Raw genomic sequence first — 144,179 nt, 5'->3', positions numbered from 1 at the left:
CAGAAATGATCATATTGCATTATGATAGCCATTCTTCATTATGATAAAAATAATTTATCCACCAAAAAGTTATCTGAATTCTAAATCTGAATGAACCCAACAAAACATAGATTTGGGCTTGTTGTCCCAGTTTAATAAAAGATATACTAATCCAACAAATTTAATTAAATACAAAAACTTTAGAATAAGTATAACAATCATAAAGACTCATTTCAATAAAAGCTGGCATACAAAGTTATCAGACGTATGACAATAATAGAAAATGTTGACACTGCTTAGGGTAAAGTGAATATGATTGATATTCAAATGAACAAAGAAAATAGTAAACTCAATAGCAAAATGGGCCAAAGAATCCGATACACTATTAACAATCTGACAAATGCAATGTGTACAAATAAAATGTGATCTGTATTTTCACCACTTGTTTAGAAAATTTAAGAATCCTAGATAACATTGAGTGATGAGGATATGAGGAAAACAGCCTTTATGGGCAATGGATGGGAAATTAAATGGTTTTAAACATTTCAGAAAATAATATGACAGGACCCGTTTGAAAGTGTGCGTACTCTACAGCCTGTCTCAATAATGGGCACATACCCCTGATAGAGATTGGATGTGTGTTCCCTCCAAATCTCATGCTGAAATGTGATCCCCAGTGTTGGAGGTGGGACCCAGTGAGAGGTATTGGATCATGGGGTGGATCCCTTATGAATAGTTTAGCACAGGAATGTCCAACCTTTTGGCTTCCCTGGGCCACATTGGAAGAAGAATTTTCTTGGGCCACACATAAATTACACCGAAAATAACTGATGAGTTAAGAAAAAAAAGAAAAAAGAAAAGAAAAAAGGAAAAGACACACATACACAGACATGCACACAAAATCGCTTATGTTTTAAGAAAGTTGACAATTCTGTTTTGGTCCACATTCAAAGCTGTTCTGACCTGCATTCAGCCCACAAGCTGCGGGTTGGACAAGCTTAGTTTATCACAATCCACTTGAGTGAGTTCTTCACAGTGAGTTCATGAGAGATCTGATTGTTAAAAACAGCATGGGACTGCCCCCTTCTCTCTCTTACTCCCTCTCTGACCATGTGACACACTGGCTCCCCTTCACCATCTGCCAGGACTGTAAGCTTCTTGATAGACCAGTATACCTGGTCAGGCCCTAAGGGGAGAAGGAGGGCTAAGGCTCCTTAAAACCTACTGAGGAGCTGGGCGTGGTGTCTCATGCCTGTTACCCCAACACTTTGGGAGGACGAGGCGGGGGGATCACATGAGGGCAAGAGTTCCAGATCAACCTGGCAAACATGGTGAAATCCTGTCTCTAATAAAAATACAAAACATTAGCCAGGCGTGGTGGCACACGCCTGTAGTCCCAGCTACTCTGGAGGCTGAGGCAGGAGAATCGCTTGAGCGTGGGAGGCTGGTGCAGTGAGGCGAGATCACTCCACTGTGTTTCAGCCTGGGCGACAGAGTGAGACTCCATCTCAAAAAAACACAAACAAACAAACAAAAATCCTAGTGAGGGCCACGGGGGTGGGGGAGCTAGGATGGAGAGGGGTCAGGCTTAACCTTGGCAACTCAGAATTCCACTACCCTGTACGGGCCTCAGTTTTCTCACCGGGCCCCAATGTAGGTCTGACGGTCCTAGGGAAATCCAGCCACTCAGGAGCCTGAGATATTTTAGCATCGTGTCTGGGCCCCCTCTCCCAGGGCACTTATTTCCCAGCACCCTCTCCACTGTCTCCGTGCCGTTCCTCAGGAAAAAAAAGTTTTCTTTAGTTAATACCTCCTGAAGATTTTGTGGGCACAGAAACCACAAACTGGCTGACAAAAAGGGGAAGAAGAGAGGCCACTGGAAATCTTCTGGGTCCGGTTTCCTCCACGCCCAGGTTTCTTCTCCCCAGCACAGCTCGGTGCACAGCCTGGACATGCCAGTGGGGACCCTTATCCTACACGCATCAGGAAAAGGCCTTGATCCCTTTCCCCAGAGCCCGGTGGCTCAGTCCTGCGAAGGAACCAAAGCAATGGGGAGGGGTGTGGGGAAAAAAACCCTGCTGCCTGATCCCACGCCGCCACTCACAGACCCTCAGTTGACTGGTAGCACTGAACAGGTTGGAAAAAAAAAGACGGAAACACAGAAAAACCCAAACACCCAGACGGGGAGACCGTCTGGGGAGAGAGTGTGCTGGGAGCCTCAGTAGCCGGTCTCCTCCTGGTTGTAAGGGAGATATTCAGGGGCCTCCCCTGGCCCCGGGCAGTCGCCGGCACCCGAGGGAGCCCCATGGGCCACTGGGCTTCCGGGTAGTACTTGGGGCCGTGTATTTGAAGATCTGGCCAAAGACCTGGCCGCTCTGGTTGGCGCCTTGCCTGTAGCCCATCTTCAGGGACATGGAGGAGTTGTCACAGTTGTTGATTCCCAGCTTGGCATGGTGGATGTGCCACCGGGTCCCAGGAGTCAAAAAGCCCACCTGGCTGGCACATTTGTTTGTGCCCATCTGGAGTTGTCCATGGCGGGGGCAGGATGTGGTTCTTGGGTCGTAGAGATGCCTCCCCGTGCCCTGCCGTACATGGTCATGCCTGACTGGCTGGCACATTTGTTGGTAATGGGCAGCCTGATGAGGCACTGGCCGGCTTTCATGGTGGCGTCGTGGAAGTTCCGCTCCTGCTTCTCTTAGTACTTGTCACCGATGTCCATCCTGGTCTGCAGCCCCTTAGTCTTGGCCTTCCCTGCCAGGGCAAGAAGAGACACCTGCACCTGGGTCACGTTCCCACTCTCAAACAGGTGGTTGGCCTCAAATAAGTCCAGGGGGTTCATGCTGTAGCTGACCATGGCCTTGAGGAAGTTGGAGAGGTTTTCCAGCTGGTGCCAGTTCTACATGGAAGCGGTTGATCTTAGAGACTGAGGCCGGCTGCAGTTTGTTCATGAATGTGCATAAGATAATCCCATCCTTCAGGCCCTTCTGAAAATCGGGGCGATGGAGAGGCCGGTGAGTCCCGTGATCCAGCTGCGGAGCTCTGCCTCCTTCTGGGGTCATATTTGGAGAGGAGTCTGTTCTTGACCTCCCGCAAGAACCTGTAGGAGCGGCCCTTGTTGAACTGCCTGGAGCTTAACGCTGGCGGGCGCCGCCTCCGGACTGGATGGGACGGGACCTGGAGCTAAGTCTTTTATCTAGTTTGCAACATTTTGTTTTCACCACACCATTGTTTTTACCACATATCTTTGGTGTATTTAAAAAATGTGTGAAAAATGTTAGACCATCTCCCTTTTTCCCACCTTCCCTTTTACCCTTTACTGCAATTTATACACACACATCCACGCACACACACATGCACACACACATACAGACCAAAATTAATTTAGATGTACGAATGGGTTATTTGAAGCAAAAAGTCAATCTATATTAGTAAAAGTGTCATGCCTCTGTGAATTATATTTATGATCCTTTTAAGAAGAAAGAACTTCCAGCCGGGCGCGGTGGCTCACGCCTATAATCCCAGCACTTTGGAAGGCCGAGGCGGGCTGATCACGAGGTCAGGAGTTTAAGACCAGCCTGGCCAAGATGGTGAAACTTCGTCTCTATTAAAAACACAAAAAAAGTTTAGCTGGGCGTGGTGGCACGCGCCTGTAATCCCAGCTACTCAGGAGGCTGAGGCAGGATAATGGCTTGAACCCTGGACGTGGAGGTTGCAGTGAGCCGAGATCATGCCACTGCACTCCAGCCTGGACAACAGAGTGAGACTCCATCTCAAAAATAAAATGAATTTTTACAAGTCATTGTTCCTATTCTAATTTTTGAATGAAACTACAGCCTCTAATAAAACAGCCTCATTAAACTAATTCGCTAATGAATTCTTAAGTAAAAGGGGAATTCCACAGAAATATATATGGCTCTTTTTATGTTTATTAAAAGTAAGAGCCTGGAAAACAGATGTGTTCTGTAAAATTGAATTACTTTCTATCCAGTTCCACTGGTTCGCACTGTTTTATCTTTATATTAAAATATATATAAATGATTGATTGATGATTTTTTTTCTTTTAGACACTGCTGTTGAATCCATGGAGAGTAAAAACGGTAAATTTCCAGAACTAGGCTCCCTCTGCTCCAGTTCCCCAGGTAGGCGTGGCAGAGACAGAGACCAAGGAAGGTGGCTGGGGCCATGCAGCGCTACTTGTGCCTGGTGGCGCTCTGTCTGGCCTGCGGCTTCTGCTTGCTCCTTTACGCCTTCAGCCAGCTGCCACATCCCTGGAGGAAGGAAAAGGTGGCAGTGACTGGAAGACGCAGGCACGCAGTGGCTTCTTGACTGGCTGGAGGCAGATGTGGTGCAGTGAGAGGAGCGGGCAAGGCTGGTCCCGCTGCGCATCCAGGCGGGTGGGACAGGTGTAGTCTGAAAATACAGCCTGTTGAGAAAATGCATCTAGCTATAGTTGCCTGTGGTGAAAGACTGGAAGAAACTATGGCCATGTTGAAGTCAGCTATCATTTTCAGGATCAAAGCTTTTCAATTCCAGGTTTTTGCTGAAGATCAGCTACATCACAGCTTTAAAGGAAGATTTGACAGGGGTCATTTCTCCAAATATTTAATTATACAATATACCCCATAACCTTTCCAAGTGAGAATGCAGCAGAGTGGAAAACCTTTTTAAACCATGTGGTTTGCAGAGATTGTCCTTGCCGTTATTCCTGAAATAAGTTGACTCCCACACTGATAGCCCTTTTTTTATGACCAGTTGATACTATTTGGTCTTTACTAAAGAAATTTCATTCCACACAAATTGCTGCAATGGCACCAGAACCCAAGGAACCTCGAATAGGATGGTATAGTCGCTTTGCTAGGCATCCATACCGTGGAAAAGCTGGAGGAAACTCTGGAGTAATGTTGACAAACATGACTGGAATGAGAAGGAAGTATTTCAAGAATGATGTGACAACTGTGCGACTACAATGAGGAGACATACTTATGACATGGCTTAAAATATACAAGCTAAACATGACATGGGTGATCAAGATTTGTTGGATATCATGTTTTTCACAATCCAGAAAGCCCTTTTGTCTCTCCGTGTCAATGGAATTATCATCCAGATCATTGTCTATATGGAAGCAGTTGCCAAGAAGCAGAAGAAGGAATCTTTATTCTTCACGGGAACAGAGGTGTTTACCATGATGATAAGCAACCAGCTTTTAGAGCTGTTTATGAAGCGCTGAGAAATTGTTCTTTCAAGATGACAACGTTCATTCCTTAATAAAACCTTTAGAATTGGAACTACAAAAAACAGTGCATACATACCATGGAAAAATTTACAAAATATTTATCAAACAACTAGCAAAAAGCATAAGAGATCGTTATGCCAGATCACCAAAGGAAAGATGATTCTTGGTGCCTGCTACATCAAATGGATGAAAACAACAAAGCATCAGAGGATAAGTGTGAAGCAATCGTCTTGGGTGAAGCATTAAGGAAGGAATTATTCATCTCCAAAATATTTTTTTTTCCTAAAGAGGTTAAATGAGCAGTATTTTCAGGCAACGAAGAATAAGTTAAAATCTTGGGCTCCAACAAAGAAACATTTTTGGCCTCTGATATTTTGTAATGTTACTTACTATCATTCCAGCATTGATGAAAATATTATTGAATGGTTTTAGCCTGCAAACTTCCGTTGACCCATAGTCTCAAGTAAGAGTGATGGGGCTGTGAAGATGAAGAAAATGTACCTCAAACCCAGTGCAAACACTCAGACTGTGCGTAGAGTGATAATTTTATGTCAGCACTAATCTCACTTTAAATGTGTGAGAAAAAAGTTTGTTTACAGTAGCAGAAACAGTTCTATTTCTAAAGAAATGTGATGTGCCCAATGTAACCATTGACGATCTATATCTGCCTTTATATATTTCATCTCTGTTTTAAAATATTTTTATGACAATCATGTTTAAAATTGCTTTTAAATTATAAGCTGCATAAAAATTGAGCTGTATAAGAAAGAGGAAATACACTGAAAATTTTGAGGTTTTAATCTGTGAGTGTGTGAGAGAGAGTGAGAAATGTAGTGTTTTCATTTCGTATGCATTAAATTGTCTTGCCAAAACTCAGATTTAAGATTGCTAAGTAGATATTTGGGAAATTTTTTATATCACTTTAAATGAAAAATTTCAGCTTTACTGGGCATTCTGGAAGCAAAATATATTATGCCGACGATAAAGTGAGAACCTTAAGAGTACACTCATATGACAGTGGAAAATGTGATGGACCCAAATGCAGAAGCTCTACACGTCCTGTGAGTAGTGATTTTAGTTACAATGGAGTAGAAAAATGTAGTGCATTTAAACTTTTCTTCTACCTCATAACGGCTTTGCAAGATACTTTTTAAAAAGCAAATGTCTAGAGCCTTCCTTTAAGAAAGTTAAACAACTTTGGTGAATGATTTGGATTAAGATTGTTACATTCAGCTATAGAAAATGTGCTTTTAATTGGGTTGATGTGAGTACCTTCCTTTTTTGAATATCACTTAAAACAATTAATTTTGTAAGCCTTGAAGATGAGAAAAAGATTACTTATCTAATATAACTCTGTTAATAGTTTTCCAATTTATAGTTATCTAATATAACTATAAATTCTGAATACTTAGCATATACTGTGCTGGGGCACATATCTTATTGTACCAACTGCTATATGGTTATCTTCCTCTTCTCCCTGATATTTTAATGCTCAAGTAGAAAATGGAAAATCATGAAGAAAAAAATATCAGTGGTGAAAATCGTGGCAGTTAGCTTTATGAAGACACAGTGGCCTCTGTGGAGACATGGGATACGCAGAAAGAGATGGTTAGTGCAGTTGTTCTGTCTTCTGCAGTTCCGTCAGGGACACAGTGAGAGAGGAAAGTTTAAGCAAGGTACATTAGAAGTTGATAACCAGTCCAGCATTCTTAGAACAGATGGGTTTAGAGAACACGAGTTGTAGTTCCTCGGCAGAATGCCATGGTGGATATGAAAAACTGTGAACTATGTTGAAATTCAGCTTATTGAGCAGAAAATGAGAATACTACAAATTTGAAGTTCAGAAGGTATGCATTAGATAATTTCTAATGGTCCCCAGATATGATCATTGCCTGCCTGACTATATGAGGAGCTTGAGAATAGATTCCTGAGCTTAGCCCTTTGGAGACTCTGGTATACTCTGGTATGCTGTGTCTAGGATGGAGTCTGCCAAAAAAATAATTTAAAGAAGAGACTTAAAAATTTGAAAAAACTAGAATAGTGCCTTGCTACTATCAGATCACTTTGGAGGTCATTCCCACTTAGATTCTTGTATAGATGTGGATACAGAAACATGCAGATAGTCAATGCCAACTGTTGGGGGAAATGTCCATAGTCTGCAGGTTCCCACAGAGAGGATAGCACTTCCACTCCTCTCCCATGAGGGAAAAATAAAGGAGAAAAGCTTTCAGCCTCTCACCATAAGCTCATTCAGTCCTCCCCTTGGGAAGAGAAATGACTTACCCGAGGAATGTGCTTGGAAGTAGTTGTGCTGGTGAAACTCAGCCTCTGTGGGTTTCTCTGTCTTTCAGAGTCAGCTCTCTTCAGGATGCATATTTATTTCTCCCTTTGGAGGAGGTCTCAGTCCAGCTCAGCCAAGGACTGAAGGGCACATCTGGCTAATTCAGGACTGGGATATTGGGAAGTCCACTTGGACCCCAGATCTATGACATGACATGCTCTTGAGTCCTGGGAGCTGCTGACTCTGGTGTCTCATTTCTTAGTTGGGTCATATCTTGGGGTTATTTGTGTTCCTCAGCTCTAACAGGAGGGTTCCCAAGCACTCATTTCTTCTTAACCAATTTCTGAAGGTAAAATGTTGGTGAAGAGCACTCTTTCCTTCCTGCTACCATTAATTGGTGTTTATTTTGTGTTGATTTTGTGTCAGGCACTGTTCAGTAGTTTATATTTCTTAGCTGGTTTGATCTTTACAGCAACTTTATATGACTGACATTGTTCCCTCGTTTTTCAGGCTAGAAATCTGAGTCCCAGTGTCCCACAATGGCTGTGTGGTAAGCCTATGTTACTAACCATTATGCCACTCTGTGTTGTGACAGCGCCAAACATACTTTCATTCATATATATATATATATAAACTGACCATGTTCTTCTGTGATTTCTTTCAGAGAGCCTTTTACATCAAATATTGATGATGATAATAATAATGAACACACATTGAGCATCTTAATTTCTGTTCCTATTGACTGCTTTGTCTTTTGATTATGGGTTATAATTTTCAGCTTTTTTTGCATATGTAGTTTTTCAAATTATTTTTGTTGTATATTGGTTATTGTGAAAGATATGTTTATCTAGCCATCAGTTTACTGGATGAAAACCTTGAACTTCTGGAGGCTTGGTATTATATTTTGCTATGGTGCTTCTCTTTGGAATTTTTTCTCAGTTATAGAAAGAATCTTTAGTCCTGATAAACCTGATAAATAGCATTTACCCTTTCTTTCTTTCTTTCTTTCTTTCTTTCTTTCTTTCTTTCTTTCATTTATTTATTTATTTATTTATTTATTTATTTATTTATTTATATATTTTTGATGTACTCTTGCTCTGTAGCCCAGGCTGGAATGCAATGGTATGATCTCAGCTCACTGTAACTTCTGCCTCCAGGGTTCAAGCAATTCTCTTGCCTGAGTCTCCTAAGTAGCTAGGATTACAAGCGTTTGCCACCATGCTCAGCTAATTTTTAGATTTTTAGTACAGACAAGATTTTACCATGACAGCCAGACTGGTCTTGAACTCCTGACCTCAAGTAATCCACCTGCCTTGGCCTCTCAAAGTGCGGGAATTACAGGCATAAGCCACTGCACCTGGTCGGCATTCACAATTTTTGTTTGCTTGTTTTGAGATGGACTTTCCCTCTGTCACCCAGGCTGGAGTGCAGTGGCACAATCTCAGCTCACTGTAGCCTCTGCCTCCTGGGTTCAAGCGATTCTCCTGTCTCAACCACCTGAGTAGCTAGGATTACAGGCATAGACCACAAAGCCTAGCTAATTTTCATATTTTTAGTAAAGATGGGATTTCACCACATTGGCCAGGCTGGTCTCTGACCTCAAGTGATCCACCCGTCTCAGACTCCCAAAGCGCTGGGATTATAGGCGTGAGTCACTACGCCTGGCCAGCATTCACTCTTAAGGCATTCCCTTCTGACGTTTCAATGGAAAGCCTAAGGTGTTTACCAAGCCTCTATACTTCAATAGATTCAAACTTCAAACTGTTTCCCCTGTAATGAGTTGCAGTGTTCTGCTTTTTCGCACTTCTAGCTTTTGCTTTGTTTTCTGCTATTTGAAGCCTCTCCCATACATGTATAGTCACAGATTTGAAGGAAGCTCATATACATATTTAAAGACTGTCTCATCCATAGGTTTTCCTTTTCAGGACTTTTTCCTCTTCATTTATAGCTGTTCTGGCATCCCTAAATTCTATTCTCTGAAACAGTAAGCCAATAATACCGCCACTTTCTTCTTGAATTCTCTCGGTCCCATGCCATGGGGACTGGTGAATACCTTTACGAACAAAGCTGCATCAATGAAGACTTCATCTAGTTTTGTTCCCTTTTCCAAGCATCTAATCAAGCTCATGCCTCTTTTTGGATACTCTACAGTACCTTCAAATAGTTGGGACTTTTTCTTTTATATTTTATCCAGAGTTTATCATAGATATTTAGGAAAGGGAATTTTCCTAGACAGGCTACACTGCCATTGCTGAAACTGAAATTCTTCCAATATACTTTTAATAAGATATTTTCTACTTAAATCATCTGGGGTTGGTTTAGTTAGAAATTTTGCAACTAAAATCTGTGGCCAGATCTAGTACTGATGCAGGACTGATGTTTAAGGTTGATGTAAAAGTTATATATTTATAAACAAGTGTTTATTTCTTTAAAATGTAATTCCAATAAGTATTATCTTATGGAATCACTGTTTAGCTGTAGCTTTTAAATGCCTCTTTTTTTTTTTTTTTTTTTGAGATGGAGTCTCTCTCTGTTGCCAGGCTGGAGTGTAGAGGTGTGATCTCGACGCACTGCAACCTCTGCTTCCCAGGTTCAAGCGATTCTCCTGCCTCAGTGTCCTGAATAGCTGGGATTACAGGCTTGCACCACCATGCCTGGTTAATTTTTGTATTTTTAGTAGAGACAGGGTTTCACCATGTTGGCCAGGCTGGTCTTGAACTCCCAACATCAGGTGATCCGCTCACCTCAGCGTCCCAAAGTGCTGGGATTACAGGCATGAGTCACCGTACCCTGCCACTTACTTTAAATAGTCATAAAAATGCATGAGTAAATGTACTTTCATGGCAGCTTATCCTTTTTTTGTGCTAGAATTGTCAAACAGAGTTTTAAATAAGGACAGAAACACTACTTTTCTGATGAGGTTTACATCAGTTAGGACTCTTGGTGACAAATTATAGAAAAATCAGCTTAGACTCACACTGACCAAAAAAAAAAAAAAAAAAAAAAAAAATCTCTTGTCTCTCGGGATTCATGGTATAATTAAGAATTAAACTGTCATCAGCAGAGATGAATTTGAGCCTCAAAACAATTGAAGCCAGGTCAGTCAAGAGTCCAAGGACTCTGCCACGTTGGTCCACCTACTTCTTTCCAGCCATTGCCATTATTCACTCACCACCTGAGGAAACTTGGCTACCAGTAGCTGCTGATTGAGGAGAGACAGATTCTCTTCTTTGACACAATACAAAAATTCTGTAGATAGATTCTGATTACTTCATTTGGGTTATCCCTGCATCAGTCACTACAGCACAAAAAGAACAAGGTTGAGAAAAAATATCTCAAATAGATGAAAAAAGGAGATCGGGGGCCTTCCCAAGAGAGGGAGAAGGCAGGATAAATCCCTTAAATTTCCCCTTCAGGACTCATTTCTAAAGGTTTACTAAATGCAGGAAGAAATAATTTGAGGTTTAGAAAATACACTTTGAAAAGTAGATAAGTTTTCTATCAAAATAATACACAGTACTTTTTGAGTGCTTAATATGTGCCCACACTGTATCATCTATGCCTAAATATTTATTTGTTATGTGAAACCTGCCTGGGGAAATCTGAAGTAGCTTAAGGAGCACAGGTTATGGCTATAACTGACCCAGGTTCCAGTCAGCTGAGCGGGATAGGCACAATTGTTAACGACTTGACTTTGAGCAAGCTAGATAATCTCTATCCTTACAAGCTTTTTACTTCTGTGGACCAAAAGTGACTTTGTAGGGTTTCTGTGGAGACTGAAGAAAATGAGATAAATAAAACAGTAGAGGTACATAATAATGTTAGCTATTTTAAGTCATTGAGAGTCAGAGCCTGTTTACTTATACAATATAAACAAATTTACTTTCTGAACTTTAGAAAATAAAATCCATTATTTGACTTATTTGTACTCTGGAGGAAATAACATAGAATGAGAACAAAACAAAATGTCAATCTTCTTCTGGCTTTTTTTGCAATTACAAAACCAGGACAAATGCAAATTCCAATAAATACTCATGGAAAGTCTTTGATAGCAATTTAATCACATTATTTATTAAGCATTTAATAGTGGGGCTTCACATAGTTCTCATTCTGCTCCCCTTTCCTCCTCTTCTTCTTTTCCTCCTACTACTTCTTCTCCTTCCTCTGCTACTCATCCCAACTAAAAGTCATCTGAAGGCAAATTAGACTTAGGATATTCACCAGAATGACTTGGGAAGTTTGCCATAGATATCTCTTCCCCAGACCTTTAAACAAGTTGATTACATTACATTACATCATTTACCCCAAGTTTAAGAGAAAACCTTAATTTATCTTGCTAGGTAGAAAATGTGTTTTTACTATATTCAAAGAAAGTAAGTTGAAAAAAAAAAGAGATAATATAAAAGCACAGAGACAAATTGTTTGTCCTGCCTGGAATGAACACTCAAGCTGTATTAAAAATGGAACCAGCATTTTTATATTGGGACATATTATTTTTCTAGGACATACAGTGTGAACAGTAGAGTGGAGGGCCAATGAATGAGGCTGTTCATCCGATCAAGGTCCATTGATCTTTAAATGATGAGATTTGGGAATCATAAATCTCACCAGGAAAATCAGGCCACCTCCCAAAATTGTGATTAGTATTATTAATGTATTCTTTCTCTTACACATCTCCTTGTCTACGTCTTTCTAATGTGGCACCCTTCACCAGCTGGTTTCTAACTGCATCTCCAGGTTTGCCTTAAACTGTGTCATTTAGACTCCCTACACTTCATCAAACATCCTCTCCAGGGCCTTCCCTAATTCCTCCAAGTATTCCTGAATTGGCTAGGTTCTGCATCTTGCCAAAGCCCTTCATAACTGCACTGAACATGTGCATTATAATGATATGTTTATCTGCCTATCTACTGCTAGGCAAGGAGAAACTTGAGAGCAAAGCCTTCATGTAACTGTTTTCTAAAGACAGTTGTATCATGATATAATTAACACATAAAAATCTGCACATATTTCAAGTTCACAATCTGGTAAATTTTGATTCACACACACACACAGACATGCACACATACACAAAACTATCACTAAAGTTAATATAATAAACAAATCCAGTACCCACAAAAGTTTCTTCATGCCTCTTTGTCATTCCTCCCCCAGCCCCACCTATTCCTACAATCCCCAATCCCTAAACAATCACCAATCTGCTATCACTATGTTGCATTATGTAGAATCTTATATGAATGGAATCATACAATATGTATGCTTTTTTTTTTGTCTGCCACTTTTACTCACTCAGCAGAATAATTTTGGAATTCATCCATGTTGTTGTACGTGTCAGTGGTGTATTCCCTTTGTAATGCTGAACAGTGTTCCACTGTAACGATACACCACAGTTTGCTTGTCTGTTCACTGTTGATGCCACTGGGGTTGTTTCCAGTTTGTGGCTTTTAAAAAATAAGCTGCTATGAACATTTCTGTACAAGCATTTGTATGGACATATGCTTTGATTTCTCTTGGGTAAATACCTATTCATGGGTCATATAGTAGCTACGTGTTTAACTTTTAAAAAAAACTTTAAAACTGTTTTCGACACTGTATATTTCCACCAAGAGTATATGAGAGTTCCAGTTGCTCCTCATCCTCATTAACACTTGATAGAGTCCATTCTTTCAGATACCTAATAGACATCCTGATTGGTATGCAGTGCTATCTTACTATTGTTTTAATTAACATTTCTGTAATAACTAAGGATGTTAAGCATTCTTGCGCATGTCTTTTGATGAGCATGTGTAAGCCTTTCTGTTGGAATTGCTTGGCCAGGAAGGATGTACTAGGTCAGCCTTAGAAGATATTATCAAACAGTTTTTAATTTTTATTTATTTATTTATTTATTGAGATGGAGTCTTGCTCTTTCACCCAGGCTGGAGTGCAGTGGCACGATCTTGGCTCACTGCAACGCATTCTTCTGCCTCAGCCTCCTGAGTAGCTGGGACTACAGGTGCCCTACACCACGCCCGGCTAATTTTTTTTTTTTTTTTTTTTTTGTATTTTTAGTGGAGACGGGGTTTCCCCATGTTAGCCAGGCTGGTCTTGATCTCCTGACCTTGTGATCCACCTGCCTCATCCTGCTCGTACCATATTAAACCCCCACTAGCAGTGTATGACAGTCCACGTTGTTCTTCATCAACACTCGGAATTATATGCTTTTCTTATTTAGCCATTCTGGTACATATTGTATGATTCCATTCATATAAAATTCTAGAAAATGCAAGCTACAGGAGTATCACACTGAGGTTTTAATTTGCATTTTCTTGATAATTAATGAAAATAAACTATTTTTCAAATGCTTATTTGTCACTTAGCTATACATGATTGAACTGCCTGTTCAAGTCTATTGCTTATGTTTTTATTAGGTTGTCTGTCTTCTTATTTTTATTTGCAGGAGCTCTTAATATGTGAGATTTAATTCTTATGTCAGATATTTGAATTGCAAATATTTTCCCCATTCTGAATGGCTTCTTCATCTTCCTAACAGTGCCTTTTGATGAACAGAAATATCTAATCATGTTACAGTTAAGTCTCTCAAGTGTTTTTTTTTTTTTTTTTTTTTTTTTTTTTTTTTTTTTTTTTTTTTTTTTGTGGTTAGTGCTTTTTGAGTTCTGTTCAAAAAACTTACTCCCAGTTTATTAGGATTTTTTTTTCCTTCCAGAATATTTATTATCATTCACATTCAGATCTGCAACTCATCTGGAGCTTATTTGTGGCACTTTTTTATTATTTGTCATTTGCCATATTTCATCTTATTAAAAAACAGTATTTCTGATTGTTCCTTTTGTGTTAAGCCCTCATATGGCTCAATATGGTGACTACTGATCCTGTCTTTATTCAAAATTTTGCTATTTTGTCCAGAGTACATTTTTGCATTATTTTTTATTTTTAACACATTGTATCAAAATTATTTATCTTGATTGGTACGTTTATGGAGCCAGAAATACTTGGTACCCAAGGCAAGTCCCTCACTCACTTCACTCTAGTCCCTGCTGTGCCTTAATACCTGAACTGAAGCACCTGGATCTTCCTACAATCAGGCCACTATCCACTTGCTTCAGAATAACTATATGGATTACTTCTAGAAGCCTCAGACTCTCATAAGACTAGAGATCTTATTCTCTTCCTAAGTCAATAGAAATACTCTGGTAGCCCGAACTTGTTCACCATAATAATAATGAACTGCCTTGCAAAGATTCTGTATGCTCCCCACCCACCTTCTGCAGGGAAGAAACTGGCATCCCAAAGTGACTCACCCTTTGAAGGCCCATCCAGAGGATTTTCTAGTCCCTTTCTCTGAAAAGCAGAAAAGAAAAATAAAAAAATATATTAACTCTTCAGTGAGTCATCCTACAATGAACAGCATTGGATTGGACTAAATACCTCTGAGTGAGGCCACGTGCAGTTGCTCATGCGTGTAATCCCAGAACTTTGGGAGGCCGAGGTGGGTGGATTACCTGAGGTCAAGAGTTCAAGACCAGCCTGGCCAATATGGTGAAACTGCGTATCTACTAAAAATACAAAAATTAGCCGGGTGTGGTGGCAGGTGTCTGCAATCCCAGCTACTCAGGAGGCTGATGCAGGAGAATCACTTGAACCCGGGAGGTGGAGATTGCAGTGAGCCAAGATTGCGCCACTGCACTCCAGCCTGGGTGACACAGTGAGACTCCATCTCAAAAAACAAACAAACAAAAAATACCTCTGAGTGTCCAGGTCTCATCTGTGTAGTGGCAGCATCAAGGAGTGCTCACAACTAAGGCAGTGACAAAAATGAAGATTGGAGCAGCCACTTTCAGAGAAGGGTCTTCACTGCTCAAGTCTACTGACAGTTCACACTACAATCAGTACCACTTATCTAAAAGAAGAAATTCAGAAGGCAAAGCAAGCCTAACATGCGTCACCCTCGGAACATACTTGTGCCTGGAGCTAAGGCGCTGAAAGACGAATAAATATTTAAGTTGAGAGGGACCTGCCTTCCTAACACAAAATCATACATTCAGAAAAAGAGGAGGATATAATACACATTTAATTTCTTATCTACCCTCTAGCATTTGGTTTCTTTAGCTCTCCACCTCAACTTCACAATCAGCTTAGTACATACCTACTCATCGATTTGAATGGTGACCCGGGGCTATGGGATTTGCAGATAGCAAGACAGTGTTTTGGTCACTCTAATGCTAAGGATTGTTTTTGCTGTGGCTTTTTCTTGCAGCAATTTCACTTCATTTCTGTCAGTACACCCTGATTAAACACAAACTCTCCCATGGCATGCCAGGTAATGGCCAGTACACAAAAGTAGCCAATAGCTACAGGTCAGTCCTTGCTTTCACTGGACCAGTTGCCCTTCCTCTCAAATCACCAATTCCAATCCTCTGATTCTGATGCTTGTACACACAGTTTCAAAGACCACACTTTCTTTTGCTTTTCAACAAAGACTGAATTTTCATTCCAGCCCTACCACTATTCGATTGAGTGTCCTTAGGAAAATCACTTTACTACCATCTATGCCAGCAGTTCTCAACACAGGCTGCTCATTAACATACTATTGCCTGAGCCTCAGCCCCAGCCTCAGAAGTTCCAGTTCAATTGGCCCATGGTTAGGATATCATACCTAGGTGATTATAATGGGCAGTCAGAGTTAAGGACCACAAAACCTGTAGTTCCTAATCACCTCAGAGGTGGTTAAAAATGCACATTTCTAGCTTACCCTCCTTCCCCACTCCCTGAGTCTGATTTAGGATACTCAATTAGAGACCAAGCATTTTCCATTTTAAGGAAGCTGAAACTGGTGGTCCAGGTAACAGTTTTTGAGTAATACTGATTTTATAAAAGAGGTGGCTGTATGATATGATCTTTCGGGTCCATCTCAGGGCTAATGTTTGATCATTTGGAGTTGCTGCCCTTCAAAAGGAGTGGATAATCCCCATGCTTTGTACCTGTTTAGTCTTAAGAAAGATAGGTTTTCTTTATCTTAAGATAAAGGACATGTCTGTTTCTTTGGTTTTGTTTGTTTGTTTTGTTTTGTTTTGTTTTTTTCTGTCTACCTTCTGTAAAGTTCCTTATATTGGTTTGAAACTCGAGAGTGTGCCAACAGACAACACAAGGTGGTGTGGAGCAACACGGTGTTTTAATGAGAGCCTGGGTGCAGGCAGGATGAGGCCTAAAATGGCATCAGTCCCAAGTGAGGAGGGGCAAAGGTTTTATAGTCTCGTGTAAACAGGAAGTATCCTAGTCTGATGTAAACAGGAAGTGTCCTAGTCTGATGTAGTTGTACCCGGATGGCCTCTTTCTAAATCTTCAGGGTTACGTGTCTTCCGGCCAGACTAGGTGTCTTCTGGCCGGCTCTCTTCCTGCTTCTGCTATCTTGCTGTCAGCATGCTGCTGGTGCAAGTAGCCTTGTGGGACTGGGCCTGAGAATGGAGAAGTTACTCATCTCCTTAAGCTTTCAGGCCCCAGGGAGAATCTTACACCTTCCTCTCCCCAAAACTGGAAGAACTTGATGTCCGTGGATGAGCTCAACCTATTCTCCTGGTCCCACACCCTCTTCCACTCTAGAGGTTTTGGAACCAGTACTATAGGCGATAGGATTTAAGAAGCACTGAACACCATGGGACTTAGCACCAAGCTGCTTCCTTTGTTTACCCCCATCCTGGACTAACATTGCTGCCCCAGTTACTACACTTTCATCCTGACCACTCAAGATCAAGTCCTCCCACTTTGGACCTTAATTATGTCATTGGACCCTGACATTGCTGCCTATGCCTGATTTATGTGAATCATTGTCTTCCAAACAGCTGAGATCCAGGCCATCTTGCCACCTTCCACAGTAGTGTGTCATGCCATCTAGAGACTTCTTCTCTCAGAGTTGACCCAGTGCTTCATCTCCCTGATTTCCACCACATGCTTGTTTCCCTTGCTAGGGCTTCTCTGATACTAAATGGGGGCCTAGATTACCTCCTATTATGGTCATCCTTGTTGGCTCCTGGGTCCACATATTGCCCGGTAAATCTGACTTCTTTCTGCTACCCACTCACTGCTGGTGTTAGTTCCAGGTCCCTGTGGTCCCCAGTTCACCATATTGCTGGACTTCGATGAACATTTGCTACTTACCTAGCACTGTGCTCACAAAATTGCATTCACTATCTCATTTATCCTCATAAAACCCAAATGAGCTACATATTAATTTAATCCTTATTTTACAAATGAGGAAACTGGGGTGCTTCAAGTTGTTAAGATTACTCAGATTGAAAACTAAACTCTCAGTACACTGCAAACATAATGAGACAAAAATAAGCACACTGACACCTTCCAGCTGCTGAAACCAAGTCTGGCTTTGTGATATCGTGAGATTAGGAGTTCGCTTTCAGAATCCTGGCTTTTTAGAATCTTTCTCCCCACCACATAGATAGCTGAAAGCATGTGCCTTCAAGATCTGGCTTCATCACAACCCACCTCACCAATACCTGCTTGGAGAAAGGACTCATTTAATAATTTTCAATATATTGAAGTCAATATGTTTGTTTTTCCACAAAGAATATTCACTCCAAGCCTAAAATCATAATGCAAAAAATATATATTTCTTATTTAAAGAATTTTAGCAAATAGATATCCTGCAAGACCGCAGGAAACCTTCAGATTTTATTATATAGGTGGCCAGCCCAATCTGTGTGGTGAGATCTTGGCAAAGCCCAGGCAGGATAGAGATTAGACCAAAACAGTTCGGGGGGGTTGGTTTGATACTCAACAATTTTAATGATTGTATATAGCTACCTATTGCTACCAAAACAAATTACCACAAACACTAAAGTCAAGATCTCAGCAGGGCTGATTCCTCTAGGCTCTGGGAAAGAACCATCCCTTTGCATTTCCCAGATTCTAGATGCTGCCCACATTCCTTCACTCATGGCTGCATCACTCCAACCTCTGCTTCTATCCTCACATCTCCCGTAACTCTCCTGCCTCCCTGTTCCCCTATAAGGACACTGTGATTACAGTGGGTCCACCCAGATTATCCAGGATAATCTCTCCATCTCAGGATCTTTAATTTAGCCACATCTGCAAAGTCATTTTTGCCATTTAAAGTTGCATATTCACAAAGAATGTGAACATCTTGGTGGTGGGGGGACATTATGTTGCCTCCAACAGACTTAATGACTCAAATATAGGAGACAATCAAGGACAGAGGGGAAGAATGGAAAGTATTAGGACACTTTTGTTAATTCATATGACAATGACCAAAAGTCAACTGAAATTGGCTTACTTAGGCCAGAGAGGAGAATTTGGGGTCACCCATAGGCAAGCCTACAAAAGGGAAGGGTGGGAACACAGCCTCCAGGATAACTGGATGTGGGCCTCCAATACTAACAACTCCCTGTTTCTTTTGTTTGGTCTGTCTTTACTGCATCTTATTGCCAGCTGCTCCTCAATGCTGAACCATTAACGAAAGTAAATCTAAGTGTGCACCCTTCAGCTTCATGACCAGGGAAACATAGTGTCATTCCTCTAGCTCCAGCGAGAAAAAATTTCAGCAAGTTCCATGATTGGCCAGAATTGTATCCTATACCCATCACTGGTCACTGAGCCAACCAACAAAGTTGATTGAACATTGGGATTGATCTACGCAGGTCATTTGATGCCCCACAAGCACTGTGATTTACAGCCCTCACCAGAACCACCATGTTAGACATAAGAAACAGTTCCTCAAGTGAAAAAAGGACTTGGAAAATGATAAATGCCCACTAAGAGGATGGCAGGTGTTATCCAAACTTTTGCAGCGTTAATTCCTCTCAAACTGAGAACTGAATAAAAACTAGCATGAAAAATGAATTATTAGTCTGGAAAATATTGTGAGACTCTGTCTTTACAAAAAATATTAAAAATTACCCAGCACAGTGATGTACGCTTGTGTAGTCCCAGCTACTGAGGAGGCTAAGGCGGGAGGATCACTTTACCCAGGAGTTTGATGCTCTATCAAGCTATGATTGTGGCACTGCACTCTAGCCTGGGTGACAGTAAGATTCTGTCTCTAAAAAAAAAGAAAAGAAAAATGAGTGAGCTGAAACTTCTGAGAATTTTTGCCACTGATAAAAGTTAAGCATGGCGCTACTGTCTTAGTTAAATCATTTGTATCCTGAGGAAACCAAAAAAATTACTGCACAATCTTTCCCACCAGGCTGTAACCTTCATCCAAAGACTGTTTTCCTGATAGTTACTCTACTCAGACTGAGAGGTAGCAAACAACCTAGTGAATTATTTAAATCAAAACTCCATCCCTTCTCTGGATCTACCACTTATAAAATGAGGGTACTGGATTGAATGAACTTGGCAGCTCCTCTCTGCTCATAAAGAACATGATGCTGTGATTTCCTAACTATCCAGATAGGCTCTGTGTTTTAGGTGCACGTTTTTAGGTCTTTCTGAGGGTGATGGCAGTGGTGGTGGTGGTGGTTTGGTTTTTTAAAATCAATCCTCGTTGAATGGCCTTTTTCTTTCTTTCTTTCTTTCTTTTTTTTTTTTGACACTCAGTCTTGCTCTGTCGCCCAGGCTAGAGTGCAGTGGCATGACATGATCTGAGCTCACTGCAACCTCTGTCTCCCAGGTTCAAGCAATTCTCTGCCTCAGCCTCCTGAGTAACTAGGATTATAGGTGCCTGCCATCACGCCCAGCTATTTTTTTTTTTTTTTTTTTTGTATTTTTAGTAGAGATGGGGTTTCACCATCTTGGTCAGGCTGGTCTTGAACTCCTGACCTCGTGATACACCCGCCTCGGTCTCCCAAAGTGCTGGGATTACAGGCGTGAGCCACCACACCCAGCTCTGGTTTTTATTTTTTTGTGTCAGATGCCAGGAATTGCTGGTAGACTCTTTTCAACATCTAGTTGAGCAGGAAATGCTGTGGCCAGAGTGATTAATCCAAAGAGAATCTTGAAGGTGAATTCCCACTTTTTCCTTTCCAGTTAAGCAACTGAGGCCAATGTCATTGTTTTTTCAATATTAGGCACACAACTCCCAATTAGACCTCTGAAGACATTCTCTCAAGTCAACAGTGTAAGCAGTCCTCACTGCTTCTGTTTTGCACTGGGTCTGTTTGGGCTGCCATGTGACCCACACCTTTATTATTTCCCATTCACATGAACTTTTCAAGTGAAAGAAAACTAAATTACCTCAATTTTTAACCCAACTTTGCAAATTAGCCACTTGTCAGATGCCAACAATGGCATATGCCAATGCAAAGTTAAGCCTTGTGAAAAGGAATTATTTTTTCCCATCTTTAGCTTTCCCTTGAGACAAAATAGTAGCTCAAACCTTTGGCACTATTAAATCCTAAAAGTCATCTGCCAGGAGGTTTGAGCTAGAAAGGAGAAGACACCTTTCTCCTAAACTCCTAAGGTAGTTCTGTATGGTTACCTTTTTACCTGTTCATGTCCCAGTCCAACAATTGGCAAGGACCACATCATGTCTAGCTTTGTGTTATTTTGTTTTCCAAGCCCACACCAAAGGGACGGGAAGGATAAGTAAAAAGTAGCATAGGAGGCACTTAAAAAAAATAGTATTTTTTTTTGCTTCTGCTTTTCTCCCATTTTGAAGAAACAAAACCTTCTCCCAAATAATTCAGATCCTGAAGGACATTTTTCATGGCTCAGTCTCCACATACCCACCACGTTTCTCAAATCCTTATCTGCCTATTTGGCCCTGCAGATGAGCTTTCATCTCCTGTATCTCTCTCTCTCTCTCTTTCATGTTTCTCTTTCTCTCCCTCTTCCTCTCTCTCTTTAGTGTCTCTCTTTAGTGTCTCTCTCTCTCTCTCCTCTCTCTCTCCAGCTTTAGGCTTGCCTGGCTTCCTGATTAAGCCAATATGTCTCCCCTACATGTGTTTCAACAGTGTTATCCCAAGTAAGTACAACAATGATTTTTCCACCCCTACGAAGGCTGTTCTTTGCTAAAAAATGCCTCTGAAACTCTTACATAAATTCCAGTAAGCTCTGTTATTATTTACTTCATAGAATAGGAGGCACTGCATTGTACTCAAAATCACTCTTCCTCTCTGATTTTCCCAGTTTTCCTAAGAATAAATTTGTAATTCTTCCTTTGATGCAATTTGTTTTCTAAAAATACCTAGTGTTCTACTTATCTGATCTTTAAGACATGCCCATGTTGGTCTCAATCTCAGGGTGAACACAGCAAACATAGGCTGAGAAGTCAATATTCCCAGTACATGATTAGTTCTCAAAGTTCTGAGAATTTGCTGTCTCATAAAGAAAAAAAAAAAAATCTCCATATTGGCCTATAGTTGACATATATACATCACCATTATATAAAGAGTGCCTTTTATGGTTCACACACATACTGAGCAAGAAATGGAGATATAGTGTTGAAAAAGACAATAAACCATGCCTTCACTCAACAAGCTATAGTTCATTAGAAAGACAAAACAGACCTAGAAACCATTAGGTACAAGAGTGTAACAAGTGCTATATAAATTTATATTCTAGACATAGTGGTAGCCGCAAGTCTGCAGATCAACTCTGCTTGTGAGTGGAGAATTGGGGGAAAATGTGAAGTTTCAACTATAGTGTGAAGGACCATGGCTGGTCAGGAGGTGTGGGTGGGTAAGTGGTACAGGCAAAAGCAAGAAGGCAAAGCTCAACAAAGCTTGCTCAGGGACAGGTAAATAGGTGTAGCTCAAGTACAGGGCACAAAAATTGTGGGGTTGCAGAAGATCAAGCTACAGGGGTAGACAGAAAGCATATTGTGGGTAGTCTTTTGTGCCATACTAAGGAGCTGAACTTCATCCTTTCTACAATGGAGAGCCACTGAAGGATTTTAAGAAGAGAGGAGTGGGTGTGGCAGGAGTAATCAATATTATTATTATTGATAATAACTTTGAATGTAAATGGACTAAACTTTCATTCTACTGGAACTTGAGAGGAGAAAAGGAAAAACAAATGAACTAAGCTCTTTAATCAAAAGACAGAGTGGCTGAATGGATTTAAAAAAACAAACAAAAAAAGCAAACAAACAAACAAAAAAAAAAAAAAAAAGAAAAACAAGACCCAGCAGTCAAGGAAACACATAGCCTGAAAATAGAGGATAGAAAAAGACATCCCATGCAAATGGAAACCAAAAAGAAGCACGAGCATCTATACTTACATTAGACAAAATAGATTTCAAGACAAAAACTGTAAGAAGAGACAAAGAAGGTCATTATATAATAACGTGGTCAATTCAGCAAGAGGATATAATTGTAAATGTATATGCACCCAACACTGGAGCACCCAGATATATAAAGCAAATATTACTAGAGCTAAAGAAAGATATATACCCCAATACAATAACAGGAGACTTCAACAACTCATTTTCAGCACTGGTTAGATCATCCAGACAGAAAATGAACCAAAAAAACATCAAACTTAATCTACACTATAGATCAAATGGACCTAATAGATATTTAGTGAACATTTTATCCAATGGCTACAGAATATAAATTCTTCTTCTCAGCACATAGATTATTCTCACGGATAGAAGATATGTTAGGCCAGAAAATACGTTTTTTAAAAATAAAAAAATGAAATGATATCAAGTGTCTTCTCTAACCACAGTGGAATAAAACTAGAAATCAATAACAACAGGAATTTTGGAAACTATACAAACACATAGAAATTCATATGCTCCTGAATGGACACTGAGAACATGGAAATTAAGAAGGACATTTTAAAATTTTCTTGAAACAAACCATAAAGGAAACAAAACATACCAAAGTCTACGGGGTACAGCACAAGCTGTATACTTTACTAAGGGGAAAGTTTATAGCTATAAGCACCTACATCAAAAAATTTGAAAATTTTCAAATATAAAACCTAACTATACATCTTAAAGAACTAGAAAAGCAAGAGCAAATCAAGCCCAAAATTAGTACAAGAAGAGAGATTATAAATACAAAGCAGAAATAAATGAAATTGAAATGAAGAAAACAATACAAAAGATTAATGAAACAGAAAGTTGATTTTTTTGAAAAGAGAAACAAATCTGACAAACCTTTAACCATACTAAGAAAATAGAAGACCCAAATAAATAAAATGAGAGATGAAAAAGGAGACATTACAATCAATATGACAAAAATTCAAAGGATTTTTAGAGGCCTGTATGAGCAATTACATGCCAGTAAATTGGAGAACCTAGAAGAAATGAATAAATTCCTGGACACATATAACCTACCAAGATTGAACCATGAAGAAATCCAAAACCTGAACAGACCAATAACAAGTGATGAAATCAAAGCCATAATAAAAATTATCTCAGCAAAGAAAAGCCCAGGACCTGAAGGCTTCATTGCTGAATTTTACCAAACATTTAAAAAAGAACTAATACCACTCCTACTCATACTATTCTGAAAAATAGAGGAGGACAGAATACTTCTAAATTCATTCTATGAGGCCAGTATGACCCTGATACCAAAAACAAAGACACATCAAAAAAAGAAAACAACAGGTCAATATCCCAGTGAACACTGATGCAAAAGTCCTGAATGAAATACTAGCGAATCAAATTCAAAAACACATTAGAAAGACCATTCATCATGACCAAGTAGGATTTATCCCCGGGATGCAAGAATATTTCAACATATGCAAATCAATCAATGTGATATAGCATATCAATAGAATGAAGGATAAAAAACTTATGATCATTTCAATTGATGCTGAAAAAGCATTTGATAAAATTCAACATCACTTCATGATAAAAACTCACAAAAACTGCATACAGAAGGAACATACCTCAACAGAATAAAAGTCAACATGACAAACCCACAGCCAGTATCATACTGAATGGGGGAAAAACTGAATGCCTTTTCTCTAAGATTTGGAACAAGACAAGGATGCTCACTGTCACTGTTGTTATTCAACATAGTACTGGAAGCCCTGGATAGAGTAATTACACAAGAAAAAGAAATAAAAGGCATCCAAATCGGAAAGGAAGAAGTCAAATTATCCTTGTTTGCAGAAGATACAATCTTATATTTGGGAAAACCTAAAGACTCTATCAAATAACTGTTAGAACTGACAAATTCAGTAAAGTTGTAGGACACAAAATTAACATACTAAAAAATGAATACCATTTTTATATGCCAGCAGTAAATAATCTGAAAAAGAAATCAAGAAAGTAATCTCAAGTAGCTATGAATAAAATTAAATAAAGCGAAAGATCTCTACCAGGAAAATTGTAAAATATTTATGAAGGAAATTGAAAAGAACACAAAAAATGGAAAAAAAATTTATATTCATGGATTAGAAGAATCAATATTGTTAAAATGTCTATACTGCCCAAAGCAATCTACAGATTCAATGCAGTCCCTTTCAAAATACATTCTTGACATAAATAGAAAAAAAAATCTTAACATTTATATGGAACCACAAAAGACCCAGAATAACCAAAGCTATCCTGAGCAAAAAGAATAAAACGAGGAGGCTGGGGGTGGTGGCTCATGCCTATAATCCCAGCACTTTGGGAGGTAGAGGTGGGAGGATCACTTGAGGTCAGGAGTTTAAGACCAGCCTGGACAACATGGTGAAACCCTGTCCCTACTAAAAATACAAAAACAATTAGCCGGGCATGGTGGCAGGTGCCTGTAATCCCACCTACTCAGGAGGCTGAGGCATGAGAATCACTTGAACCGGGAAGGTAGAGGTTGCAGTGAGCCGAGATTGTGCCACTGTACTCTAGTCTGGGCAATAGAGCAAGACTCCATTAAAAAAATAATAATAAAAATAAAAGAAAAGAAAGAAAGAAAAGAAAAAGAATACAATGAAGAATCACATTACCTGACTTCATATTATACTACAGAGCTGTAGAAACCAAAATAGCATGGTACTGGCGTAAAAACAGACACATAGACCAATGGAATAGAATAGAGAACCCAGAAAAATACACATACATTTACGGTGAACTCATTTTTGACAAAGGTACCAAGAACACATATTGGGAAAAGACAGTCTCTTCAATAAATGATGCTGGAGAAACTGGATCTCCATATGCAGAAGAATGAAGCTAGATCCCTATCTCTTGCCACATACAAAAATCAAATCACAATGGATTAAAGACTTAAAACTAAGACCTTAATCTATGAGTCTACTACAAGAAAACATTGGGAAAACTCTCTAGGACATTGAACTAGGCAAAGATTTCTTGAGTAATACCTCACAAGCACAGGTAACCAAAGCAGAAACGAACAAATGGGATCATATCAAATTTAAAAAGCTTGGCACAGCAAAGGATACAGTCGACAAAGTGAAGAGACAACTCACAGATGGGAGAAAATACTTACAAACTCTCCATCTGAAAAAGAATTAATAACCAGTATATATAAGGAGCTCAAACAATTCAATAGGAAAAAATTCTAATAATCCAATTTTAAAATGGACAAAAAATCCGAATAGCCATATCTCAAGAAAAGACATACAAGTGGCAAGCAGTCATATCAAACGGTTCTCAACATCACTGACTATCATAGAAATGCAAATCAAAACTACAATGAGATATCATCTCACCCCAGTTAAAATGACTTTTATCCAAAAGACAAGCAGTAAATGCTGGTGAGGATGGGGAGAAAAGGGAACCGGCATACACTGTCGGTGGGAATGTAAACTAGTACAACCACTATAGAGAAGAGTTTGGGAGCTCCTCAAAAAACTAAAAATAGATCTACCATATGATCCAGCGATCCACTACTAGGTATATACCCAAAAGAAAGGAAATCAGTATATTGAAGATATATCTGCACTCCCGCGTTTATTGCAGCAGATATTAGCAATAAGAAAGATTTGGAAGTAACTTAAGTGTCCATCAACAGGTGAATGAATAAAGAAAGTGTGGTACATACACAAAACGGAGTAGTATTCAGCCATAAAAAAAATGTGAGCCTGTCATTTACAATAACATAGATGGAACTGGAGGGGAGGTCACTGTGTTAAGTGAAATAAGCCAGGGACAGACATACTTTGCCTTTTCTAAATTATTTGTGGAAGCTAGAAATTAAAACAATTGAACTCATGGAGATAGAGAGTAGAATGATGGTAACTAGAGGCTAGAAATGGTTGTAGGGTTGGGGGAAGTGGAGATATTTATTGTGCACACAAATATAATTAGCTATAATGAAGAAGATACAGTATTTTGTAACACAACTGATGACTACAGTCAGCAATAATTTATTGTATATTTTGAAATAACTAAAATTGTATAATTGGATTGTTTGTAACACAAAGAAAAGATAAATGCTTGAGGTGATGAATACTCCATTTACCCTTATGTGATTATTACACATTGTATGCCTATATCAAAATATCTCATGTACCCCTGAAATATATACACTTACTATGTACCCACAAAAATTAAAAGTAAAAATTTTAAAATAATAAATAAATAGCATTAGGCTTCATGTTTAAAATCCATATGCTTTTGAGACTTTTTCAATTACACCAAGAGCTTCTTGAGATCAGGAATGATCTCTTTTTCATGATAGTTTGACCTGGGACCTAGAGAGCTCAGCACACCTGAGGTGTTCAGGGGGTAATTACTGGAATGGAATGAATGAAAGTAAGCATGAATAGATGGATAGACAGATGCCATGAGCCTAATGGTGCCCTGCAGTGCAAGTACACACTAAGCATATTCTGCAGGTTTGAAAATGTGATTGCCCAGCTAAGATTAAAGATGAAGAGAGAGCCCTGGTCTTAACTTAGGAGATGTGATTGCCTTGTTCTATTGGTTTTAGCTATTGCCCAAACCAAGCAAAAGCAGGTCCTACCCATAAACATAATTATGCCAGATGAGAAACTGATTAAACAGGCCATCTGACAGTATCTATTCATCTTAATTAGGGCATAGCTTAAAGATGACTGTTTGAAATTCAATCTGATCACAACCAGAAGCAATGGAAACTGCCAAATACACTGTTTCATAACTAAGAACTGAGTCTGAGATGACTGTAATGTCTTTTAAAAACGTATTTCAGAAGAAAATAGATCTCATTTATTAGGGTATCATTTGAGGAAGTTCCAAATTACAGGAGATAAATATGGAAAATGAAAAAATTAATCAGAAGTTGATGATATAGAAAGAAACTAGGGTCCACCCTGTATCTCTTAAGGCTTAGAATTTTTTAAAGAGAAATGAGAGTCTGCATAACTATTAGGTTTTATTTTTTTTTCCCCTAGAGTACCAAAATCCATGATTTTCTAAAATAAACAGTGTATTTACTTTTTGGTCCTGTTCAAGCTCAGCCACTTACTAACCCCATATGACCTAGGGCAAAGTAATTAATCATTTTGAAATTCAACTTTGCAGTTCATTAAAAAAGTAAGAAAAATGCACAACCTAGTGAATGAGAAGACGAAAGTTGTGTGTTAAAGAAATATGTAAATCATCAGTGCCAGGCACTCTTCTAAGCTATCTACATACAGCAACTTCTTTAACCTGGTTGAGACGAGTGCTATTACACAAGAGGATTCTGCAATATTAAGACGTTAAATAATTTCCCTGAGGTCACGTGGCTAGCAAACAGATCATTTGTCATTTGAAAAATAGGTAGTCTTTCCCAGATCTCTGCTATACTGACTCATCGAGCTGGTTTTCCAGAAGTATTTGTTGGATGGATAGATGAGGAAAAGAGAAGAAAGGAAGGATGGAGGGCTTAGATGAGGCACATCTCTTAAGATCAATTAAGTAATTTCCTACTTCTCCTAATTCAGACTTATCAAAAAGTCTTCTAATTATAACTTGACTTTTCTGTGCATCAGCCCATCGTGGAGATGGGTGGAGAAATTATGTAATCAGGCCAGTTCATCTGTGTATTCTACTGGAAATAAGAGTGTTCATGGCAAATTAACAAATTCACATTGATGTTTATTTATCAGTCTCTAAGCTTGGTTAATGTGAGTCAGTCCACGAGAGGAACCCATATTAGGAAATTGAAACTCAATTTCCCATTCCCCAGATTAATGATGAGACTTCCCTAGAACCTGGTACAGTTCCTTGTATGAAGTATATGCTCAATTAATTTTTATTTGCATATTGAATTGAATTGAATTTCTATTTCCTAATGCACACAAAAAAGTAAAGAAAATGCACGATCTAGTGATAACGAGAACAAAATGTGCACGTTAAAAGGGTATGTAAATCTTCAGTGCCAGGCACTCTTCTAAGCCATCTATGTACAGTAACTTCTTTAACATGATTGGGATGAATGCTATTATACAAGAGCACTCTGTGGGCTTCCAATCCACATTTGGAAGACAAGTCAACTTTAAGAGCCTATAAGATTAGACTGTGGGCCTTGGTGAATCTACCTTGGTAATACCAAGCTTTGGAGTCTGTACAGCCTGCCAGCCTAGACACAAGCTATCCTTCCACGTCCTTTAGGGCCAGTACGTTGTTTGTGTTTTACCCAACCTCTGTTGCAAAGAGCACTTGCCCTGTGAGATTCTCTGTGAGGAAAGAGTCAAATAATTCACTTTAAAACACTAAACAAATGTTTAATTCCTTTTAAAAAATTATTCAAATAAAATTCAGCACTTCCCAAACTTCTTATCAACAGAACCATTTTTTTCTACATAACTTTCTTTACTATATACTAGAATAGTAATTTCTCTGGCCTAAATCCATTCAACATGCAAATAAACATTAATTAGCATACACTTCATACAAGAGACGATACTAGTTTCCAGGAAAGTCTCAAAATTAATCTGGGAGATGGAATTTATATTTTGAATGCTCAAGGTTTGTAAGATACTTTAATCTTGTTGAATTTAATCTTCACCAAAAAAAATCTCTGAAGGAGACATTGTTAACCTCATTTCACAGTGAGAAGACTGAGATTCAAAGAGAGGCCAAGTCTTTTGCTCAGTGTTACCCAGATTTGAAGCCTGGGTTTGAAGCCATGTTTGATTTCACTGTAGATTAGATACTCTTATAGTTCTTTAACATAGACCTTTTCTTAAGTAACTTGCAATATTGGGTGGAATATAAGACATGTATATGGCTGTATAACAGAAGCTAGAAAATGCAGAGAGGGATAGAAAGTGTGTTTTAGAGCATTCAGTGGAAGTTGACATTACTTTCATCTGGGAAGATTCAAGAAATATTTTATTTGTGGTGTAGCATTTGAGTGGAGCCTCAAGGGAAAATAAAAATAACACCATGTGGTAGAAATATGGAAATAAATTTGGAAAATCTTCACCTGTATCCAGAGAGAACCACCAAAAACCTATATCAGGGTAAATGTTGTTCTCTTTGAAAAAGTAGTAAAATCATTGTGTACCTAATAGTCCAAAACATGATGGTACAGAGATAGCCAGGAAGTCCCTGACTTCAAGATGGTTCACAATACAGTACAACAACCTTCCCTGAATACTACCACTGGAAACACAGAGGAGGTCTAGCTTGGCTTCAAGTGGAGTAAATTATGAAGAGCTTCCTGGAAGACAAAGAATTTAGATTGGAGATGGATTTGCACACAAGATGCTAGAGAAGATCATTCCAAGCAAAAACAACAACAAAAATCCATAGACAAAGTCAAAGAAATAGACAAAAATGAAACACTGAGACTAGTCAGAACAGTCTGGAATTTGGAATAAGTGCCTGTGTGGCCAAAGCACAAAGAAGACAAGGCATTCGAATTCTGAATCCTCCACCATTCTTAACTGGACCAATTTTGCATTTTTCTGTTATATTTTGAAGCTCTGTATAAGGTTTTGTTTTTATTAAAAAGATTGTTTTGCTTAACAAACAGCTGGAAGCTGGAACTTGGTCATAGGAATCAGTTGTTAAAGGTAGACAAGATTGGAGGAAGAACGTGACTTGCTAGGGAACTAATAGAAACGATATCAGCTTGGGTAAAATATTAGGGTATGAGCTTCCCATTAACAGGAATTTTGTTTAATGGCCTTAAATGTCATGCCATGGATTCTTGATTGATTTCGTAGGTAATGAGTAGCATTATTTTTTAAATAAAGGTGTAAAATAGAGAAAAGTGCCTCGCAGTTGGTCATGTCCAATACTTTCTTGCTGGAGAATATTCTACGATCTGGAGCTATGGAATCACTCTCCCTTATAATTTGCTGCTTCTCACACCCATAATCTTTGTGTGCCAGCAAAAACAAAATGAGGCCAGGTCACAGTATTCCTGTATGTCCTTCTTCATTAGACAACAGTTACTTCTCAACCATTATTACTCCAGCAAGAAATAGAGGACCAATGTTATAAAACAGGACTATCCAGCTAAACTAGTGAGCATTGCAGGAATATAGTAGGATACAAAATTTACCCTCTTTAATGTCCCTCCTCTGTATTGAATTCCTTAGATTAAAATGGAGAATAGGTATCTTTTAAAAGAAAAGAAACTGTGCAACCTAAGTTTACATTTTTCTCTATGAAAAAAAGTGCTTGCTAAGGAACTAATAGAAACTATCTCAGCTTGGGTAAAGTATTATGGTATGAGCATCCCATTAACAGGAATTTTATCTTATCTAATCTAGCATCCCCACTACCTAATTCAGTGGTGTTCCATAAATTATCATGATTAAAAGGGTATCAGTAATGGAAAAATTCAATGCCATTTGGTTGTAGACACACTTTAAGAATTGCTACCAAATAACTTGGATATTGTAAGTAGGAATATAAATTTCTATTTCAGTTTCAAACCTGCTATCTCTGGGGGATGAGAAAATGTCATAACGAGTAGAAGCAGAACGTCCCAGCAGGATTCCAAAATGCTGAGATTTCAACCCACGGGCACCAATGCCAATATTAATAAAGTCACCAATATGAGAAAATTTCTTCTCTGTTTTGAAAGATCATATTCAAAGCTGAATAAAAAGCCAAAACCAGAGGACAAATGACTAGTTTTCAATCCTAAGAAACATGAAATTTCAAGTAAAGTAAGTTAAATTAACTCAAACATGAATTTTCAAGTGAAGTGCGTAGATTAGCTCACTAGTACAGCTTTGTTGTAAAATATATGCATTCTACAGAGAAATAGCCTGGCCATACCACATTGCAGCTGTATAGGTCTCCTGGTTATTTGCATGTCATCTCTCTAACCCATACCCAACTTCTCTATTCTCCTCTACTAGGCTAGGTATGTGCAAACTCCATTTCTGAGACTCCCTCGCCTGTTTACTTCCTGGTCGATTCTACCAACAGGAGGCACTGGCAAGAGATAAGAAGACTGGAAAAAGAGATTTCTGCTTCTGACTCTGACAGAATGGCAGTTGCTGGAGATTGCTAAAGCGGTTTCATCTGGGTCATTCTGGAATCTGCCTGCCTGAGCCAATTCCAGACATAGTTGCAGCGGTACCTCATTGGTGGATTCAGGACTGACTTCTCTAGTGTCCTTCTCCTCTGAGTATCCCCTTCTCCTGCTTTTACCCTCCAGCCCTCCAATTTCTTTGTTACCAGCTTCCTGACTCTTGATGGAGCCAGTGGCTATCTAACCTTTCTGAGTTGCAGGTTCCTCAGTTCTGAAAATGGGTTAATTAATACATAGGGGTAAAAGGGTATGAAATTAAAACTTATAGAAATCATCTGCACTAGAAAGGTGGTAGTAATCCCTTATGTAATTCAAATTTTAAAAACTAATAAATGTAAAAAATCCATAAAATTCTGATTTTTAACAGAATGACTATTTTAATGCTATTTTTAAAACATCAAAAAATATATACATATTGGTGCCTTGTTTTGCTAATATCCTAATTTGTCTACCTATTGTGTACCAACCTATTATAGCACCCACCTTATAGGGTTGTTTGAGGGACTGATAATAAAGTACATAAAGCTCCTAGGACAGTGCCTGTCCTATAATTAGGCACTGAATATCTGGCAGCAATCATTACTTTTTTTTTTGTAGATGATTTTAACAGCTAACCATATTTTTCTCTGATACTTCCTTCACTCTCTAATATACTGTTAATACAACATCTCAGATTATATCATCATTATACCTCTTCACAGCTGAGGTAGACCTCAAGTAGAGGTCTCTACCTCAAGTAGAGATTACACAGATAATAAGAGCAGAAATCTCTCTTGATTCATTAAAATTTGTTATAAGCCATAAACAGGAAACACTCTCCCTAATAAAACATATTTAGCCTATTTAATCTCAAGAGGAAATTAACATTTATTGTTGCCTATTATATGTCAGGCAGTTTGCTAGGTACCTTCATCTGGATGATCTCATTTAGTCTTGTTTAACTAGTCAGAAGAATATTTGCTTTATTAATTGCATGAACATAAACAAAGACAATGAGTACTGTCTATTTTAACTGACAAGTGAGTAAGTATTATATTAGGAAGAGACTCACCCATGTAGCAAAGATTTATTGTATGCTCACTGAGTGCCAGAAACTGTACTAGAAACCAAGGATACAGAGATTAAAATAAAAAGCCACAAGGGAACTCACTCTCCCCCACCCCAGCTGGTTGAATAGAGGCTGCCAAAGGTGCACAGGTGGGTTCAGCCAAGGGAAGCAGCCTCATCCAGAAAAGCCTGTGAGGTCATGCCTTCCTCCATGGCCAGCCCAGGACAATGACGTGGTACAAAAAGCTTAGCCCCTTGCCTCAAGGTGGGGTAAGTCTACAGTGTTATTTACATTTCAGAGTACCCCCCAAAAATCACAGTGAAGTTAGACTCCAGTGCAGCCACAACATCTTTGCTTAGCTTCTTACTCTAGCCTGTCCTGCTTTCCTCCTTTCCTTCCAGGTTCTCCCTGAGAGCACTCCTTCAATGACTCACTCAACAACAATCCCCATTCCAGGCTCTGCTTCTAGGGAGCCTGGCCTCATCTGTCTTCAAGGAGCTTTCTGCCTAGTAGAGAGCCATACCTGTAAACATACAAACAAAATGTAAATCATAATGTGAAGTCATGAATATGAATGTACAAAACACCAGAAGTACACAGAAGAAGCGTGGCAGAATCAGCACTCAACTCCATGCCCATGGTACATGGGGAAAAGCAAGATTAAATATCCACCCCACATTCAAGTACAGTAACGCATAGATTCTACAGCAGAGGTCAGCAGAGTTGTTCTTAATGAACATATAGTAAGTTTCCTAGGTTTTTCAGGAGCATAGGATAAATTATGTATATTGTATAGGTACTCATAAAACTATTTCAAATGTGACCACAGGCAGCTGACTACACTTGACCTGTGGGCACATCTAGAACAGTGTTTTTCAAACATTAATATGCATAGTAACCACCAGATGATGTTGTGAAAATAGATTCTGGTCTGGTAGGTCTAGGGTGGGGCCTGAGAATCTGTATTTCTAATAAGCTCCTAGGTGATGTTGATGCTGTTGGTCCACGGTCCACACATCAAGAAACAAGTCTCTAGAGAGATAAGTATGGTAAAAGGATAAATCCTAAAAGAAAAGCAATTGAGCAAAGCTGCAGGAGTGTTAGGAGCAGAGGAAGCAATAGCAAGGGCTCTAGGCTGAGGTCAGGGGGAGTGCCAAGTAATTTAATTAATGGACATTTACTGACAATCAACTCACTTCAAATCATTGCTCTAAGTGCCACAAGGAAAGAGACCAAGCTTTCACAACCTTGAGCATAAGAAAATGTGGCACATATACATCATGGAATACTATACAGCCATAAAAAAGGATGAGTTTGTGTCCTTTGTAGGGACATAGATGCAGCTGGAAACCATCATTCTCAGCAAACTATCGCAAGAACAGAAAACCAAACACCGCATGTTCTCACTCATAGGTGGGAACTGAACAATGAGATCACTTGGACTCAGGAAGGGGAACATCATACACCAGGGCCTATCATGGGGAGGGGGAGGGGGGACGGATTGCATTGGGGGTATACCTGATGTAAATGACGAGTTGATGGGTGCTGACGAGTTGATGGGTGCAGCACGCCAACATGGCACAAGTATACATATGTAACAAACCTGCATGTTATGCACATGTACCCTAGAACTTAAAGTATAGCAATAAAAAAAAAAAAAAAAAAAAAGAATCAGCTAGAAGACAGAGCAGCAGAGGAGGAAGACCTGGGTAGTAGTCCACTGTGGCAGAAAGAGCCAATCATCCAGCAGAAACCTGCTGCATCAAGGGCTCAGATACACATGAATAGAACTATAGAACTCAACAAATAGATGCTTTATCTGCCCAGCAACCGCCTGTCCAACTTCAGATTGCCATAACCCTTGCTACTCATCTCTGTAGCCAAGGCTATTTCTTTTAAAAACAACTATGTAATCTTTCTTTTTTTCCTTTAAAAAACATGTGTCTCCTTGTAATCCTAGCACTTTGGGAGGCCAAGGTGGGTGGATAACGAGGTCAGGAGTTCGAGACTAGCCTGGCCAACATAGTGAAACCCCATCTCTACTAAAAATACACACACACACACACACACACACAAAATTAGCCAGGCATGGTGGTGGGTGCCTGTAATCCTAGCTACTCGGGAGGCTGAGGCAGGAGAACTGCTTGAACCTGGGGGGCGGAGGTAGCAGTGAGCTGAGATTGCACCACTGCACACCAGCCCAGGCAACAGTGTGAAACAGACTCTGTCTCAAAAAACTAACAAACAAACAAAAACACCTGTGTCTTCTTTTACCTCCCCGAATACACACATAGTTTATGATGGCATGTGTATTCCCATTGCAATGCTCTATTTCCAAATAAACATCATTTTCTTTAAAAAAAAAAAAAATAGATGTTTCAAAGGCAGGCAAACCAAAGCACATAGATTTAAATTCCACTTTCAAACCTTGATTAGCTCTTTGGCCTAATATGTGTCATCTAACTACCCTGCTATGGTTTGAATGTTTGTGTCCCTCCAAAACTCATGGTAGAACTTAAACCTCAAGATGGTGGTATTAAGATATGGGACCTTTGGGAAGTGATTGGTCTGTAAGGGTTCCACCCTCATAGATAGGATTAGTGCCATTATAAAAGGGCTTGAGGGAGTGTGTTTGCTCTTTCCATCCTTTCACCTTGTGAGAACACAGCAAGAGGTACAATCTGTGAAGCAGAGAGCCAGCCTTCACCAGACACCAAATCTGCTAGTCCCTTGATCTTGGACTTCCTAGCCTCCGGAGCTGTGAAAAATAGGCCTCTACTCTTCATAAGTTACTTGATCTAAGACTTTTTTTACAGCAATGTGAATGGACTGAGACATATTCTGACCCTCAGATTCCCATGTTGAACATGCAGGTATCAACTTCAGCGAGGCATTATGAAGATTAAATGAGATAGGATGTATTGAGGCAGCTGGCACATAATAGTTGAATGAAGATTGGTTTCCCCCTTTTTCTTCCCTTGGTGAAGACATTGGCATAGTCACTTGCTTGTGAAGTGTGCAAAGATGGAACCAGTGGTTTTAAGAGAGGATTGTGCAATTCATATGAATATATAAGCTCTCTCTGGAAGAATACCCAGTAAGTTGAAAACACTGATGGCATTGAGACAGGTTAATGAATGAGTAAGGAACAAGGATAAGAGAAAAACTTTTGTATATCTGGATTCTTTTTGATGTACATATTTTGCTCATTAAAAACATGGAATTACAGGGCCAGGCCACAGTGGCTCATGCCTGTAGTCCCAGCACTTTGGGAGGCCACAGCAGGCAGATCACCTGAGGGCAGTTGTTTGAGACCAGCCTGGCCAACATGGGGAAACCCCATCTCTAATAAAAATAGAAAAATTAGCAGGGCTTGTCGGTACACACCTGTAGTGCCAGCTACTCAGGAGGTTGAGGTGGGAGAATCGCTTGAACCCAGGAGGCAGAGGTTGCAGTGAGCTGAGATCGCATCACTGCACTCCAGCCTAGGCGACAGAGTGAGACTCTGTCTCAATTTAAAAAATAAAAATGAAAGATGGAATACACACAGAGGCACATGCACACACATGCTGAGTGGATAAGTGATGCAGATTTAGGAACTAAGTCTATTAGCAACAGGTATGAGTGAACGTAGACTTCAGCATAAAGTTGTACTTCTGTCCAGGAAACCAGCAAACTGTACTAAGGAGCTTTCTTTAACTTCTATTTCTAAATATCATCATACCTAAGAAAATTCATTAAGATTGATTATTCTAGAAGCTATGGAAGATACTGTTAGTTGATTCACTCAGCACCTATGTCAACCCTATTGCTTCTTGTTTTTTCTACTTCACAAAAAATTGATTTTCCAGCCTTCCTTATAGCCAGAGGTGACCATACAACAGTTATAGTCATTGTGAAATCCACAGAAAGCTGTTGGTGCCACCCCTTCTGTTTTATTCTTCTGTCTGTCATCCTGGCTTGATGCCTAGAATTCCAACAACCATTTTACAATCAGGAGAAAGAAGCCCACATGCTTGGGACACTGAAGAAGAAAGAAAGAAAATGCTTGGGTTTCAATGATATCAGTGAGCTGTCTCCCGAGAGCTACCTCTGTATCTCTTGTCCCATTAAAAAAAAAATGAATTCCCTATTGTGTAGCACTTTCTATTATATTTTTCTTTTAGTTATAGCCAAAATCAATATTTAATTATATAAAGAAGAATCAAGTTAAATAACTGGTGTTTCAGAGAAGGAAGTTCATGAGTGATGTGGAAGATAAAGAAAGAATCAATTTCAGAAGGCTGATATCAGATTAGTTGCATCTGAAATATAACCATAGTATATCTCCGTCTTATTTCTGTGATATATGAGCACAGCCCCTAAACAAATATATGCATTTTCATTAGCCACCTCTGTTCTACTTAATTTTAAAATTAGATTATATGCCTTAGTTTTTCCCATTCTTATAAACATGAAGCAAAGCATGTATTACAAAGAAGATTTTGGAGAATAGCATGTAATAAAGGAATAAAGGAAGGGCTGAACAATTAAGCTGTGGGAAGAACTGAAACACAGAAGTTCCAAGACCTCCAGAAGCTGGGGAATGGAAACATGCTTTCTATAGCACTGCCTAGCTTCATGCAACTCTAACACTCTCTGTTTCTATGTATCTCAATTCAGGTTTTCTAATTATTAGAAGAGTTAATCTAACTGAAACAACTTGGGTCAGATATCTCTATTTTGAGAACATATAGCTATGTCCAGGGGACAGAGTAGAACATGTAGGCTTATCCTTGGGGAAACTACATGGAGCTGAGCAACTGTCGCAATTTGTGTCTCCTACATTCCATCTGTTGGCTGCCGTGGTTGTGTACACACACACAAACATACACACAGACACACACACACTCTCTCTTTCTCTCTCTTCTCTCTCTTTCACCTCTCTATACCCAAAACATATATATTTTTCTCCATATATCCATAAATGCCTCAATTCAACTAAAAGTAATTAATCCATATATAATAACTAACACTCTCATCTTCTTCTAAAATAGGAAATGACCTAAATTCATGCCCAGCTATTAAACAAGGTACGATGTCATGATACCACATTTTTTTGAAATCAGACTCCCTGGATGATATCCATTTGTATTATAGATTTGTAATAATTTCATTTGGGCATTCTGTAACTACACAGCCTATGAAGGGGAAAAAAGTTAGGGAATCAATACTAACATAACTATAGACCTAGTATAGGTTTAGTATGCAAAGAAATACAAGTGTATATTTTTGTATTTGCTGCTGAAACTGGTCATGAGGTTTATTGTAGTCCATTTAGGTTGCTACAAGAAAACGCCATAAACTCAATAGCTTATAAACAATAGAAATTTATTTCTCATGGTTCTGGAGACTGGGAAGTACAAGCTCATGGTGACAGCAGATTCAGTGCCTGGAGAGGATCTGCTTTCTGGTTCATAGATTGTACCTTCTCACTGTCCTCATGTGGTGGAAGGAAAGAGTTAACTATCTGGGGTCTTTTTTATAAGAGCATTAATCCCACTTTTGAGGGCCCTGACTGCATGACCTAAGCACTCCCCAAAGGCCCCACCTCCTAAAACCATGATATTGGTGATTCGGTTTCAGCATATGAATTTGGGGGCACACAAACATTCGGACTATAGAAAGGTTATAACTAGTATTTATGACTTCCACGTTATTCTTACCATTAGCCAGCTACTCAGAATTATTTGCCCAGTGAAGTTACCCAATAATGCATTCCTAACTGGTCTAGGCCCTTAGTGTTTCAACTTATATAATGTTGCTGTTAATCTTTGCCTTTGAGCATGGTAGTATAAGGTGGTTTTTTCTCCCCAAAGAATTGCTGTTAATATAACTCAACTCTACTACACTGTGACCTCTGTATATTCCCTTGCAAGTTGTAATTGCCTATAAAAGAGAATATTTTAAAGTCAGGTATCTACCCCTTGGATAAATTGGCCAGAGGCCTAAGATGAAAGGGACATTTCACCCCAGGAATGGTTATATACTGGTTGACCACTCCAGATTTTTCTAGGTAAATATCCTTTCTTTAACAGTAGCTATTTACAAGACTTGTGTATGAAGAATGTGAATTTTTTAATGTAATAAAATTTTGTCAGCATACAATTTATTCTTACATAAATTTCTAGAATACTGACAGAATATTCTGACCATTGGTATGTACCAACTATTTTCATTTAATCTTTTCTTCTCAAATTTTATCTTAACCATATATTCTACCCAGTTTATTAGATTGCCCCATGGTTAAATTTAGTAGGTAGTAAATCATCCTAAGCACACAGTGTGGTTCTTTTTGTGATCAATTCTGAAACATAATTGAAAGAGCAAGGGTATGGGAATTAGATTAATCTGGATTTTATTTCTAGTACTTACTTGCTATCTGAGTTTGGGCAACTTATTAATTGCTCTGAGTCTCATTTTCTTCATCTATAAAATGATTATAATAATAACTAATTCATTTGCAGTTTGGAAATGTGTAATTAAATGAGGAACTTATATAAAGTTCCTGAAACAGTTTCTGAAAAATAATAGACACCCAGCAAGTGATAACCATAATAATCAGAGTTTATTCTTCATATTAACTGGGATAAAATTTATCGGGAAATACAACATGGCAAAGCACCCAGAAATTCACAAGCATGTATTTCACTTGCCTTTTTATACAGAGCTGAAAATTTTCTCATCATTATCTCCTCCATTGCCTGCAGCACCATCCTCCCCAAACTCCTCCTGAGACTTTCTACTAAGGTGGAACCCATTGAACCATATTTGACTCTGCCTTTTCTGACTGTTTTTGCAAGATTTTTCTCATTAGAGTATTATTAACAGAAAGTGGGGCTGTTATCAAGGTAACTAGGAATGGCGCATTCTCAGTTCAGGCTCCAGCGGAACTTCTGCTTGATCTGGTGCAACTCCAACTGTGCTCTTGGCTTTCCTCACTCTTGTTGTTTCAAGAATGTAAATATTCTTCCATGTCTTTCTTCTTATTTTGTTTTTCTCCACAAGGTCTCATTGGACTATACATTTTCCCTTAAATTTTCTCAACTCATTTTTTTTTTTTTTTTTTTTTTTTGAGACGGAGTCTCGCTCTGCCGCCCAGGCTGGAGTGCAGTGGCCGGATCTCAGCTTACTGCAAGCTCCGCCTCCCGGGTTCCCGCCATTCTCCTGCCTCAGCCTCCCCAGTAGCTGGGACTACAGGCGCCCGCCACCTCGCCCGGCTAGTTTTTTGTATTTTTTAGTAGAGACGGGGTTTCACCATGTTAGCCAGGATGGTCTCGATCTCCCGACCTCGTGATCCGCCCGTCTCGGCCTCCCAAAGTGCTGGGATTACAGGCTTGAGCCACCGCGCCCGGCCTCAACTCATTTTATTTCTCCTAAATAAACTTGATACTTCTCCCTTTTCTAATGCAATAGATCTTCTTACCAATATTGCCCCCTAAACATTTGTGTTTAATTTGTCCTTAATTCTACACACAAAATATTATCTCTACAAACATTTTACAACTATAGTGTATCTACAGAGAACGTAAGAGGAACTTGCTCTAAAGGAGGAACTTCAACAACCAAGCCAAGAGTCTGCTAATTTTCAACAATGTGTTATTCAAGAAGTGCAGCAAAAAATATTTTTAAGTTAACAGAGGAGAATGACATGAGCAAAATGGCAACATAGAAGTTTTCAGTATTTATCCCTTCACAGAAACATCAATTTGAACAACCATCTGTGAATGAAAATATCTTCATAAGAGACAAGGAATCCAGATGAGAGGTTACAGCACCTTTGTGGAGCAGAGAAATAAGAAAAAGTGCATTAAAGAGAATAGAAAAGAAAGTTTCATATTATCTGCATTACCCTGCCCCCAAACCTGGGCAGTGCAACATGGAAACAGATACTATATATGTGGGGGAAGGACAGTAAAGTTAACACCTGACTTCATGGACTCCAATGCCAGGCACAATTCAGTGAACTCAGCACCCAGGCAGGTTCCTATAGCCATAGGCTACAGGACAGTCCCCGTAAACCCAAGCTCCACTATGTCTCTAAGACCCAACGGCTCCAATCTCCATGGCTCCTATGAACATAGGCTCCAGGCCTTCCCCAGAACCAGGCCATTTATGGCTGTCCCAGGCTCCACAGTGGTCACTATAGACTCAGGCTCTGGACCTGTCTTCACGGACTCAGCACCAAGCCCACCACAGTGAACCCTAGCATGAAGTCAATATCCATGGCTCCAGTCTCCAGGCCCAACTCAGTACTGCGCCACCCCCTGCAGCCCAGGATCCAAACTCACTTCAGCACCTGGCTGGTCCCTGCAGCCCCAGCCAGGCCCCAGGCAAACCCCAATGCCAGGCTGGCCCTCATGGTCCCAGCTCCCAGAGCCATCCACACAGACTTAGGTTCCAGGCCTGTTCCCATGGACTCAGTCATCAGGTCTACCTCAAGAGTTCCCAGTGCCATACCAGACTTCATGGATCCAGAACCCAGGCCTATACCCATGGACCCAAGCTCTATAGGCACAACCCCACAGACTCAGTTAACAGGTCAGACCCCGTGGACCTAAGTACCAGACCAACATGCACAAGGACTTCAGCAGCAAGCTCACACATGAACCCTGAATCTCTGGAAGTGCTGACTGGTGAAGGGTTTTCCCTGCCAAAATCAGTCTGTCAAGAATGAAAAAGGTGACTACTTCTTCAAATGTACAGGCACCAGTACGAGGCTATAAGCACCACAAATAATCAGAGAAACATGACCCTATCAAAGGAAAAAAAGTAAGCACCAGTAATCAACCCTTAAAAAATAGAGATGTATGAAATGCCTAACAAATAATTCAAAATAATCATCTCAAAAAATTTCAGGGAGCTATAAGAGAATACAGGTAGACAACTACATGAAGCCAGAAAAGTAATACATAAACAAACTTTAAAATTCAACAAAAATATAGGAACCATTGAAAAGAATAGAAATTCTGGAGCTGAAGAACACAACGAATGAACTTAAAAATTTCACGTAGAGCTTCAACTTCAGACTCGACCAATCAAAAGGTAGAATCAATGAACTCAATGATAAGTCACTCAAAAGTACTCAGAGAAATAATAAGGAAAAAACTTAAAAATTGAAGAAATAATATGGAAATTATGGTAATATACTCATTATAGAAGTTCCAGAAGGAGCAGAGAAAGGAACTTCTATAATGAGTATAAAATTTTTCAAATCTAAAGAGGGAAAGAAACATACAGATCCATGAAGCTCAAAGAACCTTAAATAAAATAAACATAAAATAATTTTTGCCAAGACATATTATATAATCAAATTCTCAAAACCCAAAGACAAAGAATTTTGAAAGCACTAAGAGAAAAGTTACTCATCACATGAAAGGAAAGCCGTCATAAGATTATCAGTGGATTTTGCAGCTGAAACCTTGCATCCAGGAGAAATTGGAATAATATATATTAAAATAGTGAAAGAAAAAAAATGAATACCCAGCAAAGCTGTCCTTCAGAAATGAAGGAGAGATAAGGACTTTCTCAGACAAACAAAAGTTGATGTGGTTTGTTAACACTAGACCTGCTTTATGAGAAATGTTAAAGAGAGTTCTTAAAGTTGAAACAAAAGGATTCTAACAAACAACATGAAAGCATATAAAAGTATAATACTCACTGTAAAGATAAGAATATACTCAAATTCATAACACTCTGATATGGTAATGGTAGTATATAAATCCCTTCTAAGTCTAGTATAAAAACTAAAAGACAAAGTCACAAAAAAACTATAGCTACAATAGTTTGTTAATGAATACACTATATAAAAAGATGTAAATTGTGACCTCAATAACATAAAATGTGGAAGGAGGAAAAGTTAACATGTAGATTTTTTATATGTAGTTGAAGTTAAGTTGTTATGAGTTTAAAACAGATTGTTATAACTATAAGATGTTTTATGTAACCTTTATGGTAAGCACAAAGGAAAAAGCCTGTAGTAGAAACACAAAAGATAAAGAGAAATAACTCAATGTGTACCATTACAAAAAATTTATCAAATCAGAAAGGAAGACCAGAAAGAGAGGAATAACAGGACAAAGAAACTACAAAATAGTAAGAAAACAATTAACAAAATGGAAACAGTATACTTTGAGCATAAATGTGTTACATTATCCAATCAAAAGACATAGAATGGCTCAATGAATTTAAAAACAATAAGATCCAACTATACGCTACCTATAAGAGATTCACTGTAGCTCTAAGGACATCAAAGGCTGAAAGTAAAGGGCTGAGAAAAGATTCTATGCAAATGGTAATGAAAAGAGAACAAGAGCAGTTATGTTATACAGATAGACTTTAAATCAAAAATTGTCACAAGAGACACAGAAGTGATTATAAAGGGGTCAATTCATCAGGAGAAATTAACAATTGTAAATATATACATACCCAACACTGAAGCACCTAAACATACAAAGCAAATATTAGCAGAACTGAAAGGAGAAATAGTAAGATAATAGTAGGGGACTTCAACACCCACTTTTAACGACAGATAGATGATACAGATAGAAAATCAATGAGGAAACAGCTGACCTGAATGACACTATATATCAAGTGAACCTAATAGACATATGTATCCTGCAAATTTACTAAATTTGTTTATTAGTTCTAAAAGTTTTTCGGTGGAGTCTTTACAATTTTTTATGTATAAGATCATGTTATATGCAAATAAAGATAATTTTAATTTTTTTATGTGGATTCCTTTATTTCTTTTTCTCTACTAGTTGCTTGGACTATGACTTTTAGTACTATGTTGAATAGAAGTGACACAATTGGCATCCTTGTCTTACTCTTGACTTTAGAGGAAAGCTTTGAACTTTTCACCCTTGAGGATGACATTCCACCCAAAAGCAACAGAATATGCATTTTTTTTCAAGTTCACATTAAATATTCTTCAGGATAAATCAAGTGAAGCCACAAAACAAGTCTCAGAGAATGTAAGAAGATTAAAATCATGTCAAGTGCCTTTTCTGATGAAAATAGAAATCAGTAACAGGGAACAATTGGATAATTTGCAAATATGTGAAAAATTAAACACAAACTCCTGAACCAATGGGTCAAAGAAGAAATCAAAAAGAATCAGAAAAAAAATCTTAAGACAAATGAAAACGGAAACAACATACCAAAATTTATGGGACACAGCAAAAGCAATTCTAAGAAGAAACATTATAGCAATAAACACCTACATTAAGAAAAAAATAATCTCAAATAAACAACCTAACTTTATACATCAGGAACTAAAAACAGATGAATAAACTAAGCCCAAAGTCAGCAGAAGGAAGGAAATAATAAAGATCAGAGCAAAAATAAAGCAGAGATTTTTAAAAAACAACAGAAAATAGCAACAAAACTTAAGAGCTGGTTTCTTGAAAAGATAAGCAAAACTGACACATCTTTAGCTAGACTAAAAAACAAACAAACAAACAAACAAAAAAAAACAGAAAGAAGACTCAACTAGGTAACAGAAATGAAAAAGGAGACATTCCAATTGATACTACAAAAATACATAAGATTATAAGGGACTACTGTGAACAATTATATACCAATAAATTGGATGACTTAGAGGAAATGAATAAATTCCTAGAAGCATACAACCTACAAAGACTCAACAAAGAAGAAATAGAGACTGGGCACGGTGGCTCATGTCTGTAATCCCAGCACTTTGGGGGGCCGAGGTGGGTGGAGAGCTTGAGTTCAGGAGTTTGAGACCAATCTGGGCAGCATGGAGAAATCCTGTCTCTATTAAAAATTTTTTTTAAAAAAATGCTGGATGTAGTGGTGCACACCTGTAGTCCCAGCTACTCAGGAGGCTGAGGTGGGAGAATCACCTGAGCCCTGGACATCAAGGCTTCAGTGAGCCACAACTGCACTGCTACACTCCCGCCTGAGCAATAATCCTGAGACCCAGGCTAAATAAATAAAAAAAAAACCTGAATAGACCTATCATGAGTAAGGAGACTGAATTAATAATTCAAAACCTCTCAACAAAGAAAAGTCCAGGACCTGATGGCTTCACTGGTGGATTCTACCAAAAATGTAAAGAACTAACAGCAATTCTTCTCAAATTCTTCCACAAAACTGAAGAGGAGAGAATATTTCCAAACTCATTTTACAAGACCAACATTATACTGATACCAAAGCCAGATAAGGACACTATAAGCAAAGAAAGTTATAGACCAATTCCTCTGATGAATGTAGATGCAAAAAATCTTGAACAAAATACTCAAAAATTGAATTCAATAACACATTAAAAGAATCATTCACCACGATCAAGTTGATCAAGTGGGATTTATTCCTGGGATGCAAGGATGTTTCAACATATATAAATCAATCAATATGACATAACGCATGAACTGAATGAAGGATAAAAGTCTTATGATCATCTTATATCACATTAACAGAATGAAAGATAAAAATCATATGATCATCTCAAGAGATGCAGAAAAAGCATTTGAAAAACTTCAACATCCTTTTGTGTTAAAAATTCTCAACAAATTAGGTATGGAAGAAATATACCTCAACATAAAAAAGGGCATATATGACAAATCCAGAGCTTATATCCTATTCAATGGTAAAAAGTTGAAAGCTTTTTCTCTAAGATCAGGACTAAGACAAAGATACCCATTCTCATCACTTACATTTGATATAGTACTAGAAGTCCTAGACAGAGCAATTAGTCAATAAAAAGAAATAAAAGGCATCCAAATAAGAAGGAAATAATTAAAATTATCTTTGTTTGCTTATGAAATAATCTTATATATAGGAAATCCTAAGGACTGCCAAAAAAAATCTGTTAGAACTAACAAATTCAGTTTGGCAATATACAAAATTAACATAAAAAATCGGTTGCATTTTTAAACACTAACAACTAGCTAAACAAAAAGGAAATCAAGGAAACAATTTCATTTAGAATAACATCAAAAAATACTTATGATTAAACCTAACCAAAGAGGGAAAGATCTGTACATTGAAAACTATAGGACATTGATAAAAGAGGTTGAAAAAGACAAAAATAAATGAAAAGATATTCTGTGTATATGGATGGGAAGAATTAATATTGTTAAAATCTCCATACTACTCAAACTGATCTACAAATTCAATCAAAATTCCAATAACATTTTTCACAGAAATAGAAAAAAACTATCCTAAAATTCTTATGGACCCACAAAAGATTCAAATAGCCAAAGCAATCTTGAGCAAAAAGAACAAAGCTGGAGGCCTAACACTACCTCATTTCAAAATATACTACCAAGTTATGGTAAACAGAATGGTATGGTACTGGCACAAAAACAAATACATAGACCAATGGAACATAATAGAGAACCCAGAAATAAACTTACAATTAATTCGTTTTCAACAATGTTGCCAATAATACACAATGAGGAAAGGATGGTCTGATTAACAATTGGTGTTAAGAAATGTGTATATCCACATGCAGAAGAATAACACTGCATCCTTATCTCACACCATATACACACAAATCAACTCAAAATTAATTAAATGCTTAAATGTAAGAACTGAAATTGTAAAACTAGTAGAAGAAAACAGGGAAAAACCTTCTTGATATTAATCTTGCCAATGATTTTTTATATGACCCCAAAGCACAGACAACAAAAACAAAAATAGATAAATGGGATTGCAGCAAAGTAAAAACCCACAAAGGAAATACTCAACAGTCTTCACTACAGAATGGGAGAAAATATCTGCAAACCATACATCTGATAAGGGGTTAATATCCAAAATATATAAGGAATTCAAACAACTCAATGGCAAGAAAAAAATTACCTAATTTAAAAATGGGCAAAAAAATAAAAAAATAAAACTTTAAGTAGCCTTTTCTCAAAAGGAGATGTAAAAATGTCTAACAGGCATATGGAAAAAATTCTCAACATTATGAATCATCATGGAAATGTAACCAAAACTACAGTGAAAGTATCATCACACCTGTTAGAATGTTTATTATCAAAAGAAAAAAGATAACAAATGTTAGCAAGCGTGTGGCAAAAGGGAACACTTGTACACTGTTGGTGATATGTAAATTGGTACAGCAATTATGGAAAAGAGTACAGAGATTCCTTAAAAAGTTAAAAATAAAACTAACATATGATCCAGCAATCCACTTCTGGGAATATATACAAAGAAATGAAATCAGTATCTCCAAGAGCTATCTGCACTCTCTTGTTCATTGCAGCATTATTCACAATAGCCAAGATATGGAAACAATCTAAGTGTCCATCAACAGACGAATGGATGAGGAAATGTAGTATATATCCACAATAGAATAGTATTCAGCCTTATAAAAAAAAGATGGAAATCCTGTCATTTGCAACAAGATGGATGAAGTTAGAGGACATTATGCTAAGTGAAATCAGCCAGACATAGACAAATACTGCATGGTCTCATTTATATGTGGAATCTAAATCAAACTCACCATCTTTCCAAAGAGAGAAGCCACAAAGCTCCATCTCTGAGCAATGTTACTTCCTCTTTTACTTCAGTCATCTGACATTCTGTAACCTAGAAAATAAATCATAAAGTGAAGTGATACCACCTTTTTGTATAAAAAATAGTACAAGCAGAAACACAGAGAAAGAAATAATTGGTATACATGCATATATGTATGTGTTTATGTGTACATATGGCATATACAGAATATGGTTAAAGTTCTTTTTCTGGTGGAGTAACCCAAAGATTCATTTCTATTAGACCTGAGTTCTTAGTGGTCTTCCCTTTATAAGGTTGCTCTAGACTTCTATTAATTTTAAAGCTGAATATGGTAGTATTAAGAAACACCTCCATGAATTTCCTGGGTCCCAAACATAGTCCTCCTTGCCAACATCACATAGCAGCAATCCAGGATTTCCTGGGTAAGTTCTGGAATCTCTTCTCTGCTTAGTGTAGAGCACAAGGAACTCAAAAATATCCAGGTGACATTCTCAGCTTCCAGTCTGATAGAACACCATTGTTATGTGCCCCTGGTAGAAGCATTCTTCTTTGGGGAATGAAGACCTCTAAACAGCAGTCGCTCATACAGGATGAAAAAAACAATTGGAAGTGGGTTGTTAAACTTAATAGTGATAATAACTTCCACTTCCACCCTGTATTCCCAGACCCATCATTTCTGACTAAAAAGAAAAAAGAATAACTTACCTCTATTGATTTTCAAAGCATGTACTTTATTCCATAGGACAGCAGTGTCATGTAGCAAGACACTGAAATTTATGCTGAGTCTCATGTCAACTGATCCCACTATAAAATGAATTCTGCAACCAGTAGCAAGATTAAATGGGATACCATGATGGTGAATATGGCATTTGACAGAAACTCTGGGAGCAGGGAAGACAAATTAATTTTCAGAATAAGAGCTTATTTCAGGAAGGATACATCTCTGCCCCTTTGTATGGAAAGAGTTCAGTGTAATCAACCTGCTATTATATTGCACAGCACAAATCCTATGGCTGGCAGCTTAGACACACAGCAGGGCCAGGAGCCAGATCAGCCTTAGTGAGGGGAAGTCCACTTAGTTGAGGTTATAGATGACCTTTATCACTACTGGTATGGTCCCTTTGTACATGAGACCATTATGCAGGCTTTGAGGTCATTTGGGAAGAAGCTGGCTGCTGTCTACAGAACAGGCCATCTTGTTCTCCTGATTATTGAAGGTCTCCACTTCAGTGGGTGCCCTATGGTTCCCATATTCGTGAGGAAATGCTATTCACATTTGTCTTCTCCATGAAGTCCATTCACATTTGTCTTCTCCAGGCTTTCTTGTCAACAATATTTCAGTATGATTCATTCACAGACCCTGACTAACCAACCAAATATTAAGCCACTACCATGAATCAGTGTAGATACATACTTATGGTTATATCTCCTTTCTTATGAAGGAGGTAGCCAGATATATTGCCAGAAGTTCTACCTAGTTGCAGAAGTCCCCTTATCACCCCTGAATGGAACTGTAAGACACAAGCAATCCACTTCCTGCTATTGCCAGCCTGTCACACACACAAATTGATTCCTTGGATCCAAGTTCATTCTTCCTCCATCAGCTAGCCATAGGAAACTCTCCATTAGGCATAGGAGTGGCTTGAAGGACAGATGACAAAGCTACAAAAGTAGAAGCCCTGGAGATCTGAGTCACTCATACACCTCACTTGTATCTTTTGAAACTTTTAGAACCTAATCTCACATTTACCATTTCCATTTAATGATACAGCATTGTTACATATAGGCAAACCCATAGCTTTGTAGACTAGATAATATCCAGTTTGCAACTGACAGGTCAAGTCTTATACTCATTTCAGTCATTTCATTTTAAAGGGGCAAACATCTTGTCTCTGCCTGGGATTGTATCCCTGAATAAGAATAGTTATCAACAGAGGATAGGTGTAAACCCCTAAGAATCTGCATGGGATTCTCCTATTAAAGCTTGCCAGAGGTCCATGCAACATTTAATAATGGGAACTAATATAAAGGTGTTAAATGGTAACAATGAAAAAGCAAAAAACAGATGATGAGCCAGAAACTCCTATCCCTAGGTCTGGAGAGTGGTATTACCAGGGACATGAAGCTGGGGTCACCTGGAAGTAAGTGAAACCATGGTGAGGCTGCCTGAGGCCTTGGAGTGATAGCTTCCAGAAGATCTGAAACCACTAAGGAAACACAGTCCCTGATGGAGATACCACCTAAGGCCCAGGGGCAGAGTTGGAAGGGATGAATGAGAAATACTCAGACTTCTCCACTCCATCCACCATTGATTTCCTCCCATTGGCTGAACATAACCAGGAGCCAGTTGGCAAGGAAGCCTGAGAAATGTAGTTTCTCATCAGAGATTGGGTCAGTATCAAAATGTCAAATGACTGGTAAATTTCTTCACTGTTGTTTTTGAAATTTCAGGACAGTGTCTGTCACATGATGAGCCCTCAATAAAATTTTATCAAGTAAAGAAAATTCCACTTATTCTGATCTGGCTCTACAATAGACCCAAATGGCAGCAGCAGATAAATAGTGGAGTTTTTGCCTCCAGCAAACTTTTTCCTACTATTAGCATCTTAGAAGCAATAAAGGAGCTTGGGGGTGAATCCTGCTCTATGATTTTGATTTTGATCTTTGTCCACTGAGTGAGACACTGGGGTTCCTATTTGTCCACTTGGGTTCCTATTTGTGAGAGAGCATCATAGCAGAGCTGTGGAGTGAGAGCAGCAAGAGTCACCAACCCAAACACCTGTCCTGAATTCCCCCAGGTCTATTTGCTTCCTGCGGCCTCTAGCATAGTCCAAGAGCATTACTTCAGACCTAAATATTTCAGTTCACTTTCCAATGGAGAGTGGTTACTGTTATTCTGTGAAAGGCTTCCAAGATTGGTGTTAGAATATTTCTTACACAGAATAATGTCATTTGTCAAATGGTAAAATAGACAGCTTAGAAGAGAACATAACAAAATTGATACAACTTTCTAAATGCTAATATAGCTTTCAAGAACAAAGAAACAAAAAAACCTCATACCCAAGAAAATAATTACTTTTCAAGTCAGGCCAGAAACCTGCTTAGGGATGCTGTCTTTATAAAAAATGGTTTTAAAACAAATATTGAAAACACAACATAGTAAAACCTATGGGGTACAAATAAAGCAACACTATGAGGAAAATTTACAGCCATACGTGCCTACATCAAAAAAGAAAAAAAAATTTCAAACAAATAACCTAACAATAATCTTAAGGAACTAGAAAGGAAAGAGCAAACCAAACCCAAAATCAGTAGAACAAGAGAAATAAAGATCAGAGCAGAAATAAATGAATTTGAAATAAAGAAAACAATATAAAAGATCAAAGAAACAAAAAATTGGTTTTTGAGAAGATAAACAAAATTGACAAATTTTTAGCCAGTCTAAGAAAAAAGGAGAGAAGACCCAAATAAACAAAATTAAAGGTGAAAAAGGAGACATTACAGCTGATATGAAAAAAATTCAAAGGAACATCAGTGGCTACTATAAGCAACTACATGCCAATAAATTGGAAAATCTAGAGGCAATAGACAAATTCCTAGACACATACAACCTACCAAAATTGAACCATGAGGAAATCCAAAACCTAAATAAACCAGTAACATGTAAGAAGATTGAAGCCGTAATGAAAATCTCCCAGTAACGAAAAGCTCAGGATCTAATAGCTTCATTGCTGAATTCTACCAAACATTTAAAGAACTAATACCAATCCTACTCAAACTATTCCAAAAAATAGAAAGAGAAAGAATACTTCCAAACTTATTCTGTGAGGCCAGTATTACCCTGATACCAAAACCAGACAAAGACACATCAGAAAAAAATAAAAATAAAAATAAATAAATAAAAACTACAGGCCAATATTCATGATACATGTTGATGTAAAAATAGTGAACAAAATACTAGCAAATCAAATTTAACAACACATTAGAAAGACCGTTCATCATGACCAAATGGAATTTATCCCAGGGATGCAAGAGTGGTTCAGGATACACAAATCAATCAATGTGATAGCTTATAAATCAGCAAAATAAAGGCTAACAACCACATGATCATTTCAATGGATGCTGAAAAGCATTTGATAAAATTTAACATCGCTTCATGATAAAAACCCTCAAAAAACTGGATATTGATGGAACATACCTCAACACAATAAAAGCCATATGTGGCAGACCCACAGTCAGTATCACACTGAATAAGAAAAAAACTGCTGAATGCCTTTCTTCTAAGATCTGGAAGAAGACAGGAAAGACCATTTTCACCACCGCTATTCAACATGGTATTGAAAGTCCTAGCTTGAACGATTAAACAAGAGAAAGAAAAGGCATCCAAATTGGAAAGGAAGAAGTGAAATCCTAGTTTGCAGGAGATATAATCTCATATTTGGGATAACCTAAAAATTCCAGAAAAAAAAAAAAAACTATTAGAACTGATAAATACTCTGGCATGGTAGCTCACACCTGTAATCCCAGCACTTTGGGAGGTCAAGGCAGGTAGATTGCATGAGGCCAGGAGATTGAGAACAGCCTGACCAACATGGCAAACCCTGTCTCTACTAAAAATACAAAGATTAGTTGGGTGTGATGGCCCATGCCTGTAGTCCCAGCTACCTGGGAGGCTGAGGTAAGAATCACTTGAGCCTGGGAGGTGGAAGTTGCAATGAGCTGAGATTGCACCACTGCACCCCAGCCTGAGTGACGGAGCAAGACTCCATTTCAAAAAAAGAAAAAAAGAGCTGATAAACAAATTCAGTAAAGTTGCAGGATACAAAATCAACACACAAAAATCAGTAGCATTTCTATATGCCAACAGCAAACAAACTGAAAAGGAAATAAAAAAGTAATCCAATTTATAGTAGCCACAAATAAAATTAAATATCTGGAAAATAACCAAAAAAGTGAAAGATCTCTACAATGCAAACAGTAAAACACTGATGAAAAAAATTGGAGAGGACAGACACACACACACAAATGGAAAGATATTCCATGTTCATTGACTGGAAGAATCAATATTATTAAAATGTCCATGCAACCCAAAGCAATCTACAGATCCATTGCAATCCCTATCAAAATACCGATGACATTCTTAATAGAAATTTAAAAAAACAACCCCAGAATTTATATGGAACTGCAAAAGACACAGAATAGCCAAGTTATCCTAAGCAAAAAGGACAAAACTGGAGGAATCACATTACTTAACTTCAAATTATCTTACAGAACTAAAGTAAACAAAACAGTGTAGTGCTGGCATAAAAACAGAGAGACCAATGGAACAGCATAGAGAACCCAGAAAGAAATCCACACACCTACAGTGAACTCTTTCAACAAAGGTGCCAAGAACATGCAAAAAAGACAGTGTCTTCAATAAATGGTGCTGGAGAAACTGAATATCAATAAGCAAAAGAATGAAACTAGCCCCCTATCTCTCATCATATACTAAAATCAAATCAAATGGATTGAAGACTTAACTCTAAGACTTCAAATCATGAAACTACTACAAGGAAACATTGAGGAAACTCTCCAGGACATTGGACTGGACAGAGATTTCCTGAGTAATACCCCACAAGTACAGGCAACTAAAGCAAAACTGAACAAATGGGATGACCTCAAATTAAAATGCTTTTGCACAGCAAAGGAAACAATCAACAAAGTGAAGAGACAACCCACAGAATGGGAGAAAATATTTGCAACTATCCATCTGACAACGAATTAATAGCCAGAATATGTAAGCTCAAACAACTTCATAGGAAAATATCTAATAATGCAATTTTAAAATGGGCAAAAGATCTGAATAGACATTTCTCAAAAGAAGACATACAAATGGCAAGCAGTAATATCAAAAGGTACTCAACATCACTGATTATCATAGAAATGCAAATCAAAACCACAATGAGATATCATCTCGCCCCAGTTTAAATTACTTTTATCAAAAAGACAGGCAATAACAAATGCTAGCAAGGATGTGAAGAAAAGGGAATCTTCATACACTATTGGTGGGGATGTAAATTAGTACAATCCCTATGGAGAACAGTTTGGAAGTTTCTCCAAAACTAAAAATAGAACTGCCATGTGATCCAGCAATCCCACTGCTGGGTAAATACACAAAGAGAGGAAATAAGTATATTGAAGAGATATCTGCAGTCCCACGTTTGTTGCAGAACTGTTCACAATGACCAAGATTTGGAAACAACGTAAGTGTCCATCAACAGATAAATAAAGAAAAGATGATACTTAGGCATAATGGAGTATTATTCAGCCATAAAAATGAAGGAGATCCTGTCATTTACAACAGCAGGGGTGAAACTGGAGATCATTATGTTGTGAATCAAGTCAGGTACAGAAAGACAAACATTGCATGTTCTCAGTTATTTGTGAGATCTAAAAACCAAAACAATTGAACTCATGGAGGTAGAGAGTAGAAGAAAGGTTATCAGAGTTTGGGAAGGGTAGGTAGTACGAGGGATTCAGGAGAGGTGGGGATTATTAATGGGTGCAAAAAAACAGTTAGAAAGAATGAATAATACCTGGTGTTCGACAGTACAACAGAGTGACTATTGTCAATAACAATTTAATTGTACATTTTAAAATAACTAAAATAGTATAATTGAATTGTAACATAAAGGATAAATATTTGAGGGAATGATTACCCTATTTTTCATGATGTGATTATTACCCACTGACTGCCTGTATCAAAATATCTCATGTACCCCATAAATTTATACACCTACCATGTACCACAAAAATTAAAAATAAACTGTTTTAGATCTAGTTTTAAGGTAGATTGTAAGTCACACAGGAAAGCTAATTTCTTGGCTGCAGCAGGGGCTGCTGGATTCCCCCCAAAATCATTTCTTCCCTCTTCCATAAAAAGAGAATTTTTACTTGGGCACATGACTTCCTCATAGCTTAGGGACCGTGTGACTAATTTCTGGCCAATGGGATTTTGGGGAAGCCATGTGACAGCATCCTGGATCCTTCTTTGAGAGTACCACTGCAATGTGGGCTGGACCCCATCTTCTTATTTTCCTTTCCTTCCTACTGCAGCCTGAAATGAAGAAACTGCTGAAGACCAAAAAATGCAAGTTATATCTAGGGAGGGTAGAGTGGTGAGCTAGCAGTCTGAATCTCTTGAAGACTTGGGGGCAAAGCTGCCATATGGGTGGACCATTTAATGCCAAACTTAGTTTATACCTGAAAAAAAATACATTTTTATGTAGTGTCAATGAACTGTCGTGTCATATTTTTATGTTACTTTCAGCCAAATCAATCATTCCACAGAGCTCCAGGAGCAAGAATAGTATTCTGGAATTGGGAGGCCCTCTTTGAGGCTCTGAAGCAAGCTAAGAGAATAGATTTTGAAGACTTGTCAGAAACAGGATTTAAGGTGAGTTCACGTGCTATCAACCCAATTGTCCATATCAAGAAGATGATGAAACCATCACTAGGAGATGCCGGGCAGCTACAGATAGGAGAGAGGCTGGGAGGTAGACAGGAACGTATCTTACTATTAAGAAACAAACACTTATTAGAGAAGGTACAATAAATGTGGTGCCTGAATTAAATCAACACCATGGCTCTTTCAGACAAATTGCATGTTATATCCTAACCAGCTGAGTAATAACAAAATAGCTGGTAATAACAAAAGAGCTGATAAACAAATTCAGTAAAGTTGCAGGATACAAAATCAACATACAAAAATCAGTAGCATTTCTATATGCCAACAGCAAACAATCTGAAAAGGAAATAAAAAAGTAATCCAATTTATAGTAGCCACAAATAAAATTAAATATCTGGAAAATAACCAAAAAAGTGAAAGATCTCTACAACGAAAACAATAAAACACTGATGAAAAAAATTGAAGAGGACAGACACACACACACAAATGGAAAGATATTCCATGTTCTTTTTACTATTACCAGCCTAATCACTGAGATAAAATAACTGAGCTGTAAAAATAATTACTCATTTTATGATTGTTAAGTCTGAGAAATCAAGCCAAAGTCTGGCTGATAAACTGTCTCCGAGGAAGTCAGGAAGTTAGCGGAGTGTGTTCCTCCCATCTTTCAGCTCCTTTTGTGTTCTAGCTACATGCTCCTGAGATAGTTGAGTCACTGGGGTGATAAGTGCTGTGTGAATACATTGAGGAAAAGAAAAGAACTTGTAAGTGATCTTATTAAAGCACTTGAATAGACTTTTAACTTTACAATGTACGAGTCACACCAACCCCAGGGATCCTGCCAGTCTCCCCTCTGAGCCATCATACCTTATCCACTGGTTTCACAACCAACACTTTCAACCTTTTTAAAAAATCAATTCCAAACTGCTTTCAACAGAATATTGGCATCCCCGAGGATGGATGTCCAGTGACCAGATATATTTGGGAATGGACCATATAAAGAAAATGCTTTATAAATATTTTCAGGTGTGTTTTTAAATGGCATAAATCTGGTTACCATGTTGCTTCTCACCTATAGCATTCATTCTCTTGGGATTAGTGTAACCAGAAATTATTTAGAACAAACTGGACTTTTATTGAAAAGATGAAAGGAATTTTGAAATTTAAAAATTAAAAAACAAAACAGAAATGCTTTTTGCTAATCAATTTAAATGCAAAGTACGGATGAAATCTGCACTCATTAAAGTCTTGAGCTCAAGCTCATAGAGTTTACTGAAAGAGGAAACTAGGGAACTCAACACATAATAAAGAGAAATTCAAGTTGCCTAGAGAGGAAGTGAAGAAGGTCTAGGACAGAAAGATGGAGCATTTGAGGAGAGAAGAAACAGGGTAAGCACACTAGCAGATAGTTTGATCTCATTCCCTGGCTAGGACAAAATCCCAGAGGAGGCTGTGATGGTAACAACTAAATAAACTGGGGGAGTCCAGAATTGTGGGACTTTTTTTCCTCACTTTCTCAGTCACAGACTGGAAGATTCTAAGTCTTCATTTGAGACTCACATTCAGTTAGTCATCAGAGCAACATGTCACTAAAAAACAGATTAGACCTATTGAGAGGGATGAGACCAAGGTCATGTTCCTCAAAAGTAGTGCAGGGGACACAGAAGCCCTCATGTGACCTAGGGAGCAAAAAAAGAAGTGCCAACAAGGCTAATGAATAAGCAGAGCTTTCGGTCAGCACAAAGAGGGCACTGTGTATAGCGACATCAAAACCAAAGAGAAGTGAACAGAACTTCAGTCATGGACAGCAGAGCGCCACCCCTGAAAGGGTCAATCAAGGCCTGTGATTCCCCAGTGGACACCAATCCAGGTTGAACCAGACTGGACCCACCCACCACTCTACAGCAAAGACCATTGCAGATCCAGAGTGCACAAATAGATACACGGTTTCCTGCCCCTCAAAGTCTCAAAGATACACATGTAGGGCAGGAGGAGAATATAAAGGACTGAGCATTTCCCCCAAAGAGAGCAAGTCATCCACACTGGAAGAAATGGAGATGCTGTTTATTAGAAAGATCTGTTTGCTATACCCCCTTCAACCCATGAGGTGGTGTTCCATGACAAAGGTTAGATCTGCTGTGAAAAATAAATAGGCAACATTTTTTCATGCTGAGCAGTACTTGAATTTAATTTTCAATTCCACTATACTAGGAATTCTAGTACGTCACTGAGGAGGGAAAAAAACTAGCAAAGACACTTTAGAAATGAGTATGTTGCAAGAGGAGAATCTTCATGAAACAGTAACAGAAAGTCTAAGAAGACCAAAGGAGTGGGTAAAAATGCAAATAGATAATACTGCAAGACAAAACATTGCAATAGTATTATGTTCATAGCATAATAACAGTATAAGAGAGAATGACTACATGTTATGCAAAATTGAATCTGTGTTTAGAGGACAAACTTGAGAAACTCCTAAAATGTAGAGGAAACTAATGTTGAAAATGGTTAATTAATTGCAGTGAAAGGGTCAAAGAACAAATTTGCAACCTAACAATTAGGAACAACCTCAAGTATTAATCAGAACAACTGAAACAGAGACAAAAATTCAGTTGAAGGAATTGAAGAAAAATTTCCTAATTTGTTAAGTATGTATATGAAGAGAGTTATTTGTCTTTCAAGCAAAAGTAGTATAAAAAGAATCACACCTACACCATCTTTTGTTTTTTCATTTTTTAGAAATAGGAAGAAAGAAAAAAAATCTGAAGGTAGTATATGGGATAACTCTGAACCTTTCTCTCAATTTTACTTTTAACCTAAAACTGCTCTTTCAAAAGTGTATTTTTAAAAACAAACTAATAAAGAATGCATGGTTGTCTTCTTTTAAGCATGTCTGCCAAAAATAGAAGAACCATTCATGAGGTTGGGAAATTGTGCTGAAAGCATTACTGTTCCAAACATCTTGGTGAATTCCACAAATATATAAGGAAGAAATTACACCAAGTCTCTACAATCTCTCCCAGAAGTTAGAAGCAGAGAGAATATTTCCTAACTTATTCTAATCAGCCAGCATTATCCTAATATGAATACCAGACAAAGACATTACACAAAAAGAAAACTAAAGAGCAGTATCTCTCATGAAATAGATGCAAAATTTTTCAACAAAATATTATTGAATCAAATACAATACATAAAATGAGTTTGACACCACAACCAAACAAGATTTACCCCAGGTATGCAACGGGTAAATCCTACTTGGGTTTTTTATTTCTCCCTTTCTCTCTTTGCTTCTTTTTTCATTTTTTTATTTTTTTACTTTGAGTTCCAGGATACATGTGCAGAATGTGCAGGTTTGTTACTTAGGTATACATGTGCCATGGTGGTTTGCTGCACCTATCAACCTACCATCTAAGTTCTAAGCCCCACATTTATTAGGTATTTGTCCTGATGGCTCTCCCTCCCTTTGCCCTCCCAACCCCTGACAGGCCATGGTGTATATGTTCCTTTCCCTGTGTCATGTGTTCTCATTGTTCAACTCCCACTTATTATTGAGAATATGCAGTGTTTGGTTTTCTGTTCCTGTGTTAGTTTGCTGATAATGACGGCTTCCAGCTTCATCCATGTCCCTGCAAAGGACAAAATCTCATTCTTTTTTGTGGCTGCATAGTAGTCTATGGTGTATATGTGCCACATTTTCTTTATCCAGTCTATCATTGATGGGCATGTGGGTTGGTTCCAAGCCTTTGCTATTGTGGATAGTGCTGCAATAAACATATGTGTACATGTGTTTCTATAGAATGATTTCTAATCCTTTGGGCATATACCAAGTAATGGGATTGCTGGGTCAAATGGTATTTCTGGTTCTAGATCCTTGAGGAATCACCACACTGTCTTCCACAATGGTTGAACTAATTTACACTCCCACGAACAACGTAAAAGCATTCCTATTTTGAACAGAAAACCAAATACCACATGTTCTCACTCATAAGTGGGAGTTGAACAATGAGAATACATGGACACAGGGAGGGGAACATCACACACTGGGGCCTGTCTAGGGGTGCTGGGCAGACTACAGGAGGGATAGAATTAGGAGAAATACCTAATGTAGATGACAGGTTGATGGGTGCATCAAACCACCATGTCACGTGTATACCTATATAACGAACCTGCACATTCTGCATATGTATCCTAGAACTTAAAAAAAAAAAAAAAAAGCATTTCTATTTCTCCACAGCCTCGTCAACATCTATTGTTTTCCGACTTTTTAATAATCACCATTCTGACTGGCGTGAGATGGTATCTCATTGTAGTTTTGAGGTGCATTTCTCTAATGACCAGTGATGATTGGCTTTTTTTCATGTTTCTTGGCCACATAAATGTCTTTTCTTTTCTTTTGTTTTTTTTAGAGATGGAGTCTTGCTCTTGTGCAGGCTGGAGTGCAATGGGGTGATCTCAGCTCACTGCAACCTCTCCGTTTCACAGGTTCAAGCTATTCTCCTGCCTCAGCCTCTTGAGTAGCTGGGATCACAGGCACTCACCACTACACCCAACTAATTTTTGAATTTTTAGTAGAGATGGGGCTTCACCATAAATGTCTTCTTTCGACTGTCTGTTCATATCCTTCACCCACTTTTTGATGGGGTTGTTTGTTTTTTTCTTGTAAGTTTGTTTAAGTTCCTTGTAGATTCTGGATACTAGACCTTTATCAGATGGGTAGATTGCAAAAAATGAAAAACTTAGGTATAAATCCTTTTAAAATGCACAAGCTCTACATGAATAAAACTACAAAACTCTAATGAAAGAAATACAAGAACTAAATAAATGGAGAGATGTTCCATGTTCATGAACAGGAAGAGTCAATATTGTCAAGATGTCAGTTCTTCCCAACTTGATCTGTAAATTGAATACAACTTCAGCAAGTTGTTCTGTGGGTACTGACAAACTGATTCTAAAGTTTATGTGCAGAGGCAAAAGATCCATAATAATCAATACAATAATGAAAGAGAAGAAGAAAGTCAGAGGACTGACACTACCTGACTTCAATACTTTCTATAAAGTAACAATAAACAGGATAGCATGGTATTGGTAAAAGAATAAACAAATAGATCAATGTAACAGAATAGAAAGCCCAGTAGTATGCCCCACACAGATACATTCAATGAACTTTAACAAAGGAGCAATGGAAATACAATAGAGAAAAGATAGTCTTTTCAGCAAATGGTACTAGAGCAATGGGGCATCCACATGCAAAAAAAAAAAAAAAAAAAAAAAGTGAATCTAGATACAAAACTTATGCCCTTTATAAAAATTAACTCAAATTGGATCATAGATCCAAACAGAAAATACATAGAATTCCTTAAAGATACAGTAGAGCAAAATCTATATGACCATGAGTGTGGCATGACTTTTTAAATACAACATCAAAGGCACAATCCATGAAAGATGTGATTTGATAAGCTGGACTTCATTAAAATTAAAAACTTCTACTCTATGAAAGACACTGCCAAGAGAATCAGAAGACAAGCAACAGACTGGGAAAAATAATTGCAAAAGATAATATTTTTCTATTTGATATTAGATTAAAATCTTTATCAATATTTTTCTATTTGATAAAGAACTATTATCAAAAACATACCAGGAACTCAACAATAAGAAAATGAACAACATGATTAAAAAATGGGCAAAAGACCTGAACAAACACTTCACCAAAGAAGAGACAAAGACGGTAAATAAACATATGAAACGATGCTCCACATCATATATAATTAAGGAAATGCAAATTAAAATGAATGCCAATACATACATATTAGAGTAGCCAAAATCCTTCACACTGACAATGCCAACTGCTGGCAAGGATGTGGAGCAACAGGAACTCTCATTCATTGCTATTAGGAATGCAAAATGACACAGCCACTTTGGACGATAGTTTGGCAATTCCCTGCAAAGCCAAACGTGCTCTTACCATATGATGTAGCAGTCACAGTTGCTAGTACTTGCCCAAATGAATTGAAAACTTGTGTCCACACGGAAACCTGCACATACATGTTTATAACAGCTTTATTCATAATTGCCAAAACTTGAAAGCAACCAAGATGTCCTTCAGTAAGTGCATGGATAAATAAACTGGTACATCTATACAATGGACTATTATTCAGTAATAAAAACAAATAAGCTTTGACTATGGCTTTTGTTGCAGAAAAAAAGAAAAAAACAAATGAGCTATGAAACCACTAAAAGACATACACGAAACTGAAATACCTATTACTAAGTTAAAGAAACCAATCTGAAAAGACCACTTACTATATGACTCCAACTATATGACATTCTGGAAAAGGCAAAACTATAGAGACAGTAAAATGTTCAGTGATTCCTGGGGTTGGGAAGTAGGGACGGGGATGAGAAGGCAGAGCATAGAGGATGTTTAGGGCAATGAAACTACTCTGTGTGTTACTATAATTGTAGACACATGCCATTACACACTTGTCAAAACCCATTGAATGTACAACAGCAAGAATGGACCCTAATGGAAATTATAGACTTTGGGTGACAGTAACACGTCAATGTTGGTTTATTCATTGTAACAAACGTACCTCTCTAGTGAACAATGCTGATAGTGGGGAAGGGTGTGCAATTGGGGAGGTGGGGCATGTAGGAACTCTCTGTACTTTCCACTATACTTTGCTATTAACTTAAAACTGCTTTAAAACTAAAGTTTATTTTTTTAAAAAAGATTGAGCTGTTGATATAAAACCAATGTCTACTTTCATGTCCAGGAATTTATCTCTTAAAACCCATATTGAATAACCTGGGTCATCAGTGGTGATCTTTTTCACTGGAAAAGGCTAATATACCACTTTCTGGCAGAAAATATTTGTTACCAAATTCTTTTCCAGAACAATTATCCTGTAACAACTATACATAAAAATAATAATAATATGCAGCAATATCGAGACACTAAAAATACAATAGAAAAAAATGTTAAGAAAATTATTTCTAAATTTGATCTAAGCCAAAATGTGGAGAAGCAATGGGGAAAAAAGTTATTTCTATATAATGAGATTAGAGGTAGTTTCTCATAACTTCTATACAGTTTTCAGTAGTTTTCAACTTCTATCATGGAGATATATATATATACACACACACACATCATCAGATATATACATCATGTTTATATATATATAAAACAATAAACAGATACCATTTTAAAAAGACACATATATTTCATATATTTATGTAATATATACACATTCATATATAGATCATGTTACCACCATTATAGATACAAGGAAGGATAGTAAATATAGTAAAAAGATTAAAATAAAATATACCAAAATGGAAACAGTAATTTAACTGTGGCTAGCTTTGTGTGATTAGAGTAAGATATTTTTTAGATATACTTTTCTTTGTTTTCTAGATGTTTTACAATGAATCTGTATTTTTATATGGAAAAAATAAACCTGATTTTTATTAAACAAATACAAATTCAGTAACACTATCTTTAGATTTTTTAAATAAACTTGAGCATGAAGAAATCGTTATGACTATTGTGGTGAGCATTCTGAAAGATGAGCAGAAGCAGGGATAATGTGACGTTTAGCTGATCTTTCAAGGGAAGCCAGACAAATGACACTTTTTAAAAAAGAAAATAGTAACTAACGTCGAAACATGGTATTTCTAGTATGATTCAGAAGTGAAGTGTCAACTTCTTCTGTGGAAAACTGCAACATTACCAAACTTAAGAAGGCACATACTTCAACAACAGAAGTGAAAAATATCTTGTTTCATTCATTTAACACTACTTCAGAGTTTAATCCCAAAAAAAGTCTATTCTGAAAAAAAAAAAAATTCTTACTCCTGTATACTATAAGTGTATCCAATGTATGTTGAATACGGAGCATGCTGGAAACATTTTAATTTACGTCATCTCTAATCCTTACAACAATAGTGCAAAAAAAAAGGATTACCATCTTCTTTTTACAGATAGGAAAACTGACACTCAAAGAGGTATAATATCTCTTTTAATAGCACACATCTAATACGTGGTGGAGGCGGGAGCTACACTTACATCTATCAGACCTTAAAGTCTGTGTTCTTTCTACCTCTCTGCCTCAGTCCAACAATTGGGATCTTTGCCATGACAACTCACCATTCATAGCGTGCTTTTCATGACGTTTTTGACTCAAACATTATCACTCAGCAAGACGCCTCAACTAATTTACAAAATGAGACTTGAAAAGCAGGTTGTAATTTCCAAAAGCAAAAATCCAACCACAAAAGGTAAAGACTTGACCAGTAGAGCTTTACAGAAGGAAGTAATGTAGGTAGTAAGGACACTTCCAGAAATGCCTGGAATCAGAGAAATCGACATATCTCCTATTAGAAATTGTACTCGTTTGGTAGCAAAATTTCTGTGTATTCATTTAAAATAATAGTCTCGTTGTTTTAAACACACAGTAAGAGGGTGACTTCGACATTTACTTTTTATTCTCTTTTGCCTTCTTGCTCCAAGAACAGATTTCCTCCAAATTCTAATTATTATTATAACTTACATAAGTGTACTGGATTTTATTTTTAAGGAAACTACACATAAGTAGATTTGTCTGGATTATCAAAATCAGACCCTGAAGAAATTAGTTCCTAGAGGGCAGGGTTGAACCTTGCTTATCTCTATATCCCAGTTGTGTTAAGCAGAGTAACTGGCACAAATTAACAAATTATGCATTGAAGAATCATAAAACAGAAAGATTTTAAAAAGAAGTAAGTTTCAGATTCAGTGTAACCCTAAGAAGCTAGTGTATCACAGGATGGCATGCCCTCTGCGATCACAATAGCAGCCTTCAGTCTTGGTCTGGGCTATAAGAACTGCTCCTTGAGACTTGGGTTTTTTTCCTAACACTGCCACTAACGGGTTAAGTCAGAAATCTTTCACTTCCCTGAGCTTTTGATCCTGGTTTCCAAATCAGCACAATGGGAAACTGAAGAGAAGGAAAGAGAAAAAGACAAAGAGGGTCAGAGATCCCTGCCGCCTCTACAATGCCATAGTTTGGACACAGGGTTTGGGCAACCATGGCCCATGCACCAGTTCCAGCCTGTGGTCTCTTATTATACAGCTCATGAGCCGAGAATGATTTTTACATTTTTACATGGTTGAAAGAATTCAAAAGAATAATAATATTTTGGGACATGTAAAAATTATATAAAATGCAATTTTTCAGTGCTCATAAAGTTACTTTGGAGCTCAGCCCCACTCCTTTATTACGTATTTATATGGCTGCTTTCACACCACCACAGCAGAGGTGAACAGCTGTGACACAGACCATATTGGCCGCCAAGCCTAAACTATTACTACCTAGACCTTTACATAAAAAAGCATTGCTGACCTTTTACACAGACAATCAAACAAGTAATCACCCGAAAAAATTAAAATGTATGTCTAGGACAAGAGGGCCTATGTTAACTAGGGGACTATCTTCCCCACTACTTATGCAAGAACATTCACCATTGGGAGAGCAGGCTATGTAGCTTGGCAGCACTGTGGCCACCTGTCCAAACCTCCCCTCACCTGTGCCCTTTAAGTGACCAGCATTTCTAGGCATCCATGGAGCCACAGGGAACATTCTGATGGCTGGCCCCACATCTTCCCTTCCTCCTTCTTCTTCACATTCTATTTTCTGAGTGGTTGTCAGAGGAACGCTGAATACTGCTGTCGTTTTTTCAGACCCCAGGAGCCATTTATGACAGTCCTGGCACCATGAAGGGTTTCAAGCGCCTATCTCAGCACCACAGCTGCCTGCTCCTCACTCAGTCAGGATGAGCTTGCCACAGTACATTTGCCATTTAATCTCTCTCCCTTCTTCCCTCCCTTCTTCTCTCCCTTCTTCTCTCCCTCCCTCTCTCCCTCACTGTTTCTGTCACACGGGCGTGTGCACACACACAAGTTCCCATTGGATAGAGGGAGAAACACTTTTTAGTTTCTTCGAGGCCTAATAGAAAATTCATTTTTCACAAAAACAGAGCTTTTTTTTGTCCGTTGTAAAAGTGAGGGCGTCCTTCCTTTTGGAGAGTAATGATGGTTTTCCGCATGGCCTTCTCTGACCCATTGCTTGTTTGTGCATATGTGTGTGTGTGCACATGTGTATGTGCGTGTGTGTCTGTGCATGTAAGTGTGTGTGTATGAGAGAGAGTGTGTGTGTGTGTATGTGTGTGTATGTCAGGGAGGAAGGGAATGAAGGAGAGTGTGATAAGGAGAGAACACCTCAGAATACCCAGATAAAAGACATTATAGCGACATTATAAAGTTAAGATATGGGATTCCCAAGTCAATCACCTTCAAGCTGGGGAGTCTGGAGTGTGAGGAGAGTGGGAGTTTTTCTCTGACAACGTATTCATTGTCTAAGACAATTTTAGGGTCAAAAATATCTTTGAATAAAGGTGCCTGGAAAAAAGTACAGGAAGAGAATATAACAAAATGTTAACAATGGTTGTCTTTGGGTGGGAGGGAGAAGAGGCAGGTTATGGGTGATCTGTTTCTTTTATTTCAACTATTCTACATTCTTCACTTTTAAATTTTTGATATTAAGCTGGAGAGAAAGGACATGAATATAGAGATGAACTCGCTGAATGTAGCAATGAATGCTGAGTTAGCCAAAAATGCATGGCTACCTTCCACATCCAATTATTTAAGGGCAAATCAGAAAACTCCACTTTCAGAATTTTTTTTAAAATGTGCTTTACAGTATTTTCCCTTTTAGCCTAAGGACTAAAAATTGAACACAATTGGATCTGCCCCATTGCCTCAAGGATTCTTAGACTAGTTCAGGATCCATTTTCTGGACATCACTGCTTTTTAGACAGGAAACAGGGCTAAATTCCTATTGACTTCCAAGTACATAGACCCACAGATTTGTTTGTCACAGTATCCTCTCTCTGGCTCTCTCTGACTCTCTCTCTCTCTCTTTCTTCCCCCACATCACCCCAAATCAGAATGCATATATAAAATTCTGATTAATTGAAATATGGAATGATTAAGATTTTACTCTAAGATAAATACGTAGATTTCAGCTAAGATGTTTGGTTGAATAAATGCATATACCTTCACTCCATCATTAAACCACATTAACATGAGATTATTACAAATAAATAAATAAACCAATAAAGATAAGAAGAAAAGAAAGACAATCACTTCAGCATTTAGGAAACTGGAAAGTAGAATCTGTGAGTGGCACCTGACAGCAGACCCAGGGATGCTGAATCCCAAGCTAGCAGTAGGAAGGCAACCAGGATCCCCAAAAGTTCAAGAGTTGGCAACATAATTTACCTCGGGAGGCAGAAGCAAACATAAGCGTGAAAATAGGATTGAATTATATTTAAGTAGTAGGTAGATCCCAGATCCTCTCCCTAGACTGGATGACTGCATCCCACGGTGGCAGTAGGCTGGAGGTTTCCTCTCTACAGGGTAAAATATGATGCCTCTAGGCAGGAGCTCTCCAGACACCAAGTCCTTAAATGTACACACTGAATACTGAGATCCTCCAGGTTTCCTACCACTTAGTTCCAATGAGGGTGGCAGACACTTGGTCAGAAGGTAAGATGATTCTTCTCTGGAGAGAATCTCTCCAGTCCAAGTGAAAAACTCAGACCCCGCAAGATCACCTTCCAAGAAAGCTTACAATCAGAGAGCTTCTATCAGCTTTTAGCTTTTCACTGCTCCATTTCTTTTATTAACAGAAACGGACAGCTAAGGGTCACCAGGCATCTGAGCAAAGCTTCTAACATGAATGGCAGAGCCCAGAGCAAGCAGACAAATAAAACAGCCTGAATGGAAAGGGCTAAACTAGAAGATAAGACCTTCAGAAACCCATATGAGTGTTCTCAAAGAGATAAAAAGCAGTTACCATTTTCATGAAACAAGAACCCAATTTAAAGAATAAGAAACTCTTAGAAATTGAAAATATGACAGCGAAACTTGTTTAAAAAATTATCATTAGAATGCTAAGAAGACAAAGTTGAGTAGATGACCCTTATGTCCTCCAGAAATAGAGCTAAAAGAAAAAAGTTGAAAGACAAGAAAATTAAAAGAGGTTCAACACTAAAATGATCAGAATTCCAGAGATAGAAACAGAGACAGACAGAAAGAGAGAGAAATAAGAACAGACACATGTGCCAAAAAAGAGAGAGAGATAAACCCTAACACAGTAATAGCTGGAGACTTCAACACCCCCCTTTCAGCACTGAACAGATCTTCCACACAGGAAATCAACACAGAAACATCAGATTTAAGTTGCACTATAGACCAAATGGAACTAATAGATATTCAAGGAACATTTCATCCAATGGCTACAGAATACACATTCTTCTACTCAGCACATGGATCATTCTCAAGGATAGAAGATATGTTAGGTCACAAAGAAAATGCAATCACATTTGAAATAAGGACTAAGAAATTCATTCAAAACCATAAAATTACATGGAGATTGAATAACTTGCTCCTGAATGACTCCTGGGTAAATAATGAAATTAAGGTAGGATCAAGAAGTTCTTTGGAACTAATGAGAACAAAGATACAACTTACCAGAGTTTCCAGGATGCAGCTAGTAAAGCAGTGTTAAGAGAGAAATTTATAGTACTAAATGACCACATCAACAAGTGAGATCTCAAGTAAACAACCCAATATTACAACTAAAAGAACTAGAAATTCAAGAGCAAAAAAACCCCTCAAAGCTAACGTGGGAATGGGGAGAGAGGGCATCTTTGTCTTATGCCAGTTTTCAAGGGGAATGCTTGCAGCTTTTGTCCATTCGGTATGATGTTGGCTGTGGGTTTATCACTTATGGCTCTTATTATTTTGAGGTATGTTCCTTCAATATCTAGTTTATTGAGAGTTTTTAACATGAATGGATATTGAATTTTATGAAAAGCCTTTTCTGTATCCATTAAGATAATCATGTGGATTTTTTCTTTAGTTTTGTTTATGTGATGAATCACATTTATTGATTTGTATATGTTGAACCAACCTTGCATCCCAAGGAGGGTGGATGTGACCCAGAATTTATCAATTTCTTTTAGATTGTCTAGTTTAAGTGCATAGAGTTCTTCATAATATTCTCTGATGGTTGTTTGTATTTCTGTGGGGTCAGTGGTAATATTGCCCTTATTGTTTCTGATTGTGTTTATTTGAATCTTCTCTCTTTCTCCTTTATTAGTCTAGCTACAAGTCTATCTATTTTATTTTTTTTAACCAATAAGATTTCAATGGGCCAGTTACTGGGAAGTAAATTTTTAAAAACCTTCAATGAGCAATCTCCAAAAACAGTCATGATTTTGTTTGGGTTCTTGAAAATTTTTAAGAAATAGATTATGAGTTTTATTAATTTTTTCAGAAAACCAGTTTTTAAAAAATTCATATGGAACCAAAAATGAGCCCAAACAGTCAAGGCAATCCTAAGCAAAAAGAACAAAGCTGGAAGCGTCATGCTACCAGACTTCAAACTATACTACATGGCTACAGTAAGCAAAACAGCATGGCACTGGTACACAAACAAACACATAATGTGACAGAATAGAGGACCCAGAAATAAAACCACACATCTACAGCTATCTTAAAGACTTAAATGTAAAACCCAAAGACATATATGCAACCAACAATCAGATGAAAAAAGCTCAGCATCACTGATCATTACAGAAATGCAAATCAAAACCACAATGAGATACCATTTCACACCAGTCAGAATCTTTGGCAAACTTGACAAAAACAAGCAACAGGGAAAGGAGTCTCCCTATGCAGTAAATGGTGCTGGAATAACTAACTAGCCATATGCAAAAGATTGAAACTAGACCCCTTCCTTACACCACAGACAAAAATTAACTTAAGGTAGATTAAAGGTTTAAAACTATAAAACTATAGAAACCCTGGAAGACACTTGAGGCAATGCCATTCCGGACATGAGCACAGGCAAAGATTTCGTGATGAAGATGCCAAAAGCAATGGCAACAAAAGCAAAAGTTGATGAATGGGGTCAAGTGAAACTAAAAATCTTCTGCACAGCAAAAGAGACTATCAACAGAGTAAACAGACAACCTACAGCATGGGAGAAAATTTTTGCAAATTATGTATCCCACAAAGGTCTAATATCCAGCATCTATAAGAAACTTAAACAAATTTATAAGAGGAAAACAAACAACCTCATAAAAAAGTGGGCAAAGGATATGAACAGACACTTTTCAAAAGAAGACATATATGTAACCAACAATCATATGAAAAAAGCTCAATATCACTGATCATTACAGAAATGCAAATCAAAACCACAATCAGATACCTTCTCACACCAGTCAGAATGACTATTATTAAAAAGTCAAAAACAACACATGCTGGCAAGGTTGTGGAGAAAAAAGAACACTTATACACTGTATTTGGGAGTGCAAATTAGTTCTGCCATTCTGAAAGACAGTGTGGTGATTCCTCAAAGACCTAAAGAGAGAAACACCATTTGACTCAGCAAACCCAGTAATGGGTTACTGGGTATATACCCAAAGGAATATAAATCATTCTGTTATAAAGGCATGTGCACGCATACATTCATTGTAGTGCTATTCACAATAGCAAAGATATGGGGTCAACCTAAATACCCATCAATGGTAGACTGGATAAAGAAAAGAAAATGTGGTACCTGTACACCAAGGAATACTATGCAGCCATAAAAAAGAATGAGATCATGTCCTTTTATCCTTAGCAAACTAATGCAGGAACAAAAAATCCAAATAAGTGAGAGCTAAATGATGAGAACACAGGGACACATGGCAGGTGGGGGAACAACACACACTGGGGACTTTCAGAGAGTGGAGACTGGGAGGAGGAAGTGGATGAGGAAAAACAACTAATGGGCACTAGGCTTAATATCTGAGTAATGAAATAATCTGTACGACAAAATCCCATGATGAAAGTTTACCCAAGTAACAAACCTGCACTTGTACCCCTGAACTTAAATAAAAGTTAAAAAAAAAAAAAAAGAAAGAAATGTCTCAAAGTGAACAACATAACTTCCTGGGTTGAAACACATGAAAACAAACCCACATCAAGGCACATCTTGAAAATTTGGAATATATAACAAAGAAAGAAAACTCCCCAAAGTTTTCAGAAAAGTTGGTTAAAAAACAGTATTTACAAAGAATCAAAAATTAGATTGATTTTAGGCTTCTCAACAGCACTACCAGAAGCCAGAAAATAATGGAGTAGTATCTTCAAAATTTGAAAGGGAAATTATTTCCAATCTAAAATTTTATGCCCAACCAGTCATGTAAGTGTAATAAGGAATAACATCATGTTTCAGAACAATTTGCTTCGGTGTATCCTTGCTTGAATAAGTTATTGGAGGATATAGTCCACCAAAAGAGAGATTCAGGCCTTGGAGTAGTACAAAACAACAGAGTGGGTTTGTATCCATATTTAAAAGGCAGTAGCATTCCAGAGTCAGGGAGCACTGGGGGAGAAGCCCTCTCCAGTACCCCTGGAGCTCACACCTCTCATTCCCACATTCCTATGTCCCATTGCTGCCCAGGAATTCTGATCATGTATTCTTTTGATACAGGCATTTCTGTCACTGATTAGCTATAGTCAAGTTGCTCTTTCTGGGGCTACAGGAGATAATCTATTGTTTTTCATTAAATGTCAATTTGATTAGCTTAGTTGTGAAGTCAACACTATGCCATCAGCTCTGGGTTCTTAGGAAGATGTCTACTTGTAAACTAGTTAAAGAACGTGGCCCTCTCTTCTAGATTTTCCAGTTTATTTGCGTAGAGGTGTTTATAGTATTCTCTGATGGTAGTTTGTATTTCTGTGGGGTCGGTGGTGATATCCCCTTTATCATTTTTAATTGCATCGATAACCAAAACAGCATGGTACTGGTACCAAAACAGAGATATAGACCAATGGAACAGAACAGAGTCCTCAGGAATAATACCACACATCTACAGCCATCTGATCTTTGACAAACCTGAGAGAAACAAGAAATGGGGAAAGGATTCCCTATTTAATAAATGGTGCTGGGAAAATTGGCTAGCCATAAGTAGAAAGCTGAAACTGGATCCTTTCCTTACTCCTTATACGAAAATTAATTCAAGATGGATTAGAAACTTAAATGTTAGACCTAATACCATAAAAATCCTAGAGGAAAACCTAGGTAGTACCATTCAGGACATAGGCACGGGCAAAGACTTCATGTCTAAAACACCAAAAGCAACAGCAGCAAAAGCCAAAATTGACAAATGGGATCTAATTAAACTAAAGAGCTTCTGCACAGCAAAAGAAACTACCATCAGAGTGAACAGGCAACCTACAGAATGGGAGAAAATTTTTGCAATCTACTCATCTGACAAAGGGCTAATATCCAGAACCTACAAAGAACTCAAACAAATTTACAAGAAAAAAACAAACAACCCTATCAAAAAGTGGGCAAAGGATATGAACAGACATTTCTCAAAAGAAGACATTCATACAGCCAACAGACACATGAAAAAATGCTCATCATCACTGGCCATCAGAGAAATGCAAATCAAAACCACAATGAGATACCATCTCACACCAGCTAGAATGGCGATCATTAAAAAGTCAGGAAACAACAGGTGCTGGAGAGGATGTGGAGAAATAGGAACACTTTTACACTGTTGGTGGGATCGTAAACTAGTTCAACCATTATGGAAAACAGTATGGTGATTCCTCAAGGATCTAGAACTAGATGTACCATATGACCCAGCCATCCCATTACTGGGGATATACCCAAAGGATTATAAATTATGCTGCTATAAAGACACATGCACACGTATGTTTATTGCAGCACTATTCACAATAGCAAAGACTTGGAATCAACCCAAATGTCCATCAGTGACAGATTGGATTAAGAAAATGTGGCACATATACACCATGGAATACTATGCAGCCATAAAAAAGGATGAGTTTGTGTCCTTTGTAGGGACATGGATGCAGCTGGAAACCATCATTCTTAGCAAACTATCACAAGAACAGAAAAGCAAACACCGCATGTTCTCACTCATAGGTGGGAACTGAACAATGAGATCACTTGGACTCAGGAAGGGGAACATCACACACCGGGGCCTATCATGGGGACGGGGAAGGGGGGAGGGATTGCATTGGGAGTTATACCTGATGTAAATGACGAGTTGATGGGTGCAGCACAGCAACATGGCACAAGTATACATATGTAACAAACCTGCACGTTATGCACATGTACCCTACAACTTAAAGTATAATAATAATAAATAAATTAAAAAAAAAAAAAAAAAAGAATGTGGCCCTCCTACCTCTGAGTTGTGTTGGCCGGGCGCGGTGGCTCAAGCCTGTAATCCCAGCACTTTGGGAGGCCGAGACGGGCGGATCACAAGACCATCCTGGCTAACAAGGTGAAACCCCGTCTCTACTAAAAAAATACAAAAAACCAGCCGGGCGAGGTGGCGAGCGCCTGTAGTCCCAGCGACTCGGGAGACTGAGGCAGGAGAATGGCGTAAACCCGGGAGGCGGAGCTTTCAGTGAGCAGATATGGCCACCACACTCCAGTCTGGGTGACAGAGCGAGACTCCGTCTCAAAAAAAAAAAAAAAAAAAAAAAAAAAAAAAAAAAAAGAGTTGTGTGATTCTGGGCAAGCTACTTAGCCTTTCTCTCATCTGTGAAAGGGAAATACAGTATCAGAACGCTGTCAGGAAGCTGAAACAAAATAACAAACATAAAGTTCTTATCTTGGGCTCCACACACAGGAAGTGTTGAATATATAACAGTTCCTTTTCCTCCAAGGCCAGATCACATAGAGGACCCTAAGACAGCCACAGCCTCGGTCAGCAGGACAAACACGAGGTTTAAACTGCACCATTAAAGTCGTGGCCAAATGGCTGCTCTGCCTCTGGGTCACTCACCGCCACAAGGCTTTACCAGTTCCCATCCTGGATAGGAAGTGGGCTTTTTGTTTGTTTTTGTTTTTGTTTTTAAGAGATGGAGTCACCCAGGCTGGAGTGCCGTAGCATAATCATGGCTCACTGCAGCCTCAAACTCCTGAGCTCAAGTGACCCTCCTGTCTTGGCCTTGTGAGAGCAGCTAGGACAACAGGCCAACAGGTGTGCACCCCCACACCTGGCTAATTGTTATTTTATGTTTTTTTTTTAAAGATGAGGTCTTGCTATGTTGCTCACACTGGTCTCAAACTCCTGGCCTCAAGCAATCCTCCCATATTAGCCTTCTAAATTGCTAGGATTACAGGCATGAGTCACTGCACCCAGCAAGTGTTCTAAATGCAGTTTCCAGCCTGCTCTTCAGAAGGACAAGGAGCAAAGAGACCCTCCTTGAAATACAGAAAATAAAAGCATTCCACTATTTAGTATGAGCAGAGTTCATGATCAGCCACAACTAGTTATTCAACTGTAATCCAGAAGTCCCATTGATACAGGAGTTAAAAAGGAAATATTTAGGCAGATAGTGAGGGTAAGGAAGTCCTTGGTAAGATTTTCCTTTTAATAAAAAGCAGCCCCCAAATCATTTCTTTTCTAGCAAAGAGCAGCCTGTAAAATCGAGCTGCAGACATGGATAAGCAAGCTGGAAGCTTGCACGGGTGAATGCTTGCAGGTGTGACAATAGAAGAAGGCTACCTGGGGGCTAGGTATGTTCAACATGACGGCTCCGTCTTTGCCTTTTTTTTTTTTTTTTTTTGTGAGACAAGAGTCTCGCTCTGTCACCAGGCTGGTGTGCAGTGGTGCTATCTCGGCTCACTGCAATCTCTGCCTCCCGAGTTCAAGTGATTCACCTGCCTCAGCCTCCGAGTAGCTGGGAGTACAGGCACCTGCCACCACGCCCGGCTAATATTTTTATATTTAAGTAGAGATGGGGCTTCACCATGTTGGCCACGATGGTTTATCAACTCCATATACAGTAAGGAGCAGACAACATGGCACTGGCCAAGTAGAAAACCCATTTGCATAATAAGATTAGGGTGGGGTGGCCAGCTTCTTCGAGTGCTGTGTAAACGTCTCACCTGGTCCAACCGATCTTTGGACCCTAAGTAAATCAGACACTGTCTCCTCAAGCCAGTCTATAATACCTGTGCACTTCACCACAAAACCAGAAGACCCACTCAGGAGCCCCTGTCTCTCTGCAGGAGACAGAGCTGTTCTCTTTTCTCTTTCTTTTGCATATTAAACCTCCACTCTTAACCTCACTCCATGTGTGTCCATGTCCTTGATTTCCTTGTCATGAGGCAACGCACTTCGCGTATTACCCAGACCAATGATGCCGCTTCATCATGGTTCTGCCTTTTTTAGGCTGTGGGACAAACGGCCCCTTTGCTCTGCAAACCTACCTTGGCCTTGCTCAGGTCTCCTTCCAGCTGACTCACAGAGCCAAATAAAGCCCCCCAGGTTAAGTCTTCTTTTAAAGGGGCAGCCACTCCAAAGAAGGCAGCACAATCAGTTTCAGGTGGCCCGGGGGTGCTACCAGGGTACTTTGCGCTCAGCCACTCTCAGTTCAAAGGCTTACCAAGTGCAGCAACAGAACACAGGCTCTTCTAGTTAAAAAAAAAAAAAAAAAAAAAAAAAAAAAAAAAGTGGGAGGAAAAGTGCTGTTTTAATTCTTATTTCCCAGGCAGAGGGGAGGTTAAAAAAAAGCCAATTTCTGGCTGGGCACAGTGGTTCACACCTGTAGTCCCAGCACTTTGGGAGGCCAAAGCGGGCAGATCACGAGGTCAGGAGTTTGGGACCAGCCTGGCCAACATGGTGAAACCCCATCTCTACTAAAAATACAAAAATTAGCCAGGCATGGTGGCGCATGCCTGTAATCCCAGCTACTCAAGAGGCTGAGGCAGGAGAATCGCTTGAACCCGGGAGGCAGAGGTTGCAGTGAGCCAAGATTGTGCCATTGCACTCCAGCTCTGGGAGACAGAGCAAGACTCTGTCTGGGGTGGGTGGGGGGAACTGATTTCTGAGCAGTGAGCCAGAGTTTAGTTGATCTCTTCTGTTACTTACTCATGTTTCCCCAGAGAAACCACATCACAAATCTGAGTCTCCTCCGGGAAGGGAAGGAGTAGGATTTGTGGTTCTCTCAGCCTCCTTTCCACAGTAGGGTTCTGACTTCCACTTCTAAAACACTTTTCTGCAAGCATCGGTACCTCATAAATGTTTTACTATATGTGAGACAGCAAAGGGAAGCACAGATTAGCTATTGTTACAGGACAATAGAAACTTGCTGTCTTCTCCAAGTTTGGCGTTCAAACCAAAGAGTAAGTGCCAAACAGTAGTTGTCAAGAATCCTCTCATTTACAGTCAGGTTCTAGACCTTGTGGGCAAAACTTGCAAAGGATGTGGCCAATTTTGCCAGAATAGATTATTGGATACCTCCAACTAGGACAGGACTAAAATTTCTTTTTTTTTTTAAGACTAAAGTTTCATTGGAAGATTACACTGAGGACTCCTTCAAAGGGTTGTGTGCTGTATGAACTCCCTCCTTACCCAATACTCATGGATGGGAAAATGCTTTTCCTTCATTTTAAGGCAAATGAGCTGCATGAACAGGAACTTTAACCATTCAGACAGACTGGCCCACGTCCCTGAAGCTTGAAGAATTCGGAAACCACTATTACATCTGAATAAAGTCCAAAGACAAAAGGCTGTGGCCGAGTTGGAATAACAGGGCGGACAGAAGAGACTGGAATTGGGAGTGGACCATACTTCACGTTAAAGCAGGCGAAGGTGTGTGCATGTTTTCTATGGGTCAAATATGAACTGTATAATAGAGAATCAGTCATCGATTTTAAGGAAGACTCTGACCAAAAAAGCTTCCTGCCAGGGGTGAGGCAACTTCAGCAGGAGGAGGCTGCCCTGGACCACCAGAGGCAGGTGGTAGGAGGGCTCTTAGTGGCCACCCAGAAAATGTATTGCCTGAGGTAGTGAACTGCTGTCAGAGAACCCTACCAGGGGATATCTGAGGAGCCCACGAGAAATGGCCAACAACTGCATGTCTGCACCCAAAATGTGAGACCATAATACAACTGAACAATTCATTAAGACCCTAACTGTTCCTCTATCTCTCCTTTCTTCCTGCCCCCTTAGTCAGCCCTAGAAGGGTCAGAAACCACTGCTAAGGAGGGGGGGGGTGGACAATCAGAAGCCAAATACACTGCCCTCGTCTCGCTTCCCACTGTGGGTTTTTCAGGCTGGGGCTGTCACAAAGAGGAGGAGAGATGAAGGGGTTTTTTTGCTGATACTTTATTATGACCATTTACGAACATACAGCAAAGTTGAAAAAGCTTTACAGTGAACAACTATATCTTCACCAACCTGGATTCTTGTTTTATCTCATGTCAATCCACAGATCCATCTCTCTATCCATCCACTAATCCATCGTAGTTTTTAGGTATTTCCAAGTAAATTGCAGACATCAATAACTCAACATGCATTAACTAGAATTTGGTGTCTTTTTTTTTCCTTTTGGTGTAAAATTTACAAATGATGAAATGAAAAAATTTTAAGTATGTATTGCTGAATTTTGACAAAAGTATACATTTGTGTAACCCAAAACTGTATCAAATAAAGGACTTTAGCATAATCCCTGATACAGTTTGGCTGTGTCCTCACCCAAATCTCATCTTGAATTGTAGCTCCCAGAGTTCCCAAGTGTTGTGGGAGGAACCCAGTGGAAGAGAAATGAATCATCTGGGCAGTTTCCCCCATACTATTCTTGTGGTAGTGAATAAGTCTCACAAGAGTTGATGATTTTATAAGGGGAAAGCCCTTTTGCTTGTTTGTCATTTCTTTCTTGTCTGCCACCATGCAAGATGTGCCTTTTGCCTTCTGCCATGATTATGAGGCCTCCCCAGCCACGTGGAACTGTGAGTCCATTAAACTTCTTTTTCTTTATAAAGTACCCAGTATCAGGTATGTCTTTATCAGCAATTGGAAAATGAACAAAGACAACCCCAGAAAGTTTCCTCATGACCTGTCTCAGTCAATATCCACCTCTACACCCTTGGGTTTTTTCCAGTGTAGACTAAGTTTGCCAACTTTGGAAATTCCACATAAATGGAATCATATTATGATAGCCCTATATATAAGGCTTCCTTCAGTCTGCAAAAGGATTTTTGTATTCATCCATGGGTTGCTCATATTAGTAACTCTTTCATTTTTATTGCTGAGTAGTATTTCATGATATGAATTACCATAGTTTGCTATTTGATCTTCTATTTATGGTCACCAGGAGTATTTTCAACTTTTGATTATTATGAATAAAGCTGTTGTGTTATTCTATAAGTATTTTTATTAACATGTATTTTCACTAATTTGGGGTAAATGCCTAACAGGGAAATTTATTATAGATGACATGTATATTACTTATATAAGAAAATTCCAGAAATTTGGTACTGTGGTTGTACTATTTTATATTCCTATTAGCAATATAGGAAAGTTACAGTTATGCCATATTCTTACAAAAATTTTCATGTTTAGGCCTTCCAAACTTAATCCTTTTGTTGGGTGAGTAGTGGTATCTCACTGTAGTTTTAATTTGCATTTCCTTGATGCTTACTGATATGGAACATTTTGTCCCACTTGTAATATTATCTTTGCCAAGTGGTTCCTCAAATCTTTTCCCCTTTTAAATGGTGTTTTTGCTGTTGTTGTTGTTGACTTGTTTTGTTTTATTTTGTTTTGAGACAGTGTTTCACTCTTGTTGCCCAGGCTGGAGTGCAATGGTGTGATCTCGCCTCACCACAACCTCCACCTCCTGGGTTCAAGCGATTCTCCTGCCTCAGCCTCCCAAGTAGCTAGAATTACAGGCATGTGCCACCACCCCCAGCTAATTTTGTATTTTTAGTAGAGACAGGGAATTCTCCGTGTTGATCAGGCTGGTCTCAAACTCCCAACCTCAGGTGATCCGCCTACCTCGGCTTCCCAAAGTGCTGGGATTACAGGTGTGAGTCACCACGCCCGGCCCAATGTCTGTAGGATCTGTAGTGATAATTTCACTTCTCTCTCTTTCACTTCTGATGTTGATAATTTCTATTTTCTCTCTTTGTCATGATCAGAGTAGCTAGAGGTTTATTAGTGTTGATTTTTCCAAAGAGCCAACTTTTTTGCCTTGTTAATTTTCTCTATTATTTTGTCCGTCTTCAATTGGGTTGATCCCTGCACTTTTATCTTCATTGATTCCTTCTTACTACTTCCTTGAAGTTTTCTTTGCTTTTTTTTTTTAATTTTTATTTCCAATCTTCTTTAGGTAGATGTTTAGGTCATTTATTTTAGACCTTTCTCCTTTTTTCTACTTCAGTATAAGCATATACAGCTATATTTCCCTCTGGGCACTACCATGGCTGTAATTCACAAGTGTTGACATGTTATATTTTGATTATCCCCCGAGTAAAATATTTTCTATTCCACTTTGTGATTTCTTCTTGGGTTTGTGGATTATGTTTAATCTCCAAATACTTGGGGCTTTCCTAGATCTCTTATTGTTCATTTCTATTTTAATCCTATTGTGGTCAGGGAACATACACTGCATTAATTCAATTTCATTTAATCTATTGAGTCTTTTTTTTTTAAATAACCTAGCATGTGACCTATCCTGGTGAACTCTGCATGTACTTGAAATGTATATGTATTCTGCAGTTATTGGGTGTAACCTTCCATAGGTTCGTTCAAGATGGTGGATAATGTTGTTCAGATCATCTGCATCTTTACTAAGATTCTGTCTAGCTTATGTATCAATTGCTTGAGAGATGGGTATTAAAATCACCAATAAAAATTGTGGATTGTCTATTTATCCATTTAGTTCTATTTTTGTTTTGTGCAAATTGAAGCTCTGATTTTAGGTACTTAATTTTTTTAAATCTATCTTCCTGATGAACGACTCTTCTGTTATCATGAAATGTCTCTCTTTATCTTTGACAATACTCTTTGACTTATAGTGTATTTTATTTGATAGTAATATAGCTACTTCAGACTTACATTACTGATGCTTTGCATAGTATATCTTTTTATACTTATTTATACTTATTACAGGTGTAGTGGCTCACACCTGTAATCCCAGCACTTTGGGAGGCTGAGGCAGCCAGAAATTGCTTGAGGTAGGAGTTCAAGACCAGCCTGGTCGACATGGTGAAACCCTGTCTCTACTAAAAATACAACAATTAGCTGGGCATGGTGGCGGGTGCCTGTAATCCTAGCTACTCCGAAGGCTGAGGCAGGAGAATGGCTTGAACCTGGGAGGTGGAGGTTGCAGTAAGCAAATATTGTGCCATTGAACTCCAGAGCAAGACACTGTCTAAAAAAAAAAAAAAAAAAGAAGAAAGAAAAAAGAAAGATATTAAATGTACTTATTTAGACCTACTTATATTTGTCTTTTTTTCTATTTAAAGTGCATATTTTATATACAGCACATAATTGGGTCTTGTGGTTTTTTAAGTCAATTCTGGCCATCTCTGTACTTTAATTGGAGCATGTGGTATGATTCATTAACATTTAATTTTATTAAATATAGATTTACTAGTGGTAGAATGATGTAACTGGATTTAGGCTTACCATTTAATTATTTGTTTTACTGTTTTGTTTGTTTTCTGTTTACACCCCTCTCTCTCCCCACTTTTTGTCCTGTTCCTTTTCTACTGATGTCTTTTGGACAACTTAAATGTTTTTGGAATTTCATTTTAAAGTATCCGTTGACTTTTTAGGTATACTGGTTGAAAATCCCTTATCTGAATTCCTTGGGATGAGAAGTGTTTTGGATTTTGAATTTTTTCAGATTTTGGAATATTAACATATACATAAAGAGATCTCTTAAGGATAGAATTAAAGTCTAAACACAAAATTCACTTATGTTTATATACACCTCATACATGTAGGCCGAATGAAATTTTACATAATATTTTTAGCAATTTTGTGCATGAAACAAAGTTTGTATACACTGAACCATCAGAAAGCTCACTTGTCACTATCTCAGCCATCCATATGGATGGATTTCAGATTTTGGAGCATTTGGGATTTCAGGTTTTATAGATTAGGGATGCTCAACCTATGCCTCTTTTCATTAGTTTTTGTTGTTATTTTATGTATTAAAATGTGCAAGGAAGGGTGAAGTTTTAAATTGGATGAGATTTTTGAATTTTGAAATTAAACTAGACAGGATTTCTTTTAATTTATTTTTTATTTTTTACTTTAAGTTCCAGGATACAGGTGCAGAACATGTAGGTATGTTATATAGGTCTATGTGTGCCATGGTGGTTTGCTGCACCTATCAACCCATCATCTAGGTTTTAAGCCCCACATGAATTAGCTATTTGTCCTAATGCTCTCCCTCCCCTCATCCCCCACCCCCTGACTGGCCCCAGTGTGTGATGTTCCCCTCCCTGTGTCCATGTGTTCTCATTGTTCAACTCCTGCTTATGAGTGAGAACATGTGGTGTTTGGTTTTCTGTTCCTGTGTTAAATTAGACAGGATTTCTTAACAGCTTAAATTACTCAGTGGAACATGAAATGTCAAAGATTCTATCCAATGGGTTGGTAAGAATGAGTCCACATAGCAACTTTGAAGAAGTAAAGGGAACAAAAACCAAACATTTCTGATTGCTCCCTGCCACAGCCAGTGCATTCAATAACCTTTTCTACTGTCCTTGTTATTGTTTTTCCATTGTTATTACAATGAATATTCTTTTTCCCAGATGAAAAAATAGGAGTGGTGGGGCTGATAGTGAGAAAATAAGGAGAGCTGGCCCTATGCCTGCATTTACCATTTGAGAAATACAGTGAACATGATGCTTTTCACACAGAGGATGGGGAGGGCTTTTGCCTCTGTTTTGTTTCCTGTTATGTTCTGGATAGAAAACAAATTTTTCTTTCCACGGGAACCTGTTAGAGATATTTGAGAACAATCCCAGCTCTAGACCAAAACCTGTTATAAGTGGAAATATATTGTTTTATTTCTCTCTTTTTTACACTGTTCCTTCTCTAAGAGCCGAGGTAGGAAGAGGAAGAAGTAAAGAACTATTGACATGTGCAACAACATGGTTGAATATCAAAAACATTTTCTTGACTGCAAGAAACCTTATAACATGGAGTGATCATAATATGATTCCATTTCTATCAAATTCTAAAATCTGTGATGGAAAAATATCTAAGGGTGTATTGGGGTAGGGGACGGACTAAGAGGAGGCATAAGGGAACTTTCTAGTCTCTACTGTGATCCAAACCCCATGCTATGAACGTTGTACACAGTATCTCATTTAATCCTCAAAATTACCCTATCAGGCAGCTACTGTCACTCCTCCACTTTATATAGAACATCAACTCAGAGAATCTAGGTACTGTGTCCTACACCTACTTAGAAGTCACCAATTCCTAAGGTACTTTAAAATGTTTTAAATAAAAATTAATAAAGTAGGCAAAAAATAGCTTGTAAATAGCATTTCTACAAATATCTCCTAAGACAATTTTCACATTGATGTCCAAAGACATTGACAAGAATGTTTTCCGCAACATTGCTTAAAATAATGAAAAACTAGAAGCAACCTAAATGCCCATTATTAGAAGAGTTAGATTAGTTCTCATACTTCCATATTATAGAATATAGTGCTGATGTAGATTGATAAAATTAAGTTAAAAAATCACATTCACCTTCTGCTCATGGGCCCAAGGAGACATGTTCAAGAATATTCATTGCATTTGTACATAAACACAAATACAAAGGAAAAAGTAGAGGCTTTCTACATGTGGTTATTTATTGGAGGAGGAAGAGGAGAAGAATGAAAGAAAACTTGCACTTTCCATATGCTTTGGTAGTGTATATTTTTGTATATAACGAGTCATTTTCATAAATATATTTTCAAGTCTGCATAATTACTAGGTAAGAAGACAATTGAGTTGCTTTAGTAAAAATCCTTCCCATTACTGCAACTGATTTCTGCAGCCAGAATGTTCCCAGGCCCTGAAAAGGGGAACCACTAAAACTAGAAGGCAGAAATACTGACATCAGAGAGGCAGAGTTCCAGAACATGGACCTAAAGTATCAAATCTGTCTGCAGCCCCGATTAGCAACTTCGAGAAGCCTTGCAATTTTCAGTGCTTAATAAATGAGTTACATTGAAAACAAATCCATGACAGCCATGCATTAGAAAGAAAGGTTACGTATGTCCCCAGTAATAAAATATGTGCACAATATAAATTAAAAGATACCAATTTATACTCATATGATTGGCAAAAAAAAATGTTAAAGCCTAGCAAAATCAAGTGAAGCCAAACACGAAACAAGCTTCCCAGTATTGCTTGTGGGAATACAGATTGTTATAACTACTTCAAACAACTGGCAATTCGTAGTAAAAATGAAGACAAGCCTACCCTACAATTTAGAAATCCTACTTCTAGGAACATAGTAAGAGAGATTCTTCCCAAGAAGCCTATACAGGAATGTATACAGCACTATTGCTTGTAATTGTACATCGTGGTATTTCCATATGGTAAAGTATTATTCAGCAGGGAAAGTAAATAGACCAGAGGTAGACATTTCAATATGAATAAATTTTAGAAAGGTAAAATTGAACATAAGAAGCTGCAACTGTATCTGTAATGCTTTGTTTTGCTAGAAAACAAAAGGGGGAGGGCAAAAGTAAAGAATCTGAAATATATGTAAGAAAATATCAATATTTTAAATTTTTTCATGGTGGATATATGGGTGTTTCTCATATTATTTTCTGACTTTTCTATATGCTTGAAATATTTAATAATAAAGAAAAATATAAAAGGCATAGGAAAGAATATTCTGAGAAAATACATCAAAATGTTTATGGATATTAATTCTGGTAAGATTTTAAATGACTTTAATTTTCCTTTTTATATTTCTCTATATGTCCTAATCACACCATATTAAATATATATTTCAATTATGACAATAAAAATATATTATTTTAAAACTCATATATATACAGTTATTTATGACATATGATGAAACCATATGAAACATAGCAAAAAGAATGAAAACTAGACCAGGATATTAAGAGTTGTTGACTTTTGGTTGGAGCTATGAGTGACTTTTTTCTTCACGTTTATCTCTAAACTCAATTTTTCTATAGTGGGAAAATAAAATATTTGTGAAAGCTGGAATAAATAAAAAGCTATAGGTTTTAAATGAAAAAAAATTCAAATAATTTTTCCAGCATTATAAAATGTTCATATCCCTAAAGATGAAGTAAGTTACAAAAACATCAGTGTTTTCAAAGAAAAATTAGAAGATTTTTAAAGGAAGTCTGTTATGATACTGCAGTTTATATTGATGCTGTGTGTTTGTTGGCTCCGCTCATCACAATATTAAGTTAAATAGTATACGCTGTGCCATAAATAAATTCTATGAGCAGAGGTCACTGAGAGAGGGGAACACAACAGTTATAAGTGGCCTGGTGACCTGAATTGCTTCCAGTGGGAGGGAAACATCAGAGTCATTTGATCAATGAAGTGTCTTTTATAAATCTTCAGGAAATCTCCTAGGAAGCCTTTAAGGAGATGGATTTCTCATTACTTCTGATATATGTTCCAATTAAATTTTTACCATTGCCCCCATGGGACTGCCCAGCCTAAGAGATGGAAACTGTGATTCCAGCCCACTGACGCCCACCATCTATAAGATTCTGGCACATGGAGGAGGCCATGACCAGCCTGTTGACTGAAATCTATAAAGTAAAATGATGCTGCTGCTCCAGCAATCTTGAAACGCTGCCCTAGAATCAATACAAAGCTCTGGTAACCTTAGAATTTCCATATACCTAGGCAGATAGTTGTCTTCAAATATAAGAGTAATGTCATTTTCTGGAGAAAAAAAAGAATCTAGAAAAAGTCTACAATGCTCTCCTCTGCCTTTCCTCCCCACTCCATCTAGTTAGTAACAGCCAAATCCAGGCGCACAGATGTCCGAACTCCTCCACCTGAGGTTGTCCACAATGTGCTTTAGGTGGCACATCTTATAAGGCACATATGCAAACAATTATGGGATCTGAACAACAATAACTCAGGCCAAAAAATCAGGAATTAGTGCTCCTTAGTGTACCAGTGGGAAAAAAAGGAGGCTTAGAGAGTTTAAACAACTTTCCCTCACAGTTGATAAGCCAAGGTGGCCTTAGACAAGTCGAGAACATGACAGAGTGGTAGCAAAAAGGTTTCAAAGGCAGAAGAGCAAATGAAGTCATGAATTTTACAATCTACGTCTTTTTAGCCCTTTCCCTTTCATGCTTTTCTTGGGTAAACTATCTAGACCCTTTACAAACACATTCCCACCCACAATTTTGCCGCCATTGCTTTAGGGCCTCATCTCTGAGTAACCGGAGGGAATGCAGCTGACCCCTTACCTAGTTACTTAATGACCTCCTATGCTCTGCCCTTTCACTTTGCTTTCTCCATGCCACTATAAGACATACAAAGATTTTTCTGCCCCCCAAGATTGTGCAGTTTTCTACTCAGCTAATTACCCCCAACTGAAAAATAACTGTTCTCCATACTCGGAGATATATGGTAATCAAGCAACCAAATATGCCTTTTGCCAATGACATGTTCTTTTAATATGTTCAAATGAGAGGCTCATCGGAAATTATTCACTTTCTTCTGAGTTGCAAAGGAAAATGAAAGGCAAATTATGGCTATATATGCACGTGTTTGCACAGATCCCATTCCATTGAATTAATTTGTTGCCATCCACAGAGCTATTGACAACTAGCTCTTTCCTCTTGCCTTTTCGCTTACCAGGTGGAAATGATTGCAGACTTAATTTCTTTGAGGGGTTATTTAGATTGGAAAGGGCACCTCTGTAATGCAGAAGTCATAATGTCCACTAGAGACAATAAAAGAACAATAGCTCCCAGTGTTTCCACAGTGGAGAGAGAGAGATAATAGAATGTCAGATTTTAAAGGAATTCAAACCATTACTGACTTTTCAGATGAGGAAACTGACACTCAAAGAAGTTAGGGAGTTAACCAAAGTTGTTTTTTTGGTTTGCAGCAGGGCTGAAATTAGGTGCTAAGTATTGCAACACTTGGGCCTCTCTCTTCCTCCCCTCCATCCTGCTGCTAGTAGTGTCAGTGGCAAATACAAGCCAGTTCAAGGACATGTGGCATTAGGGATGAGTACTAAGGATAAAGCACCAATGCATCCTTGCAATTTTCTACACATTCCTTAATTACAGGGCTTCATTTATTCACAGAAGTTGCCTCTCTTGTACATGACCCAACACACACACAATGTCTGACAGAGATAATTTATCATTATCTGAATGCACTCAGGGTGGTCAGTTTCAGCCAGAGTGAAGAACAGAGAAAGGCAGGGTCAAGGGCATTATAGAAGTAGCCCTTCTTGCTTCACTCTCCAGCCCTCCACCCACTCCTATCAGCCCAGGTAGATTCACTTTCATTACATTTCTCTTTGATGCAAAATCTGGAAATCTTGGTCAGGTAGCTCTGCTTATCAGTGGGTTCATAATAACCCATTTTTATCAAACTTCATCTGATGGATCCAAAATATGTTTGATCTTAGTATAAAGTACCCTTATCAGTGCTACTGCTAAAATGACACTGCCCAAAAGTGAATGGTGTTAACAGCAAAGTCTCTAGAACCAGAAAGAAGTATGTTTAAATCCAAAATCCATCACTTTGTAGCCATGCTGCCGTGTCCAATTCATTCTCATTAAATAGTATTTTACTGAGCACACTAGACTGTAGGAATGCAAACAGATAGGGCCTTACCTTTCCTGGCTTCACTCTTGGGAGGCAGATCCAGACACTAACACATCTATTACTCAAGTTAATGTAAAGAATTGACGGGTACAAGTGCTGTGCAGGCAGGTCCCTGGAATGATGAGAGCACCCAAGGGAAGGCTTTGCTCTGGTTACAAACGTCAGGAAAGGCTTCCTCTAGGAAGGGCAGCTGGGGCTGAGATCAGAAGCACAAGTGGGCAGTAACTGGGTAAAGTAATGAGGATCGGGCATCCCAGGAAAAGGTGTGGTGCAGGGGGACCTTGACCTTGGCCAGTACAAGACTCTGAGTCTTTGCAGTGCAGAGCATAGAGGAGTGGCACACAGTGAGGTCAGAGAAATGGAAAGGGGCCTGTGGCCATGGTGAGGAGGTTTGTCCTCATTCTAAGGAGGATTGGGAGGTGTGGGGCATGGTCTGACCTAGGTAGAGGACAGACTGGTGAACAACACAGACAGAGGCACACAGGTAGAAGGCCAGGAGGTAATCCATACAAGGGCTGCAATGAGAATTTCAATGGAAAGAGAAAACAGAAGCTAAATGATATTTAAGAACTAAAATCAGCAGGCCTGAATGGTAAGTTGGATATGAGAGGTGAGAGAAAGGGATAAACCAGAGCTCACTCATAGGACTTTGGCTTGTGTGACTGTATAGGTGGCAGCACCATTCTCTGAAAAGCAGAATGTAACGAGGAGCAGATTGGTGACTTAAACCTCTGCGCCTCAGTTTCCTCATCTGTAAAATCGGAATCGTCCTACTTACATCACCATGTTGCTGAAAGCACTAGAAAATGTTCCTAGAAAGTGAAACCTCCATACAAAGTGGTGTATGGTTCTCCCCCAAATAAGTGGGACCTATTCTTATATGCTTCTCTTTCTTGATCTGACTGGAAATTCAGGATCTCAGATATTCATTTATTTTCACCGTCTCCTCTGATGGCTTTACAAAATTGCTGGTTTGCTGATCTAATCACCCTAAATAGTCTCTAGTACTCCATACTAGGAAAATAGTCAAGGGGGCAATTACTCTTCTAAACTGATTATGGTAAATGTCACTGCTACAGTGCAACTCACAGTGACTCACTTGTCTGTTCAAAGGAAAACATCTATTGCAAATGCAGCTCCCATTACTTCCCAAATGTTCACGCACAAATGCATTTATTTTACCAGGAGTGTGGTGTTATGTCATTTAAGGGGAATGGGAAAACACACTCACAATTGAAAGAGAGAAAAAAATAGCATGTATACAGCACCTCCACACCTGTCACTGGGTGTGGAGAGGCTGAGGGGAGGAGAAAGGGCAAGTATATTCATGATTATTTTTACAAGTAAGGTTAACTTAGGCAAAGTAACATGCTGAAGCTCACAACACAAGGAACTAAGACATTTCTGTGACTAAAATACAAGTCTTGGGACTCCCGATTCTATCATATGTCTATCAAAATCTCCCACCTGCCAACATTAAACCATACAATGGAGATGATAAAAACCATGCAGCCACTGAACAGAGGAGAGGGGCAAGATCAAAACTCATTTGAACTTTCACAATAATATTATATAAATTCACTATTACTTCATTATTATGATTGTAGTTGTCGTTAATAAATAAGACGTGTTGAGCAACTGCTACATGCCAGACCAAATGTTAAATACTTCATTTGTGCTGTTTCATTGAACCTTTACTTTCCACATAGGTGCTTTTAAAATTAGAATTATGACAGTACAGATGAGAAAATGGAAGCTGAGAAAGCTTAAGTTGCTTAAACCTGCTCCCAAATCCTAGACTTTTTCCAAAGCCACCCTACTACACTACCATGCTTCTGTGGGATATATTGTATTCATAGCAGAGTCAAATACCAATAAGGCCAAGACAATCAGTAATTTTGAGTTCTTCTGGATTTTTTGGGAAATTCAAACAATGTCTCCCATTGTCCTAAAAACATTTAATGTAGTTCCACTCATTCTATAAGCAAACAGGTGTGAACCCTTATCTGGGCCGATACCACTCTAGTTTCTCTGTAATGGTGCCTTTTGTGTATAGAATATTCATATCTCAAATGCTGATCCCCATTCTGTTGCTTACTGGCTGAATAACTTTGGGCAGGTGACTTAGCAGTTCAAACGCTCTTTAGTAGCCTGTGAAGTAGGGGTGACAATATAAATGGAACCATGTGCAGAAAGCACTTGACATGGTCCCTGGTACATGGTATACCACACATATTAGCTGTGATTATTTTTTATTTTGATGATCCTTGTGATCACAGAATAGAGGTTAGCTACATTCTACAGAGACTAAACTTCTTCTACATAAAGTGTTTTGTGCAATTTTATACAGCCTGTAAATGATAGAACAAAGATAAGAAAGCAAGTGTCCTAAATGTGACAGGGCAAATTTTTGTTACTAAAATTTCCAGCAACTCTCTGAGGAGGGTGGCTCTTGGTAGCTGGAGGATTCTGAAAGTAGAAGTGGGGAAAAGCCAAACTGCTCATCAGAAAGGGCTGAGAGATCAAGTGACCTGAAGATGATTCAGAAGTGAGAAGAAAGGGCAAAGAAATAAAGTACGCATGGGGAGGGTCAGAGAAAGCGTGAGTGAAGGAGGAAGGGAAAGGGAGAAGGAGAATATGTTCAAAGGGATTTGAGAAATTTGCTCCCGTACACAATGTAAACTCCCTCTTCCTTCGACCTTCAGAATCATCATGAAAATCTAGACTATATATAAATGCATGTGTGTCTACAGACTCTAAAAAAAAAAGCTAATCCCTATATAAACATGGTAAGTGGGGGCAACAGTGCATACAAGGGCAGCCGCCAACTAGGCATCTCACAGGAAAGCAATGGACCCCATGCTGTATGTTGGGGGAGGGGGAAAGGAAAGGTGTTAGGGAATTAGGTTGTATTTACTAGGTGTGGCTGGAGGCAAAAAGAGGGAGTAGGAGAGAAAAATCACACAATTCTACACAGATCTGAGAAAATCCGAGAAACAGTTTTGGTTTCCAGGATACCATTCTTAGTACAACCAGCTTATAATGTGGGTGCAGATCATTCATTCACAAAACTGGCTGGCCAACCTACCCCAGTGCCTAGAAGAGAATTACACAGGCACACACTCCCTGATAATCTTTGGAGGAACATGGATGGTTTAGAAAGCAGGATGACAGAGGTAGAACTGGAGAATTTTCATGATTGTTCCTAATTGGTTTTCACCATCCTAATTATAAGCAAACCAGGGATTTCCTTATGGCATACTGGAAAATCATGAAATCCTCTGAGTTCTCATCTTTGCTTTTTGCCAAAAATATAACTGATATGAAACAGAATCTGTATTAGCTAGATGTTTGCTGAGGTTCAAATGCTTAGATTGTTGTGTTTTAAAATCATATTTGCTAAGATATTGTTTGCTTCCATGTCTCTTGGCCTAGGCATAGCAATAATTGCTTCCACCTGCTGGTAGAAAGTAGCAAGAAAGATGAAGAGAAGAGGCAAGGGTAGGGAGGAGAGTGGAGGCAGTCAGGAAATAAAACTAGATTAAGGAAGCTGATCTCACTTCTTCGTAGACTGAACAAATACATCTGTGCCATGCTCCTCTGGAAAAGGTAGTCTCCTGGATGTTCCATTTATCCTCCCTTCTCTACCTACGCCTCCCCAACCTCATTCAAAATGTACCATATACAAAGCAAGGTGGGGTAGGAGAAAGATAAATGAAGTCAAACGATCTGGATGTGAGCCCCAACTTCTACCATCCATTAATTGTGGGATTGTAAATGGAACCCTTCCTCTCACCTATGAAATAGGCTATGGTATTTTTTTTGTTTTGTTTTTTGAGATGAAGTCTCGCTCTGTTGCCCAGGCTGGAGTGCAGTGGTGCCATCTTGGCTCATGGCAACCTCCGCCTCCCCGGTTCAAGTGATTCTCCCACCTCAGCCTCCTGAGTAGCTGGAGTTACAGGCGCACACCACCACACCTGGCTAATTTTGTGTGTGTGTGTGTATATATTTTTAGTAGAGACGGGGTTTCATCATGTTGGCCAGGCTTGTCTTGAACTCCTGACCTCAGGTGATCTGCCCTCCTTGACCTCCCAAAGTGCTGGGATTACAAACGTGAGCCACCATGCCCAGCCAAGGCTATGAGTATTTTCAATGAGTTTTGTCAATGACATAATGCAAGTACTCTGTATGTTTCTGTGAATATCCATTAGCATGCATGAACAAAGGTCCCAGATGTGTCTTTTTAAAGATTTGACTTTAAACCGCTCAGCTAAGTGTGGTGCCAGATTCATCCAAGAAGCATGCATGTTTGTCTTCTTTGGAGACAAAGAAGTTACTTCAACCACTGGCCTGACAGCAGACACAGAGTAACCAGCCTTGGATGGCCAGGGCAGAGGCATGTGAAAACAGTCTTGGTCAGGAATTCAGCAAGGTCCTGACTTGCCCACAGAATCTCAACAGCCAGTTATGAAAAATGACCTGAACAGGCACACTCGCCTTCCTTTGCTCACACTTTAAGATTTGCTATTTATGAGTATGTATCAATTCCAGATGTGACCTGGAGAAGAATTCTGTGTGGCAGGAGACTGCTCTGTGACGTTTCTGTTTACTATGACTGTGGTGTGTGTTAATTTGCCAAGTTGATGCAGGTAGAAATGGCAATGGGATTTCCAGAAGCTACCAGAGGGGTCAGCAAACTATGGTCTGTGGGTAAAATATGTTCCACGCCTGTTTTGGGAAAGTTCATGAACTAAAAATGATTTGACCATTATTAAATGACTGAAAAATTCGAAAGAAGAATAACATTCCATGATATGTGAAAGTTATATGAAATCAAAATGTAGTATCTATAAATAAAGATTTATTGGAACACAGCCCCACTCATTTGTTGATACATTGCTACAGCAGCAGAGTTAAGTAATTGCTACAGAGACCATATGGCCCACAAAGCCTAAAATTTTTACCATCTATCCCTTTACAGAAAACATTTGCTGGCCCCTGAACTACAGCACATTACTGTGCAAAGGCTACAAAGTCCACTTACCTCTCAGTGTGAGGCAACACTAAACTCCTTTTCATTCCAGCCTGACACACCTCCTTAGTCTCCTTCAAATTTATTGCCTCATTCCTGCCTATTTTCTAAATGTATTTATAACTGTCTTCATGCCATCTCCCTGTTCAAAAGCCTTCTAAATACAATTGGCTCCATATCTGTGGGTTCTGCACTGTGGATTTAACCAACTGTGAATAGAAAATATTCAAAAATATTGTGTGTATACAGAACATGTATAGTATTCTTGTCATTATTCCCTAAACAATACAGTATAACAACTATTTCCATAGCATTTATACTGTATTAAGTATTATAAGTAATCTAGAGATGATTTAAAGCATACAGGAAGATATACATAGGTTACATGCAGATATTGTGCCATTTATATCAGGGACTTGAGCATCCATGAATTTTGGCATTTGTGGGAGGCTTGGAACAAATCCCCCAAGGATATTGAGGGATGACTGTACTTTCATAATCAGAGAAAAACATATTTTTAATACACCAATGTTTCTCTGTCATTCATAGAATAAAGTCACAATAGTTGTGATATGCATACCAGAGCATTCACACCTAGCCCCCGTGTGCCCATCTCTTGTGGAGCAAGCATCCTGAAGCTCTGCTCCCCACACTGTGCCATGTCCTTCATCTTCATCTACTCAGCAACTCCCTTCCTGCCTCTAGCATACAGCTTAAGACCTCCTCCACTTTCTTACTACCTTAATGAGAAGATCATGTTTTGATCACCAGTTTTTTCCCCACAGCACATACTTTTCAATAAACTTCTATGGTGAGACGTATCATACTATATTGAAATCATTCACCTGCACGTCTAGCCTGACCCACAATCTCCACCAGTGAGTGGGCTACACAAGGTTAGAAACCACATTTTCTGCATCTTTATGACTCCAGTACTTGGCATGAGGAAAGAATATAAGATGGGTTCATAGAATTTAATAATAATATTAATTTTGATTAGTTTGATTGTCATTTTCATCTCAGTGGTTTAAATCACAGTTTTTAACGTAAAAAAAAAGCCATAGACATAAATGTGTCTTTACAGATTCATTCTGAGTGGCTCTGAGTCTTTGATAAGCCACTTAACTTTTCTGAGATGCAAATTCCCCATGTGTTAAAAGATATGGAGGAGACCCACTTGACCAACTTTAGCTGCTTCGTGGGTGAGGGGGATAAGCAATCCTAAAACTAACGATCGGCATGAATTTTCTAAGATCATACATTCACATTTCTAAAAAACACTAGTTTAAAAAGTACCTTCATAAAAAAGATATTTTGTACTGGCAAAAAAAAAAAAAAATGAGGCCTAAATAACATAATGTCAGTAAAAGCTCTTTATAAGTTGTAAAGCATACATGTGAAATAATATGGCTTTTAGCTTCTATTATAATAACCACCTGGCATAGCTCAAAAGATCACAGCCTACCCTGGAAGATAGAAGAGCCTGTTTCCAGGGCTCATAATGCATTGAAGAGTAGAAGGTAATTTTATTTTCATGATAATGATACCGCCTTCTGGCTTCCTCTACTTCAGCTTTTTTATGAGGAAATAAAACATCTTACAAGTGCATGGAACTTAGATTTTTTAAAACACTTCCACATCCATTATCTCTTTTAATCCTCAAGACCATCCCCACTTTGCAGATCAAAAATCCATTCTTCAGAGCCAGGAGTGACTTGCCTTAGACCTTCCAGCAAGTGAGAGGAAGTCGGACTTCAAATTGAGGTCCTCAGCTGCAAATTTTCTATTTTTCCATCATACCAAAAGCCCATTGCATTAGAATATTTGAGATCATTCTAATGTCTTTAGAGGTTAAGAAGCTGAGAGCAAGAGATTCCAAATGATCTAAGATTACACAATTAAGGAGAATGTTAGGAACCCAGAACACCCCACTTGCCCCAGTCCCTAGATGATTATACACTATATTTTGTGATATCCATCCACAAAGATGGCCCCCGGCGATCCCCACCTACCGGTATTCACACTCTTGTATAATTTCCTCTCACACTGAAGTGGACTGACTTGTATAACCAACAGGATATTGTGGCAATGACAATGTGTGACTTCTGAGGCTAGGTCATAAAAGACATTGCGGCTGTTGTCTTGCTCTCTTGAAAGATGTGCTTTGAGGGAAGGCAGACATATGATTATGAGGACACTCAAGACACTCCAAAGGGCTCTTCAGTGTCCAGGGAACAGAGACATCTTCCCAAGAGACAGTACCACCTTTCCAGCTATGTGAATGAGCAATGGGTCCTCCGGTCCCATTAGAAATCTCATTTAACCCTTCAGAGATTGCAGTCCTTGCCAATATCTTGACTATAACTCTGTGACAGACCCTGAGCCAGAACCACCCCGCTAAATCACTCCTGAACCACTCAGCTAAATCACTCCTGAATTCCTGACACACAGAAACGGTGTCATAATCAGCATTTGTTGCTGTTTAAGTCACTTAGTTTTTGAGGTGATTTGTCATGTAACAATAAATAACTAACATATTTTCTGTTATGGCCAGTAGGCTCTCCAGGGTATACATGCATTCTCCTTTCTCCTCCTGATTTCAGGTTTCTTTCGCTAAATATAGTCACAAATCCACTTGTCATCAGTTCCCTAAACTCATTGCCAAGGATAATAATCAAATGAGAGAAATTACTTCAATAATCTGATTCACTATGGTCTTCACCCAGCTGCCCCCAAAGTTTTCCATCTTGTCCCAAAGCAATTTTCTCACCATATACTGATGTTGAAAGCCTGAGATAAGGTTTGACTAGGTGGTGTGAATGTCACAGGCTCTATATCTGCTCTGTCCTTTAAGGAACTCCTAATAAGATCTGAGATACATCTGGCTGAAAAATTGAATCTAGAAATGATGGGATCATGGAACTCAATTATACTCTTGTTCATTTAATCCTGATTCCATGTTTTTCTTTTTAAATCCTTCTACCATTCTCCTCTATGATTTAACATTCTTATTACTGAGAAACCAAAACCATAGAAACTGGTTAACTATAAACGTGCTCATCCTTTTTAGAAATCATGTATCTATAAATCAGAACCCTTTATTTTTCAAAATAAAATTGTGAAACCACAAGTCACCCCTGCCAAAGACTAGTCCATTTATGCAACTCCCTGGACCAAAAGGAATAAGGGATAAAAATCCTGAACTCATCCCATGCCGGCCCTAGGAAAACCCATGATACCTGTCAAGAAGAAGGGAAAGATGCCAGCCAGCCTATCAGGGAATTGCTTTCTATCCAGGCTTCATGGCTAGAAGCAAACATCATCAAGTTCTTTGCAGTGGAGATGAAGAAGAAGAGGCGCTGGCAACACCCTCCAGGAGACACTCTAGGATGCTGAGGGAAAACAGACATTACTCCCTCCAAGGCACAATCGAGAACCACTGCACTAGTCAAGGGGCAGCCAGGAATTTAGACAGGTCCCATCCTATCTAGGGTGGACCAACATATATGCCATGGCAAGGGAACATCTGGAAGTCTGAAAATAATCAGAACAGAGAAAGAGAATACAAGGAACAGAGAAGGTTACCAGCATGTACCATCCATCTATGGTGGGCCAGGTATTCTGCTGAGTGATAGACACTTAGTATCTTATTTAAATCTTCCAACTGCATCTGCTTTGGCAGGAGCCTAGCTTCAAACTCTCTTCTGGTTGTATGACATTGAGCAAGCCATTTGACCTCTCTGAGTCTCATTTTCCTTCCATGTAAAGCAAGTTAGTGATTAGTACTACCAGGAGACAGAGTTTACAAAACTAATATCTTCAGTATCATACTGAGGAAGAAATGAGATAATTGCAAGTGCTTCTCAAACTGTCCACAGCATACAAATTACTCAGAGAATTTGATTAAATGCATATTCTTGTTCATTTAATCAGAATCTCTAAGTAATTTGGGGTGTGGCCTGAGAGTCTACATTTCTTGCAAGCATCCAGGAAATACCGATGCTGCTGGCCCAAGGACCACATTTTGGGTAGTGAGGATATAAAAAACTCATAACCTTCAGTGATTATTATCGGTGTTAATATGTTAACATGATATCCCTAGCAAGAGCAGCAGAGCTAGTAAGTGGCAGAGCCAGGGTATAAATTCAGGACTAACTCTCCTCCTCTTCCTCCATCCTTATTTATCTCTCAAAAGGAGCCAAATATATTTGGAACAGAGATAAGCAATGCTTTCATGAAGCCATTTCTTCAGTTATCTACCTGCCCAGTGACTTCCTGTGATATTTCGACCCTGACATCTCAAAGTCTCCAAAAGTCCAGCAGAGACATGGATTCACTGCATCTTCCATCATATTATCTCATACTGAGGACTTGCTGGGTCACCCAGAAAACTTCTGTCAACAAAGACTGACTCAATCAAAATTGAAAATTGAGGCTTAACTCAGCCTGAGGATGAAGGCAATTAACTAGGAGATGGGAGATTAACTCCCTGGGCCACATCTCAGGGACAAGCAGGGGCTGACTGTTCCATGTTCATTAGAATTAATTAAGCACTGTCTGCCCTGGGAATCACAGGGAAGAAGTTGTCTTCTAAGATTGAACAGGCCCAAGACATGGGCATGGGGCTTAACTCTCATTGCCTCTCAGTGGAGGGTTGGACCTGAATAAGCAGATATTTGGATTTAGAGAGGGTATGATAAGGTTCCCAAGATGAGTCTGGCATTATTATTTTATACGTACGGTACTTTTGAGGTAAGAGTGCTTTGCATTTTTAAATTAGTTTATCTTAAAAATATCAGTAGTCATGGGAAAAGAAAGCAGAGACCATTCTGAGAAAGAGAAAGAAGTGAGCAATCCTCACATACAAAACCCTGACATCAGACACTGTAGAAATTGTGTGCATTGGAGCTGGATGTTGCTGCAGATACATCGGCAGCTAGTTTGAGGCCAAGTGATATACTTGCAAGCACAGCTAGTTTAAAACTGCACTAATAATAGTTATGACTGAAAACAGGTGCTATTCTGTACCAGGCACTGTGTTAAGCACTATAAACACATTGTCACAGTAATCTCGCCAATAATCTTACGGGAGATGGCTCTGGTCTACTTTTTTTTATCAATAATTGGAATGATGTTACTTCCCTAAGTTTTCATAGGCAGAGGCAATGCTACATACAAATATGCTTGTTTACATGAATTAAATCATTTGGTAGAAATGAGAGATTCAGTCATTCATCAGAGTATAGAATCTGAGATGGAACATAAGACAAAAGAGAACAGAAGGTCTTGTTACTGGCCAGCATCAAAGCACTATCACCCAGTCTTTTTTAGTTATACAAACCACTCAACAGAATACTTGTGAGCTTTACCTGTGGGCAGTATGCTGAGAGTTCAAACCACTTCTTGATGTGGCTATCATTCCTTAATAATGTGTCTCTCTCACGTTCAATTATATGGCCACACCCATTTGGGGAAGACAGTGATGATGTGATGGAGTCCTCACAGGGCATGGCGTCACAAAATGTGAGTTTGCATCCAGGTAATAAATGTGCCCAGGAACAATGACTTCATGACTAAAACACCAAAAGCAATGGCAACAAAAGCCAAAATTGACAAATGGGATCTAATTAAACTAAAGAGCTTCTGCAGAGCAAAAGAAACTACCATCAGAGTGAACAGGCAACCTACAGAATGGGAGAAAATTTTTGCAATTTACCTATCTGACAAAGGGCTAATATCCAGAATCTACAAAGAACGTAAACAAATGTACAAGAAAAAATCGAATAACACCAACAAAAAGTGGGCGAAGGATATGAACAAACACTTCTCAAAAGAAGACATTTATGGAGCCAACAGACATATGAAAAAATGCTCATCATCACCAACCATCAGAGAAATGCAAATCAAAACCACAATGAGATACCATCTCACACCAGTTAGAATGGCGATCATTAAAAAGTCAGGAAACAACAGATGCTGGAGATGATGTGGAGAAATGGAATACTTTTACACTGTTGGTGGGACTGTAAACTAGTTCAACCATTGTGGAAGACAGTGTGGTGATTCCTCAAGGATCTAGAACTAGAAATACCATTTGACATATCCTTTGGGTATATACCCAAAGGATTATAAATCATGCTGCTATAAAGACACATGCACACATATGTTTATTACGGCACTATTGACAATAGCAAAGACTTGGCAGCAACCCAAATGTCCATCAATGACAGACTGGATTAAGAAAATGTGGCACATATACACCATGGAATACTATGCAGTCATAAAAAAGGATGAGTTCATGTCTTTTGTAGGGACATGGATGAAGCTGGAAACCATCATTCTGAACAAACTATCGCAAGGACAGAGAACCAAACACCACATGTTCTCACTCGTAGGTGGGAATTGAACAATGAGAACATTTGGACACAGGGTGGGGAACATCACACACTGGGGCCTGTTGCAGGGTGGGGGGAGTGGGGAGAGACAGCATTAGGAGATATACCTAATGTAAATGATGAGTTAATGGGTGCAGCACACCAACATGGCACATGTATACATATTTAACAAACCTGCATGTTGTGCACATGTAGTAGTTTCCTGTCATGGGGGGAACAGCCTCTAACTCCAAGACTTCCCATAGCAGAACTTAAAGTATAATAAAAAATAAAAATAAAAAAATAAATGTGCCCAGGGAACTTAGGGAAAGCAACTAACTTTTCTGATGCTGTATCCTCTTCTATAAAATGGGGCAAATGCTACTTACTTTATAGGACTCATAACCTTCAGTGATTATTATTAGTGTTAATATGTTAACGTGATCTCCCTAGCAAGAGCAGCAGAGCTGGTAAGTGGCAGAGTAAGGGTACAATTCAGGACAAACTCTCCCCCTCTTCATCCATCCCTATTTACTTCTCAAAAGCAGCCAGATATGCTTGGAACAGGGATAAGTAATGCCTTCATGGAGTCATATCTCCAGTTATCTACCAGCCCAGTGACCTCTGTGTGACATTCCAACCCTGACATCTCAAAGTCTCCAGAAAGCAATTCCAGCAGAGACATGATTGATTCACTGCATCCTCCATCACATTATCTCATACTGAGGACTGTCAGGGTCACCCAGAAAACTTCTGTCAGCAAAGACAGATTTGATCAAAAACGAAAACTGAGGCTTAATTCAGACTGAGGATGAAAATAGAAAAACAAAATAATACTTGTGAAATTTACTTTACCATGCTGTGCAAATATTAGGTGTTGTCCTGAGAGGGAAATAACTCTTTATTCTTTCCCCCAGAGAAATTCCCAGCCTCGAGCAGTGTTTAGTTTTTAGTTCTTCTTCAAAAAAATTGTAAATAATGCATGAAATCATCAGAGCATTCGCTTTCTGCAGGGTCATTTTTTTCTGTTTCTCCTCTTTCCACTGGCAACGAGACCCTTTGAAGACTGGCAGTTTCCTGATCAGTTGGTTCACTCCTTCATGCCCAATCAGAAATTCTTTAGAAAGCAGTGAAACGTGTCTTCTTTCAGTACCTTGAGAAAGAAAAGCTGACATGAGATAATTCAAAATCACAGGCAACTTACTTTAACACTTTTATGTCTGGCTTTTGATCATAGGCTCAGCCTCAAAAATCTCAGAAGCAAACAAAGCACATACTTCTGCACGTATGCACACAAGATATGCACCCTCAGTGTGATAAGAAATTCCTGCCCTACCCCTTGCTTCCTATTAAAGCAAGGTCTGTCACTAACAGCTGGAGAACGAATGTTACAAACAGAAGGCAAGGGGTTGGAGGGGACATTTACATTTGGTCATAGAACCAAAGCATCACCGACAAAGCAAAAGCAGGGTTAAGAATGGACTGAAGTGCTATCAATGTAAGAGAAGGACTTTTTAAACACTGTGACTCCCCCTACCCTTCCATTGCTAACGTGGTCTTACCTCTGGGAGTATTGATCTCCACATTCTCAGGAAAAGGCTGTAAAAGCCATTTGTAGATAAATTCTCAGAGAAGATGGGAATGTTCACTTCCAGGGTGAATTCTCTGGAACTTTTCCAACATTTGTCTTGTTCCCACAGAAGAAAACCAAGTAAGGCAAACATGAAACTTGCTTCTACACATGGTTTCTATTTTATCCCAAGTTGGTAATTAATTTCTCCTGCTTGTTTTATTTCTACTTCCACTCCTTCTTTTTTCTTTATATTTTATTTTACTTTTATTTTTGTGGGTACATAGCAGGTATACATATTTATGGGGTACATGAGATGTTTTGATACAGGCTTACTATGTGACATACTCTCCTTATTCTTGACTCTTTTCTTTCCATTCTTTACAATTCTTATTTTTTAGAGGGGAAAATGGTGAAATAATTTAAGAAAGTAAAAACAAAGAATAATTTAAGAAAAGGAAGTCTACTATTTTGAAAAACACTAGAGGCACAGAGTTTTGAATCCAAAATCCTTATCCCAGGAGCTTCTTTGAAGAGTATATCCAACTTCTCCTCTTCATCTTCTGCTATTAACTTTGATTTGAAGTTATTTTTAACCTATCATCCATTTCCTTGCCAAGGAATTGCAAGGGTGTATAGAATATATTAATATTAATCCTATATATTATAGTAGTTTCCTGTCATGGGGGGAACAGCCTCTAACTCCAAGACTTCCCATAGCAGAATATTCAAAAGGAAATATGCAACTTGATGAGTCTCAAATTTTATGATTGTTCTGGAAAGGTCTCAGTTGCCCAGGCTATGTGGTTTACTCCCATGTTGAAAAACAAGGATCAGCCCCAGAGCTTAGAATATGTGGAGACAAGCAGGCATTCCTGAGATAAAAGGGAAGTGAAGACTTAATTGAGGAGATTTAGTAAATAAAGGATTAATTCTTCCTTCCAAATTATTGCAAGTAGAGATTTTCTCCTCCCCTTCAAGCTCCTCCCCTGATCTTACTCCTTCATGAGCCTGGGGTTTTCAGAGGGAGAAGGATGGCCCTTTTATTATCTCCAAAATTAGTGTTTTCTACATGGAATTGTGAATGCTGGTTAATGACAAGAAAGGTCCTAGGTTGTAAGGGCACACAAAGCGAGAATGCAAAGTACAGGGCAACAGAATGGATTTGCCAATTGTTGAGGTTATTCATCCAGCATAACTTTTAAATTTTAAACCTAATAATACCTATCATGTTTTGCATGTGGCCAAGTGGTTAGCACCTTACATACTGCCTTATTTTGGATTTCCCCATAAAGAGAGCCTGAGTGAGGAATTTGGGAGGTCGTGACTGTGCATGAGTGAAGGAGCAGAGTGAGACAGGAAAGAGGAAAGGCCAGTAGAGGGCACATTTTCAAAGTTGCTGCAGAAAGCAAGAAGATTGTGCTCTGCAGACTGCCTGTGGATCTACAGAATACTCCCACAACTGAGCCCTAGGGCATTTGTCCACTGCCTCCTCTCTCCCCTCACAGGGCTGCCCTGCCGGATATCGCCAACCCCACTTAGCTGACCCCAACCCCACTTTGAGGATGCTACTGTATACAAGCTGAGCCAGCTCCAACATCCTCAAAAGAAGTTCTGCAGCAGAAACTCAAAGAGTCTCTCAGTGCATGAGAAATAGGAGGCAGCATCCACCACTCCAAGTGTTGGATAGTTGTGCTATACAGCACAGCTGCAGCTGAGGCCAGAGATAGATCTCGAGGATGGGAAGAACAGCAACAAAAGGGTCGGCTACACACAGGGGCTCCCCACCCGCTTTTGCTCCTTCCGCCTCATGACTTTAGTGCAGCCTCCACAGAGAGTGATTTAGCACTACCTTTCAAAATTAAAAATGCGCTTAATCAAGAACTTTTAATTGTAGAGATTTGCCTAATGAATATTCTTGCACATGTGTGAAATTCTATATGTACAGTGATATTTATTGATGTGTTACCCATAAGGGCATGCAACTGGGAAAATACTGTTAATGAATATAGAACAGATCAAATAAATAATGATATATTCATGGAACAATGGAATTTGGGTAACAATTAACTATACTTAACAACCTGCATGAAAGTGTCACAAACAAATCAGAATGCACACAACCGATAAGAACAGAAGTCTGCTGTAGAACATCCATCATGCCTGTAACAGCATCTGTCAGTCATGAGTGGCAAACCACGTGGCAGTTATAAACAATGAGACCTCTCCGTAGGCATACTGATGATCCTACTTCCTAAAGGTTTATTATAGATCATTGTTCCATCAAGAAGTTCAAGCTGAAAGTTCAAGCACCATGCCCTTAATTCCCTGGGCTAATATCCTCTGCCCCAAGAATAAGGCAGCCTTCCTGTAGCATAGAATGTCATGCTGATTTGAAGGATGTGTGGAAGGATATATTGAATATATTAGGCTTATTATGCAGTTGTTAGTAGAGTTGGAGTTTTTCTCCTGTTCCAAACTCCATCTTATTCTAGATATTTAAGCAGTCGATTGAATTATAAAGCCGGAGTCCCGCATATGAATGGCCAGACCTCACAGAGTTAAACTAATTCCACAGCAGGATCACTTCATCAAGCAAACTGACAAATCACACTCAGCAGAGTTTGTCTTCCTCCTGATAGCTTTCCTTCAGCTTTAATATGCAATAGAAAAAAATTGTACCAGCCAGAAGAAAAAGCATCCAGAACCTGGAATCCTCCCCGATTAGAACGAAGAGCCTGGAGATCTGTGTCCAGATCCATCTGAAACAAACTTCCTCATCTGGCCTTCTATATTCTCTGCCTGTGAAGACAGAAAACTCACCTGTCCAGACAAGCCACACTATACTCACCCAGGATTCCATGCCTGAAACCATGGCTTCCATTCAAGGTTAAAAAACACTTCTGGACATCGATTGGACTCTACTCTCCTGGGGAATTGACTAACCCTGCAAGTCTCTCTTGCACCCACTCATGCAACCTGCTCTCCTTTGGCCTCAACATGTGCTCAGTTGGGCAGGATGTCAACACAGTGGGATGCATCCAAATCAATCATCATAATTTAGACTGTCAAGGAAACAAAAAACAAGATCCTACCCAGCATCTTGTCTAGAATTCTGTATTTTCCCCAGTGGAGAGAAGTCCCTGCAGATAAAAGGAAAACCTCCCATATCAGGGTTCATTCCAGGAATGAGGAGGATTCATCACAGTGGAGGAGTGAGTCTCCGTTCATTAAAAACATCCTTCATGGCCAAACACAGTGGCTCATGCCTGTAATCCCAGCACTTTGGGAGGCTGAGGTGGGTGGATTGCCTGAGGTCAGGAGTTCGAGACTAACCTGGCCAACATGGCAAAACCCCATCTCTACTAAAAATACAAAAATTAGCCAGGTGTGGTGGCAGGCACCTGTAATCTCAGCTGCACAGGAGGCTGAGGCAGGAGAATTGCTTGAACCTGGGAGGTGGATGTTGCAGTCAGCCGAGATTGTGCCACTACACTCCAGCCTGGGTGACAGAGCAAGACTCTGTCTGAAAAAAAAAAAAATCCTTTTTCAACTGAATCTTTTATGGACTGTGAACAACCCCATAAAGTAAATATATTTGCCCCTGTCTTTTTCCATCTGCGGAGACTAGTGTTTGGATCCGTTGTAGCCTAAAACAAAGCACATGATGAGAAGGCTCATTCATCACAGCATCAAGGACTAAAAGGAAGTTTCAAAGAATTCGGCACCATTCAGCTTTACTGACAGCGGGTGAATATGATGAGAACAACTTGTTGTTGTCCTAGCCTTCACTAGTGATTGTAGAGATCACAGAGTCACGAGGAGTCCTGGGGCTGCCGAGGGAGGTGAAGGCGCTTATGGGGAAATGAGAATCAAGTGACTGGAGCAGACAGGAGAGGTATGTGTGCTGGCAGCTGTTTGGAGCATCAGTCTTCAGACCAGCTTGTCCTGTTTCCTTGGTTTGTCATTGAACTTTGCTCATGACTGAAACAGGCACAGAGATACCGAGAAAAGTCCAAGGTGAAGAAACACCAGGTTTGACATTTCTTGCCAAGCTAATGGAAGAAAAAATATAAGAAAAGTTACTTTTTAAATGGTAATTTTATGTTATAAATAAAATGCTATCTAAATTGGAAGAGTTATATTTCTCTCACATTAGGACCCTTATTTTCCATTTTTCATTAAGAAATATTTCAGATAGGTAAAACGCTTCTGTCCTAATCCCATTATATTCCCTTCCCTTTCTACATTCTCCAAGACAAAGAATCCATGTTGGTTTTACTCATCAATGTTTCTCCTTATCCATTAGTTACATAGATAGATAGATATCATTAATATAAATACATATATATATGCTAAACAATACCTAGTATTATTTTACATCCTCTTAATTTTGTAAAAATGTACGTATTTCTTTCTGCATCTGATATTTAACCGTATGGATGTAACGGTCCTAATTTAATTCAGCTGCCATTTAATAATCTGTGTTATGAATCTGCCACAATTATGGATCAATTCTCCTGTTGGCAGATATTTAAGTTGTCTCCAGTTTTGCACAATTGTAATACTGGTGCAGTAAACATCCATGAACATCCTTGGACTTGTGTCCTTGTATACACATGAAAATGTTGTGACATGCTTTTAATAAAACAGTACATCTTAAAGATGTTTTATGCTGGTATATGTTGTTATAGTTCATTCTTTTAACATTTGAACAGTATTCTGGCTTGAAAAAGAACTAAAATTTATTGAACCGAGTTTCTTGCTGGAGATTTAGATTGCCCCTCCCTTGATTTTGTGTTGCTAACAACAGGCTCACAGGTGTCCTTGGACACATGTGAGTTTCTCCAGAGAATGTATCTAAAATTATGACCGCTCAATGAAATGGTGGGTGTGCCTCCAACTTTCCACACACTGCCTAACTGCTCTCCAGTTGTTCTGATTTGCACAACCACCAGCAGTGCATGGGGAACTCCATTGCTCTACTGCCTCTGATCTCTCAATATGGTCAGTCTTATATAAGATTTTGCAAATTGATGGATCTCAGGTGATATCTCCTAATATTTATTTTCACTAGCATCTTTCCTTATAAAATTGAGCATCTTTTCATATATTTATTGACCATTTGGCTTTTATCTTCCATCAGTTGTGTGTCCATAGCCTTTGTTTCCTTTTCTTCTGGGTGACCATTAGGAGGCTCTGTTTCTAATTATTTCCATATTCTTTTTTTTTTTTTTTGAGACAGAGTTTTACTTTGTTGCCAAGGCTGGAGTGCAGTGGTGCAATCTTGGCTCACTGTAACCTCTGCTTCTCAGGTTCATGTGATTCTCCTGCCTCAGCCTCCTGAGTAGCTGGGATTACAGGCATGCCCCATCATGCCTGGCTAATTTTTGTATTTTAATAGAGACAGGGTTTCACCACGTTGGCCAGGCTGGCTACAAACTCCTGACCTCAAGTGATTCACCCACATCAGCCTCCCAAAGTGCTGCGATTATAGGCATGAGCCACCACACCCAACCCCATGTTTTACTTATTTTAGGAGAGGACAGTCCATTGAACATTTAACTAACAAAAGTCTAATATGTCAATAATAAATTGTCTAGCAGGTAAAATAACTTTTAAAACCCAGTAAATAAATAAAATGAATTTATGCCCCTTCTTAAAGCTTTGGAGACTCCACCATGATGACTATACTATAGGTGAGAGCTATCCCCAAAGGATGTGCACTCAGCTTGCAAGGGGAATTCAGCACTTCTTCATGACCCCTTAGCTAAGGGAAGAAGGAAGGAACTGACATTAGTAAATATTTACCGTTCAACTGGAATTTAACAGATATTACCTCATTTAATCCTTGCAATGAAACAGTAAAACACGTATTATTTCCCTTTTTCTCTTTGAGGATGAGATTAAATGTCTAGCCTGAGGTCAAGGAGCTTCAAATTAACAGAGCCAGAATTTGGAGGTTTGCCTGTCACCAAAACACAGACACTTTCTACCACACAAGAGAATCACAATTCTTATGGATAAAGTAGTTTGAAGAGAAGATTCCTATTTGGGGAAGTTTATAAACCTTAACAGGAATAGGCCAGGGGCAGTGGCTCATGCCTGTAATCCCAGGACTTTGGGAGGCAGAAGCAGGCAGGTCACCTGAGGCCAGGAGTTGAAGACCAGTCTGACCAAAATGGCAAAACCCTATCTCTACTAAAAATACCAAAAAAAAAAAAATAGCTGGGTGTGGTGGCACATGCCCATAATCCCAGCTATCAGGAGGCTGAGGCAGGAGCATCACTTGAACCCGGGAGGCAGAGGTTACAGTGAACCAAGATCGCACCATTGCACACCAGCCTGGGCGACAGAGCGAGAGTCCATCTAAAAAAATAAATGCTAGCCATTCTTTTGAAAATAATTATTTGTGGAACTGAGGATTTTGTTCAATCTCTTCTGACACCTAAGCAGAAGGGATCTTAGAGGCACACTTCCTTCCCTCTACATCTCCAGGAGGAAACTGTGGCCGTCAAATATTGTGCATGCTTCACATAATTTATATGCATTCTATTCCTCCTTTTCCCTTAGACTACTTGCTCTCCTGCTAAGAAAAGAGCAGTTATTTTTACAGGAAGCAATATCAGTTGCTTCCTCAGGGGGCTGATGATTTGATAAGGCATGGTAAGAGGCAGAGACAAATCAGGCTTTGAGAGAATATAAAACACGTTTTAGTTTCAAAGTCCTAGAATTTATTCTGAAAAATTTTAAATGAAACACATTCAATGAATATATTACACATTTATTTTACTGATGCTTTATTTCCCAATTATAATTGTTAGGTAATTACAGAAGGAAACCACACTGAGCCCTGACAATACGCAGTTGTGGGAGCCTGGAGGAATTTCTAAGGTGGTTTTCATGGCTCTTAAGACGTCTTGAATCCAAGAAGTCTGCCCATGAGTTTTAGGGGCAAGGCACTTTATTTCTTTTAACTTAATGGGGAGATGGCCAAGGCTCTCAACGTTGTACATGGTCAGCTTGAAGTGATTTCAGCCAAAGCTCTGCTGGACAGTTCCCATGGCGTCCTCTTTCCTTTCACACATATTCCCCTACTTTCTGCCTTAAATTGTTTCTGAAGCCAAGGCAGCTTGCTCAGCCTCTGTGCAGAGCCAGGAACGTAAGAGGGTTAATACTGCTGCAAGTAACTCTCCTCCAATAGAAGAGTCAGTCAATAGATAAATGCCCCTGTCTCTGGAGCTTCAGAGGGAACATTTAAAGGGTGCTCTACTTTCCATTTGACAACAAAAGTACCCAGATCAACAATGCACCTTTTCCTGGCTTTTCTTCCTTTCCTCCCTACTCTCCTCACTCTCTTAATTCTGCCTCCTGGGAGCACCTCCTAAATAGATTACTTATACCCAAATCCTTTTCTCAGGTTCTGTTTTTGGAAAAACTTAAAGCAATACCCCCCAAGTTCTCATACATACCCATGTATAGTTTTAAATATGAGCTTTTCCTCCAGGAATCCTTCTCTGACCTCTTCTAAGTATAAAAAATGTAAGTAAACTTCTCTTTTATTACACTATATTTTTATTGGCTGTTTATCCATATCCATCACTAGACTGTGAGCTTCTTAAAGATAGGGTCTATACGCCATTGTATGCCTGGTTCTAGCACAATATCTGGTCATGGCAAGCACTCAGTAAATATCTCAGGAACAAGTAGAAACAATATGTGTAGGTATTGGGCTAGGTACTTGTCAGTCACATACCAAGATGAACAACACTCACAATATTCCCTCTGGTCAAGAGAATTCAGGGTACTGAAAAATGACAGACAGGAAAACAGACAAATTGCAAAGCAACATGTTTTGAGCTCCAATGAAGGCATGCAGTCGGCATTGCCTAAGCTCTGTCTTTACTGCCAGGAAAAGGCTCTCTGAAAAGATATCTGAGCAAAAACCTGAAAAAACTTGGTATATCATAATTAAAAAAAAAAAATGGCCAGGCACAGTGGCTCACGCCTGTAATCTCAGCACTTTGGGGGCCAAGGAAGGTAGATCACCTGAGGTCAGGAGGTTGAGACCAGCCTGGCCAAAATGGCGAAACCCTGTCTCTACTAAAAATACAAAAAAAAAAAAAAAAAAAAAAAAAAAAAAGAGCCAGGCATGATGGCACGTGCCTGTAGTCCCAGCTACTTGGGAGGCTGAGGGAGGAGAAATCGCTTGAACCTGGGAGGTGGAGGTTGCAGTGAGCCGAGGTTGTGCCACTGCACTCCAGCCTGGGTGGCAGAGCAAGACTCTGTCTCAAAAAAGAAAAAAATAATAAAGTAAAATAAAACAAATTAATTAAACTTTAAAAAGTTTAAAGAATTTATAAAAATTATTAAAATAAAATAGACAACTCACATTTATTAAGTCCTTCTTTAGTGTCTGGTACTTGTACAAAGGAATTTTAGGGCATCATTTTATTTGCTCTCTATATGTAGATACTGAGCAGTCTCATTTCCCAGATGCAGAGACTGAGGCTTATAAGGTTAAGAACTTGCCTGGATTTGCACAGTTAGCAAGAGGTAAAACCAGGATTCCAGTTTCTCCAATGCCTGGACTCTTAACTCAGCATTTACTATAATAAAGTTTCCTACTCTAATGAAAAAAGAGTCAAGTCATGGCTTATTCTCCATGTGCCATGAATTATCACAACAGCAAGAACAAAGAAAACCTCAAGAAAAAGGGATACAGTGTTATCCCTTGAGGAGTGGCAAATACTTCCACATCTTTCCACTCCAGCCACATGCTTGCTCCACCCCAAAGCTCACATTCATTCTTCTGCAGCTGCGGGGTGGGGGGGTGGGGGTTATAGGTTCTGTCTCTCTCTCTCTCTCTCTAATTAGAATCGTGCTCCAGCCTCCTTCCTCACTCTCTCAATTCTTTCGAACGTTCTTTAAAAAGAAAAATAAATTACAGTTCTCCTTAAAGTCACCTCTTGGTTCTTCAAGTGCTTCTCAGTCATTTTAAATCAGTCCTCAGAACCTCTCAGGAACGCATGTGTGCACAACACACACGCACAGGGAAGCACCAAAGAAAGAACTCCCAGTATCGCCTGAGTTATACATGTAAAAGGTGATTTGGAAGGAAACACTATTCAGTAACTAGGTTATTTTAAGGCTCTACTTTCATGTCAAGTTTCCTCTCAACATCTGATAAACGCTGCAGCAGAAATGGATTTTTAAAGTTGTTTTATTCTTGGTAGAATGAGTGTTGCTTTGGCAATTTCCCCAAAATTAGTGAAGTTTGTCAGCGAGTGCCTTACCATGATCTATTATTTAAGTCATTTTATAAGGACAAGAGAAAGAAAGAATGAAGGAAAGAGGGAGAGAAAGAGGAAAGAAAAAGAAGGAAAAGAAGAGAGGAAGGAAGGAAAAAAGGCAGGTAAGACAGAAGGAAAGAGCAAAGAAAGAGAAGGAAGAGAGGAGTGGAGGGAAGAGAAGGAAGGAAAAAAAAGAAGCTTCTCTTCTAACAGGAATAAATTCGCTGCTGAATAAATAAACATAAGCGGTAATGAAATAAAATTCATTTTCCAGGTTTCTTTTCCATGAAAGAAAAAGAGGCAGCTTCTTGCATTACCCCTGCTCTGCAGGATACCAAATAGAAGGGAAAATATCAGAAGAGAAAAAATATATTCGCTCATATTTGAAATGCAGCATGGATAGATTTTTTAAATTGAGATCTTCTAATGGCCTAGAAACAGCATAATTGATTAAGTAAGGAGATTGGGATGAAATCAGTAACTTTATTGTATATTCTTTAAAGGAACTGGCCCAGGCTCTAATAGAGTATCACTGGCATATCAAAGGTCTGTTAATAGGATCTTTGAATGAGAACTGGGCTTTGAGTTGGTTTAGCTGAAGACTATTAGAACGTTTTCCAGAAAGACTCTAATTCCCACAGGATGGAAAAAACGCAGTGACTACCCTGCATAAAACATGACCCACAATTTATGGCAGAGCTGTGATTCCACATTAATTGATACAAAGGGTGCTGTTTTCCAGATGACCTCACACCTAATTGAATAAGGCAGACGCACATATCACATGTAATCATGTTTATTGTATGCATTATTGTCATTTAGCATTGATTTACCAGCAGCATGGATGGTTAAGAGGACTGACTTCGAAATCTGACAGACCCAACCCCTGTCAATAAATAACTCTGTGCATTTTATGCTCTTTGAAATGGTGACAAAGAATAGTGCCTACCTCAAAAAGTTGAAGGAAACCAATGCATGAAAAAGATAATATCTGGCATACAGTAAACATTCATAAATATTATGATTATTTGCATTTCCTGAAAGCATTATGGGTGGGTTTATTAACTATGCTTTGCTCCTTGGGCAAATTCAACTAATATTCTTCAAGTGCTTATTTTGTGCACAATGCTCAATTTTTTTCATGTATTTTTTTAATTCCCACAGCATTTCAGTGAGGTAGGTATTATTATTCCTCTTTAAAAGCTAAGGTAACCAAAGCTAGGGTAAAATAAGATAATTTGCTCTTCATCGCTTGGCAAGAACATTGTGAAGTTTTTGATTTGAGCTCAAGTCTTCTAACTCCACAACATGGACACTTGGAATACATCAATTTTATGTCCTTTAACCTGAATAAATTTTTATAGCCTATGGATATTCTATTCATTGGTGTTTTGATAAACCAACTTTCCAAAAAACAAGTCCTGATTTGTCACATTTGCCAGTTTCTGTGGTGTAAACACCCCAACCAGGGCCAATTTCAAACTGCTGGTAAACAACTTATAAAATTGTTCTGTACTTAACAATAAGTTCTCTTCTCACTAGGTATTGTATTTGAAATATGGTCACCTGCATTTCAAAGTGCTCACAACTGAGGAAGTCAAGGCTTGAGCCTATGCCCCTTTCTGCTTACTCTTGGCTATGTTCTTTTGCTCTCAGGCTTCTTGACCTTTTCATGACTTGTTATGGATGCAACCTTGGAGCCTACCATGAGAGGCAGAAGCAAGTTGGAGGAGGCAGGCCCATACCTAGGAAGAGCTAGGCTGCAAATGAGAACTAGGCAAACAGCAGAAAACAAGACAGGGTGACAAAAGCAATGACTGAGAAACATGACCAGCAACCACAGGCAAGGGGTAGTCTGATTCCAGACTCAAAGAGCAGGCCTAAGCAAATGAAGAGACACAAGTAGCTAAGTAAGGGATAATCAAATGGAATTGCCAAGGCCCAGGCTGGGAAGCAGACAGATTGGAGCTCGACCATCTGCCCAGCCACTTACTCACTATGCACCTGTGGGAAGTATATTTAAGTTATCTTTGCCTCAGTTTCCTCTCCTATAAATGGGAGCAATGGTATCTTCATGTAAAAGGTTAAAGGATATAAAAGACTCTATCATACAATAGTATTCAATAATATTAGTTTTTAAAAATTGATCTTATACTGGTAAGGAAACCAACTCTGCCTCAGCTAAAAGAGATTATTTTTATTTTACTTAATCCTGTTTTTAGAACTCAGGTACACAGATTTGAATTGGTCACCTTGCTCAGTACATGGTATGCTCTTATCATTTGTCCGTCCATGGCCCTCTTTTTAAATTATTTTCCACTTTATTTCTCACTCCAATCCCATTCTCTCCCTCTCATAAGCACCTTCATCCCCGTGTTTACATGCTTCTTATATACACATATGTTTATTCAATTACCTTTGTATTGATGGAAAATACATACTATGGCTTGTGGTGGCATGATACTGGCTCACTGCAACCTCTACCTCCTGGGTTCAAATTCTCCTGCCTCAGTCCCCCAAGTAGCTGGGATTACAGGCACATGCCACCATGCCCAGCTAATTTTCATATTTTTTTAGTAGAGATGGGGTTTCACCATGTTGGTCAGACTGGTCTCAAACTCCTGACCTTGTGATCCACCTGCTTCGGTCTCCCAAAGTGCTGGGATTACAAGTGTGAGCCACCACGCCCAGCTTGGACTTTTAAAATTTACATAAATAGTGTTATATTAGTTTGGCGGAGCTGCCATAACAAAATCCCACAGATTGAATGGCTTAAATGACAGAAATATATTTTGCCACAGCTCTGGAGGCTGGAAGTTCAAGATCAAGGTGTTGTCAGGGTTGATGTCTCCTGAGACCCCTCTCCTTGGTTCAGAAATGGCTGCCTTCTCACTCTGTCCTCACATAGTCTTTTTCTACCCATGCACACCCCTGGTGTTTCTCTGTGTATTCAAATTTCCTTTCTCATAAGGATACCAGTGGTGCTAGATAAAAATTCAATGTTTAGTCCACCTTAAAGTCCTCATTTTAACTTAATTACTTTTTTAAAGACTTTATCTCCAAATATGGTTACATCCTAATGTACTAAGGGTTAGGGATTTAACATGAGCTTGCAGAGAAGGGACAAAATGCAACTCCTAAAAAGTATCATGCTATTCTAATAGATTGTTGCAACCAATGAACCACACACCACATTAGATGCTCACACACCTTTTGTTTCTGGCTCCAGGCTTGGCACAGAACTTGCTCTGGACAAAGGGACATTAGCAAACATAGTCCAAGAAAACACTTAATAATATCTTGTATATTGGAGCTTTCTCTCTTTTGCTGCTGACAGCTTTTCTGCCACTGTGTGAGAAAGCCCAAGCTAGTCTGTTAGTTGCTGCAGGTATGAAGCCCTCCCAGACATGAATAACCAGGAGCAACAGCTAGTTGGGTGGGTGAGCCATATTAGAATACCCAGGGACCATTGTTTTAAGTGCCAACCAAACTCAGGGGCACAAGTGAGCGCAGGAGAGACCAGCAGAACTGCTTTGCTTTGCCCAGCCCAAACTATTGTGCTATAAACAATTACTCTGAACCAATATTTTTGGGATGGTTTGTTAGGAGCAACCAATGATGATAAAGCTATAGTTATGGATATTATTCTCTTTCTTACTTTTTGTCACGTAATATGATGTATTTGAGATGTTGCTATTTGTAGATCTGTTTCACTCCTCCTGGCCGCTATAAGGCTTTCTGGTATACCCACATGTCATATTTTATGTATCCAATCTTCTAGGGATGAACAGTTGGGCTTCCTCCAGGTTTTGGCTCTATAAACATTCTCATATACATATATTTCTCTGCTGGTGTGAGAGTGTCTTTGGAAGCACTATTCCAAAGTAAAACTGCTGGGTTGCAGGGCATATGCACACTTAATTGCACTAAATATTGTCAAATTGATCTTCAGAATAGCTGTAGCAGTTTACACTCCTTTTAGAAGTGAAGGAGGACTGGCCAGGGGAGTTATATATGTTTCTTATTAGAGCAGGAATCATTCCCTGATGAGTGCTAGCTTTAGTCTTGCAAGAAAAAATAAGCAGAAGTTCCTAGCTAGAATACAAAGGGCAGTGCAGAAATCAGAACCCAGGTACTGACCCAGGCAGACCTTAACATTCTTTCTCTCTATTTCTCTTCTTCACTAGTCTTACCTGAAATTGATATACTATTGCAGGGTTGTTTGTTGTTGTTACTTGCCTATAATAGTTATGACATTTCGTTTTCTAGTCTTCATTCCTAACTTGAAATTTTGTGATTTTTAATATTTTAATTTATCTATCATATAAGAGCTAAAAAGATAATCAGGATTTACTGATAGTAAATAATTGTGTTGAAAACAATTCTTTCAAGTTATTATTGTGATTGAAAGCATGTGAAGATAAAAAATAGTTTTGATAACACTAGAAAACAATAATCTAGTAATAACAGGAATATATCAGGATACAGAATATATGCAAAGCAACTATGTTATAGTGTTAACAGAAAAATATCAGAATACAAATATTATGCAATGCATTCTCACAGCTGTGATGACTGCGGCATTTTCCCTGAGCCTATTTGCCAATACCAACTGTTTGGACTCTGGGCCCAAGGCTTCACAGAGCAAGAGTGCAGAAGGTCAGGTCCAAAACCTGCCCAAAGTGGGGATAATCACAGGAGTCCTTTCTCATCAAACATGAGCCCTAAAAATAGGGGCAAACCACACCAAAACCCATCTCCTGTACCCCTGCATCACAGGCATGTATAGGCTGGAGAAGGCCAGGAAGCCTCAAGCTTCTGAGGCACGCTGGAGGGAAGCCAGAAGGTACAGTCATCCTTGACCTCAGGGAATCTGAACAAATAATTTTCAAGGGCAATAACAAGCAAGTTGTCAAGCACATAAAGAAGCAAGACAACATCAAAGAAAACAAGCAGAAGAAATAGACAAGTGAATTACCCATTAATTATAAAACAACCATAATTATTATGTCTACAGAGATAAAAGGCAAGCTTGAAAATATTCAATGGTAGTAGGAAACAATAAAGAGTGATATGGTAGATTTGAAAAAAAACAAACAGAAAGTTTGGATATAAAATATATAATAAAAGGATTTAAGAGCTCAGTGGTTACATTGGACAGCAGATTTAACATAACTGAAGACAGATTAAAAAAGAAGATGACATTTTCCAGATACAATACAAAGACAGATAAGAGAGATATAAAGCCTAAAGTGATTAGAATCCCAGAAGGAGAAGAAAGAAAAAACTGGAATAAATAGCATCTGAGATTTTTTTCAGAACTGATAAATGAAACCAATACATATAAGCAGGCTCTGAAAATTCAAGCAGAATAAATAATAGTAAATCCACATCTATATGCATATCAAATATATGACCAGAAAATAACCAAACCCAAGAAATTTATAAAAAGAAATAAAGATAGAGTATTCTGAAAGTACAGCAGTAAATAAATAACTGACTTCGACAACAACAATGAAAGCCAGAAGACAGTAGAAAGCTATTTTCGATTAGTACAAACCTAAGATTCCATACCCAGTAAAACTATTTTTCAAAAATGACAGTGCAATAAAAACTCTTCAAACAAGCTAAAATTGAAATTCATGACCAAAAGACGGTCACTGAAGGAAATTCTAAAAGATAACATTCAAGCAAAAAGAAATGATCCGTGATTGACAGCTGAGACTTAAAAGGGAATGGAGAGAAAGGAAAGTTATACATATATAGGTAAATATAAACTTAATACCTAATGAAACACACACACACACACATGCATACACACAAACATGCATGCATGAAGAGTTATAGCACCATATAACAGTAATATGGGGAAGGGATAATTGATGTTGAAATATTCTAAGGTATATCACAGAGTAAAAAATTTTTATTTTTTAATAAGTTAGGTATGCATGTTGTCATTTCTATGTTCACTACCAACACAGTTAGGAAAAAAAACTCTAAAAGAAAAATTTATTTTCTAAGTTAACAATTCTGGTACTGCTATACATGTAAACAGAAATTGAACAATTAAGTAAACAGATGGCAGGTGGTAGGAGCCAGGCTCCTCATTGTTGGAGTGGGAATTTACAAATAGGCAAGGGTGAAGGCTAGAATGATTGATGTGGTGATGAATTAAGGTTGGGAATATTAATAAGAATTCATATTAAGCTTAACATAGATACCTGTGGTTACATAGCAGCAATATTTATAGATATGTGTATACCAGTTAACATATACACATGTATTTATTTGCTCTGTCAGCTAAGAGGGCCTAAATGAAACAATAAGCATACCTAGATCCAAAATCTTGATTTATAATACCATTCAAAAAAAAAAGGAACCAGCACTCCTTGAGGTAATGGCTGATTCTAGGATTGAGACAGGAAATATGCAAGATGAGCTTGGAGTATTTTGCAGTGCCAGAAAGTAAGGAAGTGCCTTAAAAAAAATTAGACAGAGGAAGTGGAGCAAGATGGCCAAATAGAAGCCTCCAGCAACTGTCCCTGCTGAAGGAACACCAAACTGAAAAATTATCCACACACAAAAAAATTCTTCATAAGAACCAAAAATCAGGTGAGTAATCCCTGTACCTGGTTTTAACTTCATATTAAGGAAAATAATACCTGGTTTTAACATCATATCAACTTGATGTTAAAGAAATCATATTAACATCATATGAGGAGGGTAGGAAAAACAGCCACCTATACACCCTTCCCACAACCCCCCAGCAATGATCACATGGCATGGAGAGAGAATCTGTGTACTTTGGAGAGGGAAAGCACAGTGGCTGTGAGACTTTGTATTGGAACTCAGTGCTGTGCGGTGACAACAGAACTTCAGGCAGAACTCAGCCATCACCCACAGAGGAAGCATTCAGACCAACCCCAGCCAGAGGCAAATCATCCATCCCAGCAGCTGAAACCCGAGTTCTGGCAACCCCTCCATCACAGGTTAAAGTACTCTGGCATCCTAAATAAATTGCATAGCATTAGGTCACAAGGTCTGTAATTCCTGAACAAGTCCTGATGCTGTGCTGGGCTCAGAGCCAGTGAACTTGGAGGGTACCTGACCTAGTGAGACACCAGCTGGGGAAGCTGGAGAAGTGCTTGTGTCACCCCTCCCGCAATCCTAGGCAGCACAGCTCACCGCTCCAGGAAAGACTCCTGCTTGACGAAACCACAGGGGAGAATAAAGAGGAATTTGTCTTACAACTTGGATACCAGCTCAGCCACAGTAGGACAGGGTACAATACAGAGTCCTGAGGCCCATATTCCAGGCCCTAGCTCCCAGACAACATTTTTAGACAAACCCTGGGCCAGAATGGAACCTGCTGCCTTGAAGGGAAGAAACCAGTCCCGGCAGGAATCATCACCTGCTGACTAAAGAGCCCTTGGGCCCTGGATAATCAGCTGTGATACCCAAGTAGTACTTGTTCTGGGCCTTGGGTGAGACTCGGAGCTGTGCTGGCCTCAGATATGACCCAGAACATTCCCAGTTGTGGTGGTTATGGGGAGAGACCCCTTCTGCTAGAGGAAATGAGTGGAAAGGATAAAGGGGACTGTGTCTTGCAGCTTGGGCACCAGCTTGACCACAGTGGGATAGAGCACCAAGTGGACTCCTGGGGTCCCCAGTTCCAGGCCTTGGTTCCTGGATGGCATCTCTGGACCTTCCCTTGGCCAGAGAGGATCCCACTCCCCTGAAGGGAGAGACTCAGCACTGTCAACATTACCTCAAGCTGACTGAAGTACCCTTGGCCTTGAGTCAACATCAGTGGTACCCAGGCAGTACTTGCTGTGGGCCTGGTTAGTGGTGGCCATGAAGAGAAACTCTTCTGCTTGAGGAAAGGGGAGGGAAGAGTGGGAAAGAATCTTGTGGCTTTGGTGCCAAACTGAGCCACAATAGGATAAAACACCAGGTAGATTCCTAAGGTTCTCGACTCCAGGACCTGGCTCTCAGATGGCATCTCTGGACACAATTGAGACTGAGGGAAACTTGTGGCCATGAAGGGAAGGACACGAGCCCAGCTGGATTTGCCACATAATGATTGTAGAACCCATGGGCCTTGAGTGAGCATAAGCAGTAGCCAGGCCCTGGTCACTGCAGGCCTTGGGTGTAACCCAGTGTTGTGCTGGCTTTGGGTCTGACCCAGCACAGTGGTAGTGGCCATAGGGGTGCATGCGTCACTCCTCCTCCACTTTCTGGCAGCTCATCACAAAAAAAGAGACCATTTGTTTCAAGGAAAGTAAGGGGAAAGAAAAAGAGACTCTGTCTGGTAATCTGGGAAATTCTTTTGGGTCTTACCCAAGACCACCAAGGCAGTACCTCTATGAGTCAGCAAAAGCCACAGTATTGCTGGGTAGCTTAGTGTGCCCCCTAAAATAAATACAGCTGTGGTAACCAAAGACTTAGACCACAACACTTAAGTCCCTTCAAATACCTAGAAAGTCTTCCTGAGAAGGATGAGTACAAACAAGTCCAGACTGCAAAATCTATGATAAATACCCACCTCTTCAATGCCCAGACACCCACAATCATCCATAAGCACCAAGACAATCCAGGAGAACATGACTTCATCAAACAAAGAATCCCAAAAAGACAGAATTGTGACCTTTCAGACAGATAATTCAAAATAGCTGTTTTGAAAAGCTCAATGAAATCCAATTAAAAAAAAAAAAAAAAAAACCCTGAAATTCTATCAAATACCTTCTCTGACCGCAAGAAAATAAAATTAGAAATCAATAACCAGAGAAATTTGGAAACTATACTAACACATGGAAATTAAACAGTGTGCACTTGAATGAACAGTGGATCAATGAATAAATTAAAAATAAAATTAACATATTTCTTGAAACAAATGATAATGGAAACACAACATACCAAAATTTATGGGATACAGTGAAAGCAGTACTGAGAGACAGGTTTGTAGCAATAAGTGCCTACATCAAAAAAAATAGAAAAATTTTAAATAAACAACCTAATAATGCATCTTAAGAGACTAGAAAAGCAAGAGCAAACTTAGTAAAATGCAAAATACTGAAGATCAGAGCAAAACAAATGAAATTGGAACAAACAAAAGAAAACAATACAAAAGAACAATGAAATTAAAAGCTGTTTCTTATAAAAAAAAAAAAAAAGACAAGCCTTTAGCCAAACTAAGAAAAGAAGAGAGACAACCCACATAAATAAAATCAGAGATGAAGAAAGAGACATTACAATTGATACTACACAAAATCAAAGTATCATCAGAGGCTACTATGAGCAACTATTTGCCAATAAATTGGAAAACTTTGAAGAAATTAATAAATTTCTAGACACATACAACCTACTAGGATTGAACCACGGAGAAATTTAAAACTTGACAGACCAATAACAAGTTATGAGATCAACACCATATTGAAAAGTCCCCCAGCAAAGAAAAGCTTGGAAACCGATAGTTTCACTGCTGAATTTTACCAAACATTTAAGGGACTAATACCAACCCTACTTAAACTATTTTGAAAAACAGAGGATGAGTGAATACTTCCAGACTAATCTTACTATTACCGTTACTCTGATACCAAGACCAGACAAAGACTCATAAAACAAAATTATAGACCAATAACCCTGTTCAATAGTGAGGCAAAAAATCCTCAACAAAATACTAGCAAACTGAATTTGACAACACATTAAAAAGATCACTCATCATGACCAAGTGGGATTTATCCCAGGGATGCAAGGATGGTTCAACATATGCAAATTAATCAATGTGCTACATCATATCAACAGAATGAAGGACAAAAACTATATAATCATGTATATTGATGCTGAAAAGTATTTCATAAAATTCAATATCCCTTCATGATTTAGAAAAATTTAAAATCTAGCTATAGAAGAAACATATATCAGCATAATAAACGCCATAAATGACACACATACAAGTAGTGTCCTACTAAATGGACAAAAATTGAATGCCTTTCTTCTAAGATCTGGAACAAGTATCCTACTAAATGGACAAAAACTGAATGCCTTTCTTCTAAGATCTGGAACAAGACAAAGATGCTCACTTTCACCACTGTCATTCAACATACTACTGGAAGTTCTAGCTAGAGCAATCAGACAAGAGAAACAAAGGGCATTCAAATTAGAAATGAAGAAGTGAAGTTACCCTTATTTGAGAACTAAACACAAAAAACACATGATCATCTCAATAGATGCAAAGGAGGCTTTCAATAAAATTCAGCATTCCTTTCTGTTTTAAAACTCTTAAGAAACTAGGCAGTGAAGGAACATACCTCAAAATAATAACAGCCATCTATGACAAACCCAAACATTATACTGAATGGGCAAAAGCTGGAAGCATTTCCCTTGAAAATCAGCACAAGACAAGGATTCCCTCTCTCATCATTACTATTCGACATAGTATTGGAAGTCCTGGCCAGAGCAATCAGGCAAGAGAAAGAAACAAAGGGCATCCAAATAAAAAGACAGGAAGTCAAACTAAACCAAACAGCCCATGTTCTCATTTATAAGTGCGAACTAAATGATGAGAACACATGGACACAAAGAGGGGAACACCAGACACTAAAGCCTACCTGAGGGTGAAGGGTGGCAGGAGGGACTGAAGCAGAAAGAATAACTATTGAGTACTAGGCTTAGTACTTGGGTCATAGAATAAACTTGACAACGAACCCCCATAACACAAGTTTACCTATATAACAAGCCTACACATGTACCCCTGTACCTAAAATAAATGTTTAAAAGGAGAGAGAGATTAACTCCTTGAGAGAGATTTTTCTGAGCTCCAAAGCAGAGTGCAAGTAATCCTAAGAAAAGGTAACACTTTTTTAAAAAATAATAAAAAAGAGAATTTTTTAAAAAGCCAAATATCCTTGTTTGTAAATGGTATAATCTTACATTTGGAAAAACCTAAGGACACCACCAAAACCTATTAGAACTGACAAATTCAGTAATGTTGCAAGATATGAAATCAACACAAAAACATGTTGCATTACTATATGCCAACAGCAAACATTCTGAAAAATAAATCAAGAAAGTGATCTAAGTTACAAAAGCTACAAACAAAATAAAATATTTATGCATAAATTTAGCCAAAGAAGTAAGATCTCTACAATGAAAACTGTGAAACATTTATGAAAGAAATTGAAGAGGACACAAAAGAATGGAAAAATGTTCCATGTTCATGGATTAGAAGAATCAATATGGTTAAAATGTTCATGCTACCCAAAACAATCTACAGATTCAACTCAGTCCCTATCAAAATACCAATGACATTCTTCCCAGAAACAGAATAACAATCCTATAATTTATATGGAACCACAAAAGACCCAGAAGAGCCAAAGCTATCCCAATCAAGAAGTACAACACTGGAAAAATCACATTACCTAACTTCAAATTATACTACAGTGCTATAGCAACCAAAACAGCTTGATACTGGCATTAAAAAACCAGACACACAGACCAATGGAATAGAAGAGAGAATCCAGAAACAAATCCATACATCTACATTGAACCCATTTTCAACAAAGGTGCCAAGAACATATATTAGGGAAAAAACAGTCTCTTCAAAAATTGTGCTGTGAAAACTGGGTATTCATATGCAGAATAATGAAACTGGACTCTTATCTCTTGCATATACAAAACAAATCAAAATGAAACTGGACTCTATCTCTTGCATATACAAAACAAATCAAAATGAATTAAAGACTTAAATCTAAGACCTCAAACTATGAAACTACCAGAAGAAAACACTGTGGAAACTCTCCCGGACATTAAACTGAACAAAGATTTCTTGAGTAATATCTCACAAGCACAGGCAACCAAAGCAAAAATGGACTGATATGATCACATCAAAGTTAAAAAGCTTCTGCACAACAAACAAAAGAATCAGCAAAGTCAAAAAACAACCCATGGAATGGGAGAATATATTTGCAAACTATCCATCTGGCAAAGGATTAATAACCAGGATATATAAGAAGCTCAAACAACTTAATAGGAAAAAAATTGAATAATCCAATTCCAAAATGGGCAAAATATCTGAATAGACATTTCTCAAAAGAAGACATACAATTGGCAAGCTTGTATATGAAAAGGTGCACAACACCACTGATCATCAGAGAAATGCAAATCAAAACTGGGGTGAAAGTATCATTTTATTGGTTTTTATCCAAAAGACAGGAAATAATAAATGCTGGTGAAGATGGGGAGAAAAGGGAGCCCTTGTATATTGTTGGTGGGAATGTAAACTAGTACAACCACTGTAGAGAACAGTTTAGAGGTTCCCAAAAAACTGAAACTAGAACTATCAAATGATCCAGCAATTCTAGTTCTAGGTATATACCCCAAAGAAAGGAAATTAGTGTATCAAAGGCTCATCTGCACTCACATGTTTATTGCAGCAACTATTCACAATAGCCAAGATCTGGAAGCAACCTGAGTGTCCATTGACAGATGAATGGATAAAGAAAATGTGGTACATATACACAACGGAGTACTATTCAGCCATAAAAAAAATCAGATCCTGTCGTTTGCAACAGTATGGATGGAACTGGAGGTCGTTGTTAAGTGAAAGAAGGCAGGCGTCAAAAGACAAACTTTGCATCTTCTCACTGATTTGTGGGAGCTAAAAATTAGAACAATTGAACTCATGGAGATAGAGAGTAAGATAGTTACCAGAGGCTGGGAAGAGTAGTAGTTGTGTAGGGGAATTGGGGATGGTTAATGGGTACAAAAATATAGTCAGATGAAACTAGTATTTGCTAGCACAACAGGGTGACTACAGTCAACATTAATTTATTGTACATTTTAAAATAACTAAAATAATATAATTGGATTGTTGTAACACAAAGAAAGGATAAATGCTTGAGGTGAAGGATACCCCATTTACCCTGATGTGATGATTATACATTGTATGCCTTATTAAAATATCTCATGCACCTTGTAAATATATACTCCTACTATGTACCAGCAAAAAAAAGATGAAAATACAAATAAATTTATTAAATCCCACATATACATTGAAATGAGTATATCAAAGGGGCACAGGAGGTAACTGAAAGAGCTCCCAGTGGCCAAATGGAAAAATTTGAGCAACAAAATTAAGTAGTATTATATTAAAACCCAAAATAAACACACATAATATTCATGAGTCCATAAATACATAATTGATGTATCTATAAATACATAATTGAATAAATTAATTAAATGGGGAAGTAAAGGTAAATCTTCCATGCAGAAGAATTCTAAATAATTTATGTAGACAATCTTTCCTCAAGGAGGGGGAACATAATTCCTCACATTTTAAGTGTGGTCTGTTTATAGTGCCTTTCTTCCAAAGAGTACAGCATGGAGAGGAGGAAAACAGCAACTTTACAGCAGAAAAACCTGGCCGACACTACCTCAGCCTAGTGATCAAGGTAGGCGTCAACATCATAAATCATGCTGATGATATATACCCTTTAGATGATCAGGTGAAAATGGCACTTTGCCTCTGTGATCTTCCTCCGAAAAAAACCTGTAAGGCCTGTTTAATCCTGAGGGAAACCATCAAATAAATTTCAATAAAAAGGCATCCTATGAATCATCTGACCAGTATTCCTCAAAACTATCAAGGCCACCAAAAACAAAGAGAGTCTGAAAAACGATCATAGCCAAGAGGAGTCTAGAAAGACAATAATGGCTAAATGCAATGTGGAATCCTGAATGGGATCCTGGTGGAGAAAAAGGACTTAGGTAAAAATTGCAATACATTTGAATAAACTGTAGATTTTTGTTAATAATAATGTACCAACATTAGTTTATTAATTGTAACAGATGTACCATACTAATATGAGATGCTACTAATAGGAGAAACTAGTGTGTGTGTGTGTGTGTGTGTGTGTGTGTGTGTGTGTGTGTGTGTGTGTGTGGTTTAAAGATACATGTAACAGTAGTAACACTATACAAAGAAACTAAAAAATAATAATAATAATGATTACCTAAGGGGAAGGAAGGAGGTTGTGATCACTTAGGTGTTTTCTGGGGTGCCTATAATGTTGTATTTCCTGACCTGAATGAGTAAGAAATTGGTGTTAACACAGGCATTTGGTTTAGTAATATTCATTAAGTATTATTACCATATGTTAAGCCTACATATCTGTTTTATATATTTTTATCACTATAAAAATGTAAAAAATAAAAAGAGTAGAATGAAATGCATTGAAATAATAAAGAAGATTGTCTCTGAGGTGAGATTATATATTTTTATTCTTTTTCCTACTTTTAAAACTTTTTAAAATTTTTCTACAATAAATATAAATTTTATTTATAATCTGATAAGAATAAGTTCTGCTTATTAAAGAAGGAAAGAAAAGCAGACTCTCAATGACTATTTGCCCAGGAATAACCTTGTTCTTTGCATTTACAACTTTATGTTGTGCTAAAAGCTGACTAGAAATGTACTAGTTACGGACATTTAATTGCATAGCAAATGAAAATGTAAGGTAGAGCATAATCCCTGAAAAAATCTAGAAACCCTATATTATAGTTTTCCATAAGTCATTCTAGTGCTTTAAAAATCGTTTTCATAATTCCCAGTTTGGAAATAAGCTAACAAACAACAAAAATACAATGGCTTTGGAGAAGGCACAATGACCCACAGAAAAGATGGCAAAAACTTGCTTATCACTTAATAGCCTCCATTTAGAAGCAATTAAGCATCTGGCCTTGTGCTTTCATTTCTGATGCCAAATACCAGAGGAGACATTATATGTGAAATAGACAAAAGCCTCAGCCTGATTTTGTGCACATTTCAAAGGAGCCACTCCATGAGATGCTTACCCTTAAAGAAGTCTGATATTGGAGAACTTTCTTCTTTTTTTGATTGTGTGTGACTTCTTGTAAGTCACATAGGCCTCCCTGGGCCACAGTGTGTTCATCTGTAAAATTAGCCTTTGGAATAAATGACCTCTAAGGACCCTCCTAGCATTAAAATCCTATGTCAGAAGACTATTCTAACATATGGGAGGGTAGATCTTATGATAAAATCAATGGTGAAGATAATAGCATTGAACATTCCATAGCATTTTTTATCTATAAAAATGCTTTTTAATTTATATGCATTTTATCCTCAACAGCTATTTTCATTAGAAATAGAAATATATTTATACCTATCATGGAAATGAGAAAACTGAGATGACTTGGATATTGACATGAAGCAATACAAAATGCAAAATTTTAATGTATTCTGAAAACACAGGGCCTAGCATTATGTAGCTGCAGCATTCTGGCTCATAAGCATTCTGGTTCTCCAGGCTTTGTCTTTACTTTTTCTATTTATAAATTGAACAGGTAATATTCATCCCCTTATAGTCACTTCCAAGCAGCTACCATAAAAAAGTTATCTGGTAAAATGTAAAATATTTTCTCTGGGATTGTAGCACAGTAGTGATCAACTGTGTTAAGAATACTCATTTTGTCAAAAAAAAAATAAAGTAACTGTGAAGTAATGAGACTAGCTCGTGTGGCTCCTAAACATCTCCAAATTCTAGGACAGATTAAAATACAGCCATTGTACCACATTCTGCACTGTATTATTCTATTAGCTGTTCATTTGAATACACCTCCAATCCCCAGTTTCATTTTACAGATCCAAACCCAAGCTCCACCACTAATTACCTCTTGTCCATGGGAAAATTTTCCAATTCCCTATGCCTCATTTTTCTCAGTTTTGAGGACCAAAATGAGTATACACACACATACATACACACATAAACACACACATACACACAACATAGAACAGTGCCTACTACACACAGTAAGCCCTTTACATGTTTGCTATTATTATAAATTGCTTAAGGGAAAGAACAATATAAATAGATGTTTCTAAATCAATGCTTGATCAATACAGGAATTGATTTCTTTAAGTAACTAAATCCAATTAAGGATAGAGGTTAATAACTCATAGACTAAAAATCTACAACTAATCACTTCCTGGGAAAATGAATTGACTTAATTAGCAAAACTAATGAATTTGCTTAGCGAATGGTTTATGAATATATGGACAAGTTTCTTCTTTCCTTGCCCAATTTTCATCTTCTGAACACCCTTATCTGAGACCCACCTCCATCTGTATTGACGCCATGTGAGCCCATGGTCAGGCACCTGTCCCAAGGTAGGTCAACCAGAGTGCTGGCAGAGTAATCGTGGAACTAGAACAAAGAAAAAAAGTCACTCCTGAGTTTTTGTAGGATAGGAAACTCAGACTGCATTTTTGTCTTCTGTGATGTTGACTAGAGAGATGGAGGAAACCTTTATACTCAAAGAAGAGGAAGAAAGATGTTGCTACGCAGACAGAATCAGAGATAAAAGAAATAGAAAGTCAATTCTGAGAACTTCTGAGTTCCTGTTCCCAAGAGTCCTGAGAACGGATCATACTTGTGTTCTTAGGTTCTGTGAGACACCCTAGTATCTGTAAAATAAATCTCCCTTATGCTTAACTTAACTAGCGTTATTTTCTTCCACTTGAACTTAAATGATTCTAAATAACAGTATGCCTACCCAAGGCAACTACTCCAAAGGTCATCATTCATTAAGGAATAATTGAGGCTACACTCACAACTCTCTAATGGACTTAGGTTTTAAAATGACAAGTAAAAAGTACAGACATAAAAGTATTTATCTTACATATAATAACCAAGAATGTTAAGTTCTCAAAAAAAAAACCACAAAGATTTGTGAAACTGTAGGAGATCAAAGTCTGAATCTTACATAGGATTCATATTAGTAGGAAGAGAAATTAATGAAAAAGGTTTAGCCCAGGTATATAACAGGGCTCGTTCCCCAGTTTAGTGCTGAGATTCGGGCTTCAGCAGTTAAAAGTAATATAAATAAATAAATAAAAATCTCAGTTTTCAAAGAGTTCTTCAAATTCAAGTCCTGCTCTATCACCAGAGGGCATGCAGACTGTAATAAACAACCTTGATATAAGAGATAGTTGGGGCAGGGGGTCCTAAGACAAGGAGGAAAAAAGATGAATAAAAAAGACAAAGCTTCTTTTAGATCTTCTTAAGAATTCTTAAGCCACATTTCCACTATCTTGATAAAGCAATTGGAAGGCAAGCCTCCAGGGTTAGACAGTGAAAGATGAGGCAGATCCATTGGGCCAATCTTGGAGCTGCTCTCAGGAATGGCAGTGTGTCATTCATTTACGTGCCCAAGGTTGGCCTATTTTCTTCATTGTCTAGAGCAGTATTAGACATCCTAGAACTGGCAAACCATGATCTGAGTTTAACAGTTTCCTCCTTATCTCCAAGGAAAATTTACCAAAAATAATCAGGAAGTCTAGCCAGGCAGGTCATGGTTATAATTAATATTAAGCCTGGCACTAATACAGCTTCAGATTCCAACTTTCAAAGGGAAAACAGGGCAGGCCATCTGCTCTAGCTGATATGTGCTATCTCTCTGCCCTGACTGATTGAAGACCTGAACCTGAAGCCGTCCCGTAGAGGGAAACTCTTGAGAAAACGTGAGAGTGCTGAAGCTGTAGCCTCATCAAGGCCTCCTAAATCAGGAGCTGGCTGTCAGTCCCCTGGCGTGTAAATGAGTGTTTAGGCAATATTCGCCTTCCAGCTTCCATTATGATAAACATCCTTTGCTCATTTATTCCTCCTTGTTGGATCACTGCCTTCACCAGTCTGACTTTAATTGATTTATTTTAATTGGCCTCTTGGGTGTGAAAGTGCAAAATTTCCCACAGAATCATTAGAGGGAATGAGACTGTCCAAAGAAAGTATCCACATAGAGATGGGGAGAGGGAGCGGGAGAGGGTGAGATGTTTGTAGTGGGAGCATTCCTATCATTTAAAGATCCCCCAGAAAACATACTTGCTTATCTCAGTAAGTTAGAAAAAAGCATCTTATCACCAACTGACCTTCTCGACCTAACTAGGGAAGTGGGTAGAATAGAGGGTGGTTTGAAAACTAAGACGCATATAAACAGGAGGTTATAGATGCTTTTTGCATTCATTCTATAAGAATTCTCTTATTAAGCTGATCAATCCTGGCTTAAAAGTTATGTTCCTTTAGGGAAGAGACTGGGAAATTCATTTATGAGCATTTAAGTTTTATGACTATAATCCTGGGTGGGCATTCTTGGATCCCTGGTTCCTAAAATCAAGTCTGAAGGTCCAGCTCTACCACTGACCACTTGTATGACCTTGGACAGGTCACTGAATCTAAGCTTTACTATTCTCATTTAAAAACAAAAGCAAGAGAGGACTAATGCCTACCTGACCTAGCTGAAAGATGCTACTTTGTACTCACCCATTCAATCTTCCAACATGCAATCGTAACTCAGTGTGCAACAAATCAGTTTGAATAAAATTCTGCAGTGTAAAGAAGGAACAATTAATTCTGTCTAAAGGAGCTAGGATGAGCTGCTCAGGGAAGGCAAACTGGAACTTGGAGGACTCATCAAGTTAACTATGAGAAGGAGTGAATGTGAGAAAAGGCAAGAAATCCTAAGAGTCAAGTGAGTTCAGAGGAGTAGACCAAGCTCCTTGGAAAGAGCCTCCCACCAAGGGAACTGTGGAAGCAGAGACTGGAGGGAGGTGGGGCCCAGGGTGCACACTTTTGGAATCAAATGAGAAACTGCATTGGGAAGCACTTTCTAAATTGCAACGTGAATGTGAACGTCTGCTATTCTTATCACTGCTTTTCCCCTTCATTCCCTAATCTTCTTAAGTGCTGCTGAGAATGCCAAATTCCCCCATCATGGTTTCACAAAGGGATGCTTTGAAGCCTCCAGACCTGAGCTGGAACCTGGTTCCAAATACTTACCAGGTGACATATTACAGAACCTCAATTCCTCACCTTGAAGCTAGGAATAATAATACCTACTCTGCTAAAATGTTATGGATGTTAGAGATAAATTATACAAAATGCCTGGCACATTCCAGGTGGTCAAAAAATGGTAGCCATTAACATATTTTTATTAGAGATAATGCATTTGAAGTGCCAAGATCAATGTCTGGCACAGGGGAGATATTAATAAATTCCCATTACTTCCCTTGGAGGTGAGAAGGGCAGTTTCTTGATTAGCATTATTTGAGAAGGGTTCAGAACTCTACTTCCTCCAATGATTCTCCTCATCTGAAATTCCCACTCCCATACCGCAGGTCATGCAAAAACTTTTCCAAAATGGGTTTTGAGGGAAAATATTTCAAAGATCTGGATATGTATTAGAAACACACACATGCACATATGTACACACACACACACTCATATGCAAACAACCAAGCAACATTTTCCAAACTTATGTGACCACAAGACACTTTCCTCTATAGAACCAAACTCAATTGGGAAAAAGCAAATTCAGATTTTCTTTGCAATAAGTCCCTGTTAACAATCAGACATTTTATCCAAGAAGAGATAAAACTTGAATATCTTATTATTAACTTTTTTTTTTTTTAAGATGGAATTTCACTCTTGTTGCCCAGGCTGGAGTGCAATGGCATGATCTCTGCTCACTACAACCTCCACCTCCCATGTTCAAGAGATTCTCCTGTCTCAGCCTCCCAAGTAGTTGGGATTACAGGCATGTGCCAACATGCCCAGCTAGTTTTGTAATTTTTTAGTAGAGATGGGATTTCTCCATGTTGGTCAGGCTGGTCTTGAACTCCCGACCTCAGGCAATCCACCCACCTCGGCCTTTCAGAGCGCTGTGATTACAGGTGTGAGCCACCGTGCCTGGCCTTTTAACATTATTAGTGGTGATAATATTTACAATTCAGCATCCTCTCTATGACAGAATGTCTCAAGCATCATCTCATTTAATTGATGTTCATTAAGATCTCAAGATAATAGTAGTCATCTTACATAACACCACTTGCCAGGAACTCCTCCAACCACTTTAAATAATCCATTAATTATTGAAACAATACTATGAGGTAGGTACCGTTATTATCCCCATATTAAAGGTGAGGAAATGAATACACCAAGAGGTTAAGCGACTTACCAAGGTGACAACATCTGAGTGGCTAAAGGTGTCAAGCCCAGGCAGTCTGGCTCCTGAGTCCATGCTCTTCACTACTGCACCATCCATCCATCCCTGCAGGGACCCCTTGCTGGGTATGCAGAGTGAGGCACAGAGATGGAAGAGAGAGACATTTCAAAGGAAAATAGAAAGATGTTCATGAAAAATGTGATGAACCCTCAGGCCATTCTCTGAGACTCTTCTGAACAAAAAATTTCTGGGCAAACCCAAAACATGATATAATCACTTCTGGAGGGTTGGATATTATGTGGCAGAGAATTTAGAGTGCACAGTGAGCCAGTCTCAAGGGCAGAGGGCCCTGGGCAACCCATGAGCAAATGTTTTATTAAACAATCCTAAGCAAAAGAAGTTTTGTGTTTTTTTCCTGGCTGAACTGAACTCCTAGTTTGACATGATGGATCCTTCTGAATCTAGCCATGGAACTAGTCTCGACAACAGTGGGTTGCCCTCTCGGTCCCAAAGAGATCAACAGCTTGCTGACAAAGCTTTCCTTAATTGGACTAACCCTGCCCAGATAGCAGTGCCCACCTGCTGCTCATTGCCCTTGTGAGCCACATCTTCATTAAACCAATTCTAGGTCTGTTTTATTTGCTTTTTAAAAATTTAACAAATGAGCTCCTTCAACAAATATACAAAGCCACAGATGCAGTCCTATGTCTGGCCAAAATATTTTAGACCACCAAATCAACTCAGTGGGGTTGGAGCCTGGTGTCATGTGTTATTGACACTGACAGCACCTGCAGATGGCTTTGTTTTTCCTCCCACAGGCAGCAGTCACACTAATAAAACATGGAGGACTTTATTGCTTTTCCAGTATGCTAGCTTTTCTTCTCAGGGAAGAGAGGATTTATGGAGCTCGAGAGCCCTGCACCCTAAGATCCTTGCCTCAATCACTCAGCAGGTGCCAACACTCTAAAACCAACAGGACACCAGCTCAGGTAATGGATGCCCAGCCCAGAGGCCTTGAAACCTCTCCATGAAATAGTTTGCCTCATTATGATCCAACAAATGACAAACTATCATACAACCACAAGAAGGGATTCACAGAAAAGCAGTGTAGAAGCTTCAGATAACGTTTTGATGTAAGAAAATTTAAAATAGCAATATTCAGAATGGCCATACACTCTGGATTCAACTATGCCAAAATATTTTTGCAAGTGGAACCTAGTGGGAACATAATAGATAGAAATCCATTATTTTACTAGCGTGTTATATAAATAATTTATTAATTATTTCATACTTTTAAATGTTATCAGTTTGGCCAACATCGTATAAGATTTCAAACATAAAAGAATTATAATATCCATTATAGCTTTTGTATAGGAAGGAAATTCATAGCCATTGATTATGTATGACATGTCAAGGGAGGTACATAAAATATTGCAATTAACCCTCACAGCAAAATTATAAGGTTAGATGGTATCATCTCCTTCTTTCAGATAACACAAAATAACTTGCTAGTAGTTGACTACAGTAGACTGTGATATGGTTCCAAATCTTTACTTGCCCCCCAGTAATAGGATCATCTGTCTCTACTCTTTGCTATGTAAATTCACAGTGCCCCTTTGACTATGGATTTAGCTATGTGTCTTGTTTTGGCTGATGGGATGTTAGCAGATGGGATGCAAACAGAGGCTTAGAATGTGCTTTTACAGTTGGACCTGTTCTCTTGCCCCTCTGCCATAATCAGTCTAGCCTTCTGGTCCCAAAAAGACACATAAAACAGAGCCACCCCCACTGAGCCATGCCTAGATCAATCTATCCCATACCCAACAAACCCCCAGGCTGCCCCACCAACACACGAGCTAAACTAGTCCTTACTGTTGTATGCCACTGAAATTTTGTGATTGGTTACTACCTAGCACTCGGTTCTGGCCAAGGTAAACTGAAAAGTGACTAAGTTAGAAGTCAAACCCAGACCTCAAAATCCATACTCTATTTTTCTGAGTAACACAATCAAAGTCTAAAACTTTTTCAAAATCACACTTGATACATGGGCAATCAGGCTGAACCAAATGACATATTGAACAAGTTAGTCTTTTTCATGCTTCTTGCTTTCCCACTATAACCTCCCACACCTAAATATTCAAATTAGGCTGGTCCATGCCCTACAAATGACAGTAAAGTCTATTAAACCTGTTCCAATACAAGTCTTGCTGTGGTCTTCACATTTAAATGTTACCAGTTTGGCCAACATCATATAAGATTTTGAAGACAAAATAATTATAATCTATTTTCAAGTTTGTTAATTTTTTATTTTTACGACTTCAAATCCACTGTTGAGCCACTCTGGTAAATGTTTTATTTCAGTTATGTAATTTTAAACCCCAGAATTTGCTTTTGGTTCTGTTTTGTAATTTCTGTTTGTTAACATTCTCTATTTGATGTCACATTGTCATCCTACCTTCCTTTACTTCTTTAATCACAGTTTCCTTTAGTTCTGTGAACATATTTGTATAATGGCTATCTTAAAGTATTTTGTTACTAAATATGATATCTGGTTATTCTCACAAGCAGTTTCTATTGCCTTCTTTGCTCCAGTGTTCCTCCAGTGTGTGGCTTGCAATAATTTTTTGAGACTGAACATTTTAGATAATATATTGTAGCAGTGCTGGGTACTGGAATTCCCCTCTAAGACTTGTGTTTGTTATTTTCTTGTTTATTTTTCAGTGATTAGATTTTAGTGAAGTCTATTTCTCCCACCCCCTACTCTCTACCCCTACTCCATAGTGTAAACCTCTGATGTTGGTCCTTAGGGAGATACAGATTTGGGTATGACCACAGTCACCCTGAGATGACCGTAGGATGAATCATATTGGTTCAGTTCTCTTTCTTTCCCTGTTGACTCCTAGCTGTTTAACTCTGCTAATTGCCTGCTGATCATTCTGTTGTTTTCAGCAATTCCCTGGGGCATAAATTTCTTTATAAAGTAATCCAATCAAATTATGACTCCTTTGGAGACACAGTTCCCGAGGTTCATGTTTGAGATTTGTTCTGACCCCAACAGGATTTCTCCCAGCTGTTTTATTCTCCAGTTCTCTCCTGCAGACAAGTTGGCCTACCACGTAGACAGTATTGTCTTAAGACCTAGACCCATATGCATCAATTGCCTCTCACCAGAGAGGGCCCTTAGGTTTGAGCTTCTCCACTCTCTATCGCAAATGAAGTCAGTTCCTTTGGGAAGAGATTAGGAGCTACTTGTTGTATGGCCTGCTTCTCCCCCAGGCAAAGTCTCTGAGACAGCTCTCAAGCTGGAGGTGAGGATGATGACAAGCTTCTTTCTGCTCTAGCTGAGTGCTCAGTGGAGTTGGGGGATCAAGGGTGTGACATCAGACTGGGGTCTTCTTGGTTTACCTCTTCTGATATGGAACCATCAGCCCACAAGCTGCGGTGGCACAAGAGTGATCAGGGCCTAGTATTTTCAGCCTCCTCTGTTGCATAGCACAGGCTGAGAGGAAGAAGGGAGCCCTCACCTCTCACCAGCACTTGCCTGGAACTAAGCCTGGGCAACAGGCAGCTGAGGGCAAGATGAGAAATGCTGATATCCTGCTCCTCCCAGGAAGAAAGCAGTGGGAGCTGGGGGAAGAGAGAACCCTGTGTTCTTGGCCGCAGCCATCTGGAGTGGAGTCTCTACACTCAGCTGAGCAGGAGGGATGAGGCAAAGAGCCTCACTGAGCTGGGAGGGGAGAGGAAGGAAGAGGTCTTGGGGCAGATACCAGAGACTCGCTCCTTTCCTGCTGAATATTCATAGACTTGCTTGAAGATATTTTTCTTTTCATTTGCCATTAGGACCATTTATAGAGGCTTTAGTTTGTTTGGCTTTTTTTTTTTTTTTTGATGATTTTCACCCACTTCACTGGTGAGCAGGTCACTGGAGTTCCTTATGCTGTCATGCCAGAAGTGGGACTCCAATTACTAGTTTTATATATATAACTTTTGTAATTAATGAAAATGTAAAATGAGAAGGAAACAATCTGGAAGTTTTCTTTATACCAAACCTGCTAATTTATACATGTAGAAACTGAGGTCTAAATTCAGTGGCTCAAGCTGATTAGTAGCAGGGCTTGGACCTACATCTATTTCTATGTATACTCATGTTCTTTTTCTTGCATCAACCTTGACCTTCTTCTGCCTCAGCCAACTTCTTCTGGTATCTTTACCCTGTCCCCTGGCCCCAGGCCCCTTTCTAGTACTAGCCATACCTCTCTTGCTCTAGGATAGCATGCCCCAGGGGTTTCTGTTACTCTTCAGCTACTTCTTTTTTATTTTATTTTATTTTTTTCGAGATGGAGTCTTGCTCTGTCACCCAGACTGGAGTGCAGTGATGTGATCTCAGCTCACTGCAAGCTCCACCTCCCAGGTTCAAGCCACCTCCCAGGTTCTCCTGCCTCAGCCTCTCAAGTAGCTGGGACTACAGGCGCCCGCCACCACGCCTGGCTAATTTTTTGTATTTTTAGTAGAGATGGGGTTTCACCATGTTAGCCAGGATAGTCTTGATCGCCTGACTTCGTGATCCGCCTGCCTCAACCTCCCAAAGTGTTGGGATCACAGGTGTGAACCACCACGCCCAGCCTCTTCAGCTGCTTCTTAGTACAGGGAGCTGCTGCAATGTAATAGGGCAACAATATTCCAGTCCACTATAAAACCATACCGGTCTTACCTGTACCCAGTAGGTAGAAAGGTATTAAAATTAATAAATATCTTGGGGGAATGAAGGGGAAAAAAGTATTTAAGTGTATTTATTACCATGGAACTCTATACTTATAATGATAATTGTGGTAAATTATATTTATAGTTTTCCTAAATAAAAACTTAATAAATGTTGGTCCCAATGGTGCACAAGAAAATGTATGCCTGTCGTGGATAAAGGGGGATGTGATCATTGTAAAGAGTGTCTGCAGACCAAGGAGGATTTTCAGGACAGTGAAAATGCTCTGCGTGCTATTATAATAACGGACACATGTCATTACACATCTGTCCAAACCCATAGAATGTACAACACCAAGAGAGAATGCTGATGTAAGCCGTGGACTTTGGGTGATACTGATGTGTCAATGTGCCACTCTGTTGGGGCATGTTGATAATGGGGGGAGGCTATGCAGATGTAGGAGCAGGGGTTATATGGGAAATCTCTATACTTCCTGTCAATTTTGCTGTGGGCCTAAAGCTGCTCTTAAAAAATAGTTAGTCTTAAAAAAGGGGTATCTGCCCAATGGCTCAAGAGAGGTACCTAAAAACTATATAGGCTGCAATGCAGGTGCAAATTAAAACCACATTGAAGGCGGGGTACTGTAGCTCAAGCTTGCAATCCCAGCACATTGAGAGGCCAAGGCAGGTGGATGGCTTGAGGTCGAGAGTTTGAGACCAGCCTGGTCAACATAGCTAAACCTCATCTCTACTAAAAATACAAAAATTAGGTGGACATGATGGCATGCATGTGTAATCCCAACTACTAGGAAGGCTGAATCAGGAGAATCACTCGAATCTGGGAGGTGGTGGTTACAGGGAGCCATGATCGCACCACTGCACTCGAGCCTGGGTGACAAGAGAGAGGCTCAATCTCAAAAAAAAAAAAAAAAAAAACAAAAAAAAAACCGCATTGATTGAAATATCATGACCCCTATTATACTAGCTAACATGTAAAAGAGAACTAAATGTTGGTGAGGATGTGAAACAACTAGGACTCCTGACAAGAAGGTAAATGGGTGCAACCACTTTAATTGTTTGGCACTATCTATTAAAGCTGAGTGAGTGCTAATTCTAAAACCTAGCAGTTCCACTCTGAGATACATACCCCACTGAAATGCACACACATCTTCACCAGAACACCTGTACCAGAATGTTCATAGCAGCACCACTTCGTGAAAGCAAAACATTACAAATGATCCAACGCCCACTCCTACCCAGAAAGCAATGCTCACATGCAGGACATTAATTAAAGAATCATCACCCATGGTGGGAGGGGAGGGAGTAGAATTGGGCAGAGAGAAGCCAGGTGGGCTGCAATGCAGGTCATCATGGCCTCAGCTGACCCCCACGGGAGAGCTCTGAATCTGGGATAGCGCTTCCTAGTTGTCTCAAGTTAGGGTGACGGGGCTAGGCCTTCATACCCCACATGTCAATCAGCACTGGATGTGGACTGCCCAGCAAAGGAGTGTGACCCGGGCAAAGCAGCTCTCCTCCACTGAGATAGCAGGGGAATTTGTCCTGCAGTCCTAAAGAGGGAAACTAGGCACCATGAAACAATAGAATGGATAAGTAAAGTGAAGTATATTCACCCAGCAAACAAATTAGAGTAAATTTGCCCAAGGAAATACAATACAGTAATGCAAATAAGCAAAACACAATCATACATACATATTGATGAAGATGGGAAGAGAATAAGCAAACCATAACCCATACAAACATACTGATGAAGATATGAAGCCAGATTCAAAGGAGAACATAAGGTTGGAGCCCATATGATGAAAGCTCAAAAACACACACACAATCCATGATTAGGATAGTGGCTTCTCTGGAGGTTGGGCTAGAAGTGAGAGGGGCCACAGGAGGAGCTGCTAAGATTCCATCTTGATCTGAGCTCAGGGGACCCCGGGTGTGACCTGAGAAAGTCACTGAGCTGCACACATATGACCTGCACATTTTTCTGTACGTATTTTATACTACAATTAAAAGTTTTAGTAGTTGGCAGGGGCGGAGGAGGGGGGAAGTGGCGAGTGATGGCTCAGCGGGTACCAGGCTTCCTTTTGAGGTGGTAAAAATGTTTTGGAATGAAATAGAGATGTTTATTGTGAAACACAGAGAGTATACTAAACGCAACTGAAAGCTACACAGGGTGAGCATCCCTAATTCAAAAATTCAAAATCTGAAATGCTCCGAAATCTGAAGCTTTTTGAGTGCTACCTTGACACCAGAGGTGGAAAATTCTGTAAAGTACTTACCACAAACTTTATTTTCTGTATAAAATTGTTAAAAATATTATAAAAATTACATTTAGGCTATGCATATAGGGTATATATGAAATATAAATTAATCTAATGTTTAGACTTGGGTCCCGTCCCCAAGATATCTCATTGTATACATACAAATGTTCTAAAATCCAAAAACATTCAAAATCTGAAACACTTCTGGTCCCAAGTATTTCAAATAAAGGAATACTCAACCTGTCCTTTCACATGGTTCATTTTATGTTACGTGAATTTTACCTCCACAAAACTTTTAAAAATTAAGACTTTAAAAAACAGAGACAAAAATAGAAGTCTCTGTTGAGTTGAGAAAAGGATGGAGCAATAGACAAAGAGGGGTAAGCAGTGAATTAACCACAAACTGTATGTCACATAAGCAAGAGATTATCTGGCTGTTGTGGCCTGAAGGAAGGAGGAAGTTTCACTTGCTTTCATCCTCTCCTCCATCCAATTACCCACGAGCTAGGCCTGCATGGAAGGAGAGAGGAGAGTGGAAAACAGAATTAGAGTCATCAAGGACCCTTCATCCTCACATCCTTCCTTTTGTTATCTCCCTACAGAGTTTGGTGGGTTTGGGGGCCAAGGCAGACCTAGAAGAGATGTGGCAGGTGCAGCGTTGGAGGCAGATTAAAGGAGAATAATAAAGAGAATCTTCCCACTGACCCACTCATCCATCCTAGTTCAACAAGGTAGCTCCCATTACAGGGGTTATTTTATTTATGTAGCACCGAGACCCAACAATGCCAGTTAAATCAGGCATCACTCTACGGCCGATCCCAAGGTTTCTTTAGAATTGTTATGCTCAGCCATTGCTCCCTGAATTTTATATTACTAAAGATAACTCTGCTTTGTTTGACAAAAATGCATCTGGAGTACAGAATCTTAAAAGAGAACGTGCCCAGATGGTAGAGGTATTTAAGGAAATACAGTCTTCCATTTTGGAAATTTGTAACCCCCTCTGATTTCATTTGTATGCTTTTCCAACTCCCCCTGTTTGTTGCCCTTACACCCTGTTCAAGTTGCCAGGGGAGTTGTGTGGTGTAGCCATAGTAACCATGAAGCCTCCCTATGCTACCCCCCACCACACACACACACGCACACACACACACACACACACTTCACACCCTTCACCCACCAACCATAACTCACTCAAACTCCAATAATCATTTATATCCTGAAAAGGAACTTAAAATAACAAATACCAAAGTTGTATGAACCTCCACATGTTGTGTTTTTGTCACTACATCTAATTGCTATTCACACCAAAGGTAAAAAATATAAATGGGATTCAGTGGCAGATTGCTTACAGTTGAAGACTTCCTTTTTAATAGAGAGGAGAATAAGGATTTGCACCTTTCCCCCTCCGCTAGAAGGTGAGTTGAAATTGAAAGTGGCTTTAAAGATGTGTTCCTTCCTGATTGTCTTCTTTTTCCTTGCAGTAATAATTATTCTTGGCTAATAATGTTGGCTTTTAAGACAGGTAATTAGTGCTTCCAACACAGTCATTGAATTTCCTGAAAGCAAAGACCTGCATTCTATAATCTGGGTTCCCATTAACTGACCAAGGACTGAATCTCAAACTACCAGAGGCAAGAATTCCCCTGTATTTGCATCAGTTAGGCCACACCTGGGCTGGGGCAGCCAGCTCTCAGGAGACTGATTTCAGGGGAGTAATAAAGAATAGATCCACATTCAGGGGCAGAAGACCAAGTCAGTGAGTAAATGTGCACTCTGGATCTTACAATGAAGCCATGGAGAATTAGGGAGTCATTGGTCTAGAAAAGAGAGTAGGACTTTTAAGTCCCAAAGTCTGAGTTTTATGTGAAATGATCTCTGAAAAGCAGAAAAATGTCTCCTATAAAAGGAGTATCATTAGCCAGAGAGGTACCTGCCCCAGGTATTCACCACCCTCCAAAGCAAAGGATGGGGAAAGTCTCACCATTTGTTCTGAGAAGCCCCTGCTCCCTGCAGCAACTTGCTGAATTCAAGAAGCCCTCCAGGGAAGATATCCCCATCTCCTTCTCACTCTCTTGGTCTGTTGTTCTTCTAGCCTGGGTTACCCAGAGTAGAGCCTGAGATAAAGGCTTATGTGACAGTAGTTTCTTTGGAAGGGTGATTCTAGGCAGCAGGGCTGAGGACAGACAGAGCAGGAGGGAAAGCAAGCCAATACCAGGATACATTTGCATTCTTCAATGGGCCCTCACTCAGACCACTTACATCTCATGGAATCACCTGAGAAGTCAGAACAAAGTCTCTGGAGTAAGAAAGGGAAGGAAGATATTTATTGATCAGATCCTGTCCCACATTTGTCCAGGGGTCCCCCAAGAGACATAAGCTCCCCTGCATTTCACAGCTGAGCATTTGTGAGTATTGAGCAATTCTTTGGGCATGCCACGCTGTGTGACAAAAATTCCTGAGGCCCAGGCTGCAGGAAGCTTGTCAAAGCCTGCATAGATTGATTGCCACAGCAGCAGCCATTTAAGTAAGAGGCAAAGCCAAGAGCACGTGGGGTGGTGCACAGGAAGTATCTCATACACTGCAAGAGAGTAAGTAATGGGTAGGGCAGAGGTAGGAAGACGCCGTTCTGGAATTCAGTCATTTCTTGAGGGTATAGTAGTAAAGACCTGACTGCCCATTTCTGACCAAGAGATGCAATTTCCTGTTTCCTTCTCTAGAATCTTCTTCAACTACTATCAACTGGGCTTGATTTACATCACCTGAAACTCTGCCTGGATCCTCAGACACACACCCTGTCTCCCTCTGACCTGATGGAATACATGAGGCTGACCCAAGCCCATTATTTAAGATTCTGGACTTTTTCTGTTTCCCTCTGTTGGAGGAATCAGAACCTCTAAACACACCCTCCTTCTGTAGTCCTAGAATTTCTCATGATGACCTTCCTCTTGCTTCTATGTGTACCACCAGCTGTCCCCTTCAGACCTGGCCTTGATCCACAACCTGGCCTCCTCCCTTTCTGTGTTCTTCTGTCCTCCTCATTCTAGTCATCCTCTTCCTCTTCTCTTCAACTTCTTTCCTTTGGGCTAAGCTTCCCTGGGGGATACCATATATGCAGTGTAAATTAGATCTGGGAAGTCGATGCAAATACAATATTGATTTTTTTATGCAAGATTAGTGAATAGTCTGTTTTCACTTGCTGAAGTTACTTTAACAAAATGAAGCTGAAGTTCTTTAATATGAGGCAACCCCAAAAAGTAAATGCATAAAGATGAAATCATAAAGACATGTAATTCTAAACCAGCCTATTGGTGTCTCACGTATTAACTCAGACTCAAGGAGACCTGAAAAACAGAATTTTGAAAGAGGCATAATTTGGCTAAACTTCATTCAGTCTCCCTACATCTCTATTTCATGGAATAAATCCCAATTTCCTTCATTCTTTACATAGCATGTGGTCACCTGTAAACCGGGTTTCATTTACAGTAATCACCTCTGATTCCTAGTGCTTTTCCCTGGCTATTAATAAAGGTTTTCTAATTCCATTAGGGGTTTCACCTGGTTATTTCTGAAAGTTCACAAGGAGTGACAAACATTTGCTTATAAGTGTTTTTTCCATGTTCTTCTTCCCTCCCTGGTTCACCACATTGTTATTACTACCCCCTACAAAGCCACTGGAGGTGATCCTTCCACATCATCACCATTGCTATTTGGTGTCTGTTCCACTCCAGTGAAAAGTAATTCTTTCATGCAAACTAATGCCAGGAAGGTCCATTTAAGGAAACATGCCAGGACTCACATGAAAATAATTTCCAGGTCCCTCGTCCATCTGTCTTTTCTGGTCTCCTTCTCTATGTGCTCATCTTTAGCTGTGGAACATTCTGGAAATGGTGAAGTCCCTTCAAGCCAGATTTAGAGTACCCTCATTGTTTCACTACACTTTCTGGTGCCTTTTCTACTTATTCAGCACCAGGGGGAAAAGGTTCTATTGAATGCATGAAACATGAAACACTTTTTTTCCTTAGAACTATAGATTCGAGGAAAAAGAAGGAGAGGAGAGGCAACTCACGTTTATGATCAACAGGTGAGAAAAAGGAGGCTCAGGGACCTCCCTCACCTGCCCATGCTTACCCATGTGGAGCCAAGATTTAAACCCAGGACTTTCCAACCACAAATCAATTCCTCTCCCTCTCCCTCTCCCTCTCCCTCTCCCTCTCCATCTCGCTACCCCCCTCCCCCCTCCCCCATCTTCCCACGCCCCCTCTCTCCCTCTTTGCCCTCCGTCTTTTTCTCTCTCCTTCCCTCCTTCTCCCTCTGTTTTCTCTCTCCCTCCCTCCCTCCTTCTCCCTCTCTGTTTTCTCTCTCCCTTTTTCTCTTTTTCTGTCTCTCTTTCTCTCCCTCTCCCTTCCTCTCCCTCTCTCTCCTTCTTTCTCTCTCTCACTTTTTCTCTTTCTCTCTCTCCGTATCTCTCTCTCCTTTCCTTTCTCTCCCTCTGTCTCTCCTTTCTCTGTCTCTTTTTTCTCTGTGTCTCTCTTTTTTCTCTCCCTCCCTCTCTCTCTCTCCTTCTCTCTCTCTTCATCTCTCTCTCTCTCTCTCTCTCTCCCTGCCTTCTCTCTTACCCTCCCTCCCTCCCTCTCTCTGTCTCCTTCTGCAGTAGGTTGCTTCCTGGTCTCTCTGATTATCTTCTTTTAGCCTCCACTGATATAGCTAAATGTAGTTTTCTGTCATTACTTTGTTGGCATCTCAGGTAAGATTTGAATATAAAACTAACTCCATTTTCCCTGTGGATACCTCCTTTCCTTTTTCCTTTAAGCTAGCCCTGAGCCTAGACTGCCTTTCATATTACACTGGCAGATCACCTGCTCCTCACTCCCTCTGTGGAAACCACTGGTGAGGAGTAATCAAAGCACGGTGCACCCTGTCAAGTGTCTCCAAACGAAACAGCTCACATGGCATGCACTTCCTTTCTTGTGACCTACCAAGACTCACATACAGGAAATTATATTTCTGCATCTTCCTTTATATGCATACCCAAGTGATATTGTTCTTACTGTAGAAATCAAAACTTGGAGAGACCCTACAGCCATTGTGTCTGCCTCTTCTGTTTTAAAGATAAGGAACATGAGGTTAAGCAACCAGTACAGGCTCTCACAGCCTTTCCTCGGGTCACAGAAGTTAAGGCTGGAGCCAAGACCTTCAGGGCTTCCAAACTGAGCTTCTCCTAGTATCTTTTACTGCCTTTGTATGGATCCGTTGTGCTGAAAACATCTGCTCCCCTGAGCTCAGCTAGGACAGTGACTAGTTAATAGAGTTAACGCCAGGAACTTTCAGCCAATGTATGGAAGAGTTCAATCTTTGAGTAGACACCTTATGAATACACAAACCACCACTCCCTTCTGAGTTCTCGTTCATAGCACATTGTTCTTACAGAATCCCAGGGGACACCAAGAAATTTTTTGCCTATATAAAATTAACTAGCAACAGTAAATGGTGAAGTCCCAATTAAATAAGCATGGGTTAAAAGCCAGTCATCTGCTAAGATGGTGCAGGGTGTTCCCATCCCCATGTTTAATAAATGATTGCTGAATCTACAATTCCTCTAAAGTTGATGGGAAAGTTTCCATCTTTCAGACAAGAACATATTATCCATGGTTAAAGGACATCCCAGGCCCTCCAGCAAATGCCTTCTGGAATCATCTCCACATTCAGACCCATTGTAAACAACAGAGGGGCAATACTCAGGCTTCACAAAAGCCATTCATTCCCCTTGGCAGAGGCGGGGAGAGAGGGCTGGCCAACCTTGGAGAAACCTTGTTTACATCTTTAAGGTAGCTACTCCCCTCTAGTGTTGGTATGGGAATAAAGCAAAAAAGTATACCTGGTTGAAACAAAACCCAACTTCATAAAGTTTTTCAATTATTGATGTGTCTCAGCAGCCTCAGTAGGAGCTTGGAAACATCATCAAGTGAGGATATTGCACTGGCACTGACTTGTTGTGGCGCCCAAAGTTTCTTTTCTTTTTCTTTTTTTTTTTTTTTTGAGACAGAATCTCACGGTGTCACCCAGGCTGGAGTGCATTCTCTTTCTTGGGTCCAATCAAGACTCACATACCATCTCAGCTCACTGCAACCTCCACCTCCCAGGTTCAAGAGATTCTCCTGCCTTAGCCTCCCAAGTAGCTGGGATCACAGGCATGTGCCACCACGCCCAGCTAATTTTTGTATTTTTAGAAGAGATGGGGTTTCACGATGTTGGCCAGACTGGTCTCGAACTCCTGACCTCAAGTGATCCACCTGCCTTCGCCTCCCAAAATATTGGGATTACAGGTGTGAGCCACTGCACCTGGCCTCCAAGGTTTCTATTTGGAAAATGCATATTGTTACTTCCATACTTGTTAAAATACTGAAATGTTTCCATACCAGTTCGCAAAAGGCCACCACCCTCAGCCCTCTGACAACCAGCATCACCACTCCAGAACCAGTTTCCTCCTCTGGACCCCCCAGATCTCACCATCATCCAGTTACTAAAGTTTTAAAGCTCAGCAAAGCAGGAGCCACCAAGACCCGGACCCAGAGTTACAGCTGCAGTGTTAGGTCCGCATTTGAATCAATCTGGGAATTAACTCTTTTAAATATGACACTTCACTTGCTCCTCACCATTCAACTCATGTGCTCATTCATCTGTCTATTCATCATCTATTGAGACCTACAATGTATCACATACTGTGTTAGTCACGATGCATAGGGAAAATGAGGGTTTTATTAGGTCACAGTCTTGTGGGATCCTCTACAGTTAAGATGGTATCTATAACAATTTGGTTAACATTGGCCTAGTGGCCCAGAAGCATCTGCAGCAGATGACTCAGGCTTCTTTTGGAATAAGTTTGGTGGGATGATTATACCATACTATATGCCAGGTGATGAGCATTCAGACCTTGGTTCTGACTCTGAAAACAGGTTGAGCATTCCAAATCCAAATCCAAAAGTCAAAAATCTGAAATGCTCCCACATTCAAAACTTTTTGAGCGCCAACATGTACTCCAAGGATATGTTCATTGGAGCATTTTAGATATCAAATGTTCAGACTCGGGATGCTCGACTGGTAGGTATAATGCCAGTATCCCAAAATCTTTAAAAACTGGAAATCCAAAACACTTGTGGTCCCAAGCATTTGGGATAAGGTATACTCGGTCTGTAGATACTGGTCTTTGGCAAGTAACTTTCCCGTGCTCCAGTTTCCCTATTTCTAAAAGGAAGAAAATAACACTTACTCATTAGGTTATTATGAAGGTTAAAGGGGATAGGCTTTAAAAGTCTTTATCGCAGTGCTGGTCATTTAGTAAATTTCATGTGTGTTTGCGAAGTATCTGGATCACAAGGTATTAAAGATTAAACCGTATTCACCAGTCACCAGATCAACTGTTACTACTCTTTTAATATACCGAAGAACAAAAAAGACATCGGTAATCAGAGCAATTCCACTATCCAGTGACAGTCAGATGGAAAAACATCTGAAGGGAGAGAGAAATGACAGCATGAAAAATATGAAGAGAGACCAAAGGTGGGTTTTGTCAGTTCACATTTGTAGCCTCAGTTTAATAATTCAGTAGCTGCATTCACTATGCATAGAATTATTTACAGACTAATATGAGCAACTCTACATGGACATACGGTCAAGCTATATCTGGTCAGTTGATGAGTCATTGTAAACTGGCTAATGAGTTCCTTTGCCTATAACCTGCACCCCCTTTTCATGACTCACAGCCTGTGATTTTGTCCTCCACTTAGTCATAGGACCACAGAACTGGTCAATATGACTTAGGACTGGGAAATATAATGACTCTTAATCACCTCAGGTTGAAGGTGCATTACAGAAAGATGGCAGGCTTCCAAAGAAACATCTTCCTCCACTGGCTACATGTCAGCACATTTGAACCAACAGTATTACAAATGCCTTCTATACCTATGAAGTATTGTTTACAGTTCTTAGAGTGCTTCATGGGACCACACACCTGGAGATAGCTGGATACCTGGAGAAATTGTACTAATTGACTTTGCTCTTAGGAACCACCATTCCGGGAGCGTATTGTTGTAGCGGACATTACTACTCAACAGCTCACTTCTGAAAAGCTAGAAGTATCCCATCTAGTCAAAGGATTAAGATAGTCACTTTTGTAGCAGTTGCTGTGGGAATGATTCAAGACCACTGGCCTGACATTCAGGGAGGAACAGGAATAGTCACCCACATCTGAGTACTCTCACCTCTCCCCAAAATGGGCACCTGTCTAGGCCACCTCCCACTAGAGAGAATGAAACCTGTTAATCCTGTTAATTGCTCTTTGGAGCCCAAAGATTAATTTGAAATTTCCAAGTTTAGGCTACTTTGAAATAGAAGAGGAAGAAGATTCACAAGCATGAATCACTATGGAAAGTTGAACCATTAAACTTCTAAGAGCCCTTCCCTGCCCCTTAATCTCTTTCATCTACTTAACTCATTACATCAAGAACAGAGAAGTAACAACAAAAAACAGAGACACGCTTTTGGTCTGGTATAGTTGGGGGCCTCCAGGATTCAGATGGACCAAAAAACTGAGACCAAATCTCACACACAAAAAAATAGCCTTAGATATGCCTCCTTCCTTGAAACCTGAGATTCATGGATAAGTTATTTTAATGTTTGACCCATTTGAAATGTGGCAAAACTGCCAAATCTCTCTCTGACTACTTAGCACATATTTCAAACTTTAAAACGTCTTTTTATATTTTATCCCTTATGTAACCTGAATCGAAACTGACTAATGCATGGCAAGTATATTAAACCGAAAGTTGTGTGTATATATGCACACACTATGGAAGGGTTTTTAAAATTATTTTTATATGTCAAAAATATCTCCATGAACTTCCCCAAAATTTAATTTTAAAAAGTTGGGACCGGGCACAGTGGCTCACATCTGTAATTCCAGCACTTTGGGAGGCTGAGGTGGGCAGATCACTTGAGGTCAGGAGTTCGAGACAAGCCTGGCCAACATGGCGAAACCCTGTCTCTACTAAAAATGCAAAAATTAGCCAGGCATGGTAATGCATGCCTGTAATCCCAGCTACTTGGGAGGCTGAGGTGGGAGAATCGCTTGAACCCAGGAGGTGGAGGTTGCAGCAAGCCAAGATCGCGTCACTGCACTCCAGCCTGGATGACAGAGTGAGACTCTGTCTCAAAAAAACAAAATAAAAGTAAAAATAAAAAAATGAAATAAAAACTTGGGTTACCTTTCAGAAATCATCTATTAAACCTACTGGTAAGCATCTATATATTTAAGGATACCTACCAAATATC

The 144,179-nt window shown here is 39.0% G+C and overlaps 1 long non-coding RNA gene and 2 pseudogenes across 1 annotated transcript; 1 reads left to right on the top strand and 2 right to left on the bottom strand.

Moving 5' to 3' along the window:
• The window catches only part of LOC139358362 (calponin-2 pseudogene), a 4,571-nt pseudogene extending 408 nt beyond the window's left edge, over nucleotides 1-4,163 (bottom strand).
• Nucleotides 4,089-5,372, top strand: LOC139358543 (glucoside xylosyltransferase 1 pseudogene; annotated as a pseudogene).
• A 27,823-nt stretch (nucleotides 5,373-33,195) lies between these two features.
• On the bottom strand, nucleotides 33,196-93,015 carry LOC139358857 (uncharacterized). The gene is made up of 3 exons (XR_011614375.1): nucleotides 92,638-93,015; nucleotides 47,392-47,477; nucleotides 33,196-33,405 (listed from the first exon to the last, which is right to left on the bottom strand). It is a non-coding gene; the product is annotated as an uncharacterized lncRNA (long non-coding RNA).
• Nucleotides 93,016-144,179: the final 51,164 nt, after the last annotated feature.

The sequence above is a fragment of the Macaca nemestrina genome, chromosome 15, assembly GCF_043159975.1.
Source record: "Macaca nemestrina isolate mMacNem1 chromosome 15, mMacNem.hap1, whole genome shotgun sequence".
Taxonomy (NCBI): Eukaryota; Metazoa; Chordata; class Mammalia; order Primates; family Cercopithecidae; genus Macaca; species Macaca nemestrina.
The sequence above is the reverse complement of the archived record's forward strand: the minus strand, read 5'-3'. Positions and strand labels throughout refer to the sequence as shown.